The 144,179-nt window shown below is 41.4% G+C and overlaps 7 protein-coding genes, 1 long non-coding RNA gene and 4 pseudogenes across 9 annotated transcripts in view; 11 read left to right on the top strand and 1 right to left on the bottom strand.

The window, feature by feature from the left end:
- The window catches only part of LOC105908269, an 8,785-nt pseudogene extending 1,437 nt beyond the window's left edge, over nt 1–7,348 (top strand).
- Nucleotides 7,349–13,520: 6,172 nt separating this feature from the next.
- LOC105908274 lies at nt 13,521–14,216 on the top strand (annotated as a pseudogene).
- A 7,576-nt stretch (nt 14,217–21,792) lies between these two features.
- LOC105908276 (procathepsin L-like) lies at nt 21,793–25,817 on the top strand. Its single transcript, XM_031580140.2, has 8 exons — nt 21,793–21,906; nt 22,081–22,223; nt 22,351–22,557; nt 22,689–22,880; nt 23,794–23,956; nt 24,131–24,236; nt 24,354–24,455; nt 25,027–25,817. Exons 1-7 carry the CDS (start codon nt 21,807–21,809, stop codon nt 24,451–24,453), a joined length of 1,011 nt encoding a protein of 336 aa, XP_031436000.1. The 5' UTR covers nt 21,793–21,806; the 3' UTR covers nt 24,454–24,455; nt 25,027–25,817.
- Nucleotides 25,818–26,200: 383 nt separating this feature from the next.
- Nucleotides 26,201–28,680, top strand: LOC105908197 (annotated as a pseudogene).
- Nucleotides 28,681–30,808: 2,128 nt separating this feature from the next.
- LOC105908270 (procathepsin L-like) lies at nt 30,809–37,706 on the top strand. 2 transcript variants are annotated; one of them, XM_012836749.3, is made up of 9 exons: nt 30,809–30,932; nt 31,033–31,150; nt 31,318–31,460; nt 32,832–33,038; nt 33,305–33,496; nt 33,966–34,131; nt 34,346–34,451; nt 34,582–34,683; nt 36,722–37,706. In XM_012836749.3, the coding sequence occupies exons 2-8, from the start codon at nt 31,051–31,053 to the stop codon at nt 34,679–34,681; spliced, it is 1,014 nt and encodes a 337-aa protein (XP_012692203.2). In that variant the 5' UTR covers nt 30,809–30,932; nt 31,033–31,050; the 3' UTR covers nt 34,682–34,683; nt 36,722–37,706. The 2 variants fall into 2 exon arrangements, with proteins under 2 accessions (XP_012692203.2, XP_031435999.1); XM_031580139.2 differs by lacking the exon at nt 36,722–37,706 and having other exon boundaries at nt 34,582–34,915.
- Nucleotides 37,707–41,153: 3,447 nt separating this feature from the next.
- Nucleotides 41,154–42,214, top strand: LOC116223446. The gene is made up of 3 exons (XR_004165091.2): nt 41,154–41,228; nt 41,723–41,842; nt 42,145–42,214. It is a non-coding gene; the product is annotated as an uncharacterized LOC116223446 (long non-coding RNA).
- Nucleotides 42,215–53,761: 11,547 nt separating this feature from the next.
- LOC105908195 (procathepsin L-like) lies at nt 53,762–60,320 on the top strand. The gene is made up of 8 exons (XM_012836672.3): nt 53,762–53,868; nt 53,988–54,130; nt 54,223–54,432; nt 54,999–55,190; nt 55,524–55,583; nt 59,705–59,777; nt 59,953–60,058; nt 60,176–60,320. Exons 1-8 carry the CDS (start codon nt 53,769–53,771, stop codon nt 60,273–60,275), a joined length of 984 nt encoding a protein of 327 aa, XP_012692126.2. The 5' UTR covers nt 53,762–53,768; the 3' UTR covers nt 60,276–60,320.
- Nucleotides 60,321–70,477: 10,157 nt separating this feature from the next.
- Nucleotides 70,478–72,572, top strand: LOC105908194 (procathepsin L-like). The gene is made up of 7 exons (XM_031580563.2): nt 70,478–70,604; nt 70,787–70,990; nt 71,151–71,281; nt 71,393–71,584; nt 71,859–72,024; nt 72,205–72,310; nt 72,428–72,572. Exons 1-7 carry the CDS (start codon nt 70,505–70,507, stop codon nt 72,555–72,557), a joined length of 1,029 nt encoding a protein of 342 aa, XP_031436423.1. The 5' UTR covers nt 70,478–70,504; the 3' UTR covers nt 72,558–72,572.
- Nucleotides 72,573–82,718: 10,146 nt separating this feature from the next.
- Nucleotides 82,719–90,962, top strand: LOC105908193 (procathepsin L-like). The gene is made up of 7 exons (XM_031580142.2): nt 82,719–82,822; nt 83,021–83,163; nt 83,281–83,487; nt 83,611–83,802; nt 90,202–90,367; nt 90,582–90,687; nt 90,818–90,962. Exons 1-7 carry the CDS (start codon nt 82,723–82,725, stop codon nt 90,915–90,917), a joined length of 1,014 nt encoding a protein of 337 aa, XP_031436002.1. The 5' UTR covers nt 82,719–82,722; the 3' UTR covers nt 90,918–90,962.
- Nucleotides 90,963–98,710: 7,748 nt separating this feature from the next.
- On the top strand, nt 98,711–101,650 carry LOC116223445 (annotated as a pseudogene).
- Nucleotides 101,651–113,368: 11,718 nt separating this feature from the next.
- Nucleotides 113,369–117,480, bottom strand: LOC105908272 (procathepsin L-like). Its single transcript, XM_031580138.2, has 8 exons — nt 117,346–117,480; nt 117,015–117,157; nt 116,712–116,918; nt 116,407–116,598; nt 114,478–114,643; nt 114,176–114,281; nt 113,960–114,061; nt 113,369–113,442 (listed from the first exon to the last, which is right to left on the bottom strand). Exons 1-7 carry the CDS (start codon nt 117,443–117,445, stop codon nt 113,962–113,964), a joined length of 1,014 nt encoding a protein of 337 aa, XP_031435998.1. The 5' UTR covers nt 117,446–117,480; the 3' UTR covers nt 113,369–113,442; nt 113,960–113,961.
- A 19,265-nt stretch (nt 117,481–136,745) lies between these two features.
- LOC105908273 overlaps nt 136,746–144,179 on the top strand; it is a 26,654-nt gene continuing 19,220 nt past the window's right edge. Inside the window, exons 1-10 of the mRNA XM_042709816.1 lie at nt 136,746–136,846; nt 137,219–137,361; nt 137,550–137,629; nt 140,345–140,445; nt 140,629–140,771; nt 140,968–141,171; nt 141,609–141,800; nt 142,245–142,410; nt 142,723–142,828; nt 142,939–143,032. Of these exons, the coding sequence (XP_042565750.1) occupies nt 136,747–136,846; nt 137,219–137,361; nt 137,550–137,629; nt 140,345–140,445; nt 140,629–140,771; nt 140,968–141,171; nt 141,609–141,800; nt 142,245–142,410; nt 142,723–142,828; nt 142,939–143,032 (1,329 nt within the window). The 5' untranslated portion in view covers nt 136,746. The remainder of the gene's footprint in view (nt 136,847–137,218; nt 137,362–137,549; nt 137,630–140,344; nt 140,446–140,628; nt 140,772–140,967; nt 141,172–141,608; nt 141,801–142,244; nt 142,411–142,722; nt 142,829–142,938; nt 143,033–144,179) is intronic.

Raw genomic sequence — 144,179 nt, 5'->3', positions numbered from 1 at the left:
CTGGCTGATCAGGGCATCAAGACCTACCGCATGGGCATGAACCAGTTTTCTGACATGGTAAGAGGGTCTAGTTGTCACAGAGTAACTCATGACAGAATAGCTAGGTGTGTTCAGTATGGTTGTCCTCTTCACTGTGGTGTGTTTCAAGGTGTTTTAAGTGTTTGACATGTTTAGTTTACGAGAAACAATTCCTCTTCTTTTACAGGACAGTGAGGAATTCAGTCAGACTGTCCTCAGAAGAAGAAGCATGATCCCCTCCAATGAGACCAAAGCCATGCCCCACAGAGGCACAATACCCTCCCAACCTAAAGGGGGCGCTGCTAAGCTGCCTGACTCTGTAGACTGGAGGGATAATGGCTGTGTTACACCTGTGAAATACCAGGGAGGGTGTGGATCCTGCTGGGCCTTCAGCACTGTAAGTTACTGAAAGAGGAATAATTTTATGTTTGTGTGTATGTGCATGAATGTGCATTTGTGTGGACATAAACTTGTCATATTACCATGCATTTCAGGCAGGTGCACTAGAGTCCCACTACTGCATAAAATATGGAAACCTGCCCTCTCTGAGTGAACAGCAGCTGGTGGACTGCACTGGGTCCTATGGAAATCAGGGCTGCAATGGAGGTTGGATGGATCCTTCATTTCAGTATGTCATTGATAACGGGGGGGATAGAGACAGAGGCCTATTACCCCTATGAGGGAAAGGTACTGTAAACTATTCAAATCAGCCTCTTCAGCAGGCATCATGAGGTAGTAGAATGTTATAGAAATAGATAAACCAATGAGGGAAAAATTAAAGGGGGAATCCGTATTGCTTAAAATGGTGGATCTGTAACTGTATAGCTATGTACTTATAAATTATCTTTGACCGTGGTGTGTGGAGTATCAGTGACGTGCGGTGAGGTTCGTGGCTGGTGAGGCACTGACTCTTTCAGAGTCAGATTTACAAATACATAAACCCAATAGAGTATCTTAAATCACCATTCAATTGGCAGCTTGCACATTGACTACTGGTTGTTTTTCATATCAGCATTCTTTACAGAGGTATAGGTAAGGTACATACAGTTGGCAGCTGCTAATGAACTCTTTCATATGAAGTTGCACAAGCACCCTGAGGGTTTCTACCTTTTCCCATTATAATTGAGTTAAATCGAGGAGACTATAACATCAGCTAGATAACCAGCTATCATTTCATGCAAATTGAACTCTTCCAATTAAATCGTTTAAGGTTATTAAGTTTCCTTAGCTAGCTAATTAGTTAGCATAGCAACTGGATATAGCAACCAGGAAACACAACTTTAGCTGCAATTTAAGTTTAATTTCTCAAAATCAGCTCAACAATAAAAAGCAGTCTTGGGTTCAAAGTGATCACAACCACTTGTGTGATGTTAAATGGCTTCACATAGACATTAAACAATCCTAAGAGAAATAATGGGAAATCAACGGAGCTGCCGCTGTATGTCCAAAACCAAATTTATTCTTGAGGTTCCAAACATTTTCAAAGCAATTTGGCTTTGAATGTGAGATGTCGATCGAATTATCTTCTGTCCCGTCGTTTGAAGCATACCTTTTAGCTCCAGCATTGGTCTCCCATCATTGATCATTTCACGTTTGGACTGAAAGTCCAGTTTTGAGAACAGCTTCAGCTTAGCAATAAAAACGTCCATTTTCGCCGTCAAGATCAAGTAGAAGTGTAGAAGAAGAGCAACGTCAGAACCAGCATAAACCCGACCGGTGCGCTCTCGCACGCCTCCCTCACGGTGCAAACCCATGACAGCGACGCGATACGCTTCCATCGCTTTGAGTGGGCGTGTTGTAGCGTGTGGAAATAGCATTTTCAAACTGTCAGAGACGACACAAAACAATCTGATTGGCCGCTGCCGGGTACAATTTTTGCGCGAATACAAAGTTCTAACATTTTGCCCGCGAATACAAAGCTCTAATATTTTGCTGCTATCTAGTCAGACTAGCCGCGCAGGCGCTGTGTGAGTGGAGAGGAGACGATGACAGCCCTCGCTGTACTCAGCTCTCGTGAGATCGGTTGTAACGTGAACTGCAGAACGGGATATGTGAGATGGTTTTTCAGTGCTTTGTCGACACAAAAATCAAATAATAATGACAGAAAAAAGTTTTGTCGCTAGTCGCTTTTTGCTAATAAAGTCTCCAAGGGGGTCTGGAAAGTCGCCAGATATAGCGACAAAGTCGCTAAGTTGGCAACACTGCTCCCTCATTGAGGCAGAGGTACTGTGTGCCTCACCTAAGTGCTTTTTCAATGCAGATTTATCTCAGATCAACAAGGCTAAATAGGTTCTACGCATGCGCACGCTAAACCCAGTTTGTGAGCGATTGCGCAATCCTAGGTGAGGCACTGCCTCTGTCGGCAGAGATAACATATTGACTAGAGAATCCGTATTGAAACCGGAAGTCGTCACTTTACTCCGGTCTCTGGTTGGATGAAACTTGTCACATGTCCTGAACAGAAATGGACAAGGACCTTTGATTTATTCTTTAGGAACCATGTCGATGCCTGGCTTTTAATGTTGCGTCACGTTGTTGAAGTTCAAGTTCAACATTAATAGCGATTGAATTACACTTGTGTCGGTGTAATCGCTAGCGGTAAATAAACATTAATAACTTGAATGACTGATTAAGGATATATGTTACACATCCAGGGCCGGATTAAGACATTTTGAGGCCTGGGGATAATTACCAGGATGAGGCCCCTATATCGCCCCGACGCACATCATGACACGCACACAAACCCACTCCAGGTGCACTGACACATCAGTGATTTAAAGTCCACAGAACCACTCTATAAATATGATCAGTTTAAAGCCAAGGACAATGTATGTGTGTAGTAGGCTACACTGTAGACAATAATAAACCAATAATGTAAAAGTATAGCCTACATATTTCCATTTATTCAAAAGCAAAAACAAGGCTCTAAATAGCCAGGGAATGACCATTATAGGTTACTCAAAAAAACAAACACAAGAAGGCAGACAGTCAGATATACAGTGCAACATCTCCAGGGTGGAAAGCATTTGAATTAGCTTACATTCAAACAAGCTATTTAAAAAAACTATTTTACAATAATGGAGCCATGTTGAGTGTTGGCAGCCGCGGCCTGACATAGAACAAACATGTGACTCACCATCACCACGTTAGTGATATTAAAAGGCCCGTTTTCTGCTCTTTCTCAATGCAAAGTCATCAATGAGCTCTTCAAAGTCCAGTTGGCGCAGTATGTCATGCTCTATTGACATTAAAGTAAAATTGTTCAGTCTGTCCTCGCACATTGATGTCCTCAGTCTATGCTTAATAATTCCTAATTTGGAGAATGACCTCTCCCCACTGGCATTACTAACGGGCAATGTAAGGTAAATCCCCAGCGCTATCTCCACATTTGGGTAAACAATGGAGATGTCTCTCCCGTATTAATGAAAGTAGGTTTTTCTGTGTTGTTGGGTCAGTGAGAGCAACTCGGGAGAAATTCACAAACTGCACTAGATCTGCGTTGTATTTGGTCTGCAATCTGACACTTTGTTCACGTATTTCACTGAGGGAGAGTTTTTCAAGTCGAGTAAGAAATCCAAAGTATCTGCAGGTTTCTTTATAGACTGCATGTGCTTTCTTTGACCGGACATTTTAGCGCATTATTTTTGTTTTCACTCTGAATTTTTCTTACGTTATGCGCGGTGCCGTTGACTCATTCGACATCGGGCAACCTGAGGCCCCCTGGTGGCGAGGCCCAGGGCTGCAGCCCCTAAAGCCCATTGTCTTAATCCAGCCCTGTACACATCACAAACACACGTAATCGATGTTTTTTGTGTGATAATTAGGTAATAGGTAAGCTAAAAATTACAGTATCTTACGCAAGCTAATTTACCTAGCTAGCTAGCTAGCAATTTAATTACACTTATGTCGGTGTAATCGCTAGCGGTAAATAAACGTAAATAACTTCATTGACTGATAAAGGATATATGTTACACATCACTAACACACAATCGATGGGTTTTGGGGGGAATGAGGTAATTGGTTAGCTTAAATTACAGTATCTTAGGCGAGCTAGTATAGAGCTAGCTCTGTACTATACGGTGTGTGGTAAGCCCGCTGTCGAACGTAAGATGTCGACATTGCCTCTGACGTCCCGGAATTAACAGTGCTAGCTTTGTGTTTGGTCATATAGCTTCGTAAAAGTTCGGTTAACAAGTCACTTGTGTGTTTAGTTGTATGACTTCGTAAAAGTTCGGTTAACAAGTCAATTGAGTATTGAGCCGTATAACTTCACGAAAATAATAATAATTTAAAGAAAACCGATCGTTTAAATGTCAGGCGATCAACATAATTTCTCAACGAAAAAGTAAAGGTCCTGTTATTAGCCAATCAAACAGAGTAAATCACCCACTTCCGGTTTCAATACGGATTCTCTGGTCAATACGTTATCTCTGCCGACAGCCTCCCCTGTCTCCCATAGACATATATACACTGCCTCCCCTGACCGCACGTCCCGCGCTTTCTCCCGTCTATTTGAACAGGACATGCGCAAATTCAGCGATTTTGATTATACAAATGCTCGAAATGATTGGAATCATGTTGAAATTACATCTATACCACAGATCAGTAGAGACATTTTTTACTTTTCACGATGACGGCCTCCTCTGACCGCACGTCCCTGGGAGTTATGGGTCTCTCCACATTCATTCAGCTGGGAGTCTGATCTTGTACACCCAGAATAACTGCCTGGAAGCGTTGCCAAGATGGCTGCCAAATGGCAAGACTAAGGACTTTAATGGTGGTGATATTTTGGCCTAATCTAGGTCTGGTAAACTCTAAGGCCATTTTTAAATGTGACAGGATTGCGATGAAGTAATGACAGTACTGAGGAGGAATAAAGCCATCACTGGGCGGCCTTCTCCAAACTCACCAATGTGCCATGACCTCCTTACATGATTAAGAATATACTCATATTTTTAATATACTTTCTCTTTTTAGCAGCCATGTTTGTATTGCAGCAATGTTTGTGGTCACAGCTGGTCATTTATACACATTGACTGAAAGTGCAGTACTGAACTGACTCTAGGAGGGAACTGGAAAATGGCTTTGGCTTATCCTTTTTCTAAAAAGTATTTTGATTTCAATATAAAAAATCAGAAATTACTGTGAGGATTAATTCCTGTAATTCAACTTCTAGGGCAAGGTGCCAATAACATGAAGGTCATGAGTTTGATTCCCAGGAAGCACACCTACGGACACAAGTCTCTGCTAAATGCAATGATGCAAATTAACTATCACAAGAAATGCAGTTTCATTTTGTTGTAGACCTGGTGCTTGTTGCCCATGGGAAATGTTGCGACAGAAGCATGTTCTAATGGCCCTCAATTCAATATCTATCAGGATGGATCCTGCCGCTTCAATCCCTCTGGTGTTGGTGCCACCTGCAGTGGATATTCTGATGTGACGCCCAGTGGCGATGAATCTGCACTACAGTGGTCCGTGGCCAATGTGGGACCCGTGTCTGTGGTCATTGATTCTGAACACTTCCAGAACTATGGATCTGGTGGGTTGTCTCTTACACCTACGGTACTGTTTATTGCATTGATCGACTGACTGATTGAATGATTGATTGGATCTAAGGGGAGCCCAAGATAAGAATGGTGGGATATTTAGTTGGATAGATAGACAAAATGACTCATTGGTTAATTTAGTGTTCATTGTTTTGCAAAGGTGTCTTCAATGACCCTGACTGCAATAGCAATCAACATAACCATGCTGTGTTGGTGGTGGGCTATGGAACTGAAGGTGGTCGAGACTACTGGTTGGTGAAGAATAGGTAGGCTGACATCACATCATAACTCAAATAAGATCTGTCTATCTATCTCATGGTGGTGTATTAAATAAATGCCTGAACAGTAGTGGTGACAGCCTTTTTTGAATGTATTTGTATAGCTGGGGTGTTGCTTGGGGAGAGGAAGGCTACATCAAGATGTCCAGGAATCAGGGCAACCAGTGTTTCATTGCATCTTTTGCCTCTTATCCTATAGTCTGAGGGTGAGTTGGTGACACATACTGTATGACTCGGATCACATAAGATTTGAAACACTATCTATATCTAGAGATTATTAGTGTCAGTATTTTACAGTACATTCAAATCATACATTCAATAGAAATACAATACATTCATTTGTTGATGACAGAAATTCCACTCGGTTTAACAATGTAATTGGAAAAGTGAATTGGAGAAATGATCTGATGTGCACACAGTATTGATTTAATTTCCAGATTTATACTCCTTCCTTTCAGTTAGGTTCTCTGACCAAGGAAGTAGGAGAGGACATATAGCGCCTAATACATGAGTAAATAATTAAGAGGCCACCAAAATCGAAGAAGTCACAAGTTTAGAAAATGTTCTATATTTCATGTGAATATGTTTAACACTTGAAAAGTATTAGGTGGCTTAATTAACAAGCTAAATGGGTTAGGACTCATAGTGAAAGTCCTCTGTGACAAACCTAATATTTCACTGTCTGTTTGTCCCACAGAGGTCAATCGGAGACAACTACGCGACAAGACGACTAGAAACCTCACTGATCTTTTCTTACTATGCAAAAAGGAAAAGTATGACTTCAATTTTCAATTATAACCTTTCATTTTCATTTTGCCACAGTCTCACCTTCAATTTTCAGCTCTCAAATGATGTTGTCTGAAAATGTTTGATGTTTTCAGGGAAATGTGTCTTTTTAAAGACGTGTGGTGTGAAGTTTCCCCATAACTTAGTAATAGCTGTTTTCTAGGTCTGTAGCCTGTTATGTAAACATTATGGGAGCCTGATATGGGATGGGCAAACCATCAGTAATTGCAATAGCTGACATCATTGGGAGTTAAAGATCATTATCTAGCCTATCAGCTGATCTCATGTTGAGGGGAGCCAGTGTGAAAACTAGATAAGGTTCTTATCTTATTTTTATTTGACGTGCAGAAAATCATGACATTTGTGATCAAAGGCTTTCTTCAACTGTCCTAGCACAGTTCTTCTCAGCTGAGAGGCTGAGGTGTCTTCCCTGAGGGTTAGACATTCACTGATTGTGTATCTGTACACATAAATGTATATCGTCACAAATGCTGACTGAAAGTATATCCCTGTCTTAAGTCAGGTCAGGCTTTGTATTCCATGTGATCTCAGCACCACTTACATAACCACAGTGGTCACATGTTTGATACGTGGCGTCCAGTTTCCTCTTCCTGCAGCCATGTATATAATTGACCAAAATACAACATAGATGACTTCTGATGTAGTGTGATGTTTATATATGTTACCTAAATAAAAATGTCATCTTCAGAACATGAATTTGTGTTTTGTATCATGATTTTTTCAGCAATAAAATTCTTGCTCATGTTGACATCAGAGTATGGACCCGCTTCCGTTTAAGTGCTCCTAATATAATGTACTTCAGTAAGCTGCTAATAATTTAACATATGAATGAATGATATGTAACGTTTGTTGCCAACACCAACTCTAAACCTTATCCTAAGCAAAACACCAAGTATAAATTGTAATGATCTGTCCTTAAAAAGGGGCTGCATTGATCACGTATCAAGTACACAGAAAAACCTGACATACAGTGTTGCCTAATATATCTGTACTAAAACGTAAGCAAAGGAGGAGGAGATATCAACTTATTTGGTCATTTCAGCCCTTTCTGGCACTGTTGGATCTTCCGTCCAGAACTGAAAGTTTTGGTAACAGAGCTGTTCTTGGCAAGCGGTACCTGATTATCAGCCATACATCATCCTGCGTCAAAAAGTCTGCGCGTTCACGTAAAACCCTTTCTCTCCGCGGTTGGCAATATCCTCTAACAACGCCAATGCAGCCATATCTTCTATTGAAAACTAAGCCACTATCAGACTTTTTATAGGCTATAGATTGAGCTAAATGTTTTCCACGCGTTTTTGTACTAAGGACAGTGCTGTGGACTGATGCTTTTTCAATTATTCAAATTGTTAAATTGATTTTATTGAGCGAAACATTAATTTGGCCTTTTACCATTGGTGACGATGATGATGATGAAACTGCGTGTCGGCGCTCAGAGAGTTCCGAATTCCTGCAGTACTCCAGTATTGCCACAAGGAAATATACTTACTTGAAATAGAACCTGACGTAGAGATACGTCCTTTTCCAAATCTGTACTTTGACGTGGATTTGATTGGACGAACACTCTAGGATCAAATCTGTGCGTAAGTACGTTTTATAAATGAGGGCCCTTGTCTGTAGCGTGAGTAGGTCTGGATAAACAATATATTGTAGAAATGTAACAGAGCAATGTTATTCTTTTCACAGCAAAGGGACTTAGATAAAGACAGTGCAAGTGTTGTCAATCTTAAGACAGGACGATGTGCTAATGACAGAAATATAAATGCCTCTCGGGATGACAATTGTCGCTTCAAATGCTCTGATCTTGGCGCCTCCTGTAGAAGATACACCAAGGTGAAAGCTCCAGGAGATGAATCTGCCCTTCAAGAGGCTGTGACCAATGAGGGACCCGTGTCTGTGGCCATTGATGCTGAGCAGGACTTCCAGTTCTATGAGTCTGGTGGGTTCTGGGGTACATTTTTGTCACTGTAGGTCATATTGAAATGGTTAAAGTCTGATCACATTTTGAAGAGAGAGTTTGATTGCTTGGTTAAATGATTGGTTTATTGGTGGAATGATAGATTGACTGACGTAAATGCTTTTACAACCATTCTATCCATCTATCTATCTATCTATGCACAGTATCCATCTAACTCTCTGTCTGTGTGTCTGAGAACAGAAGAGCAATTATTACTGTAATTTCTGGCTTGTACTAGACATGAAAAGAAGAATTTCAACTTTGAACTTTCATGAACATATGAGGAACTGATAGTTATTGATTATTCTAAAATGTTTTCAATGTAGCTTCTTTAACACATGAATAATGGTGTGAGGTTTCCCCATCCCCCAATGAGATGAATTTCCCCATGCATGAATACATGCTGTTTTACAGGTTTGTACACCTGTTTATGGGTTACCGAGATACATTTCAACAAATTGAAATTCAAAAAGGTGTTTAAAAGTGATAAATAAACCTTGTATTGCATAGATCAGTTCTCTGGGGAACACACTCAGTACCCCAATGAGTTTCATTATACTCCAGCACAAATTTTACATCAAACAAATGTGACATAGTTTCTCCCTATCCAAATATCTGTACAGATAATAATGCTGCTTTGAAAAGGCCACCCTTGTTTGACCGCAACCACAGCCTATGTCTGCAATCACAGTATAGACTGTGTTTGGAATGGCTAAGATTGAGTGATGGTCATAAAATTAGTCCATGCAGTTGTGTTCCTATGTGTTCCAAGCAGTAACTCACATTACTTACTAACTTGACACAAAGTCAACTGTCATGCGCTTATCTTTTATCTTCTCCCACGATTATCAGTCCCCCTAGGATTTTGCGAGCCTTTTTTTTAGATAGTTGCGGCCTAAAATGCCTGATTTCGCGGGAGCTTTTCCAAAAAAATGCGATGAAATTTGCTGTGTTTTTTAGATGTTTGTTGCGATGAAATTGCGGGAGCAAGTGAACGTTGCGATAAAACGTTGCGAATTTCCCTCTTCGTCATTATAATTGAGTAATTTGTTGAAGAATAAGTAATTAATGAACAAACATTAATTAAATAATAAAACCACCAAATGGTCCTCTAAATAACCTTACCAACATGCCGAACAATAGATTACCAGGACTAGAAAAATGTGGCAAAATAGGCCTTACTTATCCACAACGAGGTGCAACTGTTGGTAAGACTAGATAAAATGTTACGAGCCATCACATATGATCAAAAAAAAATCACAGTTCAAATTTTTAAGTGCACAGAACCTCACAGCAGAATTAAGCATAATTTATGCTGAGGACGCCTAAACAATGCAAAATCAAGTACTCTTTTTTGTATCCATTAATGTCTTGAATACATTAAATAATGTAAACATGCATTATTATTATACACAGTCCTTTACTGGAAACACAACACACCTTCATTAACAGTACACAGAACTTAAGCCTATGTATACACTGAATCCATATTCAAAAGGTGTCAATACATTTATGTTTGTTTGAATGATACAAAACAATTTTATTTAGTTGGGTTTAGTTTAGTTGTTGGATGCAACAGTCTGTAATCTGTCTTCTCGTCTGACGTCCTGCCTGCATTTCTGCCGTTCTCCTTCTATGTTTTGCGGTGGCAAAGTGCTTATCAATCGACGATATCCTCTTATGTTCGACCACAATGTGGCATGCGGTGCAAAATAGTTTCCCTCCGCTTTCGTGTAGAATGCCAGGGTGCTGCTTTTCGCTATCTTTTGCTGTTATTTTGGTAACAAAATGCTGCTGCTCTCGAACATAATACGGAAGTAAGGCAGAAGGGAGGGAGTTGTGGGAGACGACGATGATTGGTCAAATTTGCGGAAAGTTGCGGTGATTGGTTAAAATTGCAACGTAGCGCTGAATTCACAGGGATTGGTTGAATTTGCGTTAATAGTTGTGATCGCAACATCGCGAGATCCTGGGGGGTCTGGATTATGGTAATTTCCACAATACAGTCTAGTGTCACACCATTCAGAAGTGACATACTGCACATCTGATGCTTTAATGTAGCGCCTGGAAAATATCTCATTATATCTAATATCTAATCAATATCTATTTGTCAGTGTGATTGATGATGCCACACTTGATAAAAAACTGGAACTTAGATCACCAGACTAATTGTTGTCATTAAAAATCAAGATGGATACATGAGTTTATTATGTCCCATGAATCATTGCATTAAGCTGGTCTGAGCGAACAGCAGCTGGTCGATTGCTCCGGCAAATTTGGCAACATGGGCTGCATGGGACCAGGCCTTCCAGTACATCAAGGCAAATGGAGGAATCCACACTGAGGACTCCTATCCCTATGAGGCTTAGGTAAGCAGCAGCACTATGGATACAGTTAGAATTAAAAGATGGAACAACACTTACCTCTAGTGGACAATATTTGTTACTGCCATCCGATTGAAAAAGCAATTGATTTCTGGCGATTTCTTGTGTGAAGTAGGCCAAGGACCAAGGGTGAATAAATAAATATAAATGATGAATAATAATTATAATTATAGATATATAAATATATAAATACATATAAATGATGAATAATAATTATAATTATAGATATATAACATAATAATAATTTAAGTATGACTGCATTAAATATAAAGAGCCGTAACATATCGTAGTAAAATTCTGAACAGAATTCAAGTCAGCAGCCATTTAACACACCTAACACCGGATCTCTTGTCATCACCACAGGACGGGAAATGCAGCATCGGCGCCATATGCACCGGCTACATGGATGTGACCAGCGGTGACGAGAACGCTCTGCAAGAGGCCGTGGCTACTGTGGGACCCGTGTCTGTGGCCGGACACTCCTCCTTCCAGCTTTATGAATCAGGTAGTGCATAGCCAATTTACCTAATCTCAGTTTAAGACAGTGCCTGCACAGACGCAATCCATCTCTAACACCTTATGTGCATGATGGACACGATATGCGCTTGTGTAGACTTCAGAAGAGACCCTTAAAACGAATGTATTTCTTATGTAAAATCATACAACTGTAATGAGCTCTGTTTTAACACAGAGGTAGGGAGAGGTGCATGGACTACCTGACTCTTTTTATTTTCACACAGCCAAGTCATTGTTTTACACTGAAGAAAAAACCTGATCGGCTGATAACATCTTAATTACGTGCATGTAGCCATAAAAAAAAAAACATTTCACCATAAACAGACTTTCATCTGAAAAAGCACTAATAACGCCACAAGCACACGTAATATAAAATGCCTGTGTTCAACAGTTCGTTAGAAAACCACCAAAAGAAAAACGTGGTGTGCCCCCTGCTGTGCCCCACCCCCGACGCCTCCTCAAACTAATCGTCCATTTAAACATGCTATCTTTGCCAAAATGTCTTGTTTTCTGCCATGAAAACATCGTTATCTATCCAAACAACTAAATGATGACACTGAACAGTTTAATTGAGGATATTATTGTGGTTTATTTATGTACTCACATCACAGCACAAAACATGTCTCCATTTCCCATATCATATGATCTCAATCTTCTCGAACTCCTTGTGGCCATGATAAATCTTTTTTTTACCAAAACATACCTGAATAATCAAAGCCATATATCTCTTCTGCAAAACTGTGTAGTTTTTTTGGCCACAGTACAATTGTATTCCTTGTTCTACCGTAATTTTCATGTCTAGTGCCCACAAACCAACCACTTCCTGTAACAGATGACCGCATTCAAAATGCCTGTTTCTCCAATCCAGTTACTATAAACTGATTGACACCTATTATATCCAATAGTACTCATTCTCATGTTTACAATGGTATGCCCATTGCCTCTTTGAATAATATTACGGTGTGATTGGTCCACGCGTAACCAAAGGTTCTCTGGTGCGCTTTCCATGCGCCAGAGGAGTCATTTCAAGCACAGGCTTTGCGCATTCAACACAACACGTGGAGTTCGCCCATGGACACAATTTTTTGACCACAAAGGTCAAAAAGATCAAAATAGTTTTGCTTCGTGACTGCTATAGCTTAAAAATGAAGAAATCATTTGTGGAAATGATATTTGACAGCGATGCCTGACGCTATTCAGATGACTGAAAATGGTTTATCAGATGGACAGCTATGGCTTTAAACTAGGATATGCTCTCGCAGATTGTTTGAAACGCACGTTGCCGTCACTGGTGGGAGTCATGCCTAATTTATGGTCGTCCGTTTGGACGGAGACGGACACATAGCCACGCCTTGGCAACACCCTTCCCCGTGGTGGAACGCCCATCCGAGCCCTTCGGAGAGCTGGACGGACACCGACGAGCACCTCTCGATTTTTGTAACTTTTTCGGATATGAACGGATAGCGACGGATACCCCCTTGGCTGTGATTGGTCCGCTAAAGAAATCATTTCCGAACGACATCATTTCCGGAATCTCACATTTCCTGTTTCATTCCCTATCTGTTCCTATTCTGTTAAGAGAGTGGATCAACCCCAGAGCCAGCCGTGTCCAACAGAGTAGTGCCAGAGCCCAGCACGAGCTGACAGCAATTAAAATATTTTGTCCAAACCGACCTGAGCCCAATGGAGTCAATGTCTCAACTGTTCATACTACTGACACATTTACATACGTTTTTTATGAATAGCCTGCCTTTATTAAACTCCAGCATCAAGATACATGCACTTGCTCACACAAACAAGCCCCGTTAAGGCACAAGCGTGCACAAGTGGGAGATATATATAGCATATTGAAATTAAATTATTCACATTGCAAGAAAGGAATGAAATAAAACTATTTACATAGTCCAACCATCCAGGTTTAATCGATGTTGTTGTTGAGAAAGGGATGGCATCAATCATATTTCATTAAAACTTCACACATATCCAACAGCCTCATTAGAATCCGCATCGACGCTCTTTCTAGCCGGCGCCTGAGAATGGGTATCTCAAGGGACAACTGGCATAAACACCGCAAGACAGGTGGTAAACGGAATCCCGTCCACAAGAAGCGGAAGTATGAGCTCAGACGCCCTCCAGCAAATACAAAGATTGGAGCACGTCGCATCCACACAGTGAGGGTTCGTGGAGGAAACAAGAAATACCGTGCTCTGAGGTTGGATGTCGGCAACTTTTCATGGGGCTCAGAATGCTGCACCCGCAAGACCAGGATCATTGATGTGGTGTACAATGCCTCCAACAACGAGCTGGTGGGAACCAAGACTTGTGAAGAACTGCATCATCCTTGTGGACAGCACTCCTTTCAGGCAGTGGTATGAGGCCCACTATACAACCCCCCTTGGACGCAAGAAGGGTGCCAAACTGAGCCCTGAGGAGGAGGAGATCCTTAACAAGAAGCGATCCAAGAAGACCCAAAAGAAGTATGATGAGCGCAAGAAAAAGAGCAAGATCAGTCCCCTCTTGGATGAGCAGTTCCAGCAGGGCAAACTGCTTGCGTGCATTGCCTCACGACCTGGCCAGTGCGGCAGAGCTGACGGCTACATCTTGGAAGGTAAACAACTGGAATTCTACCTGACGAAGATCAAGGCCAAGAAAGGCAAATAAATGCACAGCTCTTTGATACTGCTCCAATTAAAAGACAAGAAAATTAGAATCCGCATCGACTATGATGCCATCCGACAGAAATATCTCCATACAGTTAATTTCCCGTAGTTAAGTTTCGTTTTAAACTCTCCAGATGACAGTTTCTTTTAAACTTGCTTTATGATGCATTTGTCGCCTGTAATCCCATTGTCACAGCTAGGACACAAACTAATTCCCGCAACAGGAAGAAGGCTGTTATCCTAAATGTTAGTTTAAAAGTTATTTTATTCTCAAAAACTTGCTTTATGTGAAGCAGACAAGTTCCAGTGTTGGGAAAGTTCACTTTCTACATGAACTAGTTCAGTTCATATTTCACAATTTTTAAAATGAACTAGTTCAGTTCATAGTTTATCATTCAAACTTTTGAACTAAGTTCACAGCTCCAAAAAATGAAATAGTTCAGTTATTTTTTTCAATATGTTGCGAGCTATAATTTGTCTGCAATACCGCTCTCGGCCTCTACGCAATTTGGCGCTATCAAATATGATTAAACGGCATGTGGCCGTCCTTAAAAGATGTCAATAAACGAACTTCTGCTTCATGTGAAGCAGACATGTTGACTTCACTACTTATTAAGATATTTTAAATATGGAATGTTCAATGCCTTATCGCCCTGATGTGTCCCAGCCCCACCCCAGCGAGTATAATGTACAAATGTTTGGCGGACCCGACATGCAGGCAATGATGAACTATATGACTAGGCAAAATTCTGTCTGGGTTAGGGTTAGATGACTTTCAGATGTTGAGCCTAAATTATCTATATCAGTCGTTCTCAAAGTGTGGTCCGTCCGCCAGTGCCCCGTAATGGTCCGCAATGGCCAAAAGTAGGAATTATTGCGACATTTCAACATACAACTCAGAACAAGGTCATGGATTGATGGTTTAAGAAAATTAAATGAGAATGCCTCTGACACAGACAAGGAGAAGGAGCAACAGCGAGATGATTCAGCCGCATTGGGCATCATCCCACTGCAGAGCTGCATTCAAACAGCGTTTTTTTTCTCCCGCTGCAGAGACAGCAAGATGATAACTATATTCTGTGTTGTGTGATCTTGGATAATGACAACTCTTAATTATGAAAAGTTGACTACTAGGATGGCTATATTAATGCCAGTCGGCTAGCCTATACTGGGTCCCTCCTCCCATGTCCACCTGGGTCCTTCCTTTTGTATGACCGCCAAGGTAGGCAGAGCACTGCTGTAGTGCTTCATATTGTAATTCTTTTAACGTGTCTGAAATGTTTTTATATTCAAATGTCTATTTTGTAATTATTAAAGGGATGAGATATTTATACTGTTTCAGGGAAAATGTGCAATATCTGTCAATGTTTAAAACAATCTCTCTTTTGTAGATCACAGCAGCAATTGACCACAGTTGATAGTCTAGCCACTGTTTATTTCTTTGATTTAGTTATTTGTGTGTTGACTGACCTAGCTGAAGCCACGTGTCTCGTTGTTACGTGTATTTGTATTATTGTCACCCATTTCTGTGGCCTGGGTGCCTAACCCAGGGTGAGTGGCAAGGTAACACTGTGTTGGTACATTTATGGTACTATTCTGCCCCTTGAGTTGCTGTGTGAACACCCCCTTAGTGGTGGAGTTTGACACGACCTGTATAAGGTTGTTCTCTGTGTGATTTATCTTGACCTCACTGTTTTGCACTTTGCAGTATTACACTAGTGTGTGCATGAGTGTGCTATTCATCACGTATGGCTGAATAGTGGTCAGAGGTACTTTAGCAGTGTTACTATAGTTACTCTGGGTTGGCCCCCCTGGGCCTATGTTATGTGTTTTTGCTTTCTTTTCTTTTAAGTCTGATGTATGTATTGTCATTGTGTTTTTGTTACTCCTGCCAAGTAAAAACACCACAGAAGATCTGTATCGAAATAAAGTATTTATTGCTTATAACAGACTCGGTTTGAATCCATTTAATTGGGTAACATACCAAGTATTGGGGGAGTTACCATATGGTCACAATCTTTAAGACTTTAAAATTAAAGCGATATTCTAATTTCTTAGTAAGGTGTTTACTCAAGTCTGGTTTTCAGACCATTGCGTAAAAAAGAGGAATGTTGATGTTTGTACAGGACTGGTACTATGAGAAGTGAAGGTTGCAATGAAACCTCTGTTCCAAAAAAGCCAAATACATCATGTACTTTACACTGGTCTGCTATGTTGAAGTGAGACCTTTTGGTAGGAAAGGTTAGGATGTGTGAATTTAGGAGTGTTTTACCAGACTGCCATTAGCCTCAGCGGATGACATTATCTTAACATTGCTAATGCGACTGATGTGAGGTCATAGATAAAGACAATAAAAGATAATAAACATGCTGTCACAGCAGATTATCTGACCCACTGATAAATCACAACGGTGCATGACCATATGCGGATCTGTGACCTATGACCTTTTATGCCATTCCATGCTAGTATGTTCAGACTAGTTCTAGGGGGTATTCGTCGTAGCTCGCTAAGCGGTTTAGCGAGCTAATTTCCAGGCTAAGATAAAAAAACACCCCTCTTTTTGGTTCGTGGAAGCAACTTTTGATAAATCACCATAGTTACATATCGATTAGCACTAACCTGCTCCAGGGCAGGCTAACTTAAGTGTAGCTGGATAAGCTTGCCACACCCCCGGAAAAAGGAGGGATCCCATTGACCAAGGACTGATATTAGAGTTAGATTAGCGGAGGGAGAGAGTTCTTTGCGATCGCCAAGATCCATTATTCTTGTATGAGCGCTACCGATTCAGCCGACAAGGAATCATTAATTTACAAGACCTTCTCGAGTCATTTATTGCAAACACCACAGTCGAACATTGACTGTCTTGCGCTTTTTTGCGAGTGGTACATTTTTGTAGTGTCGGTGATACGGAGAACAAAGCACTCATAATTATATGAGTGTTATTAGTACACCATAGCATATCATTATTGTAGAAAATGATTAAGGTGGACTCATGATAAGAATAGAGAGAAATACAGACAATTTATTCTATTTGTTATTAATACATTTAGTCATTTAACAGACGCTTTTATTCAAAGCGACTTCCAAGGAAATGTAAAACTACATCGAGGAAGGAGGTGAGGGGAGTTGAACTAGCAATCATGCAGATTTAAACCGGTAGAGGAAACCTCTGTACCAGTGGACATTTGCCGTCAGGTATTCATACATAGATATCACCCTATAAACATCCCAACACACCTTGCTCTCACAGCGGTGGTGGTGTTGAATTTTGCCATGATTATGGTCTTGTATTCTTCATAAGCGTTCATGTTCATCTCCTACTCGCCAGCAGAGAAAAAAAGAGCCATTTTCTTTGAGTTTAGAACCATTATACCGTTATAAAATCATGGTTTTGGTGATCGACCTTTCCTGCCTTTTGAAGTAGGACGTGCACGCGCAAATGCCATGATAACTTTAGCCTGGTTGAAATTAACCACATGATTAGGATGCGGATCAGCCGTTAACAAACCGATATTTGCTGTTCTCAATCAGCTCGCTAATCTTAACGGGCTAAAAGGCCAATTGATTAACTTAGCTTCAACCCTACGACGAACGTACCCCTAGTCTCAAGAATATTTGGAAGAAGTATTCTTGAGTGATGTGTTGATTAAATGCAGTGAGTTCTTCTCTCTTTTCTCCATAGAAACTATAGAATAGAAACACATAACTTGCACTTTGAGAACAAGGGTTCTATTTAGTTCTATTCAAAACTCCTGGTATTTAGACTTGTTCTTGTCCTTATTCTGTCTTGTTCTGTTGCTTGGCCATATGCATTAACAGCACATCACTGACACCGATAGCCTAGGATTGTACTGAAAAACAACAACAAATAAACAAATAAAAACCAAAACCAAACAAACAAAAAAGATTTCTGGTTCCCCCTCTTCACATGATGGAATGTAACCCATGTGATTCATTCCTCAACTCACATGGACAGCCAACGGTGCCACCACAAAATATAATGTGATATCATCATGACCTCATGACCGTGACAGTGGTACAGGAGGTAGAGAAGTCGTTTAGTAATCAGAAGATTGTTAGTTCAATTCCCTGTCGAAGCGTCCTTGAGCAAGACACTGTACCCCTAATTGCTCCTGATGTGCAGTGTGCCATCAGTGTAAATGTAAAAATGTGTATACATCTTTGTAAGTTGCTTTGGATAAAAGCATCTGCTAAATGACTAAATGTAAATGTAATCATGCAACACTGAGTAAGAACAGGCACACTAACTCTGCTTCCCCTAAGCCTGATGATTGCATGAAAGCCATGTGATTCCTACCGCAAACACATGAAACACCAATGCCAACATCGAATCTCCACTTCCTTAAACATTCTGATCGTTTACCAGATGTCCATGATGGCAATCTATGCTGAATATTGTGACACAGTCCACCAGTCCAAATTAATCATTACATGCAGGACCCTCCTCCACAAGGGCCGTATATGCACTCTCAGATGGGCCTCAAAATGGGGGATGGCATGGCAAGATAACAAACATAACAGTGCTTTAAGCCTCATAATAAACAACAAATGCCTTGGCTATTTTTTCAAACGTATCGTATCGGTTCTCAGATGGGCCAACAAACACAGCTCTGTTATCAGGACTAGAAATTAAATAATAGTATCGAGCAACCCTACTCAGAAATGAACTTTTCCAACTCAACCATAACCTTGTTATATGAAGAAATCATGTTCCAGTTGTGGATGGTATCCGAGAGGACTCCTGTCTGCAGCACAGAGGAGAGTTATTATGCGCTTAGGATATGTGAGGTGAAAGGGATGATGCTGCTGCTCTCCATGTGTGGATCTCAGACTCGGAGCACCCAGACTGAAGTTCACACAGGGAGCCAGAGCACTGGGGCTGCTGCTGCTGCTGCAGTCACTACCCAGTTGGACGTCTCTGCTGAGCTCAGGGAACTCAGAAACATGGTGCTGGAGCTAAGAGTGCTGCTGACAGACACCCACAACTCACATGGACAGCCACTGCAAGTTTGGTTTTCCTGTAGTCATCTATACCCTTTACCAGATTCCAGTCTAGGCTTGTGTAATATGTTACCTAAATAAATAATAAGTAATAATAAATTAATAAAATAATAAAGGTATCAGACACACAACTTGTTACACCCTGATATTTTTTATATGTCCACTGTCTGTAGCCACTGCAAGTTTGGTTTTCCTGTAGTCATCTATACCCTTCACCAGATTCCAGTCTAGGCTTGTGTAATATGTTACCTAAATAAATAATAAGTAATAATAAATTAATAAAATAATAAAGGTATCATACAGACAACTTGTTACATCCTGATATTTTGTATAGAGAAACAGGAACAGGAACAGGACACACATTCAGAGTGTTCATGGTCAGGATGTGGATATAGTAGGTATTTAACTATATAAAAGAAAACATCTTCTTATGGTGTAGCAGTAACTATATAGCGCTGTGTGTGGGATTACTATTTGATGTGATTGTCTGCGGTTTATGATCCATTGAGAATTTGAGTTGAAGGTTCAAGAAATAAAAAATCCGATCTTGCATGCAACACTGAGTAAGTACATGCATTCTAACTCTGCTTCCCCTAAGCCTGATGATTGCATGACAGCCATGTGATTCTTACCGCAAACACATGAATCACCAATGCTGACATCAAATCTCCACTTCCTCAGCCATTCTGATAATTTACGAAAAGTCCATGATAGCAATCTATGCTGAATATTTTGACACAGACCACCAACACTTTGAAAATTATCAAAATGAATCTTTACATGCAGGACCCTCCTCCACAAGGGCTGTACATTCACTCTCAGATATTGGTCAGAAAACTGTAGAACTGAACACAAAGATCTTGGCATGTTTTTCTTATCGTGCTGTGATTTTGCCTGCAATAGATTCTTGATTATTTTTATTTGACTAGCCTACTTGATATATTAGTCTTATTACACTAAAGTAGGTAATATATAATACAATGTACTGGACATATGATTCCATGTTACTAATCTTAACACTGAAAATGTAAAACTCAACCAGAAGCTAGCAAGTGTCAAGTGAATCCACAACATCACCACAAATGTCTTTTCAAGGCAGAAGGTAACCCATGGATTAAAACAGGGACAGGCTAACGTGATTTAGGAATCGTACTACCAGGTGATACGTAGCCAATATGTATAGGCATGCGACTTACTTGGATGTAGGCTAGTGCATCATTATTGTCACTGCGTCACTTTTTCAGCCATGTTGAGAGCAGCGGTCTCTGTCTCTCCAGAACTAGAGCTAGCCCAGGGGTGTGTCTACCAACTGTAGATGTGGAATATGACTTGGCCTTAGTAGTAGTTTATTACAGTGCAACAGTTACCGTGGTAAAAATACATAAGACTGGAACTGTTCCCCTTTTTATTTCATAGATAAAACATTGGATATTTCAATTAAATATGGACTGCCGAACTGGAAATGTCCCCTGTTTTCATTTCAGAGATCTGGTCACCTTACCCGAAGCACATCTTGTGATGAGAAATACTGATCTGAACTGTCCCTGTGAAGTGTGATCATCACAGTCAGAACAGGAACTAATTGAGAATCAGAATAGGAACTTGAGGTCACGTGGACAAGGCTGATTAAGGAGAGCGGAGAGGTTAAAAGAGCATCTGCATCCTTCACCTAAGTGCAGAAGAGTCAGTGTTTAAACACTTATCTGTCAAACTGCTTCTCATCACCATCCATAGGATCTTACAGGGAACTTTCAAACAGGTAAGAGATATTCAAACTCTCTCTCTCTCTCTCTGAAATACACACTTATACCCGTTGTACTTGAGAATGTAAACTATCTGTAATTCAAAAATGATATGTGCATATGCACTGCATGTTGAAAAGCGACACAAATGCTCAACTGTGTGTAAGTACATAAACTGCAAACGAGGGATAAAGAGGATAACATCATATCACTAAAAGGGAAAAAAGGAAATAAAATAATGTATTAGATAATAAATGGATTGATAATCTTGTCTATGAAGGTAATGTACCTTTACAACAACACACTGGCCTATTAATATATCAGACATTTGCAGAATGGTGTCCAACTTCACAATCTTTGTGTTTTTTGTGGTGTCAGAGGAATTTCTCAACTATGATTGTCCATATGACACTGACTCCAGTAAAGAGTACCAAAAACACCAGGGCATTGGAGGCCTGAGAGAGAGGAAATGAAACAGAAAACAGAGAAAACCGAATAGCGGAACCACCGGTGTCTAAGAAGTCAATATAACTCACACACTTTTTAACATTGGACAATCCTTTTTTAAATGACTCAGATCATGCCATCTTAATAGCATATCACAATGTTTCCTTTTTTACTGGTAAGCACTGTCAGTGTGTTTCACTCCTGTTTATGGCTGCTTTGTGACAGTCACCTGACTGGAAGTAGCTGTGGGTGTTATATCTATGCCATTGAAAGTTTCAAGATTTCAAGACACACAAACAGGAACCTCACACACACACACACACACACTCGCACACACATACACACACACATCCTGTGTTTTTTGCACCATTTCAAAAAGTCAAAGACAGTGATTGTCAAAACCTATTTGTTCTTGTGTGTGGCAGCATGAGGTTGTTGATCATTGCAGCTGCCTCTCTGGCAGTGGTGAGCTGTGCCAGCCTCTCTCTGGAGGACCTGGAGTTCCACGCATGGAAACTCAAGTTTGGTGAGAGGGCTCACAAAAATTGTCATTGTATATTCTTGCAATCAATATTTCTTTGAAGTCAAAAAATAAGTACAATAATTTATTAAACTAAATACACCAGAATATCTTTCCTTCTGCTAAAACGTTTCCTGACATAACGGCAGTGATGTTTCTCTCTCCATGTTTGTCCTACAGAGAAATCATATAGCTCACTTGAGGAGGAGGCCCATCGTAAAAACATCTGGCTCTCCACCCGCCGCAGGGTCCTGATCCACAACATCCAGGCTGATCAGGGCATCAAGACCTACCGCATGGGCATGAACCAGTTCTCTGACATGGTAGGAGGGTCTAACTGAACTGCTCTGTGTATTCAGTATGGTTGTCCTCTTCACTGTGGTGTGTTTCAAGGTGTTTTAAGTGTTTTACATGTTTAGTTTACGAGAAACAATTCCTCTTCTTTTACAGAACAGTGAGGAATACAGTCAGACTGTCCTCCTCAGAAACATGATCCCCTCCAATGAGACCAAAGCCATGCCCCACCGAGGCACAGTAACTTCCACACCTAAAGGGGGCGCTGCTAAGCTGTCAGCCTCTGTGAACTGGAGGGATAATGACTGTGTTACACCTGTCAAAAACCAGGGAGGGTGTGGATCCTGCTGGGCTTTCAGCACGGTTAGTTACTGAAAGAGGAATCATTTTGTGTGTGTGTGTGTGTGTGTGTGTGTGTGTGTGTCTGTATGTATGTGCATGCATGTGCATTTGTGTGGAAATAATCTAACTTGTCATATTACCATGCATTTCAGACAGGTGCACTGGAGTCCCACACCTGTATCAAATATGGACGTCTCCCCTCTCTGAGTGAACAGCAGCTGGTGGACTGCACTAGGTCCTATGAAAACCAAGGCTGCAATGGAGGTTGGATGGATCCAACATTTCAGTATGTCATTGATAACGGGGGGATAGAGACAGAGGACTATTACCCCTACGAGGCAGAGGTACAGTAAACTATTCAAATCAGCCTCTTCAGCAGGCATCATGAGGTAGTAAACATATTATAGAAAGAGACAAACCAATGAGGGGGAAAGTGTGGATCTGTAACTGTATAGCTATGTACTTATAAAGTCTCTTTGACTGTGGTGTGTGGAGTTATATGTCTCTCCACATTCATTCAGCTGGGAGTCTGATCTTGTACATCCAGAATAACTGCCTGGAAGCGTTGCCAAGATGGCCGCCAAATGGCGAGACTAAGGACTTTAATAGTGGTGTTATTTTGGCCTAATCTAGGTCAAATTTTGAATGTCAATGACAGTACTGAGGAGGAAGGAAACCATCACATTAATCTTTTTTTCATGGGCTGCCTTTTCCAAAATCATCACTGTGCCATGACCATCCTAACATGATTAAGACTATTCTCACATTTTGAATATACTTTCTCTTTTTAGCAGCCATGTTTGTATTGAAGCAATAATTGTGGTCACAGATGGTCATTTACGCACATTGACTCAAAGTGCAGTACTGAACAGACTCTAGGAGGAAACTGGAAAAGGGCTTTGGCTTATCATTTTTCAAAAAAGTATTTTGATTTCAATAAAGTGCTTGTTCAGCATTTACATCTAACCATATGTTAATGTGTAGAAAAAACTTCATTACAAGGCATGAGACATACATATTCCTATCTCATGCTGTGCTGAATATTGTAATGCCAGTATAGCCACAGGAAAGAAACATACGATTACTGCAAAAATCAGAAATGACTGTGAGGATTAATTCCAGTTCTTCAACTTCTAGGGCAAAGTTAACTATCACAAGAAATGCAGTTTCATTTTATTGTAGAGCTGGTGATTGTTGACTATGGGAAAAGTTGTGACAGAAGCATGTTCTAATGGCCCTCATTTCAATATCTATCAGGATGGATCCTGCCGCTTCAATCCCTCTGATGTTGGTGCCACCTGCAGTGGATATTCTGATGTGACGCCCAGTGGCGATGAATCTGCACTACAGTGGATCGTGGCCAATGTGGGACCCGTGTCTGTGGCCGTTGATGCTGAAAACTTCCAGAACTATGAATCTGGTGGGTTGTCTCTTACACGTACGGTACTATTTATTAAATTGATTGACCGATTGACTGATGTAAGGATGTAAGGGGACCACTATGAGCCCAAGAGAAGAATGTTGGGATATATAGTTGGATAGACAGAATGACTCATTGCTTCATTTAGTGTTTTTTTGCATTTGTTTTGCAAAGGTGTCTTCTACGACCCTTACTGCAGTAGCAGTAATGTCAACCATGCTGTGTTGGTGGTGGGCTATGGAACTGAAGGTGGTCAAGACTACTGGTTGGTGAAGAACAGGTAGGCTGACATCACATCGTAACTCAAATCAGATCTGTCTTTCTATCTAATGGTGGTGTATTAAATAAACATCTGAACAGTAGTGTTGACAGCCATTTTTTGAATGTATTTGTATAGCTGGGCCGTTTACTGGGGAGAGGAAGGCTACATCAAGATGTCCAGGAATCGGGGCAACCAATGTGGCATTGCATCTTTTGCCTCTTATCCTATAGTCTGATGGTGAGTTGGTGACACGTACTGTATGACTCGGATCACATAAGATTTGAAACACTCCAGGTTATATTTAGAGGTTATTTGGGTCAGTATTTGACAGTAATAGTTGCTGGTTGGGCCAATCCCTCGCTCAGTGGTTTTACTGGATTACTGAAACATCAAAAACAAGTGGATACCAAATCCGGTGGAAAGTCGCTATCGATGGCCTATGCTCTACTATGGAGTGAGAAGGCAAACATTAATTTTCAGAATTATACTCCTTCCTTTCAATTAAACTTCTCTGGCCAAGGAAGTAGGAGAGGACATAGCGCCTGTTACATTAGTAAATAAGTATGAGGCCACCAAAATCGAAGAAGTCACAAGTTTAGAACACCAAGAAAGTAGGAGAGAACATAACGCCTTTTTACAAATAAGTAAGACCAAAATCAAAGACGTTTATAACATTTTCTTTATTTCATATAGGTATGTTTAACACTTGAAAAGTATTAGGTGGCGACAAACAAGCTAAATGGGTTAGGACTTGTAGTGAGAGTCCTCTGTGACAAACCTAATGTTTAACTGTCTGTTTATCCCACAGAGGTCAATCAGAGACAACTAGACGACAAGAAACCTCACTGATCTTTTCTTACTATGCAGAAAGGAAAAGCAAAAATGTCTACAACTTTCATCTTGCCTCAACTAGACATTAGACACCCTTGGACAAGAGCCCTTGGTTACTGTTATAATTTATAATGTATATCTTCAAATTTCAGCTCTCAAATGAATGTTTTTAAAGACGTGTAGTGTGAAGTTTCCCCGTAACTTAGCAATAGCTGTTCTCTAGGTCTGTAGCCTGTTATGAGCCTGATATGTGGTGTGCAAACCATCAGTAATTTCAATGGCAGACATCATTGGGAGTTAAAGATCATTATCTAGCCTACCAGCTGATCTAATGTTGAAGGGAGCCAGTGTGAAAACTAGATAAGGTTCTTCTAGATAAACTTCACACTCATCTTATTCTTATTTGACATGCAGAAAATCGTGACATTTGTGATGAAAGGCTTTCTTCAACTGTAGCACAGTTCTTCTCAGCTGAGAGGCAGAGGTGTCTTCCCTGAGGGTTAGACATTCACTGATTGTGTATCTGTACACATAAATGTATATCGTCACAAATGCTGACTGAAAGTATATCCTTGTCTTAGTCATGTCAGGCTTTGTATTCCATGTGATCTCAGCACCACTTACATAACCACAGTGGTCACATTTTGATACGTGGTGTCCAGTTTCCTCTTCCTGCAGCCATGTATATAATTGACCAAAATACAACATAGATGACTTCTGATGTAGTGTGATGTTTATATATGTTACCTAAATAAAAATGTCATCTTCGGAACATGAGTTTGTGTTTTGTTTTGTATCTCATGATTTTTTCAGCAATAAAATTCTTGCTCATGTGTACATCAGAGCATGGACCCGCTTCCCTATAAGAGCTCTTAATATAATGTACTTCAGTAAGCTGCTTATAATTTAACGTATGAATAAATTATATATATATATATATATATTTACACTGTATGTTGCGAACACCAACTCGAAACCTTATCCTAAGCAAAACACCAAGTGTAAATTGTAATGATTTGTACTTAAAAAAGGGCTGCATCGATCATGTATCAAGTACACAGAAAAACCTGACGTACAGTGTTGCCTAATATATCTGTACCAAAACGTAAGCAAAGGAGGAGATATCAACTTATTTGGTCATTTCAGCCCTTTCTGGCACTGTTGGATCTTCCGTCCAGAACTGAAAGTTGTGGTCACGTGAATGCAGATGATTTAGAGCTTCTCTTTTCTCCGGGTAGAGGAGGAAGTAAGTTTGCTCTTTGTCAATCTCACCACACCTCATTGTCTACAGAACGTTTCACTCTCAAAAAGGTAAAGGGCTTCAGATTTTCTCTCACTTACACACACCCATGCACAGACTCATACGATGTTGTTATAAATTACAGAAAAGTTTAAACTGTGATTTTCATTGTTGTTGATCTTGTTATGTAGCAGGATGAAGTTGCTGATCATTGCAGCTGCCTCTCTGGCAGTGGTGAGCTGTGCCAGCCTCTCTCTGGAGGACCTGGAGTTCCACGCATGGAAACTCAAGTTTGGCAAGGGGACTCTCGTTACTTTTCTGTTCTCTATAGTACGACATGGACATGACAATTAATTAGGTGGCCCACAACATCCTTGCTGATCAGGGCATCAAGACCTTTCACATGGGCATGAACCAGTTCTCTGACATGGTAGGATCACTGACTAATTGTAGAATGCAATACAAATGGCAAAAAGTGCCTAACATGGCAACATCTACCTCAACACTACATTCCATTTAGTATATTCCTAGCTTTTGGAGTGATTTCCAGTTTTCCAATCAGTTTTCTTCTTCTTTTACAGGACAATGAGGAATACCGTAACACTGTCCTCCTCAGAAGCACATTCCTTTCCAACGAGACCAAAACTTTGGACCAGCGAGGTATAAACACCTCCAGACAGAAAGGGGGCGCTAAGCTTCCTGACTCGGTGGACTGGAGGAAAAAGGCCTGTGTGACCCCTGTCAAAGACCAGACCCAGCACTGTGGATCCTGCTGGGCATTCAGTACAGTAAGTTACAGGCATAGAGGAGTCACAGTTTTTATGTGTGTGAGTTTACAGTTATTCATGCTGAGACAATTTTATCCAGTGCAGATATACATTACCATCAGTATGAATGTTCCCTAGGTACTGAACCCATGACCTTGGTGTTTTTAGCCCTTGCTCTATTGACTGAGCAACGGCAACTGTGTTTGTGTAAAGAGGAAATGTACCTGATTATTTAAACAATGGATGACTTCACAGTTCGGTGTCTGTCTTGTCTGTTCTTCTTCAGACAGGTGCACTGGAGTCTCACACCTGTATCAAATATGGACGTCTCCCCTCTCTGAGTGAACAGCAGCTGGTGGACTGCACTAGGTCCTATGGAAACATGGGCTGCAATGGAGGCTACATAGAGCGGACCTATCAGTACGTCATCAAGAGTGGAGGAGTGGACACTGAGGACTCATATCCTTATCAGGCAGAGGTGCTATACATTTAACTTGGACACTTAGACAATCCTCTTGTGTAGACAGACGTAATGTAGATGGCTGTATAATTTTGGACAGCTGTAGGTAAGGTGAGATCGAAGGGGATTTTCAGTCCATCCCACTCTGAAGTATCCATCTATTTGAGTAAGAAAAAAAAAAGTAAAACAATGCTGATGAAGAGCCCATATACAGAATAAATCTCTCTAATCTCACGTATCTCTTGAACTGTTCATTTACATGCATTTCCCTAAAGCAAAGTCCTATACTATTGAAAAGTATACCTTGTCTGTAGTGTGAGTAGGTTTGGTTAAACAATATATTGTAAAAATGTAAATGAAAAATTTGTAAAAGTAATTGTATTATTGTAGTAAGTAATGTTATTCTTTTCACAGCAAAGTGACTTAAGTATAGAGAGTGCAAGTGCGGTCAATCTTAAAACCGGATGATGTGATAATGATAGAAATATAAATGCCTCTCAGGATGACAATTGTCGCTTCAAACGCTCTGATGTTGGTGCCACCTGCAGTGGATATTCTGATGTAATGCCCAGTGGTGATGAATCTGCACTACAGCGGTCCGTGGCCAATGTGGGACCCTTGTCTGTGGTTGTGGATGCTGAACACTTCCAGAACTATGGATCTGGTAGGGGGTCTCTTACACCTACGGTACTGTTTATTGGATTGATTGATCAGTTGACTGATTGATTGATTGATTGACTGGATGTAAGGGGACCAGTATGAACCCAAGAGAAGAATGGTTGGATATTTAGTTGGATAGATAGACAGAATGACTCATTGGTTAATTTAGTGTTCATTGTTTTGCAAAGGTGTCTTCTCTGACCCTTCATGCAGTAGCAGTGATCATAACCATGCTGTGTTGGTGGTGGGCTATGGAACTGAAGGTGGTCAAGACTACTGGTTGGTGAAGAACAGGTACACATCACATCGTAACTCAAATAAGATCTGTCTATCTATCTAATGGATAGTATTAAATAAATGTCTGAACAGAAGGGGTGACAGCCTTTTTGAATGCCTTTGTATAGCTGGGGTGTTTCTTGGGGAGAGGAAGGCTAATTCAAGATGTCCCGGAATCACGGCAACCAGTGTGGCATTGCATCTTATGCCTGTTATCCTATAGTCTGATGGTGAGTTGGTGACACGTACTGTATGACTCAGATCACATACGATTAGAAACACTCCAGGTTATATCTTGAGGTTATTAGTGTCAGTATATGACAGTACATTCGAATCATTAATTCAATACATCCAATACAATTACAATACATTCATTTGTTGATGACAGAAATCCCACTCGGTTTAACAATGTTATTTGAAATGCAAATTTGAGAAATTCTTATGTGTACACAGTATTCATTTAATTTCCAGATTTATACTCCTTCCTTTCAATGAAAGTTCTCTGGCCTAGGAAGTAGGAGAGGAAATAGCGCCTATTACATGAGTAAATAATTAATGAGCCACCAAAATCGAAGAAGTCATGAGTTTAGACATTTTTTTGTATTTCATATAAGTACGTAAACTCTTGAAAAGTATTAGGTGGTGAAAAAACGAAATGGGTTAGGACTCGTAGTGAGAGCCCTCTGTGACAAACCTAATATTTCACTGTCTGTTTGTCCCACAGAGGTCAATCAGAGACAACTAGACGACAAGACGACTAGAAACCTCACTGATCTTTTCTTACTATGCAGAAAGGAAAAGCAACTTTCAACTATAACCTTTCATCTTTCATTTTGCCTCAACTATACATTAGACACCCTTGGACAAGAGAAACCCAAACAAACCAAAATAAGATAGTTCATTTGACCACAGTATGGTTACTGCTATAATTTATATTTTACAACTTCAAATTTCAGCTCTCAAATGATGTTGTCTGAAAATGTTTGATGTTTTCAGGGAAATGTGTCTTTTTAAAGACGTGTGGTGTGAAGTTTCCCCATAACTTAACAATAGCTGTTCTCTAGGTCTTTAGCCTGTTATGTAAACATTATGGGAGCCTGATACGTCATGGCTGACATCATTAGAAGTTAAAGATCATCATTGGGAGATAAAGATCATTATCTAGCTTATGAGCCTGTGATTAAAGTCCCTTCAGCTGTCTTAGCACAGTTCTTGTCAGATTTTCTTTTCTTTTCAGAGTCTGAGGTGACAGTCACTGATTGTGTATCTGTACACATATATGTATATCGTCACAAATGCTGACTGAAAGTATATCCTTGTCTTAGTCATGTCAGGCTTTGTATTCCATGTGATCTACCATAGTGGTTATGATGTTGATACGTTGTTTGTTACGTGGTGTCCGGTTTCCTCTTCCTGCAGCCATATATACAATTGACCAAAATACAGCCTAGATGACTTCTGATGTAGTGTGATGTTTATATATGTTACCTAAATAAAAATGTCATCTTCAGAACATGAATTTGTGTTCTGTTTTGTATCTCGTGATTTTTTCAGTCATACATTCTTGTTCATGTTATCAATCAATCAATCAAGCAATTTGTTTATTTGATCAAGAGGGACAGTGTACATTCATGAACATTAAAATGTAAATGCACCCAATTATAGCCAAAAGGCTAGTTTCTATTGGCAGTCCCCCTGCCAGATTGAAAAAGGCTATACAACCTAAAAAAAGGCATTAACGTATGTATATCAAACGTAACATTGACAATAAATCAAAAATAAAATAAAACAAAAGAAGATAAGATAAAATAAAATAAAATACAATACAATCCCAATATACAAGTTCTACTGCTTACCCACTAATGATCACATTTTTGGTTATTTATCAACCATGTTTTGAGATTTCTTTTAAAGCAGTTGAATGAGGTTGATTCTCTAATGTTCTTTGGGAGATGGTTCCATTCCCGGGCTGACCTAACTGAGAAAACCGACTGTCCAAATACACTTTTTTTTTTTGACATGTTGACATCAGAGCATGGACCCGCTTCCCAATAAGTGCTTCAGTAAGCTGCTTATAATTTAACATATGAATAAATTATACATATATATATATATACACTGTATGTTGCGAACACCAACTCGAAACCTTATCCTAAGCAAAACACCAAGTGTAATTTGTCATGATTTGTACTTAAAAAAGGGCTGCATTGATCACGTATCAAGTACACAGAAAAACCAGACATACAGTGTTGCCTAATATATCTGTACCAAAACGTAAGCAAAAGAGGATATATCAACTCATTTGGTCATTTCAGCCCTTTCTGGCACTGTTGGATCTTCCGTCCAGAGCTGAAAGTTGTGGTCACGTGAATGCAGATGATTTAGAGCTTCTCTTTCTCCGGGTAGAGGAGGAAGTAAGTTTGCTCTTTTGTCAATCTAACCACACCTCATTGTCTACAGAACGTTTCACTCTCAAAAAGGTAAAGGGCTTTAGATTTTCTCTCTCTTACACACACCCATGCACAGACTCATATAATGTTAATATAATGAAAGTTTAAACTGTGATTCTCATTGCTGTAGGTTTTATTCTGTGGTAGCATGAGGTTGCTGATCATTGCAGCTGCCTCTCTGGCAGTGGTGAGCTGTGCCAGCCTCTCTCTGGAGGACCTGGAGTTCCACGCATGGAAACTCAAGTTTGGCAAGGGGACTCTCGTTACTTTTCTATTCTCTAAAGTACAACATGGACTTGTCAATTAATTAGGTGTAATCAGTTATGTCACAGCATTAGTTAATAATTACTGCTTGTTGTTACTGTTAAAACCACAAAGAAAGACTGATGTTTCTCTCCTCGTGTTTACCCCATAGGTAAGTCCTACCGTTCCCCTAAGGAGGAGGCCCAGCGCAAACTCACCTGGCTCTCCACCCGTCCCAGGGTCCTGGCCCACAACATCCTGGCTGATCAGGGCATCAAGACCTACCGCATGGGCATGAACCAGTTCTCTGACATGGTAGGATCACTGACTAATTGTAGAATGCAATACAAATGACAAAAAGTGCCTACCCTGGCAACATCTACCTCATTGGCGTATCTAGCCCTATTATAGTTTCCTTAGCACCCCCAAAAATATATATTTTTTTTTATTTTGAAATCGTCAAATTCACACCTAACAACCGATTTAGTGAACTTATTTTGTTTAATTTTTAGAGTTAGAAATAAAATAGTCTCGAGTAACACAGGAATCCCGCCTGTTTGAGACTGTGGTGGCAAGCGCACAGCGCTGTTTGGTCGTGAGTGAGCAAGCCTTGCGAGCGTGCAAACAGACGATAACGTCTAGTAAACAGACTTTGAGCGACTGTCCGACCCAAGCTGGTGAAAGCTGCCATAATCAGCTGCTGGATATAAAGGTATAGCACATGAAGTTTAAAATAGTAAAAGAAACGAAATGGTTCATCACAAGTTAATTATAGATGTCGTGGCTCTCTTTTATCATGCCGGTTAATTGATCCTGTGGGTATGCTACCCTACTCAGTAGCTCCGCCAGCTATAACTAGCTAGTGAACTCTAGCCTACAACGTTAACCTACTCACTTGAGCTGCAAATCCCTACCATGCTACAGTATAATTAGCACCTATCTCAGCAGATGTCTTCAATATGTTTATTGTTGTGCCATATTTTAAATCTAAATTTGTTAATTTCTCTTCCTAAAACCCACCAGAGGACACTATTTAAAAAGATATTTTCAAACATTTCTTATAGAGGAGCTTGTCCCCAGACCCCCCTAGTTTTGCTGGGTCACAAGAAATAAAATAGGTTTTATCTAGGGGCTTAGCCCTGAAGGGACCGGCATAGGTCATAAGAATATGCCATAGTCAATAATTCAATGATATTAAACCTAGTTATAATTGTTACTTTTATTTGGATTTAACTAGCATGTAAACAGTTCCTGGGTGAATATACTTGATTTTGACCAGGGGAGTGAGGTACGACATTGGTCTCACCTCCCCCCCAGGTCGAGACAAAGAACCCTGCATGCATGGCCCATTTGAATAGACGGTAACACCCCTTAGATATCAGTGTATTTAACAGACTGTTCCTCAAGGAATAAGTCAGATATGCTGAGGTGAAGTCCTGTGAGGGAGGACGGATCTGAAAGTCTCTGTCTCACAGTGGTCGGCCGCCATTCTTCAAGAATAAACCTGGATCCTGACTGATCAAACCTAAGACTGAATCTTCAATATATGGTATAAATTATATCCCATCAGCCCCCCCAAAAGTTCCCCAACTAGGATCTACCTCAACACTATACAATCTATTTGGTATATTCCTAGCTTTTGGAGTGTTTTCCAGTTTTCCAATCAGTTTTCTTCTTATTTTACAGGACAATGAGGAGTACCGTAACACTGTCCTCCTCAGAAGCACATTCCTTTCCAACGAGACCAAAACTTTGGACCAGCGAGGTATAAACACCTCCAGACAGAAAGGGGGCACTAAACTTCCTGACTCGGTGGACTGGAGGAAAAAGGCCTGTGTGACTTTTGTCAAAGACCAGACCCACCACTGTGGATCCTGCTGGGCATTCAGTACAGTAAGTTACAGGCATAGAGGAGTCACAGTTTTTATGTGTGTGAGCTTTCAGTTTTTCATGTAGCAGACAATTTTATCCAGTGCAGATATACATTACCATCAGTATGAATGTTCCCTAGGTACTGAACCCATGACCTTGGTGTTTTTAGCCCTTGCTCTATTGACTGAGCAATGGCAACTGTGTTTGTGTAAAGAGGAAATGTACCTGATTATTTAAACAATGGATGACTTTACAGTTCAATGTCTGTCTTGTCTGTTCTTCTTCAGACAGGTGCACTGGAGTCTCACACCTGTATCAAATATGGACGTCTCCCCTCTCTGAGTGAACAGCAGCTGGTTGACTGCTCTAGGTCCTATGGAAACATGGGCTGCAATGGAGGCTACATAGACCTGACCTATCAGTACGTCATCAAGAGTGGAGGAGTGGACACTGAGGACTCATATCCTTATCAGGCAGAGGTGCTTTACATTTAACTTGGACACTTAGACAATCCTCTTCTATAGACAGACGTAATGTAGGTGGCTGTGTAATTTTGGACAGCTGTAGGTAAGGTGAGAACGAAGGGGATTTTCAGTCCATCCCACTCTGAAGTATCCATCTATTTGAGTATGAAAAAAAATGAAGTAAAACAATGCTGATGAAGAGCCCATATTCAGAATAATGCCCATCTCTCTAATCTCACGTATCTCTTGAACTGTTCATTTACATAAATGTCCCTAAAGCAGGGTCCTATACTAATGAAAAGTGTACCTTGTCTGTGGCGTGAGTAGGTTTGGATAAACAAAATATTGTAAAAATGTAAAAGTTGTAAAAGTAAATGTATTATTGTAGTAAGTAATGTGAACAATATTTTTCATAGACAATGCAAGTGCGGCCAATCTTAAAACAGGACGATGTGCTAATGACACAAATATAAATGCCTCTCAGGATGACAATTGTCGCTTCAAACCCTCTGATGTTGGTGCCTCCTGTAGAGGATACACCAAGGTGAAAACTCCAGGAAATGAATCTGCCCTTCAAGAGGCTGTGGCCAATGAGGGACCCGTGTCTGTGGCCATTGATGCTGAGCGGGACTTCCGGTTCTATGAGTCTGGTGGGTTCTGGGGTACATTTTTGTCACTGTAGGTCATATTGAAATGGTAAAGGTCTGACTGATGTAAAGGCTTTTACAACCTATCTATGTATATATCTATCTATGCATAGTATATATCTACCTGTCTGTCTGTAATAGTAATAGTAGTAATAGATTGATTGGTGATAGACCAACTGACTGACTGTCCATCTCACTAATTGACTGATTTGCAAAGGTGTCTATGATGAGCCGTCCTGCAGCAGAACTAGACTGAATCATGCAATGTTGGTGGTGGGCTACGGAACTGAAGATGGCCAAGACTACTGGCTGGTGAAAAACAGGTGAGCAGGAATCACACTAATCCGCCTATCTCAATCATCCATACAACATGGAGTGCTTTATTCCTGTGTTACTGTAATAAACCTGTTGACAATGACAATAATATTTGCTGTCTTCAATTTGTTTGTAAAGCTGGAGTGCTTCTTGGGGAGAGGAAGGCTACATCAAGATGTCCCGGAATCAGGACAACCAGTGTGGCATTGCTTCCTATGCCTTCTACCCTGAGGTCTGATGGTGAGCAGATAAGGATTTGCATCTTGGAGGTTGTTGTCATGTTCTCAAATCGCAAGACATTAGTTGATAAACAGGAGAAACCCACTGAATACACTGGAAGAATATTTTGGAATCAGGTTACGAGAATGTCTTTGAATAAATCTGAGAGTCAGGGACGTGCGGTCCTATGAGGCAGGTGAGGCAGAGCCTCACCTGTCATCTTGAAAAGTAAAAAAAAAAAATTATAAAATAAAATAAATATTGATATTTCTCTACTAATCTGTGGTATATGTGTAATTTCTGCATGATTCCAATCATTTCGAGCATTTTTATAATCAAAATCGCTGAATTCGCTGAATTTGCGCTTGTCCTATTCAAATAGACGGGAGAAAACAAGGGACGTGCGGTCAGGTTAGGTTATGTATTGTCTATGGGAGCTAGTGAGGCAGTGCCTCACCTAGGATTGCGCGAGCGCTCCAAACTGGGTTTTGCGCATGCCTGCGCATGCGTAGAACCTTTGAGCTGAGCTCAAAACGCATTGAAAAATCATGTAGGTGAGGCACACAGTACCTCTGCCTCAATGAAGGGGGCGTGCGAGAGCGCACCTGTCGGGGTTATGCTGGGAAACGTTGCTCTTCTTCTACACTTCTACTTGACGGCGAAAATGGAAGATTTTATTGCTAAGCTGAAGCAGTTCTCAAAACTGGACTTTCAGTCCAAACGTGAAATGATTAATAATGGGAGACCAATGCCGGAGTTAAAAGGTATTCTTCAAGCGACGGGACAGAAGATAACTCGATCGACTTCTCACATTTAAAGCCAAATTGCTTTGAACATGTTTGGAACCTCAAGAATAAATTTGGTTTTGAACTTACAGCGGCAGCTCCGTTGATTTCCCATTATTTCTATTGAGACTGCTTTTTATTGGTGAGCTGATTTTGAGAAATTAAACTTAAATTGTAGGTAAGTTGTGTTTCCTGGTTGCAATGGTTATCCTGTTGTTACGTTAGCTAATTAGCTAGCTAAGGACACTTAATAACCTTAAGAGTTAATCGGAAGAGTTCAATTTGCATGAAATGATAGCTGGTTATCTAGCTGATGTTACAGTCTCCTCGATTTAACTCTTAAAATTATAATGGGAAAAGGTAGAAAACCTCAGGGTGCTTCTGCAACTTCGTAAGAAAGAGTTCATATTCAGGAGTTCATATTCATGAGTGCATAATATTTACACATGAGTTCATCACAAGCTAGCAGCTGCCTACTGTATGCACCTTACCTATGTTTATGTAAAGAATGCTGATATGAAAAACAACCAGTAGTCAATGTGAAAGCTGCCAATTGAATGGTGATCTTAGATACTCTATCGTAAAGGCGCCTATTAACGCCCCAGCTATTAAAAACATTTATAGATCGAAAAATCTGTAATCAATCAATCTTACATATTTCAGTAGCGGTGGGTGTCTAGATTAGGACTGGTAACTTGTTTGGATTTCAACTGAAACGTGTTTTCAGTTTTTTTCTCCGTTGTGTAGACCGACACGCAAAAATAGCTGATACAGGAGGTGGAACCCATTAACAGCCTTTCTGTATATATGTCTATGGAAAGCTCTATGACCCTCACAAATTCTCGTTGCGAAATCGAATTCGTTCAGTTCGTTCCATGAGGGTTTGTACACACAGAAATAAATCGCTGTCTAGTACACTAAATAACGCTGTACTGCAATTTTTTGCACACATTCAAGTTAAATACCCCCTTTGGGTAGGAGCGTATGGTGTTTAAAATCCGTTATCCTGGTTGATATAGAAATCAATATTAAGTAACATGTACCTGCGTGAGGCTGTTAATAGGTTTCGGGCGTTAATAGGCGCCGTTACTAAATTGGGTTTATGTATTTGTAAATTTGACTCTGAAAAAGTCAGTGCCTCACCAGCCACGAACCTCACCGCACGTCACTGCTGAGAGTGTATGAGAAGAAATACAGGAAGTTAAATTGAGGAAGTGTGCAGGTATAGAGGGAAGTTCAAGGTTTCGGTTTCACTTTCAGTTTTTTTTCCACAGAGGTCCAACAGAGACACATGAAGATGATGTAGTGTTCAACGACTACATAGTCCACTGGATATTTGTTACCATAACAGAAGAGCAATTATTACTGTAATTTTCAATACCAGCTTTTATCTGTCAAATTTGTATCTGGCTTATACTAGACATGAACATATGGGGAACTGATAGTTACGGGAAACATTGATTATTCTAAAATGTTTTCAATGTAGCTTCTTTAACACATGAATAATGGTGTGAGGTATACTGTGGCTGGCCGTGTGGAGTTCTACAGTTTTGTACCCCTGTTTATCGGTTACCGAAATACATTTCAACAAATTGAAATTCAAAAATGTGTTTTAAAGTGATAAATAAACCTTGTATTGCATAGATCAGGTATCTGGAAAACCCACACTGTACCCCAATGAGTTTCAATGAATTTTGCATCAAACAAATGTGATATAGTTTCTCCCTATCCAAATATCTGTACAGATGATAATGCTGCTTTGAAAAGGCCACCCTTGTTTGACCGCAACCACAGCTTAAGTTGTTGTTCATTTTAGTCACTATAGGTCATATTGAAATGATAAAGGTCTGATCACATTTTGAAGTGAGAGATGGATTGATTGATTAAATGATTGGTTTATTTTGTGGAATGATAGATTGACTGATGTAAAGGCTTTAACAACCTTTCTATCTATCTATCTATGCACAGTGTCTCTCTGCCTGTCTGCCATAACCACAGCCTATGTCAGCAATCACAGTATATACTGTGTTTGGAATGGCTAAGATTGAGTGATGGTCAATAAATAAGTAAGAAGCAATAATTATAGATATATGACTTGACTGCATTAAATATGAAAGTTTTTTACCCCTGATGCAGATAGCCTATTTCTGGACATTAGCTGACTGTAAAACTGAGAACAACAAATAAACAAATAAAAACCAAAACCATACAAACAAAAAAGATTTCTGGTTCGCCCTCTTCACATGATGGAATTTAACCCATGTGATTCATTCCTCAACTCACATGGACAGCTAACTGTGCCACCACAAAATATAAGCTTGTGTAATATGTTTGTTACAGGAACAGAAACAGAAACGGGAACAGGAACAGGGACAGGACACACATTAAGAGTGTTCATAGTCAGGATGTGGATATAGTAGGTATTTAATGTCATGTCATGTCTCACCGCCTGTCTTGGGGAGATAAAGGCATGGATGAGCAACAACTTTCTCCAGCTAAACAGTAGCAAAACCGAAGCCCTTCTTGTTGGCACTCCACACCAGGTTCAGTCATCCTCCTTAACTCATCTCACCTTCGACAGCCAGGTCATCCCCCTCTCCTCCACAGTCACTAATCTCGGAGTTAGGTTTGACCCTCACCTGACCTTTAATGACCATATAAAACACCTGTGCAAAACCTCCTTTTATCATCTAAGAAACATCTCCAAACTCTGCCCCACTTTAACCCTATCAGATGCAGAGAAGCTTGTCCACGCCTTTATCTCCTCAAGACTGGACTATTGTAATTCGCTTTTCTATGGGATCACTGGCAAGAACATCCAGAAGCTGCAATACATCCAAAACAGCGCTGCCAGGATCCTGATGAGGGTCCGGAAATATGAGCACATAACACCAATATTACACTCACTACACTGGCTCCCTGTCTCTTTCCGAATTGACTACAAAGTCCTTATACTCACCCATACATGCATAAATGGGCATGCACCTCCCTACCTGCAAGAATTAATTACTCCCCAAACCTCCAGCTGCACCCTCAGGTCTTCAAACAGCTCGCTCCTCCGCGTCCCCAAAACAAAGCTCTGCACCATGGGCGACCGGGCCTTTTGCTCGGCAGCGCCACGCTTATGGAACAGCCTCCCTGACCACCTAGGGGCAACGCAGACGCTGGACTCCTTTAAAGCTGGACTAAAAACATTTTTATTCAGGAAGGCATTTCTGGCCTTGTGTTAAATCGTATGTTAAAATGTTAAAAAGTTTTCTATTATGCTTATGTTAATTCATTTTTATTTTATTGTATTATTATAGTTCGTTTTTAATATGTTGGCACTCTGAGATTCTTTTGAATGAAGAGTGCATTACAAATAAAATACATTATTATTATTATTATTATTATTAACTATATAAAAGAAAAAATCTTCTCATGGTGTAACAGTAAGGGACTTTTCAGACAAAACCTTTCAGACTTGTGAGCGTTGACATATCAGAGAAGAATGTTGTACTCTTCATATATAGAAGGTCAATATGGGAGAATCCAATCTCCACACATGCAACACTGAGTGAGTACATGCATGCTAACTCTGCTTCCCTTAAGCCTGATGATTACATGAAAGCTATGTGATTCCTACCGCAAACACACAAATCACCAATGCTGACATTGAATCTCCACTTAGCCATTCTGATAATTTACCAGAAGTCCAATATTGCAATCTATGCTGAATTTTGCGATACAGTCCACCAACATTTGTCAAAATTGTCAAAATGAATCATTACATGGAGGACCCTCCTCTATAAGGGGCCGTCTAGGACATAACTATTGAGACACTCTCACACTCACTACTGACACTCTCACACATACTAATGAAACACTCTTACATTCACTACTGAAACGCTCTCACACTCACTACTGAAACACTCACACATTCATACATACTCTGTAAACCTATGCACGCTCATATATAAAACCTTATACATACTCATCTGAAACACTTACACATACATATGAGAAACACACACGCATACATACATACCTCTGTGTCATATACACATACATATGAAATGCTTACATGCATACAAGTGAAACATTTATACGTATCTATCTGAAACACTCATGCATGCACATATGAAAATGCATATATATATATATATATATATATATATATATATATTGTTGAACACTTATACATTCATAACTGAATCTCTTGCATACGATTACAAAGATAGAAAAAGTTTAGATACATGTGCAAGTGTTTCACATATATTTGTATAAATGTTTCAAATGTGTATGTATACGTTTTTCAGTTATATGTATGTATGTTCTTACATGAGGATGTGCAAGCGTTTCACATGTATTCATACAAGTAATTTCAGTAGTGAGTGTAAGAGCGTTTCAATAGTGAGTGTAAGAGCGTTTCAGTAGTATGTATGAATGAAATGTCAAGGTCGTCAGTTACGTAACACCTTACGTCTAGATATAGTTTTCAGTCCCACTACGTTGGCTATCTGTAAAGCATTGTAAGAAGCTCCTCGAAGTAGGAAAGTATTCCTTCAAACACATTTCAAACAACACTTTCGTGAAGTTAGATATAGTGCTGGCGAAACTAGCAACAATCTTACAATTCCACAATCAAGAGTCGAGACTCGAGAGGTCCAACGCCAACGGTCAATGGTATAGTAGCGAGTAAGAGCGTGACATTTCAGGGTTATTTCAATCAATATATTTTGGGGAAAAAAGCAATTCCCTGCCAGTTAAAACCGAGTCCCATGCACTGGTTAAATTGCTCAATTGATAAATCATATCGTGGGCGACATGGAAGGCCATTTCTGGCTGTAGGTGGAACCGGAGGAAGGCAGTTTTCTTGATCTCTTCTTCTAGTTCTAAAGTTACCAAACCTATTAAAACAAAAACATATTGACTCAAAAAAAACAACAGTCTCTCCATCAGGTCCTTCCCTAGAACGAACCATAGACAACATAGAATTTAGGGTAATGGTGTGGTCATCAAGCTCTCTAAAAATCTCTCTTCTCCTGGGTCTTGCTGTAGGCATTGAACGCAGCGCACCACCCTATTGAAAAAAATCAACGATGTCATCGCGATTGCCAATTACGAATAAGGCCTGCAGACTGATCAAAATAGTTAGAAGTTGCGCCTTCATATTCAATCACAAAAGAAAATATCGATTGAAATCACCCTGAAATGTCACGCTCTTACTCGCTGCTATACCATTGACCGTTGGCGTTGGACCTAATAAACTTCAGATCTACACATTCAGCCTCTCGAGTCTCGACTCTTGATTGTGGAATTGTAAGATTGTTGCTAGTTTCGCCACAACAACCAGCACTATATCTAACTTCACGAAAGTGTTGTTTGAAATGTGTTTGAAAGAATACTTTCCTACTTCGAGGAGCTTCATACAATGCTTTACACTAGCCAGGTGACGTTACCACGTTCATCTACGATTGGGGTGACGCTGATTATGTGTAGGAGGATTACATTCATAACTGTACGGCGGGGCTCTAAGAATACATTTCTAACAAATCTTTTTCTGAAATGCATTGGGAAGTGAGACCATTCTCAACATACTTACATGATGGTACATTATCAGTCAATTGTTAAAGTGACAGACAATTACATTGCTATGCATATAGATGTTGACCAAACACCCTTCACACCCCTACTTTTCACAAAACAGAAAAGTAGTATGGCTAAAAGAGGAAACAAGATTCGGTAAGAAATGAAAACTGCAACGAGAGGTTTCTGTGAAATATTAAGGTTGTTTTTCAGGTACGCTATTATCTATGCATTCAATGACAAGTTATCTGGCATTTATATGTTTTGAAGCATAGGGATGCACAATAAAATGAATAACCGCATACCATATTTTGTTAATGATTCGCCAAAGTTACAACCTGATGTCCTTTTGACAGTTTAATAATAATAAAATAATAATTCATCTTATTTGTAATGCACTCTTCATTCAGAAGAATCTCAGAGTGCCAACATATTAGAAACTAACTATAATAATACAATAAAATTAAAATTAGTTAACATAACTAATTTTTTAACATTTTAACATACGATTTAACACAAGGCCAGAAATGCCTTCCTAAATAAAAATGTTTTTAGTCCAGCTTAAAAGGAGTCCAGCGTCTGCGTTGCCCTTAGGTGGTCAGGGAGGCTGTTCCATAAGCGTGGTGCTGCCGAGCAAAAGCCTCGGTCGCCCATGGTGCGAAGCTTGGTTTTGGGGAAGCAGGGTTTATTCGCTTGTTTGACTACAGGGTAGATGAACAACTTGAACGACCCAGACTGGAACATAAGGCCCGACCAGGGGGCAGGTGGGGGTAACAGCAAGTGGAATTATGCCCTCCTGGTGCCCATGCTGGGCCTCGCTGCATTTCGTAAGTAGCGTACACGAAATCCAAAACAATTTGCCTGGAAATAGTCTACATTATCACCAAAGAAATGTGGACATTCTGTGAGCTGAGAAGTAGTTTAACCAGTTATTTCCAGTGATGGTGGGCAAGTTGTCTGTTGCAATAAAACCCTGCACCAAAAACATGATAGTGCGGTGCTTTAACACCAGATGATTTAAAAAAACTGTACATACACACCAATTAAAGGTAGCCTCGTCATCCATAAATCTGAAGATATGTAGAGGTAGAAATTCATTCGTGTAACTGTTTTCCCATCATCTGTACAGGATGGATATGGTCCAAAGAGTCCGAGAAAGAGATTAATGAGGCCAGGACCAAGAACTAAGATTCAGTGAAAACTGAAACTGTAATGTGAGGGTGAAATCTTCTTTATACAGGTTGTCTTGCTAACTGATCATTTTAAGAACGGTAAGTGCCGACTTGTCAAATTGTAATATTTTTACAGCATAGCGATACACAATGAAATAAATGGCTGCATACCATACAGTTTTAAATAATACTTTAAAATTACAACATGACTGTCCATTTGACAGTTCATGACGACTTTTAATAGTAATCCCTCCTTGACAAAGGGAGTAGCCTACTTATTCTTTATTTACACTTCATTTCAGTGCAACAGAAATTAACAACTTGAACATCAGAACAAAAGTGTGTCTTAAAAGCAGATCAACAATACTGCCCGATCTAACATTACGTCAACAATCAATGTAACGAGGAAGTTCTCTGATATTGGGATCCTGCCCGTGACAATGTTCATCATACAAGACGTCGAGGGCATTCGTCCCAATGAGTACAGGTGCATCGCAGCTACTGCGTATATCTGGATTCACAAGTGCTAAAGTGGACACTTCAGGTTCATTTGCAACAAAGTTCTTGGGGAATTTCAGGCCAAGTATGGAACGTTTTTCCCATTAGCACCCTCAACATCCAGGCCATCTAGTGGTTGAATGGGGTACTCAGATAGATGATTTTCATAGAATGAAGCTGAAATTGTGGTCACCTGAGACCCAGTGTCTAGAAGACAGTTGCAGTTCACTCCTGACTAGGGCTGTCAATCGATTAAAAAAAATTAACTAATTAATCGCACATTTTTAAATTAATTAATCGCGATTAAAAGTTAGTTTTTCTTCTTAAGACTAAATCTTATAAATTTACGAGTAATCACTTCATACAGGGTGAATTTTAGACACTGTTGTTTAATTGTATTTTTTTTTAAACACAATGGAGCCCCTCGTTGGTAAATCTTAAGATCGTTAATATGCTTTGCATTAAGGTGATAACTTAAAGACGAGCTGCTTCTGTGATAGCTAAATTCAGCTTGACAAATGCTACATACAACTTCAGTTTTGTTGATTGTTCTGTCATTTTGGCTCTTAAACAGAGACTTTCCGCCCAACAATCCCTCAGCTCTCTCCATCTTCAACTACCGCAGTGGTTCTCAAACTTTTTCTGTCATTCCCCACTTTGAACAAGGGGGGCTTTTCAAGCCCCACCTGTCCCTCATCGCTCCCATAAAATGGTAGGCCAAGCTTAAAATTGTCAATTATTGAAATAACCTCGAGTAATAACAAATAGCATCTTATTTAGGTCAGCAAATGTATATTGCTTGGAGTGATTTAATGTTTCATGTTGTAGTGTATTGTTGCTATGGACACGCACACATGGACGGATTATGAAACCATTGGTCAGGACGTGTAACAAAATACACCGCTTCCAACCACAAATAAGAGATACATTTAAGCCACTTCTGATATTAACAAATACAAAGTCTAAAAACAATTGACAGCAAGCAAGGTTAATAACAGCATCTTCACGCAGAGGCTCTGGTTTAGGGCCCCCCTGAGCTCAGGGGACCTTGGGCCTGGGCCCATTCAGCCCGTTCAGTAATCCATCCCTGCACGCACACAATATTGTATTTCTTTCTGTTGACGGACTTTGACAACTGTGACAGTTAGTAACGCACTTGTCTAGTAAGCCTCTATTAAATGATGCCTTCCCTCGCACGCTCAAAAACAATGACTAAGTTATTTAGCTCGTAGGTGTTCGGAGAGGCGTTCCCTGTGTCCGACTCCGTGAAATCGGAGTAGCATAAATTAGGCATAAGTATTTTCCGTTTCTTGTGTATTATTGTTTCACTCATAAGTTTTCACCTGACATCAATAAAGGAACAAGGCAAGTTAACTGTAGCCTACACAGCACATAGCACAATACAAGACAGTACTCTAATAAAACAACCAATATGAGGCCAGAAATATAAAGTCTTTATTATTTTATGATGGTTGCTGTCACGACTTCGGGCAACCATTTGGCACATTGGCGGCCTCTGGTGGCCAAAGGGACATCATGAACTAATTTGTGTCCACATGTGCCTTTGTTGTCTTTGTGTGCCCTCACCTGTTCCCCATTGTGTTTTGTGTTCTCACCTGTTCCCCATTGTGTGCTCTCACCTGTCTCGCGTTTTTGTGATTGTCACTTCCCTCTATTAGCTAGGGTATAAATTCCTGGCTAATCTCTGTGGCCCTCATCGGGTCGTTAGTGTTTTCCTCGCTATGCCTAGCGCGAGTACAAGGTTCGTTCACTGTGCAGTTCTCGTACTGCTTTTTGTCGCGTTGCTCTCAAGCATCGCCTCTCGCTGCTAGGGCGTAGTTCCGCTGATAGCTACACTTTTAGTAGCGTCTTTAGTTTATGGCCTTTTGCCCTGGATTTGTATCTTCTGTGTTTTTGGATTTTCCACTGCTTTCCTGTGTTTTGGATTACCGCTGTTTTGCAATAAAGAATCCCTTTTCAACAGCTGCATCTGGGTCCTCTCATTAGCACACTGGGCTAAGCGCTGGTTCCCCAGATTCAGCATCTCAGGTTCAATCCCCAAGAAAAGCCTGACAGTTGCACTATTGCAGTTTGATGTATTAAAATAGATTTGTAGAAAAAGGTTCTTTATAAGTCTCCTCTTGATAGCACTGGGGCCATTGTCCTGATTTAAAAAAAAAGAAAAATATTTTTCAAGCATTCATTATCATCTCTTCTACACGTGTCAAATTCTTGTTTGTCTTTAAAGCATCATTCTTTGCCATCTGCAAATTAAATACAAAAAGATTCACAAAGAGAACAAAGTGTGTGTGTGTGTGTGTGTCTGCATGCCTACCTAGCTTGTGCTATGCGAAGAGCTCTCTGTCTGCTCTGAGAGATATCCATCTCGAGAAGGCGTGGGAATGATGTTGGTGGTTCTCTAAGCATTACTGACGGTTTGCTGGCCAGCTGCATGTTGTCCATAGTAATATTGAAACTCCATGTGGCAGGAGCCCTTGGTTTGCCCAGCTCCCTGAGGGAGAAAGAGGTCAGAGGTCAGATCTGCATTATGACTTGTCACTCTGCTGCTGCATTGAGATACTGCACACAAAGACAACATAACATAACAAATGAGATAACAAACAAGTAATTATTCACATCAGCTCTATTGCATTGTATGCAAGAATCTGAACTCTACATAATGTTCTTCATAAGTACTGTATAGGTAATAGTATCTGTATTTATTTGGCTTGAGACTGATGGAGATGTTCTTTTTACCTGACATGTGGCTGCGGAAGAGCACCCAGTTCTGGTTTCATAAGGCAAGATAAAGGTGTGACACGTGGTTGGGGATGATGGCAATGGCCAACATTCAAAGTCAACTGGGGTTTAATGGTTGAAAATTGCTGTGTTTGGGACTTGTCAGCACAGACATATGGTTTGACAAGATTCACACCCAAATCCAGCTCAAACTACAACCAAAGAAACAAATCAGTTGATTGCAAAGGTCCAGTGGGGAAGAGCTCAATACGTAACAGACTTTCACACTTTTAGTACACCCGCTTGAAATAACACTATTTGTGATAATTTACCCCTTGCAACATTACCAGTAAAGCTAATAGCTTCTAACTTGATTATGTTCATTTGAATTACTGCAAATGTATATTACCACCAATGAATTACCACTTTGAATTAATGTCATGCTCTCTGCCTAGTTAATCCCCTTACCTGTCTAAACAAATAAAGTGTTTTGGCTAAACAGGTTCGGCGCTGGTCTTCATTGGTCATTCGCCTCACTCTCCAGCGTTGCATCACTGAACTCTGATACCCCTCCATTTTAGTCAGGAAGATATAAAGATCTCTCAGTGCTGGTCCGTCATTATGCTCACGGGCAGAAAAAACCTTGATATTTAGATTGCTCCTGGAAATATTACATCAAAACTGATTCAAAGCATCCACCGTAAAACCACAAACTAACTACAAAAACATTAGTGTACTGTTGCGGTGTCTATACCTGACTTGCCGCAGGGTGTGATGGGCAATGAACTTCCTCATGAGGCAAGCAAGTCGCATTTCATTAACACTTAGACTGTACTTGATGAGGTCTTTGGCAAAGTAGTATACAGTAGCTCTGTGGATATGTCCTTATTGAGTAGTACCTGGTGCAAGACTCTCAGATTGGTCATTTGGGATTCCACGCTCAACTGGTGCTTCCCTGCCCTCATCTCCTCTCTCATGATCCTCTCCCCCTCTAACGCCATTTCTTTCTCATAGCGCTCCAGAAGTTCCCTGAATGGTTTGGCATCAATTTGTGGGATTTCAAAAGGCTGCTGGGCGTTGATTTTCACAACTGGTCTATTTCGCAGTATTTTAGGAGATACCTCTTCTTTATGACTGAGCTGTCTGATCTTGGGCTTCTCAGCAACAGAGGATAAAGGGGACAAGCGATGCTTTCCAGGATGTTGCTGCTTTTGTGTGTCAACTTTGGGCTTAAGGGGTTTGTCGTTGTCGTCGTTGTCGTTGTCTTTGTTCTCGTCTTTGTCCATCTCCATCTCCACCAAGTTTTCGCAGACCAGACGCATCTTGCAGGACTGCTCCTTGCCCTTGATATGGATGTTCTTCAGCTGCTCACACACATCTGTAGCCTGGTCTCTCAATTCTTCCTGAAGACCCTGCACACTTTCAGACAAATTCTCAAAATCCTCCATGTATTAAATATCTTGTTTATGTCTTGTAGCATCGGTCCTGGCGTGGCTGTGTTGTCTAAATATTGGTCCTGCTTAAGATGTTCATCCATTACAGGCAGATCTAGAATGCCTGAGGGGAAGCTGATATTCATGTTGGAGGTGATCTTTTCAAAAGTAGTACGAAGGCTGCTTTGCAAAGAGAGGTAAAGCTGAATTGCATCATTGGCCTTATGGGGATCCAGGCCCATTTTTTCCATTTGATCTGGCATATTATTCTCAAAGGATTCTTTGAGGTCAGAGACATAGACCTGGAAGGTACTCAACAGATTTCTGCTATTCTTTTCTACCTCTGCGAAGACACTGACCTTCTCTGGCACTGGCGACTCTTCCCTAGATACATCCACTGGGCTAGCTACTGGCTCATCATCACAGTTCTCACTTCTTTTCTTCTCAACATGAATTATCTGAGTCACCTTTGTTGGCTTCTCTTTTTCCTGTTTAAGCATCTTGCGCTCAGGCTTGCTTGGTTGCTCAGGCTTGCTTGGTTGCTCAGGCTTGCTAAGTTGCTCAGGCTTGCTTGGTTGCTCAGGCTTGCTTAGTTGCTCAGGCTTGCTTGGTTGCACAGGCTTGCTTGGTTGCTCAGGCTTGCTTGGTTGCTCAGGCTTGCTTAGTTGCTCAGGCTTGCTTGGTTGCTCAGGCTTGCTTGGTTGCTCAGGCTTGGCTTGTTTTGGAGTTGGTGCAATGATCTGGGGATCCACAAAATATTTTTCTTCAAAGGCTTGGTCCTGCAGTCCCTCAATCTGTTTGAGGAGCTGCGCATTGTTTCCTTTAAGAGTGTTGTTTTCATTTATCAGTTGGGTTATCTGTGCATTTGCCATGTTGAGCTTATTAAGCATTTGATCCACTTCAGCCAGTCTGTCCTGAGACTGCAGCCTGTCTACCTCATTCTGGAGAGCTTGAACCTCTTGCGACCGTTCTTTCAGGGCATGACAGAGGTTACTTAAACCTGTCTGTGCAAACTGGAAAGCCATGCTCATGGCTTTGTTGGAAGCATATGCTTTGGCCATGTCTTCCAGCATGGAGGAAAGGTTTGTGGCAGCCCGGGGACCCGACTGGGTATCATTTAGCAATTGCTCAGTTGAGGGAGGCTGCAGCGCCTGGATTTTCAGCGGCATGTGAGCACTCACACGGGTCTCCCTCCACCAATACCAAGTATCACCTGCCCTCCTGCCTGAATTTATGAGAAAATGAAAACTGAGGAGGGGCACAGTAATAGACAGGGTAATCATTTGCACAAAAACCTTATATACCTGCATGCTTCTCTTTTGCGGTCTTCTTTCTATTCCCGCTAAAAATTAGGTTGCAAAGCTTGTGGAGACGCATGACACCAGTCTCAATACTTGACAAGGACCTCTGAGTCGTTGTATCCTGCAATACTACCCATGCTCCTGTGATGTTTTTAACCTCAATTAAATCCTTATCCACCTCCAACCCATTCAAGTCTTCATCTGGAAAAAAACATAACTAAGGTAGGACTTGTATCAACCAACCTGGTAACATAAACTTTCTCTAACTATAACTTACGCATGCTTTCGAGACACTCCAAGACAATGGTTAAGTCACTCTTCCTCTCAAGGGTCGACATCAGGAAATTCTCAATAGCAGCAAGCATCTGATTGCGCCTTTCTCTCTCATTTGGATCAGATGAGGGCACAATTTTCCCATTTTCCTCTTCTAATACAGTATTTGCCAAGCGATAGCCACACAACGTCGTGTTTACTCTGGTCAGGACAACCCCCACCTCTTCTGCTACGAACTGGATGCCAACATTACCAAAGGATCATTCCGCATACAAAAGGATAAGGGCTATACAAACTACACAGCGTGTCCCTAGTTATAGTAGGTAAATAACAAATTACTTATGACCATAGGCAACACAAGACTGGGACAAAAACGTTTTCACTCAAGCAGACAATATGGAAAAATGAACATTAAGTGCACTTAATTAACATCTTCGGCTCCCAAACGATTACAAAATTAAAACTGTCAGTTACAAGCTACATGTAGCCTACATACTGCACGAAATCTACCTGTCTTGCTCTCGACAATTCGGAATCGGCAAGTTTCCTCAGAACAGTCAGTATAGTAAGAGGCGCGTTGCCATACCCGTTTTCCGATATATTAATATCGGTTAGCGTCCCAGCTAACAAAGGACGTCCTGGGGACGTTCGGTGACGTTCCTATTTGGTCCCCTATAGCAGGGGTCTTCAACCTTTTTCAGCCCAAGGACCCCTTGGCTGAGAGAGACACTGAGCAGGGACCCCCACCCCCGCCGCCCCAAATTTGGGCCTGATATTCTTATAATTTATTTGGAACTAAGTGTCAGTCACACACACACACTCCCCTACACATGTTTGAACAGAATTACAAATCATCTGTGACACACAACTCGTTTCAATTTAATCTGTTTATTATTGACATTTTTTCTCCCTTACAGTTAGCCGTCACTCTGTATTCAATTAGGGAGGGACAAAGAATTGAGTAGCTTGAGAAGCTTAAGTATGGATGAAATATCTCATACCTAGTGATAGATCTGACGTTTGAGAATTCATCATTCATGTCTTTGGCAACAACATTCTCCCTATGAAGCTTGCAGTGCGTCATACATGGCTCTTGCACCGTCTGTGCACATCGCGACACAAAAATTGTCGATCACGTTGAAAATCTCTGAACTTTTTTTTACCTCCAGGCAGCTGCTTACAGAATCGAAATTCCTCCTGCAACTCATTTTGGTCGACAAATCACAAAAAAATCTAAAAGCTGAGCGTCGTCTGACACATCGGTGGATTCGTCTAATTGTAGTGCAAAATAATCTGCCTTCGGGAGGTTTGCGACTAGTAGTGCCCTCACATCAGCTGAGGGACGATTGTGTTAATTTGATTGTGGTAATGTTGATGCAACAGTTGATTGATGTTGATTAAGCAGAATATGGAAATCTGTTATTGCAAATTGCGTTATTTACGACATTTAAGTAGCTATAAGAGTCAATAAGATAACATTTATGTTAACATTACATTATAATTAACACTAGGTAAAAGCAGGTCAAATTGCTCTGTTGTCTAACTGTAGCTAATTGTTGCAGGTGTTGATTCCGGACGAACTGGTGGAGGACGAGGAGGAGGAGGAGGACGAGGGGGAGGACGAAGTGGAGGAAAATGAGGAGGAGAATTAATTCAGGCTTTAAAAAAACATTTAAATAAAGTGTTTGTTTATACTTTAAATCGTGTTTTTTCTTCTATAAGCATATACATAATAAGTTACAATACAAAATACTTAGCAGCCTGTTATACTTTAAGTAGATTTATTTTAAATAAAGAAGTTAAATTACATTGTTGAGTTTAAGTGAACACATTCAGTTTAGTTTTTCACTATAGGCTACACTTTACTAGGTAATACGCATTATATACTTTGTATACAAAAAATATCCATTAAATGCATAAATGTGACTATAAATTAAGGTTGGGAAATTGAACCTGCATTTGGTATGTGAAAGTCCCCAGCATAACCTCTCCTACCAAATCTGGGGACGTCCCCTGAACGTCCCTGAACGTCCCTAAATGTTATGAGGACGTTACATGGACGTCCCGGGGACGTTTGTCTGCGACGTCCCTGGGACCTTTAGGGAACCCTACAAAAAGACGTCATGGGGACGTTCCCTTGCGACGTCCTGATAACTTTCGGGGACGTCATTTTGTTAGCTGGGGTTGGTCGAGCTTGCATTTTTGCTCAAGGAAAGTATGTTTAGTGGGCATTTGACCGTCCACTGTTCTGGTTTGGTGTTCGCAATGGTGTCGAACTCTGGTAACTCCAGTATAACCCCAAACATGACGTCACAACAGCAACACGCGCGAAATTACGTCACTGTGCCAGCAGCTGTCATGATTGGGCTCATAAAATCATACATTTAAAATCATGACAAACCAGCGTTGTGTGTCTCGTTTACGGTTTCGTCTACTTGGTCATGTTCTTTACAGTGAGCTAATAGTGAATGGTAAACTAGTATTTATGTCCACGCACTAGCAATTCTGATTATTAAGACAGTTCGTTATGGGTGAATTACCCTAGGCTAAATGAAGATTACCTATCGCACTTGTAAATGAGCAAGCTAATATGGTTGATCCCTGACATCTATTTTAAAATGTAGAATCCGCCATTTCCTTCCAGAATAAAGACCGTAAACATGCTATAGCAATAGCATCACGTTTGACTTTGCTGAGTCTATCTTGAGTGAGAGAAGAATCAGCAAAGTCAAACGTGATGCTGATCTCACGTTTGACTTTGCTGATTCTTCACTCAGCAAAGTCAAGCGTGAGATCAGAATCTCTGGGTTCACTGGCAGACTGAGCGGTGACAGTGTAAGAACTGTAATACCCATAATGCTTGGCGGGTAATTAGATAGATTCTAGAAAGCAAGGAAAAGGAGAGTTATTCGTTGTGGCTGGAGTTTGAGTAAAGTCTTCTCAGTTCGAACACCAAGAACCTATTCCCGGAGAGATCAAGGTTTACAACAGCACAGCATTTCACATTGTCAGTGTCTTTATGTGAGGCAGACAAGTTTTCGTGGATCGCATCAGGAGAAGATAACTCGGCAATGATACAGTGGGAGGGGAGTGTGTAACCCACACGTGTAGCTTATGAGGGTGTTGTTTCGGGCAAAGTGACAAGGCAGCACTCCACAATAATTCCTCTAGGAAGGGCGGATATTGTTGGCTGTTCAATGACCGCACACTCACTGGCGATGTTAGCTTTGACAAAACCTTCTAGAAGGACTCTTTCTTTAGCTGGTATAACTTGTGGCACTTTCCCCTTGAGAGTCATTAAGCCAATCCTCCCTGTGGAGCTTGCATTTCTCCTGAGCTTGAGTGTTCTGATGATCTGTCTGTTGCTGTGGACAGTGGACAGACGACAGGTTATTGCAGGGCTCTCAAGTGTCACGCATTGAGCGTGACAGTCACTCATTTCAGTCTTTAGTCACGCACTGCCGCCACACATCGTATTTCTCATGCTGAAAAAAAACTCTAGGCTATTTAATGTGCCGCAGCGCGCAAACACGACCTGGCTGCTCTGCCCTCACCATGGAGGAATCAAGCACGTCTCCCCGAATCCCCTGGAACGTAGTGGGACTGAAAACTATATCTAGATGTAAGGTGTAACGTAACTGACGTAACTGACGACCTTGACCTTGACATTTCATTCATACATACTACTGAAACGCTCTTACACTCACTATTGAAACGCTCTTACACTCACTACTGAAATTACTTGTATGAATACATGTGAAACGCTTGCACATCCTCATGTAAGAGCATACATACATATAACTGAAAAACATACACATTTGAAACATTTATACAAATATATGTGAAACACTTGCACATGTATCTAAACTTTTTCTATCTTTGTAATCGTATGCAAGAGATTCAGTTATGAATGTATACGTGTTCAACTATATATATATATATATATATATATGCATTTTCATATGTGCATGCATGAGTGTTTCAGATAGATACGTATAAATGTTTCACTTGTATGCATGTAAGCATTTCATATGTATGTGTATATGACACAGAGGTATGTATGTATGCGTGTGTGTTTCTCATATGTATGTGTAAGTGTTTCAGACGAGTATGTATAAGGTTTTATATATCAGCGTGCATAGGTTTACAGAGTATGTATGTATGTATGTGTGAGTGTTTCAGTAGTGAGTGTGAGAGCGTTTCAGTAGTGAATGTAAGAGTGTTTCATTAGTATGTGTGAGAGTGTCTCAGTAGTGAGTGTGAGAGTGTCTCAATAGTTATGTCCTAGACGGCCCCTCATACTCCTGGGGCTGTACATTCACTCTCAGATATTGGTCAGAAAACTACAGAACTGTACAAAAAAATCTTGGCATGTTTTTCTTGAGTCTTAATTATTTGTTTTTGACTAGCCTACTTGATATATTAGTCTTATTACACTAAAGTAGGTAATATATAATACAATGCACTGGACATATGATTCCATGTAACTAACCACTGAAAATGTAAAACTCGACCAGAAGTGTCAAGTGAATCCACAACATCACCCCAAACGTCTTTTCAAGGCAGAAGGTAACCCATGGATTAAAACAGGGGCAGGCTAACGGGATTTAGGAATCCTACTACCAGGGCATAGGTAGCCGATTTGTATAGGCATACGACTTACTTGGATGTAGGCTAGTGCACCATTTTTGTCACTGCGTCACTTTTTCAGCCATGTTGAGAGCAGCGGTCTCTGTCTCTCCAGAACTAGAGCTAGCCCAGGGGTGTGTTTACCAACTGTAGATGTGGAATATGACTTGGCCTTCATCATAGTTTATTACAGTGCAACAGTTACCATGGTCAAAATACATGAAACTGTCATAGATAATGAATAGATTCATTGGATATTTTAGTAAAATATTGACTGCACAACTGGAAATGTCCCCTGTTTTCATTTCAGAGATCTGGTGACCTCACCCTAACTTATCTTGTAATGAGAAATGCTGATGTAAACTGTCCATGTGAAGTGTGATCATCACAGCCAGAACAGGAAATAATTGAGAACCAGAACTGGAATTTGAGGTCACATGGACAAAGCTGATTAAGGAGAGCAGAGAGGTTAAAAGAGCATCTGCATCCTTCACCTAAGGGCAGAAGAGTCAGTGCTTAAACAATTATCTGTGAAACTGCTTCTCATCCACATCCACATCCATAGGATCTCACAGGGAACTCTCAAACAGGTAAGAAATATTCAAACTCTCTCTCTCTTTCTCCCTCTCTGAAATACACACATATACCCGCTGTGCTTGAGAATGTAAACAATCTGTAATTCAGCATGTTGTTGTTGTGTGTGGCAGCATGAGGTTGTTGATCATTGCAGCTGCCTCTCTGGCAGTGGTGAGCTGTGCCAGCCTCTCTCTGGAGGACCTGGAGTTCCACGCATGGAAACTCAAGTTTGGTGAAGAAGCTCACAAAGTTTCATTATATATTCTTGTAATCAATATTTCAGCATATCTTTCCTTTTGCTTAATACTTTTCCTGGCAGTGATGTTTCCCTCTCCATGTTTCGTTCTACAGAGAAATCATATAGCTCACTTGAGGAGGAGGCCCATCGTAAAAACATCTGGATCTCCACCCGCCGCAGGGTCCTGGACCACAACACCCTGGCTGATCAGGGCATCAAGACCTACCGCATGGGCATGAACCAGTTCTCTGACATGGTAGGAGGGTCTAGCTAGTCATAGAGTAACTCATGACAGAATTGCTAAGAGTATTCAGTAGTTTACAGGAAACAATTCTTCTTCTTTTACAGGAAAGTGAGGAATACAGTCAGACTGTCCTTAGAAGAAGAAGCATGATCCCCTCCAATGAGACCAAAGCCATTCCCCACCGAGGCACAATACCCTCCCAACCTAAAGGGGGCGCTGCTAAGATGCCTGACTCTGTGGACTGGAGGGATAATGGCTGTGTTACACCTGTCAAAGATCAGGGGCTGTGTTTTTCCGACTGGGCCTTCAGCATGGTTAGTAACTGAAAGAGGAATCTTTTTGTGTGTGAGTGTGTGTGTGTATGTGTGTGTGTGTGTGTGTGTGTGTGTATGTGTGTGTGTATGTCATAGGTGACAATTCATCCTAGTTACCTCAGGACTCCGGAGCTGCATATAAGTATATTGATTAGACAAACAACAATTGCAATCATGCTCACTCCCAGCACAAGGCTGAAAGTGAAGCCATGATAAACACATCGCACAAGGTTTATATAGACAGAAGTTTAGCGTTCAGCAAAGATAACCACGTGGTGGATTTCTGACGTCCGAGGCAAGGATGGAAGTTTTGCACAAGGTTGGAAGAAGCACAGTTCGGCCCTTCTTATCACTTCTGGTCTAAACATGCTCTTGTACATCTGCAGACTAAGTGGCACCTAATAATCTAAGTTACACACACACACACACAGAAAAGCCATTTCATAAGCACATGATTCATACATTCTCAAGTAATTAACAGTGTTTGCAAAATATCTCCATCAGTATGTATGTGCACGAATGTGCATTTGTGTGGACATAATCTAACCATATTACCTGCATTTCAGACAGGTGCACTAGAGTCCCACAACTGCATACAATATGGGTACCTTCCCTCTCTGAGTGAACAGCAGCTGGTGGACTGCTCTTGGTCCTATGGAAACACAGGCTGCGTTGGAGGTCTGATCGATCCATCATTTCAGTATGTCATTGATAACGGGGGGATAGACACAGAGGCATATTACCCCTATGAGGGGAAGGTACTGTAAACTATTCAAATCAGCCTCTTCAGAGGTAGCTGAAATATTCTAGAAAGAGACAAACCACAGAGGGAAAAATGAATGGGGGAATCCGTATTGATAAAAATTGTGGATCTGTAACTGTATAGCTTTGTACTTTTAGAGTCTCGTTGACCGTAGTGTGTGGGGTTATATGGGGTTACACCTACGGACACAAGTGTCTGCTAAATGCAATTATGTAAATGAACTCGCAAGAAATGCAGTTTCATTTTGTTGTAGACCTGGTGATTGTTGACCATGGGAAACGTTGCGACAGAAGCATGTTCTAATGGCCCTCATTTCAATATCTATCAGGATGGATCCTGCCGCTTCAATCCCTCTGGTGTTGGTGCCACCTGCAGTGGATATTCTGATGTAACCTATCTAACCTATCTAACTGGCCGGGAATACTTTGTCGCCCTCGGAGACCACAGCTCAAAAAACATTTGTATGACCTGTGGGGTCCCTCAAGGATCCATTTTAGGGCCCTTACTTTTCAGTCTATACATGCTACCCCTTGGTAGTGTAATTAGGAGGCACAACATCGACTATCATAGCTATGCAGATGACACCCAGCTCTATATTTCTGTAACACCCAACAACTACAGCTCTATTGATTGTTTGGTAAATTGCATTTCTGATATAAATGTATGGATGTCACAAAACTTTCTCCAGCTAAACCAAGATAAAACAGAGGTATTAGTCATTGGTGAAAAAAACGAGAGAGAGAAACTAACTGCACACTTAAAAACACTAGCACTTAACACCAAGCACCAAGCCAGAAACCTAGGCGTCATACTTGACTCAGATCTCAATTTTGAAACCCATATCAAAAATATAATTAAAACATCTTTTTATCACTTAAGAAACATTGCTAAGGTGCAACCGTTTCTCGCTCAGGCTGACACCGAAAGACTGATGCACGCGTTTATCACGAGCAGGCTAGACTACTGTAACTCGCTTTTGTCTGGTCTACCAAAAAAAGCCATTAGTCAACTACAAACAATACAGAATGCAGCAGCGCGAGTCCTCACTAAAACAAGACGGAGAGCGCACATCACACCAGTATTAAAATCACTGCACTGGCTACCTGTTAGTTTTAGAATAGATTTCAAGGTTCTCCTACTAGTCTATAAATCACTCCATAGTCATGCACCTGAATATATAACAGACATGCTCTCAAGGTACACACCCAGTAGATCCCTGAGGTCCTCCGGCACTGAACTTCTAACAGTTCCAAAAGCCAGGACAAAGAGACATGGGGAAGCAGCTTTTAGTTTCTATGCCCCCAACCTTTGGAACACTCTGCCAGAATACCTAAGAATGGCCGAAACGGTTGAAACCTTTAAACATGCACTTAAGACATACCTCTTTGATCTCGCTTATCACTCACTGTAAAATGTATTTAACATTTATGGAACATTTATTTATTTACTTATTTCTGTCTCTTTTCAAGTATTTGTACCCCCCCCCCCCCCCCAGCAGCTGTCACTTAGTTTGACGATAACTGTGCTGAGCAGTCCTTTATGGTGCCAGTGCGGTTAGTACGTAATTTCCTGTTCATTTATCTCTGGCAAAATCTGTGTCTTTTTATAAGTGTTTTGTAACTTGTAAAATGTATTTATTTAACATTAATGTAACATTTATTTATTTATTTACTTATCTGTGTCTCTTTACAAGTGTTTGTAACCCCCCCCCCCCCCCCCAGCAGCTTAGTTTGACGATGACCGTGCTGAGTAGTCCTTTACGGTGCCAGTGCGGTTAGTACGTTTATTTTATTTAATTCATTTATCTCTTGAAAATCTGTGTGTTTTTTTTACAAGTGTTTGTAAACCCCCCCCCCCCCCCCTTTTCTTTCCTACTGTGAGGCGCATTGTGTTACTTCCTTGTATGAAATGCGCCGTACAAATAAAGTTTGATTTGATTTGATTTGATGTAACGCCCAGTGGTGATGAATCTGCACTACAGTCAGTGGCGGCTGGTGATTTATTTTTTTGGGGGGGGCGCAATCATAGACATTCATAGACTATGGGCACAGTTGGGCAGTGCGGTTTAAATAGCACTCCACAATGAGAAAACAAAAACACAAGAGAGGTTTTGGGTAGAATATATTAAAAAACAAAGATTTACGTATTTCATGAAAACACAGTGCTCAACACTGTCCACTAACAACTCTCAACAAACTGTAAAATTGGGCATGAGAGGTTTAGAGCAGAATGGTTTAAGAAACATTGGGTTGGGTTCCAGAGGTTTAAATATTGGGTAGTAGAGGTTTAGAGTAGACTAGTAGAGATGCACCGATACCGATACCAGTATCGGTATCGGTGCCGATACTTCGTTAAAATACTCGTACTCGTACTCGTTGTTGAATTGCCGATACCAAGCACCGATACCACTCATCAGTATTTCACTGCATCAAACTGGCCGGGCTATGCTGACACAAAATGTGATTTATTGTCCTACCTGTCCTACCATTCTCTGCCAGACTAGTAAGTAGCTTATTTGCCGTCTTGTGTTGCATTTGCTTGATGTTTGACTGTGTTAGGAAAATTTGTCATAGTGTCAAAGTATTTCAGTATACAGGTTTCGCTAAATTTAGCTGCTAGCATCTCGTTAGCGATTAGCAATTCCGTTGTGCTGCCTTAACGGCGATTTGGGCTCATTTTAAGATAAATGACGACGACAGGAGTAAGGCACAGTGTAAGATCTGCACTGCTACGGTGTCGAGGGGCGGAAAGGAAAGTACTCTGTTTAACACAAGCAATTTGATTAAACATCTGAAGACGCAACATAGTGCTAAGTACACAGAGTTCACTGATGCTAGTGGCGCAAGACCGAAGCAACCAATCTTAACTGACGTCTTGCAAAAGAAAAAAACGCGCACGCACACACAGAGAGAGAGAGGTAGAGAGAAAGACTTATAGTGCCACATAGGTTAAGTGATTGTTTGTGTACTTGAGCAGGAGATTCTTCTGATCCTTTTGTAACTGAAATGTGCTCTTGTGCTAATCCAGTAATAGTTCTGTTCACTTTTTGTTAAGCAGACTGTGTTGTTAACTATGCAGCAAATTGAATTGCCTTTATCTGGTTATATTTGCATTTTGTCTAATGTGATGATATTGTCTGTTTGAAGGCTTTTTTTGTGTGTTAAAACCAGAAAGCTCTGTCTATTTTTGGCTTGGGATAGCCTTCTGTTAATTTTGTACTATAGGCTTGACATAATCTGCAGAGGATAAAATAAAATCTGCCTCCAAATTAATTGCACTTTCATGGAGACCAAATCTAAAAAGTATCGGTACTCGGTATCGGCAAGTACACAAATAAAAATACTCGTACTCGTATCGGTTTGTAAAAAAGTGGTATCGTGCATCCCTATAGACTAGATTCAGAAACATTGTGTACAAGAAGTTTAAAACAGAGTAGATCAAATTTTTTTTTTTTTTTAAACACAGGGTGTAGAGGTTTAGAGCAGAATAGAGTGAGAAAGACTGAATGATACCAGTAGTTTAGAGCAGAATAGATTCAGAAATACTGGATTATACTAGAGGTTTAGAGCAGAATAGATTCAGAAACACTGGATGATACTACATGTTTTCGAATGCCAATTCGGTACCCTTCGTCCAACTGCTCTGCAATACTCAGTCTTCCAAAGAGGCTTAGCTTCAGGCTGTTAGTTAGATGGCTGCGGCAAGATTCGTGCTTCTTACATTTATCGTTGAAGTGCTTTAGATCCCTCATCCCCGTTGCAGTCCAGATTGTTTCAGTCCCAGGACTTTGGAACAACAGGCAGGGGAAACCAAAAAACGCATCACTCACTGAACAACCAGCTAACCAGCTCCGGTTAGCATACAGGCTTGAGGACAAGCTACGGGTGTACGTCCTCCCGCGGTCGATGCTCTGCTGCTGCATTTTTTAAATCCGGACGTTCGGGTCCCATGTCTTTCAATCTCTTCTTATCGATATCTGATCGTCGATTCGAAAGTTTTCAGTCGGCATACTCACAGAATCAAATTCTCTGCTAGCTATGTTGCTCTCGTAGATACGTGAGATGTATATGGGATGTGAGAGAATGATAAAGGTCTCTGATTCGACGAATAGTCCAGTCGCGTTGAAATAAGAAACGATGTCATTGGTCAGGGCGCAATTTTTTGCGCCCCAGGATCGAACTTTCCTCCGCCAATGAGAAGCTGTCCTTGCTCAAATGTATGAGAAAAGTATGAGAGCTCCCATTGACTTCCATTTGGCCGGCGCCCCTCCAGGGAGGAGGGACTTATCTCAGTGATAACGAATGGCAATATATTATATTTGGTCACATTTAAGTGGTTGTTGACAGGGGTTTACGGGCTCCCACACACATTTAACGCGTTAACACAGTACATTTCCTATTTTAATTGTTTGGTATATAATGTTTTTTTACTTTTTTTTTTTTTTAAAAAGAGATGTTAGGAGGGGCGGCGCCCCTGCGCCCTGTATTGACGCACCGCCACTGACTACAGTGGTATGTGGTCAATGTGGGACCCGTGTCTGTGACCATCGATGGTGAAGACCTAATCCTGTTCTATGAATCTGGTAGGTTGTCTCCTACACCTACGGTACTGTTAATTGCAGACCTCCACTCAGGCATTGATTGATCAATTGACTGATTGATTAATTGATTGACTGGATGTAAGGGGACCACTATGAGCCCAAGAGAAGAATGGTGGGATATTAAGTTGGATAATTTTGTGTTTAATGTTTTGCAAAGGTGTCTTCTCTGACCCTGACTGCAGTAGCAGTAAATACAAAACTGATTTGTTGGTGGTGGGCTATGGAACTGAAGATGGTCAAGGCTACTGGTTGGTGAAGAACAGGTAGGTTGCCATCACATCGTAACTCAAATAAGATCTGTCTATCCATCTAATGGTGGTGTATTAAATAAATGTCTGAACAGTAGTGGTGAGAGGCTGTTTTTGAATGTATTTGTATAGCTTCGGCGTTTCTTGGGGAGAGGAAGGCTACATCAAAATGTCCCGGAATCACGGCAACCAGTGTGGCATTGCGTCTCATGCCTCTTATCCTACAGTCTGATGGTGATTTGGTGACAAATACTGTATGACTCGGATGACATAAAATTTGAAACACTCCAGATTATATCTACATTTTCATTTTACATTTAGTCATTTAGCAAACGCTTTTGTCCAAAGCGACGTACAAGGGAGAGAACAGTCAAGCTACGAGCAATAGAGACTTAATGTAACAATAAATACTATTTTACATAAGAATTAGAAAAAAAAGTGCAGGAATGTAACTGCTGTAAGTGCAAGTTAAGTACTAGTAGAAGTGCAAGTTAGGAAGGGAGATGCTCTCTGAAGAGTTGGGTCTTCAAGAGCTTCTTAAAGGTAGAGTGACGCCCCTGCTAGAGTTTATTAGTGTCAGTAATTGACAGAACATTCAATTCATTGGGCCATTTCTAATTGCCTACCACGGGTGGCTGAGATGGATTTAGTTCTGACGCGTGTAGGAAAGATGACAAGTAGAGGTGAGTCCAGTTGGTCCCTTTGACCGTTTATTGTAGAATGGTGGATAACAAGTTGTTGGAAATAAAATAAATTAAACTAAAGAGTCTTTCGTAAAGCACATGGTTCCTTTGGAAACGTCCTGGCACATGGTCAAAAAACTGTTGCCTTCCTCAGCCACGCCCAGATGCTCTGGCTGCTGGATTTTAAGGCCTTTCCCCCTTGGGCTCCACCTTCAGCCTCTCAGGTAAAGTTCAGGTGTCCTCTAGATGGGGTAAAAACACCTACGGCCATAGTGTCACTCATTCATTCTTACACACTCACACTTGCACATACTAATAAAGAGAGATAACATAAGAATCAACATAAAGGTTAATTTGGCTCCTACATACCGGCCCCTAATTGTGTTTGTAGAGGCAAAGACAATTATTTACATTACAAAGGAGCCATTTCTATTCGCAGTTTAGGTATTTTCAATCATTAGGCAATCTTATAATGATCTCAAAATATAAACTCAAAGTGAATAAATTCACTTATCTTGAACTCTTTCGGCGTTCATGGTTTTACCTTACAGTCATCACCCTCGAGCAGTAAACAGATTTTGGACACTGGCCTCTCCAGTACACTCGTCCTAGTTTGCAGCTTCACTACACGGACATGGCCTCTGGCATCAGGCTTGGCCTCTAAGACTCTTCCCAGTAGCCAGGAGCTGCGAAGAGCGTTGTTATCTGCTATTAGTACAATGTCGCCTGGGACGAAGTTTCTTCTGGTTCTTGACCACTTTTGTCTTTCCTGGAGGAGAGGGAGGTATTCTAGCAGCCATCTCTTCCAGAATAGCTCGGCTATATACTGGACCTGTCTCCAGCGTCTTCTGTGGTAAAGGTCAGAACTTGAAAAGACTCCAGGGGGCAGAAGTGGGTTAGTTCTGTACAGAAGTATGTGATTTGGAGTTAGGGCTTCTAAATCTTGTGGGTCATCAGATACTTTTGTTATAGGCCGGCTGTTGAGAATTGCCTCAACTTCACAGAAAACAGTGGTTAGGCCTTCATCATCTAAAGTTTGCTGCTTCAATACTGAACATAGGACATGCCTTACCATTCGGATGAGGCGTTCCCAGAACCCACCATGGTGAGAGGCAGTGGGGGGATTGAAGCTCCACTGAACTCCCTCCTTCCTTAGAGTTTGTTGGATCTTTCTGTGTTCCATGGCTTGAAGTGCTTCTCTCAGCTCTCTCTCTGCACCTACAAGGTTAGTGCCATGATCGGATCTCATGTGTTGTGCTGGGCCTCTTCGACACAAAAAACGTCTGATGGCATTGATGCACGAGTCTGTGGTTAAAGAACAGGCCACCTCCAGATGTACTGCTCGGCTGGTCATGCAGGTAAAGATGACGCCATACCTTTTCAGCATGCTCCTGCCCCTTCTCACCTCAAAAGGGCCGAAGTAGTCAAGACCAACGTTCGTGAATGGTGGCAAGTCTGTGACAAGTCTTTCACCTGGCAGATCAGCCATCTTTTGTTCACCAGGTTTTCCTCTGTTCTTTCTGCAAGTCACACAGTGAGAGAGAACCTTCCGTGCAGCAGTGTTTTCATTTACAATCCAGTATGTTTTTCGTACCTGGGATAGCATATGGTTCCTTCCTCCATGTCCAGTTTGAGCATGGATGTGGCGCAGGATCAGAGTGGACACGTGGTGGTCTTTGGCCAGAATGGCAGGGTGTTTCCTTTCCTCTGGCATTGCTGATCTCCTCTGAGAATGCCACCATCCAGCATCGGATCCAGTCTGTAGATGCTGCTGCCTTTTCTCACACAGGATGCTCCCTCTTGCAGCATGCTGATTTCCTGTGGGAAACTTTGTCTCTGCACATAGGTAAGTATTGCATTTTCTGCTCCTTTTAGATCTTCAACTGTTATTGATTCTTTCATGCTAATCTTGACAGACCTTGTGTTTATTCTGGTTGCCCTTTGATACTTACAGTCGTCCTTTGAGTCCTTTCTTTTCTGCACCAAGTGCCTCAATGCATCCTTCACCTTCATTATCCATGCAACAGCTACTCTCAACTTCAGCCAATCTGAAAAGTAATTGAGTAACTTGTCTGTGGGCCTTTCCTCACATGTCTGCATGATGGAATTAACTGTTACAGATTTTCTGACCTCTTGGTCATCCGTACAAAGCTGACTCCTGTCTATTGGTTCATTTGGCCAATCCTCTTCTGATGACCAGAGGAACTCTGGTCCACAGATCAATCTTTGATTTCTCATGAAGCTCTCTGCACTCACACGGTTGTTAGGCATTGTCACCTTATCAGCTTTAAAAGGTAAGTTAATGCAGTAGTGACCCTCTATCACTTTAACAGATGCATTGGCAATGTTCAAGAACTTCTTGTCATCTACTGACATTTCACTTTTTTCATCATAGACTCTCTCATTGAAATCAGTGTTGTATTGACTCACCAGAAGTTCTTGCAGGTTAACCAGGGAGATCCTATTAGCAGTCACTGTGGCCTTGTCCACACCTTTACTGCATCCTCCCAATGGACCATTGACTACCCATCCTAGTAGGGTTCTTACAGCATAGGGCCCATCTTCTTGTGAGTTGATCACCTGCCAGGGTTCCATCAAATTTGCTGCATTCATGCCAATGAGTAAATCAATGCCAGAGTCTATTTGGAGTAATTGGACTTCACTGATATAAGGCCTTTTCCTTAAATCCGCCTGTGTTGGGATGTCGTCCTTTGTCACCGGCATAGACCTTTGAGTGAAGACTTCAGGTAAAGGAAGGAAGTTGTTGCCTTCGAGTTCGCTCACTTCTAGACCTGACACCAACGTGCTCTTGACAGGCCGTTCTTGTGACATTGTTTTTAGCAAAACAGTTGTTGGTTTCCCTTCCAGGCTCAATTTCTGCGCCAGCCTCTCCGTGCAGAATGTTGCTGAACTGCCCGGATCGAGAAAAGCATAAGTTTGAATGATCCTGTTGCCTTTCACAGACTTCACTTGAACAGGTAAGATTGAAAGTGCACATTTAGAGTTCCCGGCCCCATTATGCCGACAAACATTGGACTTCACCTCTTTGATGTTCTCTGGTGGCTCTGCTGACTTTATGGTCTCACCTTTGACCTGGAAGTTGATGTGAAGCACACTGGGATGCATTCGGTTGCAGATGTTGCATGACAGACGCCCTGCATGGCAGTCTTTGCTTCTGTGTCCTGTACGCAAGCATCCAAAACAGAGTGCCTTTTCCTGTAAAAGATTCAACTTTTCCCTGTGTGTTTTCTTCTTGAAGTCAGAGCAGTGCTCTAGACTGTGAGCACCATCACAGCAGAGGCATGGGGATTTGACATCACTGTCCATATTTGAAGTCACTGTAGTGGTTACTGCTGCCACATTAGCTGCATAACTAACCTTGGGCCTAAACATGGGCTTGCTTACCTCGGGCCTTTTACTCCTACTTGCAACTGACTCTTGGATATCTCCAAATACTGGGTTGGAACATATCTTTGCCTGTTTCTCAATGAACTGTACAAGATCTGCAAATGTAATCTTGCTGTTGCCATCCAGTTTCTCCTGAGCTTTAGTCCTCCACTTATCCCTAAACTTGAAGGGTAATTTCATGACTAAGGCTTTCAAGGTAGAGGCAACATTCAGTTCCTCCATGTAATCCAGCTTTGTCATGGCATTACAGCATCCTTTCAGAAACAGAGCATACTCATTCAAGGCCTTTGGGTCTTCAGGCTTCAGGATAGGCCAACTAAGAGCTTTCTCAATGTAAGCGGTGGAAATGTTATACTCATTGCCGAAATGTTCATGCAATAAGAGTTTGGCTCTGAGATAACCCTGATCTCCATCCATATGCTGACAGCTTTTTACTAGATCCCTAGCTTGGCCCTTTGTATATTGTTCAAGGTAAAACAATCTGTCTTGTCCATTGTCTGTTTTACTCTCGATGTTATGTTCAAAGGAGTTCATAAATGACCTAAACTCTAAGATATCTCCATCAAAGACAGTAACCCTTTTAGGTGGCAATGTAGATAATTGCTGCTGTCTAAGAAGCATAGACGTGATTTCGTTTTGTCTATTCAAGATCGCAATTAGATTACTGGGAGCTACATTGTCCTGTAACGACCTGACCTGCTCTTGTTCAGGCAGCATAGGACCTGCCTGGGAGATTACAAGATCATCAACCAGCGGTCTGTATTCTGTACTGAGCTCAACTTTGTCAGAGTGATCAATGGCTTTCTCCTTAATAGGTTTCAAAACAGCATTACCTCGAGTTGCACGATCTGCCTGCAGATTCAATGCAGACTGTGACCTTTGAGCTGGACCTACGACCTCTGGGGTTTCCTGGAGTAACCAATGTCCTATATGGTCACCCAGTTCACCTTGTCTGCTGCTTGCTTGAAACAAAGGTACGTGTTTCGCTCTATCCTTTGGTCGAACAATCCTTTCTTCAAGCATGTTGGTTGTGAGAGCCACTTGTTGCAGTGTGTTCATGTTAGCGAGTTCCAGGTTCCTTTCCTCGAAGTACGCGTTCATGCCATCAGCTGGGGTAGAAGCCACTTGCTCCTCAGCACCAGCATACACTGCAAGCTTGGCATTTGTAGCAGACAATTCAGCCTCAAAATTCAAAGTCTCCATTTGCCTTCTAATTTCTTCTCTTTCCTTGGATAAAAGTTGTTCTTTTTCTTCTAAAGCATGCCTTTCTTTCATAGTAGCAGCCTTGGCTAAAAGTGCTGCCCTTTCAGCCTGTGCTACCAGACGAGCTGAAGATGAACTTGATCTTGAACTTTTAGATCCCCTACTAACTGAAGAGATGCTGTCCTTGGGACTAATTTCATCTTCCTTCTCTGTTGGAGGTGCAACTACAGGACAAGATTTAATCCATTTATCAGCCCCTGTCCTAAACTCCTCAATAAGAATCCTCTTCGGTTCATACCACTGTCCTGTGTCTGTAACACATTCATCCTTTGACAGAAGCTCTTGATATTGTTTGTGCAATTCATCAAACTCCTCCAACACCTCTGTATATTTTTGTAGGTTCTCCTTTACTTGCTCCAGGCTTGCTGGATCAGACATGAGTTCCCTCATCTGATTCATTTTGCGAGTCAAAGCAGCCAATTTATTCTTTCTAACTTGTTTTGCTTCTTTCTTCTTATTTTCTAACTCAAACATTTATTTTTGCTTTTCAGAGTCAACAGAAGTAACCGCATGGTCCGCCATATTGGAAACTGAACCTCTTTTCTCAACTTGACAAACTTAAAAGTCCTTTTTCTTCAAAAATATAACTCAATAATCCACAAAAATGATTCTTCTTAAAACAATAAACAAGATTCCTTTCAAAGTTTTTTCGTAAACATACCGATTGCTGCGGATTCACTTGGATTCAACCTTCCACTCCAGAGTGGCACATGCCCTTGAATTCACACTCCCTTTGTTCCAGTATCCAATGTTGCTTTCTTCAAAGTACATCCATCCAAGGTAGTTTTTTGACTAAATGTAGCAGCAATTTCTAATTGCCTACCATGGGTGGCTGAGATGGATTTAGTTCTGACGCGTGTAGGAAAGATGACAAGTAGAGGTGAGTCCAGTTGGTCCCTTTGACCGTTTATTGTAGAATGGTGGATAACAAGTTGTTGGAAATAAAATTAAACTAAAGAGTCTTTCGTAAAGCACATGGTTCCTTTGGAAACGTCCTGGCACATGGTCAAAAAACTGTTGCCTTCCTCAGCCACGCCCAGATGCTCTGGCTGCTGGATTTTAAGGCCTTTCCCCCTTGGGCTCCACCTTCAGCCTCTCAGGTAAAGTTCAGGTGTCCTCTAGATGGGGTAAAAACACCTACGGCCATAGTGTCACTCATTCATTCTTACACACTCTCACACTTGCACATACTAATAAAGAGAGATAACATAAGAATCAACATAAAGGTTAATTTGGCTCCTACACATTCAATACATTCAATACAATTACAGTACATTCATTAGTTGATGACAGAAATCCCATTCGGTTTAACAATGTTATTTGAAATGCGAATTTGTGCACACAGTATTGATTTAATTTCCAGATTTATACGCCTTCCTTACAATGAAAGTACTCTGGCCAAGGAAGTAGGAAAGGACATAGCGCCTATTACATAAGTAAATAAGTAAGAGGCCACCAAAATCGAAGAAGTCACAACTTTAGAAAATATTTTGTATTTCATATAAGTATGTTTAACAACTGAAAAGTATTAGGTTGGCGAAAAAGCGAAACGGGTTAGGACTCGTATTGAGAGTCCTCTGTGAGAAACCTAATATTTCTCTGTCTGTTTGTCCCAGTTTCATCTTTCATTTTGCCTCAACTCGACATTAGACACCCTTGGACAAGAGAAACCAAAACAAAACAAGACAAGATAGTTAATTAGACCATATTATGGTCACTGCTACAATTTATAACTTCAAATTTCAGCTCACAAATTATGTCCTCTAAAAATGTTCGATGTTTTCAGGGAAATGTGTCTTTTTAAAGACGTGTGGTGTGAAGTTCCCCAAAAAATGAGCAATGACTGTTCTCTAGGTCTGTAGCCTGTTATGTAAACATTATGGCAGCCTGATATGTGATCTGCAAACCATCAGTCTTTTCAATGGCTGACATCATTGGGAGTTAAAGATCATTATCTAGCCTATGAGCCTGATTAAAGTCTTCCTTCAGCTGTCTCAGCACAGTTCTTTTCAGCTTAAGAGTGAGGTGAAGTTCACTGATTGTGTATCTGTACACATATATGTATATCCTTGTCTTAGTCATGTCAGGCTTTGTATTCCATGTGATCTCAGCACCACATACAAAACCACAGTGGTCACATGTTTGATACGTGGTGTCCAGTTTCCTCTTCCTGCAGCCATATATACAATTGACCAAAATACAGCCTAGATGACTTCTGATGTAGTGTGATGTTTATATATGTTACCTAAATAAAAAAGTAATCTTCAGAACATGAATCTTTGTTTTGTATCATGATTTTTTTCAGCAAAACAATTCTTGCTCATGTAGCATGGACCCAATAATAAGTGCTCTTATTATAATGTACTTCAGTAAGCTGCTAATAATTTAACATGTGAATGAATGGTATGAATATACTATATGTTGCTAACACCAACTCTAAACCTTATCCTAAGTAAAACACCAAGTATAAATTGTAATGATCTGTACTTAAAAAAGGGCTGCATTGATCACATACCAAGTACACAGGAAAAACCTGACATACAGTGTTGCCTAATATATTCGTACCAAAACGTAAGCAGAGGAGGAAGAGATAGTAATTTCAGCTGGGCCTATCAGTACGTCATCAAGAGTGGAGGAGTGGACACTGAGGACTCATATCCTTATACTGCTATACATTTAGACAATAAATGTACTCGGACAATCCTCTTCAATGGACAGATGTAATGTAGATGGCTGTGTCATTTTTGACCAGCTGTAGGTAAGGTGAGATCGTAGGAAATTTTCAATCTATCCCAATCTGAAGTATCCATCTATTTGCTAATAGTAATAGAATACATAAATGCTGATGAAGAGCCCATACACAGAATAATGCACATCTCTCTAATCTCTAATCTCTAATGTCACATATCTCTCCACCTGTCCATTTACATACATTTCCCTAAAACAGGATCCTTTACTAATAAAAAGTATAACTTGTCTGTAGTGTGAGTAGGTTTGGATAAACAATATATTATAGAAATGTAACAAAGTAATGTTATTCTTTTCACTGCAAAGAGACTTAGATAAAAACAGGGCACGTGCTGTCAATCATAAAACAGGACGATATGCTATTGACAGAAATATAAATGCCTCTCGGGATGACAAATGTCGCTTCAAACGCTCTGATGTTGGCGCCTCCTGTAGAGGATACACCAAGGTGAAAACTCCAGGAAATGAATCTGCCCTTCAAGAGGCTGTGGCCAATGAGGGACCCGTCTTTGTCTGTGGCCATTGATGCTGAGCAGGACTTCCGGTTCTATGAGTCTGGTGGGTTCTAGGGTACATTTTTGTCACTGTAAGTCATATTGAAATGGTAAAGGTCTGATCACCTTTTGAATTAAGAGTTTGATTGATTGGTTAAATGATTGGTTTATTGGTGGAATGATAGATTGACTGTGCATAGTATCTATCTACCTGTCTGTCTGTCTGTCTGGAACCTGGTTATGAGAATGTCTTTGGATAAATCTGAGAGTGTATTAGTAGAAATATAGGAAGTTGAGTGGAGGTTTGAGTGTGCATGTATAGAGGGATGTTCAAGGTTTCGGTTTCACATTCAGTTTTTTTCCACAGGGGTCCAACAGAGACTCGTGAAGATGATGTACAGTGTTCAACGACTACATAGTCCACTGAATATTTGTGACGATAACAGAAGAGGAAGTATTACTGTAATTTTACATGTCAGCTTTTATCTGTTAAATTTGAATCTAGATAGTACTAGACATGAAAAGAAGAATTTCAACTTTGAACTTTTATGAACATATGAGGAACTGATGTTTACGGGAAACCTTGATTGTTGTAAAATGTTTAATAATGGTGTGAGGTTTACTGTGGCTGGTCGTGTGAATTTCCCAATGCATCAACAAATGCTGTTCTACAGGTTTGCACACCTGTTTATGGGTTACCGAAATACATTTACATCAAACTGAAATTCAAAAAGGTGTTTTAAAGTGATAAATAAAGCTTGTATTGCACAGATCAGTTCTCTGGGGAACACACTCAGTACCCCAATGAGTTTCATTATATTCCAGCACGAATTTTGAATTAAGAGTTTGAACTGAACACAAAGATCTTTGCATGTTTTTCTTACCATGCTGTGATTTTGTCTGCAATAGATTCTTAATTATTTGTATTTGACTAGCCTTCATGATATATTAGTGTTATTACACTAATGTAGGTAATATATAATACAATGCACTGGACATATGATTCCATGTTACTAACCATAACACTGAAGATGTAAAACTCGACAAGAAGTGTCAAGTGAATCCACAACATCACCACAAACATCTTTTCAACGCAGGAGGTAACCCATGGATTAAAACAGGGGCAGGCTAATGTGATTTAGGAATCGTACTACCAGGTGATAGGTAGCCGATTCGTATAGGCATATGACTAACTCGGATGTAGGCTAGTGCATCATTGTTGTCACTGCGTCACTTTTTCAGCCATGTTGAGAGCAGCGGTCTTTGTCTCTCCAGAACTAGAGCTATCCCAGGGGTGTGTTTACCAACTGTAGATGAGGAATATGACTTGGCCTTAATAGTAGTTTATTACAGTGCAACAGTTACCATGGTCAAAATACATAAGACTGGAACTGTCCCCCTATTTATTTTATAGATAAAAACTTTGGATATTTTAACTGGAACTGTCCCCTGTTTTCATTTCAGAGATCTGGTCACCTTACCCGTAACCTTACTTATCTTGTATTAAGAAATACTGATGTGAACTGTCCCTGTGAAGTGTGGTCATCACAGCCAGATCAGGAACTAATTGAGAACCAGAACAGGAACTTGACAAAGCTGATTAAGGAGAGCGGAGAGGTTAAAAGAGCATCTGCATCCTTCACCTAAGGGCAGAAGAGTCAGTGTTTAAACACTTATCTGTCAAACTGCTTCTCATCACCATCCATAGGATCTTCAAGGGAACTCTCAAACAGGTAAGAAATATTTAAACTCTCTCTCTCTCTCTCTCTCTCTCTCTCTCCCTCTCTGAAATACACACATATACCCACTGTGCTTAAGAATGTAAACTATCTGTAATTCAGCATGTTGTTGTTGTGTGTGGCAGCATGAGGTTGTTGATCATTGCAGCTGCCTCTCTGGCAGTGGTGAGCTGTGCCAGCCTCTCTCTGGAGGACCTGGAGTTCCACGCATGGAAACTCAAGTTTGGTGAGGAGACTCAAAAGAATGTCATTATATATTCTTGTAACCAAAATGTCATTGAAGTCTTCATATTACAAAAGATAAGTGCAATCATTTGTTAAACAAAATACACCAAAATATCTTTCCTTCTGCCTAAAACTTTTCCTCATAAAAAGTCAACCTCCATATTTGTCCTATTTTTGCTACAGAGAAATCCTATAGCTCACTTGAGGAGGAGGCCCATCGTAAAAACATCTGGATCTCCACCCGCCTCAGGGTCCTGGACCACAACATCCTGGCTGATCAGGGCATCAAGACCTATCGCATGGGCATGAACCAGTTCTCTGACATGGTAGGAGGGTCTAGTTGTCACAGAGTAACTCATGACAGAATATCTAGGTGTGTTCAGTATGGTTGTCCTCTTCACTGTGGTGTGTTTCTCAGTGTTTTACATGTTTAGTTTACGAGAAACAATTCCTTTTCTTTTACAGCACAGTAAGGAATACAGTCAGACTATCCTCAGAAGAAGAAGCATGATCCCCTCCAATGAGACCTAAGCCATTCCCCACCGAGGCACAATATCCTCCAAACCTAAAGGGGGCGCTGCTAAGCTGCCTGACTCTTTGAACTGGAGGGATAATGACTGTGTTACACCTGTCAAAGACATGGGGCTGTGGTGTTCATCCAGCTGGGCCTTCAGCATGGTTAGTTACTGAAAGAGGAATCTCTGTGTGTGTATGTGTTTGTGTATGTATGTGCATGAATGTGCATGTGTGTGGACATAATCTAACGTGTCATATTACCTTGCATTTCAGACAGGTGCACTGGAGTCCCACACCTGCATAAACTATGGGCACCTGCCCTCTCTGAGTGAACAGCAGCTGGTGGACTGCTCTGGGTCCTATGGAAACAAAGGCTGCGATGGAGGTCGGATCGATCCATCATTTCAGTATGTCATTGATAACAGGGGGATAGACACAGAGGCCTATTACCCCTATGAGGGAAAGGTACTGAAAACTATTCAAATCAACCTCTTCAGAAATATTATAAAAAGAGACAAACCACAAAGGGAAAAATGAATGGGGGAATCCGTATTGCTAAAAATGGTGGTCATGAGTTTGATTCCCAGGAAGCACATCTACAGACACAAGTGTCTGCTAAATGCAATGATGTAAATTAACTCACAAGAAATGCAGTTTCTTATTTCATTGTAGACCTGGTGATGGTTGATCATGGGAAAAGTTGCGACAGGAGCATGTTCTAATGGCCCTCATCTACCAGGATGGATCCTGTCGCTTCAATCCCTCTGGTGTTGGTGCCACCTGCAGTGGATATTCTGATGTGACGCCCAGTGGTGATGAATCTGCACTCCAGTGGTTCGTGGCCAATATGGGACCCGTGTCTGTGACCATCGATGTTGGATCCCTGTTCCTGTTCTATGAATCTGGTGGGTTGTCTCCTACACCTACGGTACTGTTAATTGCAAACCTCCACACAGGCATTGATTCATCGATTGACTGATTGATTAATAGATTGATTGGATGTAAGAGAAGAATGGTAGGATATTTAGTTGGATAGACAGACAGAATGACTCATTGGTTAATTTAGTGTTTCATTTTTTCCAAAGGTGTCTTCTCTGACCCTGACTGCAGTAGCAGTAAATACCATGCTGCTTTCTTGGTGGTGGGCTATGGAACTGAAGGTGGTCGAGACTACTGGTTGGTGAAGAGCAGGTAAGCTGACATCGCATCGTAACTCAAATAAGATCTGTCTATCTATCTAATGGTGTTGTATTGAATAAACGCCTGAACAGTAGTGGTGAGAGACTTATTTTTAATGTATTTGTATAGCTTGGGCGTTTTTTGGGGAGAGGAAGGCTACATCAAGATGTCCCGGAATCAGGGCAATCAGTGTGGCAGTGTGCGTCTCATGCCTCTTATCCTACAGTCTGATGGTGAGCTGGTGACAAGTACTGTATGACTCATATTATATCTAGAGGTTATTAGTGTCAGTATTTGACAGTACACTCAATTCATTCATTCAATATATTCAATACAATTACAGTACATTCATTTGTTGATGACAGAAATCCAACTCGGTTTTACAACGTTTTGAGAAATGATCTTATGTGCACACAGTATTGATTTAATATTCAGATTTATACTCCTTACTTTCAATTAAAGTACCCTGGCCAAGGAAGTAGGAGAGGACATGTAACATGAGTAAAGAATTTTTTCCTTATTTCATATAGGTATATTTAACACTCGTAGTGAGATTCTCTGGAACAAACCTAATATTTCACTGTCTGTTTATCCCACAGAGGTTAATCAGAGAGGAAAAGCTATCATTTCTACAACATTCAACTATACCCTTTCATCTTTCATTTTGCCTGAACTAGACATTAGACACCCTTGGACAAGAGAAACCAAAACAAAACAAAACAAGACAAGATAGTTAATTAGACCAGAGTATGTTAACTGCTATAATTTATAATTTATAATTTAAAATTTCAGCTCTCAACTTATGTGGTCTGAACATTTTAGATGTTTTCAGGGAAATGTGGCTTTTTAAAGACTTGTGGTGAAGTTTCCCCATAACTTAGCAATAGCTGTTCTCTAGGTCTGTAGCCTGTTATGTAAACCTTATGAGAGCCTGATATGTGATCTGCAAACCATCAGTAATTTCAATGACTGACAACATTGGGAGTAAAAGACCAGTATCTAGCCTATAAGCCTATGGTTAAAGCCTTCACTCCTAGACTCCTAGCACAGTTCTTTTCAGCTTAAGAGTCTGAAGTGACATTCGCTGATTGTGTATCTGTACGCATATATGTATATCCTTGTCTAAGTCATTGTATGGCTTTGTATTCCATGTGATCTACCACAGTGGTCACATGTTTGTTACGTGGTGTCCAGTTTCCTCTTCCTGCAGCCATTTATGCAATTGACCAAAATACAGCCTAGATGACTTCTGATGTAGTGCAGTGTGATGTTTATATATGTTACCTAAATAAAAATGTCATCTTCGGAACAGGAATTTGTATTTTATTTTGTATCTCATGATTTTTTCAGCCATAAATTCTTGCTCATGTTGACATCAGAGCATGGACCCGCTTTCCAACAAGTGCTCTTAATATAAAGTATTTCAGTAAGACAATTTAACAATTTAACATATGAATAAATGATATATATGAATATACTGTATGTTGCTAACCGCACCTATAAACCTTATCCTAAGCAAAACACCAAGTATGAATTGTAATGATCTGTACTTGTACTAAAAAAGGGCTGCATTGATCACGTATCAAGTACACAGAAAAACCTGACATACAGTGTTGCCTAATATATCTGTACCAAAACGTAAGCAAAAGAGGAGGAGATATCCATTTATTTTGGTCATTTCAGCCCTTTCTGGCACTGTTGGATCTTCCGTCCAGCACTGAAAGTTGTGGTCACGTGAATGCAGATGATTTAGAGCTTCTCTTTTCTCCGGGTAGAGGAGGAAGTAAGTCTGCTCTTTTGTCAATCTAACCACACCTCATTGTCTACAGAACGTTTCACTCTCAAAAAGGTAAAGGGCTTCAGATTTTTTCTCTCTTACACACACCCATGTCATTTCAGTCCTTTCTGGCACTGTTGGATCTTCCGTCCAGAACTGAAAGTTTTGGTCACGTGAATGCAGCTGATTTAGAGCTTCTTTTTTTCTCCGGTTATAGAGAAGTCAGTTTGCTCTTTTGTCAATCTAACCACACCTCATCCTCGTCTACAGAAAATTTCACTCTCAAAAAGGTAAAGGGTTTCACATTTTTTCTCTCTAACTTACACACACCCACTGTGATAGCGCGTTTCCTAGGCGCGTCCTCGCGTTCTAATTGCGGACCCAAATACAAATACAAATATTGTTCCGTTAAATCACTGTTCTTCTGTTGTCTTTATATATATAATATAATAATGTTTGACAGCAAACCTACCCTTACTTGTTCACCAAACAAACTTGTACTTGCTGCGATTGTTTCTTTTCCTATCTTAGGAAGTACGCTTCCTGCCCGGGACAACTTTATGGTTTGGGGAGGTTCGCGAGGAACATGGTTTTGCCCTCGCCAATTCAATTAACTATGTTATAAGGTTTCCAATGGTGAATGTGACCTATAACTGTTGTAATCATTATTTTGAAGGCCTGACTTTGTTCTAATTATTATTTCTTGTTCTAATTACTTCTTTGGGAGAGGGAGGCTACATCAAGATGTCCCAGAATCAGAACAACCAGTGTGGCATTCAGGGACATGCACAGGAGGGGGCTTAGGTTGCCCGGGAAACTGCCCATCTGCCCTCCTCGACTCAATCTGCCCCTCCGAAAGGAAAAAAAAAAAGTTTTAAAATAGTATAACGGCTGCAGAATTTCATGTAGGCCTAGATTTAAAAAATCACCACCCGAAATATTTCATAAAGTAGCCTATGGCACCTGAGGGCCTACATTTTTGCCTCAAGAGACGGTCACAGTTGCCTTGTGTGACTTAATCGATGCGCAACTGCTTTGACGTAGTAAGAAAAGGTGAGTTTTAAGTTGTAGAAATGAATAACAAACGAACAATCATCATCAAGTTATATGAAATGCAAGGCTCAGTTAGCCTAAACTAAAGAATCAGAGAGTGGAGAATCAGTCAGCTAGCTTGCCTGCCAGACAACCAGCCTGTTATCACATGCTATTTTTTTGGTAGGAAAACTAAGCTACATGTCTGCTGATGGTTAGTTTCTAACATTTCATTTTAACAAGAAGAATAAATGATGGAAGAAATGCATCACATGAATTATTTCATTCAAAATGGTTAAATGCCTAAATCCTATCACTGTTTTGGGTGTAAGTCTAGAGTGCGGTAGAAGCTAGAATGCCCATGGAAAAGAGAAGGATTCAGGAGAGAGAGAAGCCGCTAAAGGAGGCAGCAAAGGGGAGCACATCTTTGCAGAGTTGGTTACAAAAAAGCAAACCAGCAGGTGAGGCAGAGACATTGCATCATGATAAAGATGACAATGTGTCGGCTAATGAATTAATGTGAAACAGGCTCATATTTTCAGACTAATATTTTAAGTATACTAATGGCAATTTATTATAATTACATTACATTTAAGATGAGGAGCAATCACAAGCCTCCAGACCAGAGAAAAATGTGGACCAGTAGACACATAGGACCGGTAGACCTAAGTGCTGATCACCAAATATGAGATGAAAGGACCATGCTAGAAAGTACAGGGATAAAGAGCCATATGCTAAATAATTTTAATCTTAAAACAAGTATAGGCTTTTTTAGAGATCCTTTCAAAGATCTTGCCTGAGCAGAACAGAAATAACATAACACTGCTTCTAGTGGGCCTTATAATAGTAATGATAATGGTAATAACAATAATATATAATTGGACAGATGATGAGCCAAGTACATCAACTGCAGACAAAGTCAAAGAGCCAGAGCCAGACGAGAACAGAACCGACTTGGAAAACAGGAAAGGAGAGACGACACAGACAGGATGCCAACAAGGGAGGATATTGAGATTAAGAGTGAGACAGAATTTTTTGCTGAGATTGAGTAGTCCAACAGATCCAGCTCATATACACAGCAATATTCTTAAATACAATCCGGCCTTTATCAAATGTTCTCATTCAGTCGGGCCTTGACGTCCTATTGTGAAGTTCCCACAAAATGCAGAAGGGCACTCTTTTCAAGCCCACTGGTATGATGATGACCCTGGCTGGAATGTTCTCCACAGAATGATGCCATGCTCAAATGAATTGCTGTATTTGAGTATTTTATTTATTACTATTAATAAAGACCTTGTTCCTCTCAGTTCTCCATACAGTCCATGTGGGTTTTTTTTCGGGGGGGGGGGGGGGGCTTTTTTCAGGTCAGAGCAATGGCCCCCTCAAAATTTCTGTGCACAACCCTGGTGGCATTGCTTCCTATGCCTTCTACCCTGAGGTCTGATGGTGAGCTGGTGAGGACTTGCATCTTGGGGGGCATTTCTGGAGGACTTTTTCAAATCACAAGACAAAAGTTGATAAACAGGAGAAGCCCACTGAATACACTGAAAGATTATTTTGGAATCTGGTTAGAAGAATGCCTTTGGATAAATCTGAGAGTGTATGAGAAGAAATACAGGAAGTTGAGTGGAGGTTTGAGTGTGCATGTATAGGGGGACGTTCAAGGTTTCGGTTTCACTTTCTGTTTTTTTTCCACAGAGGTCCAACAGAGACACGTGAAGATGATGTACAGCCTTCAACGATTACATAGTCCACTGAATATGTGTTACAATAACAGAAGAGCAATTATTACTGTAATTTTCAATATCAGCTTTTATCTGTCAAATTTGTAGCTGGCTTATACTAGACATGAACATATGGGGAACTGAAAAGAAGAATTTCAACTTTGAATTTTCATGAACATATGAGGAACTGATAGTTACGAGAGACCTTGATTATTTTAAAATGTTCTCAATGTAGCTTCTTTAACACATGGATAATGGTGAGAGGTTTCCCCATCCCCCAATGAGGTGAATTTCCCCATGCATTAATAAATGCTGTTCTACAGGTTTGTACACCTGTTTATGGGTTTTTCAACAAACTGAAATTCAAAAAGGTGTTTTAAAGTGATACATAAAGCTTGTATTGAACAGATCAGTTATCTGGAGAACACACTCAGTACCCCAATGAGTTTCATTATACTCCAGCACAAATTTTACATCAAACAAATGTGACATAGTTTCTCCCTATCCAAATATCTGTACAGATAATAATGCTGCTTTGAAAAGGCCACCCTTGTTTGACCGCAACCACAGCCTACGTTGTTGTACATTTTTGTCACTGTAGGTCATATTGATATGATAAAGATCTGATCACATTTTGAAATGAGAGTATGATTGATTGGTTAAATTATTGGTTTATTTGTGGAATGATAGATTGACTGATGTAAAGGCTTTAACAACCTTTCTATCTATCTATCTATCTATGCAGTGTCTCTCTGCTCTGTCTGCCTGTCTGTGTGTCTGTATTAATAATAGTAATATTAGTAGTAGTAAGAGATTGATTGTTGATAGACTGACTGACGGTCCATCTCACTAATTGACTGATTTGCAAAGGTGTCTATAATGAGCCGTCCTGCAGCAGAACTAGACTGAATTATGCTATGTTGGTGATGGGCTACGGAACTGAAGATGGCCAAGACTACTGGCTGGTGAAAAACAGGTGAGCAGGAACCACAATAATCTGCATATCTCAGATAATAATGATTTGAGAAGGCCACACTTTTTTGACCGCAACCACATATGTCTGCAACCACAGTATAGACTGTGTTTGGAATGGCTAAGATTGAGTGATGGTTAATAAATAAGTAAGAATCAATGGCCCCCTTCTCGAACATTTTCTGAAGTTTCTTCTGAAATGTTTCTTACGGGCTTCGGAAAAACAACGTAAGCAAAAGACATCCGCCAAATTCATGCACGCTTGAAAATGCGGTCCTACGCAGCAGAAGTTTTCTGGGCTGTGCTCCCCCGGAAGAGTTTTCTTAAATTGAAAGCGCGTTCTCGTGCTCCTGAATTTGCATACATACACGCCCTGCCAGCTCCTTATAAGGGCACGCAACCGTAGTGACGTGTGCAGTCGGAATCGACCGAATCTACACGAAAGCAACTCGTAAACGAGTCATGTCAAAGCGGTTTCGTGTACATTACATTTAGTCATTTAGCAGACACTTTTGTCCAAAGCGACGTACAAGGGATAGAACAGTCAAGCTACGAGCAATAGAGACCTAGTGTAACAATAAATACTACTTTACATAAGAAATAGAAAAACGAAATAGGAAATAAAAACGAAGTGCAGGAATGTAACTGCTATAAGTGCAAGTTAAGCACTAGTGGAAGTGCCAGTTAGGAAGGGAGGTGCTCTCTGAAGAGTTGGGTCTTCAAAAGCTTCTTAAAGGTAGAGAGGGACGCGCCTGCTCTGGTAGTGCTAGGCAGTTCGTTCCACCAACGTGGAACTACTTGAAAATTCTGGATTGCCGTACTTGCACAGACGGCAGTGCCAAACGACGCTCACTAGACGAGCGCAGCATTCCGGTGTAGTCCTTTTATTTATTTTATGACATCACGGTGCCTCGTAGAATCATGACTATAGGCCTACATGTGAAACGTAATTGTTAATGATACTTTAATCCGAGGATCTGTAGAGTTGATGTGAACGCAATCACCAACGATTTCTCACAAATTCATTAACACGGAGAGTTTTCTTAAATGCGATTCCTCAAAAAACCACAAGATGGCCAACGGGGCCATCTTGTGGTTTTTTAAGGAATCGCATTTGAGAAAACTCTGGCCGAGTTACGACTGCTATTTCGAGTTCGGAAAGTCTTCTGAAGTTCAGAGCAAATCCCAGATGAGAAAACTTTCATGAATGCCGAATGTTGTCCTAAATCCAATTCCTCTTAAATTCCTCTTAAATTCCTCTTAAATTCTTCTTAACTGCGTTCGAGAATGAGGCCCAATAATTATAGATATATAACTTGACTGCATTAAATATGAAAGTTTTTTTTACCCCTGATGCCGATAGCCTATTTCTGGACATTAGCTGACTTTGTAAAACTGAGAATAACAAATAAACAAATTAAAACCAAAACCAAACGAACAAAAAAGATTTCTGGTTCCCCCTCTTCACATGATGGAATGTAACCCATGTGATTCATTCCTCAACTCACATGGACAGCTAACCGTGCCACCACAAAATATAAGTTTGGTCTTTCTGTAGTCATCTATAGTCTCAGATCCCAGTCTAGGCTTCTGTAATATGTTTGTCACAGGAACAGAAACAGGAACAGTAACAGGAACAGGACACACATTAACCCTTAAGAGGCCCAGGCCTGTTTGACTTTTTTAGGAAGTCTCACATGCCTTGATGTTTTTGTATATTTCCCCTAACTAAAAGTATTGATGCACAAGTGGCATATATGATTATATTCTAGAAGACCTCAGCAATAATAACATGAGAGTAAAAGGAATGTAGTAAAATAAATTGTTATTTAAATCAAGTGTAAACACACCCATACAAAAACCTTCATTCAGAGGTGCTCAGAATTGGTACAAAAAAACATTGTAAAGTTTTCGGACCGAGACTTTTGAACTCTGAATCTTGTAAACATAGGTGTTAGCCATATATATGCAAGTTTAGCATTCAGAAAGTGTGTGTTGTTTCACTACTACATATTTCTAATTTCAGAATGACCTGTTCCTCTCTAAAAAAGTGTCCCTATTCAATGCATATTGATGAGTTAGGTGTAAACAACCTGGGACACCTCGGTCAAGACAATGGCCATTACGTAATGGCCCTTGAATGTCTTTGTGGCCCTCTACCACCTACAGGTTTTCTTGACACAATTACCATATCCTTATCATATGAATAGTTGTCATTTGCTAATAGGCCGGTCGTAGGAGCAGAAACCTCACTCGGAGACTGAAATGTGCAAGGGATTAGTTATATGTTCCTTACAAAGTGATTATTTATATTTTAGTTTCAAATATATATATATATATACAGTATATATATAAATATATATTTTAAAAGTAAAGGGTTCAAGGTTGCTGTGGGTGTTCTTTTTATGTCTCTAGGACAAAATCTCGCGGAGCTTTAACAACAAGTGGAAAAGGGACTTTTCAGACAAAACTTTTCAGACTTGTGAGCGTTGACATATCAGAGAAAAATGTTGTACTCCTCATATACTATAGAAGGTTAATATGGGAGAATCCAATGTCCACGCATGCAACACTGAGTGAATACATGCATGCTAACTCTGCTTCCCTTAAGCCTGATGATTGCATGAAAGCCATGTGATTCCTATCGCAAACACACAAATCACCAATGCTGACAGAGCCTTTTTGTACCTTTTCCAAATCTCCACTTCCTTAGTCATTCTGATCATTTACCAGAAATCAGAAACAGGGGAAGGCTAACTGATTTAGGAATCGTACTACCAGGTGATAGGTAGCCGACTTTTATAGGCATACGATCTACTTGGATGTAGGCAGTGTTGTGCATGAACGCGTTCAATTCATTGAATACGTTCATTTTTATGAGAACGATGAACTGAACGCAACTTCATGACAAATAATGAATTTGAACGGTGAACACGTTCATATTATCTGAGGTCAAGCCCCACTGAGGTCTAGCTAAATCATTACGGAATGTTTTCCTTCTACTGAGGAAAGACGCTGTCTAAATCGAATGCTTGTACCATGTCGTTGCTCAGTACCTGTTAAAAAGGCCATAGTAATTTGTTAAATTGCCCAGACAGACCATGTTTAGGGTAAATGACCATATTTGGTAATTGCGTTGGTCATGGGACTCCACTTCTCACGGTGCAATGTTTTGATATCGCTACACGGCATATTTAGATGGAGTAGCAGTTAACTTCGGGCATATTTTCACATAATTGAACGTTGCACTTTGTTGAAGTTGTGTGCGTCCATGTATACGTGAGTTTGACTGTGTAGCCTACCTTGTCATTATGTGTTTGTTATAGTTTAGCTTTCTCATAATTGTTACGAGCACTGTCACTTAATTGATCTAGCATGATGCACTGTTCGTGAACTCGCTTAGCATAAGCTGCTAATGTACAAATACGAGTGTTACAGGGTTTACCTATGCTAACTTTTGAGCGGTCTTTCATTTAGTGTACATGCCCTTGTTGATCTGAGATTAAGCCAGTAGCATGTCATTGCTGAAGAGGTTAAATTATTACCTTTAGTTCCCTGTATAATTCATTATTTAAATGGTACTACAGGGCTGTGTATTAATGTATATTTTCTGTTTGTACTTTACTTTCACTCACACACACACACACACACACTCACACACACACACATACAAACATAAACCCACCTACAATTTATCCTATTCATTGTTGTTAATGCAATACAAAGAGTGAAGAATCAAACTGATTATCCAAGTCTCCATTCTTTTCCATTCTAATCGGATGACCCTCAGTGATTACACATTTCCCGAACCCCCTCTATAACAGTAGGCCTACCCGTATAATTTCTGCGATAGCCTACCTAAACCAACTAACTCGACTTCGCCCTACATTACCCATGAATCATCGCACACACATGTGTACCAAACAAGCAACGTATTCCAAGGCAACAGCTCTCGGTCTCAATATAAAAATGGCAAGTGAAAGCGAAAACAGAGACGCAGACTCAGCGAGTACATCCGATCCACCTTATTATTATGTGCGGGATTTTTACACACTGTCTGATAAAGTTTCCGACAGTAAAAATCTCACCTTTCTGTGCAAATTATGTCCTCCTGAAAAATTAGCAATAATTTAAAAAAAAAATGAAAATGAACTGAACTATGAACTAGTTCAGAATTTAAATGGTGAACTATGAACGTGAACGATTCATGTTTACTTGTATGAACTGAACTTTGAACTAGTTCATGAGAGGTGTGAACGTGCACAACACTGGATGTAGGCTAGTGCATAATTTTTTCAGCCATGTTGAGAGCAGCGGTCTCTGTCTCTCCAGAACTAGAACTAGCCCAGGGGTGTGTTTACCAACTGTAGATGTGGAATATGACTTGTCCATCATCATAGTTTATTTCAGTACAACAGTTACCGTGGTCAAAATAAATGAAACTGGAACTGTCCCCCTTTTTATTTCATAGATAAAAACATGAATGGCCAACTGGAAATGTCCCCAGTTTTCATTTTAGAGATCTGGTCACCTTACCGTTACCCTCACCTTCACCGTTACCTTTACTTTTCGTGTAATGAGAAATGCTGATGTGAACTGTCCCTGTGAAGTGTGGTCATCACAGCCAGAACAGGAACTAATTGAGAACCAGAACAGGAACTTGAGGTCACGTCAAAGCTGATTTAGGAGAGTGGAGAGGTTAAAAGAGCATCTGCATCCTTCACCTAAGGGCAGAAGAGTCAGTGTTTAAACACTTACCTGTCAAACTGCTTCTCATCACCATCCATAGGATCTTAAAGGGAACTCTCAAACAGGTAAGAAATATTCAAACTCTCTCTCTTTCTCTCATATACACACATATACCCGCTTTGCTTGAGAATGTAAACTATCTGTAAATCAGCATGTTGTTGTGTGGCAGCATGAGGTTGTTGATCATTGCAGCTGCCTCTCTGGCAGTGGTGAGCTGTGCCAGCCTCTCTCTGGAGGACCTGGAGTTCCACGCATGGAAACTCAAGTTTGGTGAGGAGGCTCACACAAATTTCATTATACGTACATTATATTCTTGTAACCAATATGTCATTGAAGTCTTCATATTACAAAAAATAAGTGCAATCATTTATTTATTATACAAAATACACCAGAATATCTTTCCTTCTGCCTTAAACGTTTCCTGACATAACAGCAGTGAGGTTTCTCTCTCCATGTTTCGTGCTACAGAGAAATCCTATAGCTCACTTGAGGAGGAGGCCCATCGTAAAAAAATCTGGCTCTCCACCCGCCGCAGGGTCCTGACCCACAACATCCTGGTTGATCAGGGCATCAAGACCTACCGCATGGGCATGAACCAGTTCTCTGACATGGTATGAGGGTCTTGCTGAATTGCTAGGTGTATTCAGTGTGGTGGTCCTCTTCACTGTGGTGTGTTAGGAGTATTTTACATGTTTAGTTTACGAGAAACAATTCCTCTTCTTTTACAGGACAGTGAGGAATACAGTCAGACTGTCCTCCTCAGAAACATGATCCCCTCCAATGAGACCAAAGCCATGCCCCACCGAGGCACAATAACCTCCAAACCTAAAGGGGGCACTGCTAAGCTGTCAGCCTCTGTGAACTGGAGGGATAATGGTTGTGTTACACCTGTCAAAAACCAGGGGCACTGTGGATCCTGCTGGGCCTTCAGCACGGTTAGTTACTGAAAGAGGAATCATTTTGTGTGTGTTTATGTGTATGTGTGTGTATGTACGTATGTGCACGAATGTGCATTTGTGTGGACATAATCTTATTTGTCATATTACCATGCATTTCAGACAGGTGCACTGGAGTCCCACACCTGCATAAACTATGGGTACCTGCCCTCTCTGAGTGAACAGCAGCTGGTGGACTGCTCTGGGTCCTATGGAAACAACGGCTGCAATGGAGGTCGGAGAGATCCATCATTTCAGTATGTCATTGATAACGGGGGGATAGACACAGAGGCCTATTACCCCTACGAGGCAAAGGTACTGTAAACTTTTCAGCATCTAAGGCAATTTTAATGTGACAGAACGCGATGAAGTAATGACAGTACTGAGGAGGAAGGAAGCCATCACTGGGCTGCCTTCTCCAAAATCATCACTGTGCCATGACCATCCTTACATGATTAAGAATATACTCACATTGTAAATATACTTTCTCTTTATAGCAGCCATGTTTGTATTGCAGCAATGCTTGTGGTCACATCTGGTCATTTACACACATTGACTCAAAGTGCAGTACTGAACAGACTCTAGGAGGGAACTGGAAAATGGCTTTGGCTTATCTTTTTTCAAAAAAGTATTTTGATTTAAATACAGTGCTTGTTCAGCATTTACATCTAACCATAGGTTTATGTGTGCAAACATTATTACATGGCATGAGACCTACATATTCATATTTCATGCTGTGCTGAATATTGTAATGTCAGTATAGCCACAGGAAAGAAACATACAATCACTGCAAAAATCAGAAATGACTGTGAGGATTAATTCCTGTACTTCAACATCTAGGGCAAAGTGCCAATAACATGAAGGTCATAAGTTTGATTCCCAGGAAGCACACCTACGGACACAAGTGTCTGCTAAATGCAATGATGTAAATTAACTCACAAGAAATGCAGTCTCATTTTATTGTAGACCTGGTGATTGTTGACCATGGGAAAAGTTGTGACAGAAGCATGGCCCTCATTTCCATATTTATCAGGATAGATCCTGCCGCTTCAATCCCTCTGGTGTTGGTGCCATCTGCAGTGGATATGCTGATGTGACGCCCAGTGGTGATGAATCTGTACTCCAGTGGATCGTGGCCAATATGGGACCTGTGTCTGCGAGTGTCGATGCTGAAAACTTCCAGAACTATGAATCTGGTGGGTTGTCTCTTACACCTACGGTACTGTTGATTGCATTGATTGATCGGTTGACTGATTGATTGACTGGATGTAAGGGGACCAATATGAGCCCAAAAGAAGAATGGTGGGATATTTAGTTGGATAGATAGACAGAATAAATCATTGGTTAATTTAGTGTTCATTGTTTTGCAAAGGTGTCTTCTCTGACCCTGACTGCAGTAGCAGTGATCATAACCATGCTGTGTTGGTGGTGGGCTATGGAACTGAAGGTGGTCAAGACTACTGGTTGGTGAAGAACAGGTAGGCTGACATCATATCGTAACTCAAATCAGATCTGTCTTTCTATCTAATGGTGGTGTATTAAATAAACGTCTGAACAGTAGTGGTGACAGCCATTTTTTGAATGTATTTGCATAGCTGGGGTGTTGCTTGGGGAGAGGAAGGCTACATCAAGATGTCCAGGAATCGGGGCAACCAGTGTGGCATTGCATCTTATACCTCTTTTCCTATAGTCTGATGGTGAGTTGGTGACACGTACTGTATGACTCGGATCACATAAGATTTGAAACACTTCAGGTTATATTTAGAGGTTATTAGGGTCAGTATTTGACAGTAATAGTTGCTGGTTGGGCCAATCCCTCGCTCAGTGGATTTACTGGATTACTGAAACATCGAGAACAAGTGGATACCAAATCCGGTGGAAACTCGCTATCGATGGCCTATGCTCCACTATGGAGTGAAAAGGCAAACAACAACAACATTTGAAAGTATATGCGACTCATTCATTCAATACATTCAATACAATTACAATACATTAATTTGTTGATGACAGAAATTCCACTCGGTTTAACAATGTTATTTGAAATGTGAATTGGAGAAATGATCCGATGTGCACACAGTATTGATTTAATTTCCAGATTTATTCTCCTTCCTTTCAATTAAACTTTTCTGGCCATGGAAATAGGAGAGGACATAGCGCCTATTACATGAGTAAATAAGTATGAGGCCACCAAAATCGAAGAAGTCACGAGTTTAGTAAATGTTTTGTATTTCATATAAGTACGTTAACACTTGAAAAGTATTAGGTGGTGAAAAAACTAAATGGGTTAGGACTCATAGTGAGAGTCCTCTGTGACAAACCTAATATTTCACTGTCTGTTTGTCCCACAGAGGTCAATCAGAGACAACTAGACGACAAGAAACCTCACTGATCTTTTCTCACTATGCAGAAAGGAAAAGCAATTCAACCATAACCTTTCATCTTTCATTTTGCCTCAACTATACATTAGACACCCATGGGCAAGAGAAACCTAAACAAAACAAGACAAGATAGTTAATTAGACCAGAGTATGGTTACTGCTATAATGTATCATTTATAACTTCAAATTTGAGCTCTCAAATTATTTTGTCTGAAAAATAATCCACATGGTCCAATAAGTCCACATGGTGGTTATGATGTTGATACGTTGTTTGTTACGTGGTGTCCAGTTTCCTCGACCTGCAGCCATGTATACAATTGCCTGAAATACAGCATAGATGACTTCTGATGTAGTGTGATGTTTATATATGTTACCTAAATAAAAATGTCATCTTCAGAACATGAATTTGTGTTTTTTATCATGATGTTTTCAGCAATACAATTCTTGCTCATGTTGACATCAGAGCATGGACCCGCTTCACATTAAGCCCTCTTAATATAAAGTACTTCAGGAAGCTGCTAATAATTTAACATATGAATGAATGATATATATGAATATACTGTATGTTGCTAACACCAGCTCTAAACCTTATCCTAAGCAAAACACCAAGTATAAATTGTAATGATATGTACTTAAAAGGGCTGCATTGATCACGTATCAATTACACAGAAAAACCTGACATACAGTGTTGCCTAATATTCAATTAAATTCAATTCAATTCAATGTTGCCTAATATATCCGTACCAAAAAACATAAGAAAAGGAGGAGGAGATATCAACGTATTTGGTAATAACAGCCCTTTCTGGCACTGTTGGATCTTCCGTCCAGAACTGAAAGTTGTGGTCACGTGAATGCAGCTGATTTAGAGTTTCTCTTATCTTTGGAGGAAATAAGTTTGCTCTTTTGTCAATTTCACCACACGTCATTGTCTACAGAACGTTTCACTCTCAAAAAGGTAAAGGGCTTCAGATTTCCCCTCTCTTACACACACATACAGGACATACATACACACACATCCATGCACAGACCCATATGATGTTGTGATAAATTACAGGAAAGTTTAAACTGTCTCATTGCTATAGGTGTTATTTTGTGGCAGCATGAGGTTGTTCATAAATGCAGCTGCCTCTCTGGCAGCGGTGAGCTGTGCCAGCCTCTCTCTGGAGGACCTGGAGTTCCACGCATGGAAACTCAAGTTTGGCAAGGGGACTCTCGTTACTTTTCTATTCTCTATAGTACGACATGGACATGACAATTAATTAGGTGTAATCAGTTGAGTCACAGCATTAGTTCATAATTACTGCTTGTCGTTACTTGTAGACACACAAAAATACAAAGAAAGACTGTGATGTTTCTCTCCTCGTGTTTACCCCATAGGTAAGTCCTACCGTTCCCCTAAGGAGGAGGCCCAGCGCAAACTCACCTGGCTCTCCACCTGCCTCAGGGTCCTGGCCCACAACATCCTGGCTGATCAGGGCGTCAAGACCTAGCGCATGGGGTGGAGGGGTATGCTTGATGGTTAACTCTCGCTGGGGCTCAAATGTTGATGCACTTTCAGCACACTGCTCGATAAAAGTTCGCCCCTTCTACCTTCCACGGGAATTCAGCTCCGTTATTATCACAGCAGTCTACATTCCACCGCAGGCGGACAAAACGTGCGCGTTAGAGGAACTATACAGAGCTATTAATGGACTTGAGGATGCTCACCCTGAGGCAGTTTCTATTGTTGTTGGAGACTTCAATAGGACTAATATGAGGAAAGTTCTACCGAAATACCACCAACATATTAACTTTCCTACCCGGGGTGATCAGATTCTTGACCATTGCTACTCGCAAATTCGGGACAGTTACAAACCCCTTCCCCGCCCCGCTTTCGGGAAGTCGGATCACACCTCCATCATACTAATCCCTACCTACAGACAAAGGCTAAAACAGGAAAAAACGGTTTTTCGGGCAGTTCAACGCTGGAGTGCTGAAGCCATTAGCACTCTACAAGACTGCTTTGATACAACAGATTGGCAGATGTTCTGTGTTGCAGCTGATGGGGACATCAATGAATACACAGACTCTGTCTCTTCATACATCTCCAAATGCATCGATGATGTCGTCCCTAGGGTCAGTGTTAGGACTTTCCCAAACCAAAAGCCCTGGGTAAATGGTAATGTCCGTGCTAAACTCAGAGCACGGTCCTCTGCCTTTAACTCTAGTGACCCGGAGGCTTTGGGGAAGTCCAAATGTGACCTACGGACGGCCATCAGAGATGGAAAGAGAGAATACAGGGACAAGCTGGAGTCCACCTACCTCAGCTCTAACCCCTGACGCATGTGGGGTGGCCTGCGACACATCACTGGCTATAAAGGGAGAAATAGCAGTGATGATCAGCCTGCTGCCTCTCTACCTGATGACCTCAACACTTTTTACGGATGGTTTGAGGCAACGAACCCCCTTCCTTACGCAAGGCTGGCCGAGGGCCGGGACGACTGCACTCTGTCCCTGACCGTGGCTGATGTGAGGCGAGAGCTCCAAAGGGTGAACCCTCGGAAGTCATCCGGGCCCGATGGAGATCCTGGCCGAGTCCTCAGGGGGTGCGCCGACCAGCTTGCGGAGGTATTCACCTCCATATTCAACCTCTCACTACATCTGTCTGACGTCTGTGCTTGCCAACAAGGGTTATTCCACCAAGTACTAAGTCATGTTTTGCTAGGGGTTCAAATACTTATTTTCTGCATCAAATACAAATAAAGTCATAAATGTTATAAAATGCAGTTTTCTGGATTTGTTTGTTGATATTCTATTTCTCACTGTTAAAATACACCTACCATTACAATTATAGATCACACATTTCTTTGCAAGTGGCCAAACTTCGGCAGGGGTTCAAATACTTATTTTCCCCACTGTAGTGTTATATGTTATATGTTATAGTGTTATAGTGTTACAGTGTTAAATGTTATTTTTGGTATATGTTACTATGTCACTTTGTATCTACTGTCTACTGTCTACTGTCTACTGCGTAGATGTTGCTGGCCAAGTCCTAAGAATTTCGCTGCACTAAAGCAATTTGTAATGCAACTATAATGCGACAATAAACTCTTTGACTTTGACTTTGATGGGCATGAACCAGTTCTCTGACATGGTAGGATCACTGACCAATAGTGGAATAACATTAAAATGCAATACAAATGGCTAATAGTGCCTACCATGTTATCTACCTCCACACTACATTCCATTTTGTATATTCTAAGCTTTTGGAGTGTTTTCCAATCAGTTTCTTCTTTTTTTACAGGACAATGAGGAATACCGTTACACTGGCCTCCTCAAAAGCACATTCCTTTCCAACGAGACCAAAACTTTGGACCAGCGAGGTATAAAATCCTCTAGACAGAAAGGGGGCGCTAAGCTTCCTGACTCGTGGACTGGAGGAAAAAGGCCTGTGTGACCCCCGTCAAAGACCAGACCCAGCACTGTGGATCCTGCTGGGCATTCAGTACAGTAAGTTACAGGCATAGAGGAGTCACAGTTTTTATGTGTGTGAGCTTACAGTTATTCATGTAGCAGACAATTTTATCCCGTGCAGATATACATTGTCATCAGTATGAATGTTCCCTAGGTACTGAACCCATGAACTTGGTGTTTTTAGCCCTTGCTCTATTGAATGAGCCACGGCAACTGTGTTTGTGTAGAGAGGAAATGTACCTGATTATTTAAACAATAGATGACTTTACAGTTCAATGTCTGTCTTGTCTGTTCTTCTTCAGACAGGTGTGCACAGTCTCACACCTGTATCAAATATGGACGTCTCCCCTCTCTGAGTGAACAGCAGCTTGTTGACTGCTCTGGGTCTTATGGAAACATGGGCTGCAATGGAGGCTACATAGACCGGGCCTATTGGTACGTCATCAAGAGTGGAGGAGTGGACACTGAGGACTCATATCCTTATCAGGCAGACGTGCTATACATTTAACTTGGACACTTGGGATTTTCAGTCCATCCCACTCTGTAGTATCCATCTATTTGAGTAAGAAAAATAAATAAGTAAAAAAAATGCTGATGAAGAGCCCATATACAGAATAATGCCCATCTCTCTAATCTCACGTATCTCTTGAACTGTTCATTTACATAAATGTCCCTAAAGCAGGGTCCTATACTAATGAGAAGTGTACCTTGCCTGTGGTGTGAGAAGGTTTGGATAAACAAAATATTGTAAAAATGTAAAAGTTGTAAAAGTAAATGTATTATCGTAGTAAGTAATGTGAAAAATATTTTTCATAGACAATGCAAGTGCGGCCAATCTTAAAACAGGACGATGTGCTAATGACACAAATATAAATGCCTCTCAGGATGACAATTGTCGCTTCAAACCCTCTGATGTTTGTGCCTCCTGTAGAGGATACACCAAGGTGAAACCTCCAGGAAATGAATCTGCCCTTCAAGAGGCTGTGGCCAATGAGGGACCCGTGTCTGTGGCCATTGATGCTGAGCAGGACTTCCGGTTCTATGAGTCTGGTGGGTTCTGGGGTACATTTTTGTCAATGTAGGTCATATTGAAATGGTAAAGGTCTGACTGATGTAAAGGCTTTTACAACCTATCTATGTATATATCTATCTATGCATAGTATCTATCTACCTGTCTGTCTGTAATAGTAATGGTAGTAAGAGATTGATTGTTGATAGACTGGCTGACTGACTGTCCATCTCACTAATTGACTGATTTGCAAAGGTGTCTATAATGAGCCGTCCTGCAGCAGAACTAGACTGAATCATGCTATGTTGGTGATGGGCTATGGAACTGAAGATGGCCTAGACTACTGGCTGGTGAAAAACAGGTGAGCAGGAATCACACTAATCCGCCTATCTCAATCATCCATACAACATGGAGTGCTATATTCCTGTGTTACTGTAATAAACCTGTTGACAATGACAATAATATTTGCTGTCTTCAATTTGTTTGTAAAGCTGGAGTGCTTCTTGGGGAGAGGAAGGCTACATCAAGATGTCCCGGAATCAGGACAACCAGTGTGGCATTGCTTCCTATGCCTTCTACCCTGAGGTCTGATGGTGAGCAGATAAGGATTTGCATCTTGGAGGTTGTTGTCATGTTCTCAAATCACAAGACATTAGTTGATAAACAGGAGAAACCCACTGAATACACTGGAAGGTTATTTTGGAATCTGGTTACGAGAATGTCTTTGGATAAATCTGAGAGTGTATGAGAAGAAATACAGGAAGTTGAGTTGAGAAAGTGTGCATGTATAGAGGGAAGTTCAAGGTCTCGGTTTTCGTTTTTTTTTCCACAGAGGTCCAACAGAGACACGTGAAGATGATGTACTGTGTTCAACGACAACATAATCCACTGGATATTTGTCACCATTACAGAAGAGCAATTATTACTGTCATTTTCAATATCAGCTTTTATCTGTCAAATTTGTAGCTGGCTTATACTAGACATGAACATATGGGGCAGGGCCGGAGTGGGGCCACTTTTCAGCCCGGGAATTTCAGGCCCAAGACCGGCCCACTTTTTCCATGGTAGTGGATATTGGATAAATGAAGCAACAGTTCAGCCCTTACTATCCTGTAGTTTTCTCTTTATTAATACCATGGTTCAACAAATAATGTAAAGGTTAAATAATAATCCACTTAAGCTGAGAAGTTAACAAAAAATATTCCACTATTCCACAAGGATAGGTTGATAAATTAACAAAAGTAGAAATAAATAAATAAAGCATTTGAAACGTATCCCACTCTTCAACAAAGAGGCATATTGAACTAATGTTTACAGTTCAACTCACAGTACAGTATACATTGCGAATAGCACCAACAGCATCTACAGCATCAGTAACCGCCTAAGCAGTGCACTGGTTTCAGCCACTTTATCTATAACTGTGTCGTTGCTTATAGACATGACGATTTCCTTCTCTGTGTACATTAACATGAAAGCCTCCAAGTTGTCCTGACTCAATGAGCTTCGTAGCCTATTCTTCACAAATTTTAAGGTTGAGAAGCTTCTCTCACATGCAACCTGTGTGCTGGACAAAGTCAACAGAAACTTATATGCTAACCCAATGACATGATAACCATCTGTGAGGAGGTTGTACTGTGAGAGTATTAAATTGACACAAATGGCACAGTTTTTGCAGGAGGAACAGGTCCTGCTTTCAAGCTCCATCTCTGGTAATATTTTGCTTGCGAATAGGTTGACAACGCTACAACGATATTAACCAACACTACAACGTTAGCCTAATAGTCACGTTGCTAATCATTAGGCCTATGTCTCTCTTTACCAGTTGCCACTTGTGTTTGTCCTCTTGAAAATAAATCGGTAAGCTTGGCACATTTGGCAGCATCCTCCTCCAATGCCTTTCTTTTTTTCAACCTGGCTTTTTCAGCCCCTCTTCCTCCCATCCATCCTCTCTGACGCGTATCGTTGGGGTAGGGCCGGCCCAGCTATCGGTAGTCTGAGAAAACTTTTTGAAAAAGACGGGCTATGGACCCAACCAACTCTATTTGGGAGGGGAGAACTCCCTCGCATGGTACAACCCATGCAGAGGCTGCGGTGTCAGAAAAAAAAAAATTCTCGACCGGCCCAGAAGTGAAGCGGCCCACCGGGAACTCTCCCGATTCTCCCGATTACCCACCCCGGGCCTGATATGGGGAACTGATAGTTACGGGAAACGATGATTATTCTAAAATGTTTTCAATGTAGCTTCTTTAACACATGAATAATGGTGTGAGGTTTACTGTGGATGGCCGTGTGAAATTCCCCCTGCATTAATAAATGCTGTTCTACAGGTTTGTACCCCTGTTTATGGGTTACCGAAATACATTTCATCAAATTGAAATTTAAATAGGTGTTTTAAAGTGGTGAAGGCCCCGTCACACCATGACGTTCTGGTCAACGTTCAATGATGTTAGAGGAAACGTTGGTAATCGTCCATGGTCGCTGGAATCGTCGGTGATCGGAGGAGAACGCTGGTCCAAAAAAAAAGTTTTGAACATGCACAAAAGTTCTCATGGAGATCAGCGTTCTTCAACGTTTCATTTAAACGCTGGAGAACTTTCGTGGAACGTTGTATTAACTTTGCACGCGTTTGGCTATCATAGTCAGTCATTGGGTAGGGTAGACTGAGTACAGTTGATGCACCCGAAATAACTTATGTGCGCAGCAATCCTGAGACGTGATTTTTAGTTTGGACATGCCTACTAACGTCCTCTTTGATCCAGGGAAATTTGAGCACCTAACCCATCTCTCGTAGGAAGATATCGGCGAAAGTTTTTTCACCAAGGGAAGATCTTGATTTTATCATGTCCCTTCTACAATGAATATGTTATTAACCATACGTGATCAACAAACGCAACTTACATCATTGCAAACGTTATTCTGTGCACTATACATCTACATATTCAATGCTATCATGTCATGCAAGGTCATTGCATAATCTAGTGAAAAGCGGAGTGGAGGGCATATGCTTGCTTGAGCCAGCATGAAGTAGATGTAGCCTACTGAACTTGAACATAGCTGAGCACTGTTATAGCTGGTGCTGTTCCATGGCAGATGGATATGATATGAAGACTCTTGTGACATGGACAATGTGTGTGGATGTGTTGATGTTTTCTAATAATAAACATTGAGAAACACAAATTCAGTGTCAAATTTAAATCATTTATTTTAATAACATAAAACCCCAGGAATAACACCCGTTATTTCGTAAATCACAGTAATAATAACAGTAAATCTTCGTCCGAAGACATTGCTAGTGAAAGAGGCTTTGTATTCTTCTTACTTTCAGCAGCATTTATCATCTTCTTACTTGCAGCAGCGCTAGTAGCAGAAGCCCCCCTCACACCTTTTCGTGGTCTTGGCGGCATGATGTTCACTGTTCAGATCAACTGAATCCACTATGATTTTCCAGCGTTTTATACCCGTTTGACCATAAAACCCACACGCCAGCAAAACGCTTTTCTGTCATTATGCACACGTAAATTACACTCTTAACACGCTCTTCTAAGGTTGACTTATCGTTTGTCGCGCTGGAGTGACACGTCAGCACACGTTTGTCGCGGACCAGTGACTTGGTCGGTGTTACACACTCCTCATGCGTCAGTCCCACGCTAGTCATGTGTCAGTCCTACGCAATTATTTCGTTAGTAACACGCCAGATGTGTCCACATCGCCCTAGAATGCTCGAAATTGAACGTTTAGAAAGTTCAGAGAACGTTGACCAGAACGTCATGGTGTGACGGGGCCTTGAATAAACCTTGTATTGCACAGATCAGTTCTCTGGAGAACACACTCAGTACCCCAATTAGTTTAATTATATTCCAGCAAGAATTTTGCATCAAACAAATGTGACATAGTTTCTCCCAACTTTGAATTAAGAGTTTGATTGATTGGTTAAATTATTGGTTTATTGGTAGAATGAGAGATTGATTAAAGGCTTTAACAACCAATCTATTTATCCATCTATCTATCTCTATCTATCTAGTGTTTTTATGTGCCTGTCTTTCTGTCTGTGTGTCTGTATTAGTAATAGTAATATTAATAGTAGTTGTGCCGTCTTCGGTATGTTCACCCTAATACGCTGAGAGCCACCTAAACTCTTCCCTAACATCAAGACTCTGAAGAAAGTTGTTCCAAGTCCACAGGTTTAATGATGTCAGAAAGTACAACATACAGAAACATACAGAACAAACAAAAAAGATTTCTGGTTCCCCCTCGACACATGATGGAATGTAATCCATGTGATTCATTTCTTAACTCACATGGACAGCCAACGGTGCCACCACAAAATATAAGTTTGGTCTTCCTGTCGTCATCTACCGTATACTCTTACCAGATCCCAGTCTAGGCTTGTGTAATATGTTTGTTACAGGAACAGAAACAGAAACAGAAACAGGAACAGGAACAGGAACAGGAACAGGAACAGGACACACATTCAGAGTGTTCATAATCAGGATGTGGATACAGTAGGTATTTAACACTATGAAAGAAAGCCGCCTCTTATGGTGTAGCAGTAAGGGACTCTATATAGAGCTGTATGTGGGATTACTATTAGTTGTGATTGTCTGTGTGGTTTTTGATTCATTCAGAATTTGAGCTGAAGGTTCGAGAAATTAAAAACAATTGTTGAGGGGAAATATTAAAACCTTTCAAAATTGTGAGCATTGACATATCCTGCTTCCCCTAAGTTCATGAACTCGTTCATCATTTTGGTGAACGTGAACTGAACGTACTGTATTACTGCCTGATGAACGATACTGTGAACGCGTTCATTCTGGTGTCTGTAAACGGCACGTTGACTTAGTTCAACATTTTGAATTATGAACTATGAACTGAACTAGTTCATGTAGAAAGCGAACTTTCCCAACATGTGATTCCTACCACAAAAACCACTCGCCAATGCTGACAGTCTTTTTGTACCTTTTTCAAATCTCCACTTCCTTAGCCATTCTGATCATATATCAGAAGTCCATGATGGCAATCTATGCTGAATATTGCGACACAGTCCACCAACATTTGTCAAAATTGTCAAAATGAATCATTACATGCAGGAAGGCTGCACATTCAGTATCAGATATTAGTCAGAAAACTGCAGAGCACAAAGATCTTGGCATGTTTTTCTTTTCACTGATTTTGTCTGCAATAGATTTTTGATTATTTTTATTTGACTAGCCTACTTGATATATATGTCTTATTACACTAAAGTAGGTTATATATAATACAATGCACTGAACATATGATTCCATGTTACTAACCATAACACTGAAGATGTAAAACTCAACTAGAAGCTAGCAAGAGTCAAGTGAATCCACAACATCGCCCATCTTTTCAAGACAGGAGGTAACCCATGGATTAAAACAGGGACAGGCTAACGTGATTTAGAAATCGTACTACCAGGTGATACGTAGCCAATTTGTATAGGCATAGGACTTAATTGGATGTAGGCTAGTGCATCATTTTTTCAGCCATGTTGAGAGCAGCGGTCTCTGTCTCTCCAGAACTAGAGCTAGCCCAGGGGTGTGTTTACCAACTGTAGATGTGGAATATGACTTGGCCTTCATCATAGTTTATTACAGTGCAACAGTTACCGTGGTCAAAGTATGTGAAACTGGAACTGTCCTCCTTTTTATTTCATAGATAAAAACATTTGATATTTTAGTAAAATATTGACTGCCCAACTGGAAATGTCCCCAGTTTCCATTCAGAGATCTGGTCACCTCACCCTTACCTTTACTTATCTTGTAATGAGAAATGCTGATGTGAACTGTGCCTGTGGAGTGTGGTCATCACAGCCAGAACAGGAACTAATTGAGAACCAGGACAGGAACTTGAGGTCACATGGACAAAGCTGATGAAGGAGAGCGAAGAGGTTAAAAGAGCATCTGCATCCTTCACCTAAGGGCAGAAGCAGGGCCGGCGATTGCTATAGGCGAACTAGGCGACTGCCTAGGGCGACAAATGGGTTGGGGGCGCCCTAGTGTCGCCCTTGGACCTACTTCCCATTAATCATAGTTAGAATAACAAGCAAATTAAAACATGTTTATTAATCATGATCATCCTAGGGCGCCCCTTCAGCCACACGTTTACTTGTCAACCTGATTTTTAGATTGAATTGATGGTTATTGTCGATCATTTGTCGCGGTTGCGTTAAGTTACGTTACGTTAGTTACGTGAGGGCTCCTGCACTCTGCCAGGGTGAGCCGTGAGCGTGTCAGCTACGTGACATTCGCAAAAATGAAGCGGTCAATACCATCTGGAGCACAGGGACGAAAACGAAGAAAGGAAGAAGAGGAAAAGAAAGCCAAGTATAGAGGTAAGTCTTCTCATCTCAGCCATTAAGGTGTCAAACGAAATACATGTAGTATTGTGCATCACCTAATATTGGACGTTTTATTGCTGTCACTTAGGCTAGCTATAGCTAGCTAGCGACTGTTACTTTGCTAATTTGCTACGTAGGCTATTACTAGCAAACGTAACTTCACTGATAACCTACATGGATGTAAATGTCAAAAGACCAATATCTGGATAACGTATGCTAGTTATGAAAAGTACAGTTGCTGTCTACATTAATTATAAATGGCATAAGTTCTGTTTAGTGAATTCACAACTAGCAGGTGCACACACAGTAACCATTTTGGGGATAGTGGTGGTGTTCACCCTTCTGTACAGTTCCCCCCCAGGAATATACAAAAAATTTTGTTTATTTTTGTTTTAAATTGGCCAGATGCACTCAGGCAATTTTTGCAGAGGCCGCTGTAGAAAGGACGCCTGATTCGCCTCCCTCTGAACTTTGTAAGTAGCCTACACAACTAGTACTACTGTTGCTGTTTTTGTTATTGTTATTATTATTAGCAATTATTACTTTAATAATCACATCACATTAATACTACTAATTGTAAACAGTAGCCTAGTATTATTTAGCCTTGTGGCAGTAATTGTAATATATCTACTACAAGTTACATGGTCAGATAACATTTATTTGTACAATGCAACTATGTGGTAGGATGATAGAAATTACCAAATGCAACTGTGTAACGAACAGCATGGATGAACTCTGTGTTTAAATACAGCTGCAGGAGAAGGGACATCCAGTAGTACTGAAGGGGCCAGTAACACACAGGCCAGGAACACACAGCCTGCATCAGGTGAGTCTATTTAATAGTATTTATTCAAGCCACATCCATACTTTAAAGTACAATAGAAACATGTTAGCATGTATTAAATACAATAGCTTGTTTTCTTAAAGAAGTTCAACCACATTCATGATCATTTCACTTATTATATTAAACACCGCTTGTCTGGCTATACAATATGCTTGAATACAGGTGAAGGTGAAGGGACATCCAGGACCACATCAAGCACTCTGGGCACCAGTGAAACTACACTGCCGCCTGCAGACACCTCACCCTCCACAATTCCTGCTATCCAGGGAGAACCTATAGATCCTGCTGACTGGCCAGCCCTCTGTGATCCGGTAAGGACAGAGTTAGTTTGCAGAGGACCATACCAGACCAGTCCAGACTTTACATTTCCAAAAAGAGATGATGGGAGAAGCTGCCACCACAACAACTTCTACAGGAAATTAGTAAATGGGGAGAAAATCAAGAGAAGCTGGCTTGTATATTCAAGGAAAAACAATACTCTGTATTGCTTCTGCTGCAAGCTCTTTTCACAGAAAAATGACCACCTCATTAGGAGTGGCCTAAATGACTGGAAGAATTGTAGTGAGGTATTTGAGATATTTTGTAGAGGTACATACAGTATCCATAAAAGCACTTTTGTTTGTAGAGGGTATAGTTAGGGTATAGAGGGTCATAATTTGCTTAAATGTCCTTACAGGTGCTTAAGAGTGTTTTGCACAGTTTATGGAGTTAACTTAATCCTAACTTTGAGTGTGTAATAAATTATTTAAACTAATAAAAAAGAAAATGTTCTGAAACTATTCTGGTGTTTGTTGTCCATAGTATAATTATAAGTGGGTGAAAAAACTGCTATGCAAAGTTAAGTGATGTTAAGTATTCTGTGTGTGTGTGGGGGGGGGGGGGGGGGGGGGGGGGGGGGGGGGGGGGGGGGGGGGGGGGGGGGGGGGGGGGGGGGGGGCGCAAAACTCAATCTCGCCTAGGGCAACCAAAGGGCTAGAGCCGGCCCTGGGCAGAAGAGTCAGTGTTTAAACACTTATTTGTCAAACTGCTTCTCATCACCATCCATAGGATCTTACAGGGAACTCTCAAACAGGTAAGAAATATTCAAACCCTTTCTCTCTCTCTCTCTCTGAAATACACACATATTACCACTGTGCTTGAGAATGTAAACTATCTGTAATTCAGCATGTTGTTCTTGTGCGTGGCAGCATGAGGTTGCTGATCATTGCAGCTGCCTCTCTGGCAGTGGTGAGCTGTGCCAGCCTCTCTCTGGAGGACCTGGAGTTCCACGCATGGAAACTCAAGTTTGGTGAGGAGGCTCAAAAGAATGTCATTATATATTCTTGTAATCAATATGTCATTGAAGTCTTCATATTACAAAAAATAAGTGCAATCATTTTTTAAACAAAATACACCAGCATTTATTTCTTTCTAATTAATACTTTTATATACTTTTACGTACTTTCCTGGCAGTGATGTTTCTCTCTCATGTTTCGTGCTACAGAGAAATCCTATAGCTCACTTGAGGAGGAGGCCCATCGTAAAAACATCTGGATCTCCACCCGCCTCAGGGTCCTGGACCACAACATCCTGGCTGATCAGGGCATCAAGACCTACCGCATGGGCATGAACCAGTTCTCTGACATGGTAAATGGGTCTAGCTGAACTGCTCTGTGTATTCAGTATGGTTGTCCTCTTCACTGTGGTGTGTTTCAAGGTGTTTCAAGTGTTTTACATGTTTAGTTTATGAGAATCAATTCCTCTTCTTTTACAGAACAGTGAGGAATACAGTCAGACTGTCCTCCTCAGAAGCATGATCCCCTCCAATGAGACCAAAACCATGCTCCACCGAGGCACAATATCCTGTAAACCTAAAGGGGGCGCTGCTAAGCTGTCAGCCTCTGTGAACTGGAGGGATAATGACTGTGTTACACCTGTCAAAAACCAGGGGCAGTGTGGATCCTGCTGGGCTTTCAGCACGGTTAGTTACTGAAAGAGGAATCATTTTGTGTGTGTGTGTGTGTGTGTGTGTGTGTGTGTGTGTGTGTGTGTGTGTGTGTGTGTGTGTGTGTGTGTGTGTGTGTGTGTGTGTGTGTGTGTGTGTGTATGTGCATGCATGTGCATTTGTGTGGAAATAATCTAACTTGTCATATTACCATGCATTTCAGACAGGTGCACTGGAGTCTCACACCTGTATATAATATGGACGTCTCCCCTCTCTGAGTGAACAGCAGCTGGTGGACTGCACTAGGTCCTATGAAAACCAAGGCTGCAATGGAGGTTCGATGGATTCAACATTTCAGTATGTCATTGATAACGGTGGGATAGACACAGAGGACTATTACCCCTACGAGGCAGAGGTACAGTAAGCTATTCAAATCATCTCTTCAGCAGGCATCATGAGGTAGCAGAAATATTATACAGTAGAAAGTGACAAACCAATGAGGGAAAAATGGTGGATTTGTAACTGCATAGCTATATACTTCTCTTTGAATGTGCTGTGTGGAGTTATGGGTCTCTCCCCATTCATTCAGCTGGGAGTCTGATCTTGTACACCCAGAATAACTGCCTGGAAGCGTTGCCAAATGCTTGCCAAATGGCGATACTAAGGACTTTAATGGTGGTGTTATTTTGGCCTATTTCCAGGTCTGGTAAACCCTAAAGCAATTTTTAAATGTGACAGAATTGGATTAAGAAATGACAGCACTAAGGATGAATAAACCCATCTCTGTAAGTGGTGAAAAAGGGGTCACATGAGGAACAAGGCAACCTTCATCCCTCCTGACCTTGGCTGACTGCTCTACAATCATCACTGTGCCATGACCATCCTTACATTATTAAGACCATACTCACATTTTGAATATACTTTCTCTGTTTAATATTGTAATGCCAGTATAGCCACAGGAAAGAAACATACGATCACTGCAAAAATCAGAAATGACTGTGAGCATTATTTCCTGTTCTTCAACTTCTAGAATAAGGTGCCAATAACATGAAGGTCATGAGTTTGATTCACAGGAAGCACATCTATGGAGTGTCTGCTAAAAGCAATGATGTAAATTAACTCACAAGAAATGCAGTCTCATTTTATTGTAGACCTGGTGATTGTTGACCATGGGAAAAGTTGTGACAGAAGCATGTTCTAATGGCCCTCATTTCAATATCTATCAGGATGGATCCTGCCGCTTCAATCCCTCTGGTGTTGGTGCCACCTGCAGTGGATATTCTGATGTGACGCCCAGTGGTGATGAATCTGCACTACAGTGGATCGTGGCCAATATGGGACCCGTGTCTGTGGCCGTCGATGCTGAAAACTTCCAGAACTATGAATCTGGTGGGTTGTCTCTTACACCTACGGCACTGTTGATTGCATTGATTGATCGATTGACTGATTGATTGATTGATTGATTGATTGGATGTAAGTATGTATGAGTTCAAGAGAAGAATGGTAGTTCCACGTTGGTGGAACGAACTGCCTAGCACTACCAGAGCAGGGGCGTCCCTCTCTATCTTTAAGAAGCTTTTGAAGACCCAACTCTTCAGAACGCACCTCCCTTCCTAACTGGCACTTCGACTAGTACTAAACTTGCAGTTACATTTCTGCACTTCTTTTTTTTCTATTTCTTTTTTCTATTTCTTATGTATAGTAGTATTTATTGTTAGACTAGGTCTCTATTGCTCGTAGCTTGACTGTTCTCTCCCTTGTACGTCGCTTTGGACAAAAGCGTCTGCTAAATGACTAAATGTAAATTTAGTTGGATAGACAGATAGACAGAATGACTCATTGGTTCATTTTGTGTTTTTTTTGCAATTGTTTTGAAAAGGTGTCTTCAATGACCCTTACTGCAGTAGCAGTGATGTCAACCATGCTGTGTTGGTGGTGGGCTATGGAACTGAAGTAAGTCAAGACTACTGGTTGGTGAAGAACAGGTAAGCTGACATCACATCATAACTCAAATAAGATCCGTCTATCTATCTAATGGTGGTGTATTAAATAAATGTCTGAACAGTAGTGGTGACAAACATTTTTCATTGTATTTGTATAGCTGGGGCGTTTCCTGGGGAGAAGAAGGCTATATCAAGATGTCCCGGAATGAGGGCAACCAGTGTGGCATTGCATCTTATGCCTCTTATCCTATAGTCTGATGGTGAGTTGGTGACACGTACTGTACGACTCAGATCACATAAGATTTGAAACACTCCAGGTTATATCTTGAGGTTATTAGTGTCAGTATTTGACAGTATATTCAATTAATTCATTCAATACATTCAATACAATTACAATACATTAATTTGTTGATGACAGAAATCCCACTCGGTTTAACAATGTTAACAACGAATTTGGGAAATTATCTTATGTGCACACAGTATTAATTTAATTTCCAGATTCATACTCCTTCCTTTCAAAGAAAGTACTCTGGCCAAGAAAGTAGTAGAGAACATAGCGCCTTTTACAAATAAGTAAGACCAAAATCAAAGACGTTTATAACATTTTCTTTATTTCATATAGGTATGTTTAACACTTTAAAAGTATTAGGTGGCGACAAACAAGCTAAATGGGTTAGGACTTTTAGTGAGAGTCCTCTTTGACAAACCTAATATTTCACTGTCTGTTTTTCCCACAGAGGTCAATCAGAGACAACTAGACGACAAGACGACTAGAAACCTCACTGATCTTTTCTTACTATGCACTTTCAACTATCACCTTTCATCTTTCATTTTGCCTCAACTAGACATTAGACACCCTTGAACAAGAGAAATCAAACAAAACAAGACAATATAGTTAATTAGACCAGAGTGTGGTTACTGCTATAATTTCAATTTCAAATTTCAGCTCTCAAATGATGTTGTCTGAAAATGTTTGATTTTTTCAGGGAAATGTGGCTTTTTAAAAGACGTGTGGTGTGAAGTTTCCCCATAACTATATGGCACTATATAACTATATATAGCAATAGCTGTTCTCTAGGTCTGTAGCCTGTTATGTAAACATTATGGGAGCCTGATATGTGATCTGCAAACCATCAGTCCTTTCAATGGCTGACATCATTGGGAGTTAAAGATCATTATCTAGCCTATGAGCCTATGATTAAGGTCTTCCTTCAGCTGTCGCAGCACAGTTCCTTATCAGTCTGCTAGACTTCTCCGATGGGCACAGCTCAATCGCTGAAGCAATGCAGACGAGCCATGACGTCAGGATGCGGGTGGAGACACCTCCTACCTCGTCTCGGCTCCTGGGCCAGCAACTCCACGAGGTTGCGCTGAGAGCAGCCAGCTGCCTCGGGCTCCCTCTCCCTCCCCCTCCCAGTGTGCGGTCCTCGCTGCTGGACGGGGAGTTCTATGCTGGCTCCGCCGCGTCAGTTCCCAGCTGCATCCCCTTTTTCGAGGAGGTGCACGAGGAACTGCAGGCGACATGGGCGATACCCTACTCGGGCCGAGCCCCGGTGCCGGGGTTCGCGCCCTACATGCAGCTCCACATGGCTAAGGAGAGGGGCTACCTCTCCTTTCCTCAGGTGGAGGATGCAGTAGCGGGCTACCTCTCGTCCGCATCCCCCACGATGCGTCTCGGCCAGAAGCCTCTCCTGCCCACGCGGGTGGGCAGACACCAGGCTCAGCTGGCAGAGAAGTCCTACTTGGCTGCAGGGCAGGCTGCCTGCACGACCAATACGGCTGCATTGCTACAGCGCTACCAGGCAAAGCTCCTGACTGAGCTTGCCTTGTCGCTGGGGGAAGATCACCCGTCTGTGGCAGAACTCCGTCGCGCGACGGATCTGTCGCTCAGACTAACTCGGTGCACGGCACAGGCACTGGGGAGGGTGATGGGTGCCGCGGTGGCTACCCAGAGGTCTCTGTGGCTATCACTGGCTAAGCTGTCAGACAGAGAAAAAGCACCACTCCTCGACGCCCCGGTCTCTGTCCAGGGCGCCTTCGGGGAGGCAGTGGTCACAATGGCTGCCAAGTTTCGAAGAACAGCAGAAGAGCAGAGAGGTATTCCAGGCTTGGATGCCTCGCTCTAGTGGCACGGGTGAGACGTCCTCCTCAGGACGCACCACACCCGCACCGGGCCAGAAGAGAAGCGGGTTCCGCTCGCCAGCGCCTCCAGCAAAGGTATCCACCGGGCGAGGCTGGCAGAGACACCCCTTCCACCCTCCAGCGCAGCCTGCAGCAAGCGACCAGCTGCGCGCCCTGCCCAGGGCGCAGCCCAGGCTCCGCGGCAGCACTCCGCTCGCCGCGGGCGAGGCAGAGGGAGACCTCAGGCTTCCTGATCGTGACAGTCAGCCACTCGTCACACAGGGGGGAGCGGTGGAGTCCACACCGCCTCCACAGAAATCAGCCCGTCGCTCACATGTGGAAATCATGTCCAGCACGGTAAGCAGGTTTTCACAAGCACAACAATCATATGTCCTAACTCCTGTCCCAGATGGCGCAGTGCCCAGGCATGCTTGTGCAACTCCCCCCGCGATGCACACAGTGCAATCGCACCCCCACATTTTTTTCAAAAACATGAGGGGGCAGCCCCAGAGCTCGTCTCCCTCCCTAGGCAGAGTGGGTGTAGATCTAGGCTTAGACTCATTGACCATGAGCGGGTTAGTCCCCGACAAATTCAACTCAGAGCACAACCTCCCTGGTTGTGCGGAGAGTTGGCGCGCATGCGCAGTGTCACCATGGGTGCTAAAGACGATCACAAGGGGTTACGTGCTGCAATTCGCCCGTTCCCCTCCGCCATTCAGCAGAGTGATACAGTCTGTGGTGCAGCGAGAACAGTCTCACTTCCTACGGCAAGAGATAATCTCCCTGCTCAGAAAGAAGGCTATAGAGACGGGAATTATCGGCCAATATTAGATCTACGTGTGTTAAAAAAGGCTGCAGCAGTGCAGGACGGCCATCTAGTGGTGGCGCACCTGTATCGACTGGGCTTTGTTATAAACAGAGAAAAAAGCGTTCTCTGCCCCAGGCAAGTTACGCATTTTCTGGGTATGATCTTAGACTCCACCTCCATGGAGGTCAGGCTGTCTCAAGAACGGATAAATGCCATCAAAACATGCGTGCGCCAGTTCCGACGGGGACAGTCAGTCTCGTCGCTGCGCTGCCAACGCCTGTTAGGGATGATGGCGTCGGCCGCTAGAGCGCTCCCGTTGGGGATGTTGCGTATGCGACCATTCCAAATATGGTACCTGTCTATGAAGCTCAACGCAGTCACAGACAGGCGTCGCAGAGTAGTGGTGTCCTCCAGATGCAGGAAAGCCCTGGCGATCTGGAGAACCCCCTGGTTTCTCGCCGCGTCGGGCACTATGGGCATAGTGTCGCGTCGCGTGGTGGTGACCACAGACGCTTCCACCAAAGGCTGGGGAGCTGTCTGCGAAGGGAGAGGCGTGAACGGTCTCTGGTCTGTGACAGAGGCCGCGTCTCACATAAATGTGTTAGAGCTGCGAACAGTAGTCCTAGCTCTACAACACTTTCTGCCCAGGCTGAGTGGTCAGCATGTACTGGTGAGGACGGACAACACTGCGACCTTGCCGTATATAAATCGCCAGGGCGGAGTGCGCTCCCCGTCATTACACCATTGGGCGACTCGCCTGCTCCTGTAGGCAGCGAGGCACGTCCTGTCCCTCAGGGCAGTTCATATACCAGGTCACCTCAACTACGGTGCGGACCTGTTATCGAGGGGCGATCCTCGAGCAGCAGACTGGTGCCTTCACCCACAAGTGATAGGTCAGATCTGGGTGCGTTTTTTCAAGGCGCAGGTGGACCTGTTCGCGAACAGGCAGAACACCTGCTGCCCGCTCTGGTTCTCGCTAGGGGGCGACGATCCCCCACTAGGCATAGACGCGCTGGGCCACCAGTGGCCAGCTCTACCCCTATATGCTTTTCCCCCGATCCCGCTCCTCCAGCAGGTGCTGTGCAGGATTGCGGACGAGGGCAGGGAATTGATATTGATAGCCCCCCACTGGCCCAATCAGCCGTGGGCGGCAGATCTGGTCAATATGTCAGTGCAGCAGCCTTGGGAGCTGCCTCTACGGAGAGACCTCCTAACGCAGGCGCACAGGACAGTGTGGCACCCCCATCCGGAGGGTGAAAGGTGCAGGCTCATAGCGTCAGGCTTGTCGGACGCGGTGGTGGCTACAATACAGAGTGCCCGAGCTGTATCAACACGGGCTCTGTATACGCTGAAGTGGCGCAGTTTTGAGTGGTGGTGTGCTGCGCGTCAGCACGACCCCATTAACTGCGCGCTGGGCGTTATTCTAGAATTCCTACAGCAGTTGTTTGATGAGGGGAAGGTGGCTTCTACTCTCAAAGTGTACATGGCTGCCATTTCAGCCTGCCACGCAGGCATTAATGGCAGTTCTCCTGGCAGTCACCCGCTAGCGTCACGCTTTATGGCGGGGGTGAGACGGCTCAGGGTGCCAGAGAGACACCTCATACCCTCTTGGGATCTGCTGGTGGTGTTACGTGCTATAAAGTTTGTCTCTTTAAAGACCGCGCTGCTGCTGGCGTTAACGTCAGCAAAACGCGTTGGTGACATGCAAGCCCTGTCAGTCAGTCCATCGTGCCTTCAGTTCTCGATCGCTGGTGACAGAGTGGTTATGCGACCTAATGCTGCTTACACACCTAAAGTGGTGGTAACCCCATTCCGCAATCAGGTGATTGAATTGGCAGTTTTCTCGCCTCCTCCTTTTGCGTCAGCAGAGGAGGAACGTTTGAATAAGCTCTGTCCAGTGCGCGCTCTCCGCTGTTACGCAGAGCGCACTAGAGCTTTCAGACAGTCAGATCAGCTATTCGTGTGCTTCGGTGCACGCGCAAAAGGCAGACCTCTATCAAAACCGAGCCTCTCCCGTTGGATAGTAGAGGCTATCGTGTTGTCTTATAAGAGCTTGTCTTTAGATCCCCCGGAGAAGTTGCATGCGCACTCTACGCGGGGGGTCTCGTCTTCCTGGGCCTTACTAAAGGGCGTCTCAGTGGAAAATATTTGCAAAGCTGCAAGCTGGAGTTCTCGCCACACTTTCATTAGATTCTATATGTTAGATGTGGCTGAACCTAGTTTTCTTCATAGCGTTCTGCGGGCAAGCGATCTCTGAATCCCTTGGCCTGAGAACGATATATATGATAAGTGTGTTCATTAGTGTCTACATGTTATGTTGCACATGAAACATCCCAGGGTTTTCTTACGGGCGCAGGATCACGGATCTCTGTCGCCTATGATAAAGGTGGCCCTGTTAAATTCATGGTGTTCTGCAGGCAAGCGATCTCTGAATCCCCTGACCTGAGAACGATGTATATGATAAGTGTGTTCATCGGTGTCTACATGTTTGTTGCACAAGAAACACTCCAGGGTGGTTTCCTACAGGCGCAGGATCGCGATCCTTGCCGCCTATGACAGAGGTTGCCCTGTTAATATGTTCACCGCCAGCGGCCGTATGAACCTCTATGAGGGCAAAGGCTTCAGTAGAGCTGGTGTGTGTAATTGGCTGCCACTGTATTATCACGCGGGAATGTATAGGGTCCCATACTGTTATATCGCAGTGAACTGCGATAAGGAACATCTCGGTTACTTACGTAACCTCGGTTCCTTAAGCAGGAACCAGATATAACAAAGTTGGCGTGTACAGTGTTACCTTGGATTGATTGTCTTGCTCAGTTTCTTTCCAAGGCAGATCTGAGGGCGCGTAATGATATTATAGTACTCCTGGCAGGCGGGGCCAGGAGCGCGCGCTGACAGATCTCGCGGCCTTTCAGGCGTGAATAGATAAATGCTTCGATTTGTAGCCATGACTGACGTCATGTACCATACTGTTATATCTGGTTCCTGCTTAAGGAACCGAGGTTACGTAAGTAACCGAGACGTTCTTTTCAGCTTAAGAGTCTGAGGTGACATTCACTGATTGTGTATCTGTACACATATATGTATATCCTTGTCTTAGTCATGTCAGGCTTTGTATTCCATGTGATCTCAGCACCACATACAAAACCACAGTGGTCACATGTTTGTTACGTGGTGTCCAGTTTCCTCTTTCTGCAGCCATGTATACAATTGACCAAAATACAACATAGATGACTTCTGATGTAGTGTGATGTTTATATATGTTACCTAAATAAAAATGTCATCTTCAGAGCATGAATTTGTATTTTGCATCATGAATTTTTCAGTAATACATTTTTTCTGGCACTGTTGGATCATCTGTCCAGCGCGCACCGCCGCCTACAATGCTGGGATTACTACGGGAGGACGTGACAGACAAAAAAAGTGGCTGCTTATGGCCTGAGGAAGACCTTGAAAGCTCCAAAGCGCCGATATAAGGACAGAGTGGAAGCCGACTTCAATGCAGGTGACCCCACTAGTGTTTGGACGGGCCTGCGGATTATGACTGTCTTTCAGAACAAGCCCGGCTCGGTGTGTAGCTCTGACCCCTCCCTTGCTGATGAACTTAACACTTTCTATGCTCGTTTTGAGATAAGGGGTGAAAACAAAAACTCAATGGCAGTTATGTCCGACATGATTGCCCCTAACACCGAACCCCCTTTCATAGTCAGTGAGAGTGATGTGAGGAGGGTGTTCAAAGGGGTAAATGGGAAAAAGGCTGCTGGGCCTGACCAGATCCCTGAGAGGGTCCTTAATTCCTGTGCTGACCAGCTAGCTCCAGTGTATACCAAGATCTTCAATACATCCCTGGCCCAAGCTGTCGTCCCATCTTGCTTTAAGCAGTCCATAATTATCCCGGTGCCCAAGAAAAGTAAACCATCATGTTTGAGCGATTACCGTCCAAAGTGGCTCTTACATCAGCAGTAATGAAGTGCTTTGAAAGGCTGGTGAAAAATTATATCTGCATCTCCCTGCCAAGCTCATTTGACCCCCTCCAGTGTGCATATAAAGCAAACAGAAGCAGAGACAATGCCATCTCCAACCTTCTGCTCACCACTCTAACCCACCTGGATGGGGAGGGGGTAATATGTGCGGATGGTGTTCATTGATTAAGTTCATCATTCAATACCATAGTCCCCCTCCGCCTAATGCATATAGTAGTGCATAGTACTTGAGTAACTGCTTATTTACAGTACTAAAGTGCTACTTTTTGGTAACTTTGTATTTTGCAGCTTTTACCGTTTTCTCTACTACATTTTAACAGAAAGTTTCTCTGTGCAGTAATAACATACCAGAGTTAACTTATCTAAATACTACAGGCTCAGGTATAGCCTAAAATAAATTCAGTGACATAAACACTAATTGCAGGGATTAATCAAAAGCCTAGTCCTACAGTATCTTTTACTCTGTGAACTCACTGAACTCCTACATCGGGACAAGCAACTGAGCAATTTCCTCGAGAACTTGAGCACATAGCACATAAAAACACTTAAATCTAAGACTGTTGCTTAAAAATCACATAAATATTGAGTGAGGTGTCATAGGTGCTGAGAAAGGTCAGTTATAGGCTCTCAGGTACCTTCCATATGAATGCTGGAGATAATAGTCTAGCCATATGATCTGTGTACCATATCCCACTGAATGATATACTGATGGGACAAAATTAGCGATCACCTAAGCCTGCACATTGGGGTTGCGGTTGCTTTATTGTTATAGGAGGGACAGGTGAACGCAGAAAAGGGGAGGTTTTCTTTTCTCGTGGTGGTGGTGTTGTATGGAGAAGTGGCGGCAAGCTAAATAATTAAATCTGATTGTAACCTAGGCAGCCAAAAGCCTACATTTATACACACAAGTTGTTGTTGTTTTATTAAATCGCGAGCTTCTTCTGGACTGTTCGAAATCCACAATTCAACTCGTGGAGCGGTGAGAAGTGCGATATTCTTTTTGTTCCTATTTTTGGTCACGTTGCAATGCATTGCTACTTTTGATTTTGAAGAGGATAATTTGTTTTGGCTTACGCACGGGATTTTTCTTGATTCTAAAAAAAATTGAGGAAGCAGGCAGACACTGCGGCCTGTCGAGACTCTGGGGTTCACGTTTGGACTGTAACACTCTGGACTCTAAGGCCGGTTTTTGACTCTTTTAGGTAGTCTGCCATGCCTTGATATTTTTGTATATTTCACCCAACTAAAAACAATGAGGCAAAAGTGGCATGTATGATTATATTCTAGAAGACCTCAGCAATAACATCATGAGAGTAAAGGGAATGTAGTAAATTTATTTTTTATTTTATTTAAATGAAATCTAAACATACCCTTACAAAAACCTCAGAGGTGCTCAGACTTTGTACAAAAACTTTTTATCTCTGAACCTTGTAAACATAGGTGTTAGCTTCAAATAGGTGGGTTTAGCATTCAGAAAGTGTGTGTGATTTCATTACTAATTATTAGTAATTTCTTCTCCAAAACCACAATGAATATTGATGAGATAGGTGTAAACTGCCCTGTGATTGCCCATCCCCACTATGGCCCATCTGTCAAAGGCCCTGGAATGTCATTGTGGCTCTCTCTCCCCCACAACCATCAGTTTTGAAAGTGCATACGAGAAAGCGCATACAAGAAAGTGCATATAAGTAAGTGCATATATGTAAGTGCGGTACCACTTTACAATAAGGCTCCCCTTATAAAGGTTTATAAATGGTTTATAATTAGGTTATAAATTAGGTTATAAACACTTTATAGGTAATTAATAAGCCATTATAAATGAGTTATAACACAGTTTTCATACAGCGATGCAGGCTCACTATATGGCAAGATCCCCATCTTGGCAACCCACTGTCTATCCCTTAACTGGCTATACTAGCCCATTGCACACTCCCTACCATTCTTGTATCTGTTACTACCAGACCTGTAGAGATTACCCCTGCAGCCCCCGCACCGCGGGGGGCCTGGCAGGGGGGTGGGGGGGGGGCTGAACCTTGCATGGTCCCCACCCCCTCCCCCCAAAAAAATAAATATTCTAATATACTAACATTTATAACTGGCAAAAGGGAGCCTTATTGTAAAGTGTGAAACGCATCACCATTTATTAATGAGTTATTAACATTCACATTTACCTAATATAAGTTTTTCACATGGAATGGAAAGTAAGATGCAACAGATACAAGCAAAAATAATTTATTCACACATGTTGAAAATCAACACTCAAAATAATGAAACTGTTGAGTACAAGTGATGCTTATATTTAGACATAAAAGCTTTACACAGACATCAATAAAACACTTCGAAAGAAATAATGAGAGTCAGACTGGAAAGGCTTTCTGTATATCCTTGAACAACCGTCCAAGTGGCCCATCAGAGTGACCAGAGCCAAAAAGTAAATCATTTTATCCGGATCACGGCACCATTGTAACGAGTCCTGCGTTGTGTTCTGTGTGAGTCTGTTTGCTGAGCAAGAAATAGCCACGCACTGAAGTTCTGATGCTTTGTTCCAGCGAAGTGGGGCTCCGTACACTGTACACATTAACATACAACGAGACAGTCTGTAACATGCAGTCATCAAAAACACTGGATATTAGCCTGTTAGCAGAGGAAAAACGTATGCTAGGAACCTCATGGCATAATACAAAACAAGATAAATGCATTAAATATCACATCGTATGTATCACATGTTGCATGTTCTCAATATTTTAGTATATACACCGTTATGTCATCATTATACCATATCTGTGAGGGTTTATCACTTATAAATATACTTTGACATGGGAACAGGCATACCTCTCTTCAGATCAGCAACTTCAGACTGAAGACTAAAAGGAGATGCCAACTAAACCAAGTTTCTTAAAGGGGAAATACAAGTTCACGTACTCAGTGTGTTCAAATAACAAGATTAAGTATATACAAATCAGGATCAAATATGTAATGGTGATACTTTCCCTGTGTCCTGCAATATGCACAGATCTTGCGGTTAGCACGAGGCCCACAAACTGGCTTGTGAATATTGCTGGCATTCTTTACAGGAGCCTTTTCTGTTTTCATTGTCACACCACACAGCTGTGCAGTGAGCTCCTCAAGGAAAGCCTTGTGGGTCATGTTGTCCTTGTGCATGTTCTGCATGAGTGCTTTGTGGAGAAGGTAGGCATTTGTGGCCGCAATGTCCAGGAAGTGAAGAAAGATTTTTCTGTACCACCTCACAGTTTTGTGTTGTGTTGTGTAGTAATGGATCAACTGGTCTGACAAATACACACCTCCCATGAACTTGTTGTACTCTTACCACAGGCGAGGGGCATGGAAAGCACTGTGATGACCAGACACCCTGTTTGGATTTCACTCTTCTCTTTGCTGCATCCGCAGTGTAGGCTGCATGGATGGTGGAACAGACAGACACCTCTCGTGTATCGATCCATTTCACAAAGACAAGAGAACCATCTCTTTTATCCAGTGGGACTTCTTTGTCAGTGCATTGACAGCACTGTGTGGGCAGTCCCTCCGGAAATCTCTGTATGTTCCACAAGCACCAAACTTAGAAGCAATCAAGTCCTTTAAAAGCTTTGGGCTTGTATAGAAATTGTCCATGTACACATGGTATCCAGACCCCAAATACCTTCTGCCAATCAGTGACATGACAGTCATAAGAGAGGCCTTGCCCCGTGGAGAAGTTGTTCTTTCGAGTGTATACAGAAAAGTCCAAAGTGTACCCATTGCTGGAGTCTGCTATCACAAAGAACTTGAAACCCCACTTGGTTGGTTTGTCCTTCATGTACTGCCACATAGTATGTCCTTTGGAAGCCACCATACACTCATCCACAGCAAGGTTCCTGCAGGGATGATAGATGATAGTCTCTTGCCATCACCTCTGCCAGGAAACAGGTGGAGAAGATGGTGTTTCTCCTCCAGTAGTCAGATATGTGATCCAATTTTGTATATGTACTGTATTGTTTCTGTGTATTTGTTTTCTGTTATGTTTATTTGGCCTAGTGGCAATAAATACAGATCGCCTGATTAAGATAACAGTGAAATGTAACAAGTTCTGCTTTGGTTAAAAATAGAATTTGTTATAACTTAACACTTGAAGTTAAGACCTACACTTAAAAGAGCACTCGTCCTTCTCCACTTCGCGTTAAATCACCGCTGGCAGAATCCCTATGCAAAAAGTGCTCTCATCACTGCGTTTGCCGCGCTCCGATTTCAAACAAAAGAATGACTTTGCGGTGTACTATATTTTACCTGCGTTTACGTCATGACACATGAAGGTCAGGTGACTCGCTAGGCTTGGTCATGTGAAACAGAACACTGACTTATCCCACTCCCACCCGTCACATACAGATCATTACAATGTATACTTGGTGTTTTGCTTAAGATAAGGTTTAGAGTTGGTGTTAGCAACATACCGTATATTCATATATATATCATTCATTCATACGTTAAATTATTAGCAGCTTACTGAAGTACATTATATTAAGAGCTCTTATAGGGAAGCGGGTCCATGCTCTGATGTAAACATGAGCAAGAATTTTATTGCTAAAAAAATCATGACACAAAACACAAATTCATGTTCTGAAGATGACATTTTTATTTAGGTAACATATATAAACATCACACTACATCAGAAGTCATCTAGGCTGTATTTTGGTCAATTGTATACATGGCTGCAGGAAGAGGAAACTGGACACCACGTATCAAACATGTGACCACTGTGGTTTTGTATGTGGTGCTGAGATCACATGGAATACAAAGCCTGACATGACCAAGACAAGGATATACATATATGTGTACAGATACACAATCAGTGAATGTCACTTCAGACTCTTAAGCTGAAAAGAACTGTGCTGAGACAGCTGAAGGAAGACTTTAATCACAGGCTCATAGGCTAGATAATGATCTTTAACTCCCAATGATGATCTTTAACTCCCAATGATAATATTTAACTCCCAATGATGTCAGCCATTGAAATTACTGATGGTTTGCAGATCACATATCAGGCTATGAAATGAAAGATGAAAGGTGATAGTTGAAAGTGCATAGTAAGAAAAGATCAGTGAGGTGTCTAGTCATCTTGTCGTCTAATTGTCTCTGGTTGACCTCTGTTGGACAAACGGTGAAAATAGTGAAAACAGTGAAATATTAGGTTGGTCACAGAGGACTCTCACTACGAGTCCTAACCCATATAGTCTTTCGCCACCTAATACTTTTCAGGTGTTAAACATACTCATATGAAATACAATTTTTTTCCTAAACTTGTGACTTCTTCGATTTTGGTGGCCTCTTACTTATTAACTCATGTAATAGGCGCTTTGTCCTCTCCTACTTCCTTGGCCAGAGTACTTTCATTTGAAAGGAAGGAGTATGAATCTGGAAATTAAATCAATACTGTGTGCACATAAGATCATTTCTCAAATTCGCATTTCAAATAACGTTGTTAAACCGAGTGGGATTTCTGTCATCAACTAATGAATGTACTGTAATTGTATTGAATGTATTGAATGAATGAATTGAATGTACTGTAAAATACTGACACTAATAATCTCTAGAATCTATATAGATATAGATAGTTTCAAATCTTATGTGATCCGAGTCATACAGTACGTGTCACCAACTCACCATCAGACTATAGGATAAGAGGCATAAGATGCAATGCCACACTGGTTGCCCCGATTCCGGGACATCTTGATGTAGCCTTGCTCTCCCCAAGAAACGCCAAAGCTATACAAATACATTCAAAAAGGCTGTTACCACTACTGTACAGACATTTATTTAATACATCCCATAAGATAGATAGATGGATCTTATTTAAGTTACGATGTGATGTCAGCCTACCTGTTCTTCACCAACCAGTAGTCCTGACCACCTTCAGTTCCATAGCCCACCACCAACACAGCAAGGTTGCTATGACTGCTACTGCAGGAAGGGTCATTGAAGACACCTTTGCAAAACAAACCTGAATTAACCAATGAGTCATTCCGTCTATCTATCCAACTAAATATCACACCATTCTTCTCTTGGGCTCATAGTGGTCCCCTTACATCTAATCAATCAATTAATCAATCAGTCAATCGATCAATAAATGCCTTTGTAGAGGTCTGCAATAAACAGTACCGCAGGTGTAAGAGACAACCCACCAGATCCATAGTGCTGGAAGTGGTCATCAGCATCGACGGCAACAGACATGGGTCCCACATTGGCCACGTACCACTGGAGTACCGATTCATCACCCCTGGGCGTCAAATCAGAATATCCACTGCAGGTGATAGCAACACCAGAGCGATCAAAGCGGCAGGATCCATCCTGATAGGTATTGGAATGAGGGCCATTACAACATGCTTCTGTTGCTACTTTTTCCATGGTCAACAATCACCAGGTCTACAATAAAATGAAACTGCCTTTCTTGTGATAGTTAATTTACATCATTGCATTTAGCAGACACTCGTGTCTGTATGTGTGCTTCCTGTGAATCAAACTCATGACATTAATGTTATTGGCACCTTGCGCCAGAAGTTGAAGTACAGGAATTAATCCTCATAGTCATTTCTGATTTTTGCAGTGATCGTATGTTTCTTTCCTGTGGATATACTGGCTTTACAATATTCAGCACAGCATGAGATAGGAATATTTAACATTCTGATGCCATGTAATAATGTTTGTACACATAAACCTATGGTTAGATGTAAATGCTGAACAAGCACTGTATTTAATTCAAAATACTTTTTAGAAAAAGGATAAGCCAAAGCCATTTTCCAGTTCCCTCCTAGAGTCTGTTCAGTACTGCACTTTGAGTCAATGTGTGTAAATGACCAGCCGCAATACGGATTCCCCCCTTCATTTCGTTCAAATCATAGAACAGAAACGGCATAAGTCAGGGTTGTAAATGACCTCAGGATTAATGCTGACTCTAAAAAACGATCTGTCCTGGCCCTTCTGGATCTGAGCGCAGCCTTTGACACTGTCGATCATGATATCCTTATTGATATACTTGAAAACTGGGTTGGCCTCACTGGTCCAGTCCTAAACTGGTTTAGGACCTAACTGGCCGGGAATACTTTGTCGCCCTCGGAGACCACAGCTCCAAACATTTTTGTATGACCTGTGGGGTCCCTCAAGGATCCATTTTAGGGCTCTTACTTTTCAGTCTATACATGTTACCCCTTGGTAATGACATTAGGAGGCACAACATCAATTATCATAGCTATGCAGATGACACCCAGCTCTATATTTCTGTAACACCCAACAACTACAGCTCTATTGATTGCTTGGTAAATTGCATTTCTGATATAAATGTATGGATGTCACAAAACTTTCTCTAGCTCAACCAAGATAAAACAGAGGTATTAGTAATCGGTGTAAAAACCAAAAGAGATAAACTATCTGCACATTTAAAAACACTAGCACTTAACACCAAGAACCAGGCCAGAAACCTAGGTGACATATTTGACTCAGATCTCAATTTTGAAACCCATATCAAAAATATAATTAAACATCTTTTTCATCACTAAAGAAATATTGCTAAGGTGCAACCGTTTCTCTCTCAGGCTGACACTGAAAGACTGATGCGCGCTTTTATCACGAGCAGGCTTCACTAATGTAACTCGCTCTTCAAAAAGTCTATAAATCACTCCATAGTCATGCACCTGAATATATAACAGACATGCTCTCAAGGTACACACCCAGTAGATCCCTGAGGTCTTCTGGCAATGAATTCCTAACAGTTCCAAAAGCCAGGACAAAGAGACATGGTGAAGCAGCCTTTAGTTTCTATGCCCCTAGCCTTTGGAATACTCTGGCAAAATACCTAAGAATGGCTGAAACGGTGAAAACCTTTAAACATGCACTTAAGACATACCTCTTCGATCTCGCCTATCACTCACTGTAATATTTTTCTGTTTATTTGAAAATCTCTGTCTCTTTTACAAGTGTTTGTAAACCCCCCCCCCTCTTTTCCTTCTGTTAGGCGCATTGTGTTAACTCCTGGTATGAAATGCGCCATACAAATAAAGTATTTCTGCTCCCTCGTGGTGCCTGCTGAAGAGGCTGATTTGAATAGTTTACAGTACCTTTGCCTCGTAGGGGTAATAGGCCTCTGTCTCTATCCCCCCGTTATCAATGACATACTGAAATGATGGATCGATCCGACCTCCTTTGCAGCCCTTGTTTCCATAGGACCGAGAGCAGTCCACCAGCTGCTGTTCACTCAGAGAGGGCAGGTGCCCATATTGTATGCAGTAGTTGGATTCCAGCGCACCTGTCTGAAATGCAAGGTAATATGACAAGTTACATTATGTCCACACAAATGCACATTCGTGCACATACACGCACACACACACATACACACACAATTATTCCTCTTTCAGTAACTTACTGTGCTGAAGGCCCAGCTGGACCCACACTTCCCCTGGTTTTTGACAGGTGTAACACAGCCATTATCCCTCCAGTTCACAGAGGTTGACAGCTTAGCAGCGCCCCCTTTAGGTTTGGAGGTTATTGTGCCTCGGTGGGGCATAGCTTTGGTCTCATTGGAGGGGATCATGCTTCTTCTAAGGACAGTCTGACTGTATTCCTCACTGTTCTGTAAAAGAAGAAGATGTAAAACACCTTGAAACACACCACAGTGAAGAGGACAACCATACTGAATACACAGAGCAATTCAGCTAGACCCATTTACCATGTCAGAGAACTGGTTCATGCCCATGCGGTAGGTCTTGATGCCCTGATCAGCCAGGATGTTGTGGGTCAGGACCTTGCGGCGGGTGGAGAGCCAGATGTTTTTACGATGGGCCTCCTCCTCAAGTGAGCTATAGGATTTCTCTGTAGCACAAATAGGACAAAACATTGAGAGAGAAACACCACTGCCTTTTTGTCAGGAAAGGTTTTAGGCAAAAGAAAAAGTATTCTGGTGTATTTTGTTTAACAAATGATTGTTTTTTTTTATATGAACACTTTAACGACATATTGATTACAATAATATATAATGAAATTGTTTTTAATCTCCTCACCAAACTTGAGTTTCCATGCGTGGAACTCCAGGTCCTCCAGAGAGAGGCTGGCACAGCTCACCACTGCCAGAGAGGCAGCTGCAATGATCAACAACCTCATGCTGCCAAATAACAAGAACAACACGCTGAATTACAGATAGTTTACATTCTCAAGCACAGTGGGTATATGTGTGTATTTCAGAGAGGGAGAGAGAGAGAGAGAGAGAGAATTTGAATTTAAATTTTTTATATTTCTTACCTGTTCCCTGTAAGATCCTATGGATGGTGATGAGCCGCAGTTTGACAGATAAGTGTTTAAACACTGACTCTTCTGCCCTTAGGTGAAGGATGCAGATGCTCTTTTAACCTCTCCGCTCTCCTTAATCAGCTTTGTCCACGTGACCTCAAGTTCCTGTTCTGGTTCTCAATTAGTTCCTGTTCTGGCTGTGATGACCACGCGTCACAGGCACAGTTCACATCAGCATTTCTCATTACATGATAAGTAAAGGTAAGGGTGAGGTGACCAGATCTCTGAATGAAAACTGGGGACATTTCCAGTTGGGCAGTCAATATTTTACTAAAATATCAAATGTTTTTATCTATGAAATAAAAAGGAGGACAGTTCCAGTTTCATGTACTTTGACCACGGCAACTGTTGTACTGTAATAAACTATGATGAAGGCCAAGTCATATTCCAACCTTGGCAGCATTGTCAACAAGCAGGGTGGAACAGATGCAGATGTGAGAGTCAGGATTGGCAAGGCCAGAGTTGCGTACCTCCAACTAAGCGCAAAAGACCTGGCCATCACAACAAAGATCAAGATCTTTAACAGCAATGTGAAGTCAGTCCTACTCTACGGAGCTGAGACATGGAGGACTACAGTGAATACGACAAACAAAATCCAGTCATTCATCAATACCTGTCTGCGACGAATCCTCCAGATCCACTGGCCTAACACCATCAGTAACAAAGAACTGTGGGAACGTACCAGCCAAAAGCCAGCGGACGAAGAGATCCTCCAACGACGTTGGAGATGGATAGGCCATACTCTCCGTAAACCAGCCACAAACACCACAAGACAGTCCCTCAAGTGGAATCCCCAAGGGAAAAGAAAGAGAGGTCGGCCGCGAAACACCTGGCGTAGAGACTGGGAGGCAGACGCCAAGAAAATGGGCTACACTTGGGGACAGCTTGAGATGTTGGCTCAGGACCGAGATGCTTGGAGAACTCTTGTTTGCGGCCTAAGCCCCAGAAGGGGTAGTAGGCGATGATGATGATGAAGTCATATTCCACATCTACAGTTGGTAAACACACCCCTGGGCTAGCTCTAGTTCTGGAGAGACAGAGACCGCTGCTCTCAACATGGCTGAAAAAATGATGCACTAGCCTACATCCAAGTAGATCGTATGCCAATACAAATCGGCTACGTATCACCTGGTAGTATGATTCCTAAATCACGTTAGCCTGTCCCTGTTTTAATCCATGGGTAACCTAATGCCTTGAAAAGATGGGTGATGTTGTGGATTCACTTGACACTTGCTAGCTTCTGGTGGAGTTTTACATCTTCAGTGTTATCGTTAGTAACATGGAATCATATGTTCAGTGCATTGTATTATATATAACCTACTTTAGTGTAATAAGACTATAAGATCAAGTAGGCTAGTCAAATAAAAACAATCAAGAATCCATTGTAGACAAAATCACAGCATTTAAAAAAAAACATGCCAAGATCTTTGTGTTCTGCAATTTTCTGACTAATATCTGAGATTGAATGTACAGTCCTTGTGCAGGAAGGTCCTGCATGTAATGTGCATTTTGACAATTTGACAAGTGTTGGTGGACTGTGAAAATATTCAGCATAGATTGCCATCATCGACTTCTGGTAAATGATCAGAATGGCTAAGGAAGTGGATATTTGATGTCAGCATTGCTGAATTGTGTGTTTGCGGTAGGAATCACATAGCTTTCATGTAATCATCAGGCTTAAGGGAAGCAGAGTTAGCATGCATGTACTCACTCAGTGTTGAGATTGGATTCTCCCATATTGACCTTCTATATATGAAGAGTACAACATTCTTCTCTGATATGTCAACGCTCACAAGTCTGAAAGGTTTTAACATTTCCTCTCAACAAGTGTTTTGAATTCCTTGAACCTTTAACTCAAATTCTGAATGGATCAAAAACCACAGACAATCACAACCAATAGTAATCTCACATACAGCTCTAGAGTCCCTGCTACACCATAAAAGGATTTTTTTCTTTTATATAGTTAAATACTTACTATATTCACATCCTAATTATGAACACTCTGAATGTGTGTCCTGTTCCTGTTCCTGTTCCTGTTTTTGTTTCTGTTCCTGTTTTTGTTCCTGTTCCTGTAACAAACATATTACAGAAGCCTAGACTGGGATCTGGTAAGAGTATAGATGACTACAGGAAAACCAAACTTATATTTTGTGGTGGCATGGTTAGTTGTCCATGTGAGTTGAGGAATGAATCACATGGGTTACATTCCATCATTTGAGGAGGGGGAACCATAAATCTTTTTTGTTTGTTTGGTTTTGGTTTTCATTTGTTTATTTGTTGCTGTTGTTTTCAGTTTTACAAAATCAACTAATGTCCAGAAATAGGCTATCAGCTTCAGGGGTAAAAAACTGTGTATATTCAAGGCAGACATGTTACATATCTATGATTGATTTAAGCAATAAGCCCCAAGAGGCAGTGTTGTGCGCTGATTTTGGAATAGGTAAGGGGAGTTGTTAGGCACGACACAAAGCTAATTAACGTATTTAATGACCATCACTCCATCTTAGTCATTCCAAACACAGTCTATACTGTGCGGTCAATATTTTATTTCTATTAACAATGTATGCCCATTTAACCAGTAAAGGCAGTTGGAAAACAGGTTTCAGACAGAGGGGCCTAAGATAACATTCAAAGCACATGCTTTCAAGTTTAGGATGACCAGTGACATAAATTCCAAGGTCATAGGGCAGCCTGGGCAGGAGACAGATGAGATAGGGAAACTATCTGTAGGAAGGGAGTGGAGACTCACAGAAACTTAATTGTCAGGCCAGAAATTACGACTGAAACATGCAAGTCACAGAGAGGCGTATACGTGTGGGGCCCAGAAAGTACCATCAGTGAAGACTGGACTTATAAACCAATTGTGATCACATGTAAAATTCAGAACGCGTTCTCCAGCCGTGGGTGACAGAGCTATTGTGAGCTCTGCATCTCCGACTGAATCTTGTCCAATCCTAAAACCAGTAAACTCAGCTGTATCAAACCAATTGCTACGTGTGGCGGTCCGTTACTCTGATTTCTCTGTAAACCAACACGCAATTCATTTTAACTTAACAACAGTCAGTCAGCCAGTCTATATATGTTGTTACAAAAATGCAAAGATAACATTTTCAGGAAAAAATATGCATTGCAAGATTATCGGTTCCGACCTGCCCACCATCCAAGACCTGTACACCTCCAGAGTCAGGAAACGGGCAGGGAAAATCACTGCAGACCCCTCACACCCTGGACATAACCTATTCCAACTTCTCCCTTCTGGTAGGTGCTACAGAACACTGTTCGCCAAAACCACCAGACACACAAACAGTTTCTTCCCCCTCGCCGTCTCACTAATGAACAGGTAACCCACTGTGGCACTGTGCAATAACGCTGGATCACTGTAATAACCACTGTACAATTACACCTACAAATCATATTTATTTATTTTATTCTCAAATGCAAAATACATTCCCCCCTTTACTGTATAACTATACAGGCTGTATATACTGTACTTCTTATGTCATTCTCTTATCATTTAATATTTATCTCTGCACTTCTTGCACTCTCCACTTCTTGTTGTTTACATTTACATTTACATTACATTTACTAGACGCTTTTATCCAAAGCGACTTACAAGGTATACACATTTTACATTTACACTGATGGCACACTGCACATCAGGAGCAATTAGGGGTTCAGTGTCTTGCTCAAGGACGCTTCGACAGGGACCTTCTGACAGCAACCTTCTGATTACTAAACGACTTCTCTACCTCCTGTACCACTGTCGCTGTGTGTTTACATTTCACAGCTCCTGTATATTGCCATCCCTCCCTGTATATATTTCTTAGATTCCTGAGACCGTTGTGCTGTTGTGTTGTATATTTTGTGTACGTACACTGAGAGCCACTAAACTCTGAGTCAAATTCCTTGTTTGTGTAAACTTACTTGGCCAATAAACATGATTCTGATTCCGATTCTGATTCTGACTTTGTTATCCAGAATGTCCGGAGCTAATACTGTTATGAACATGCTATTGCGAGGTCACGCCTAGGTCATGTGAGGACAAGCTAAATGTAACGAGATGAACGAAAAAATGTTTACATGTAATTCGACCTCTAGTAGTTTTAAGTTAAATACACAATGTTGTCCTCTGCAGATAGAGGCTGGTGATATTCCTGGAGACTGTTGCTGTTTGTTTAATTGTTAAATTGAGAGGCTTAGCAGTTCTCCAGGATATTTAAAGCATATTAAAACTTATATTTGAACCCTCACTCTGTCTCGGAGCTTTTCGGGCCAAACACACATTTTTGACGGCAACCGAGGCTCGGTCTGTCACAGGGTGTATGAGAGTGAATCTGAAGCCCTTTAACTTTTTGAGAGTGAAACGTTCTGTAGACGATGATGAAGTGTGGTTAGATTGACAAAGAGCAAACTTACTTCCTCCTCTACCCGGAGAAAAAAGAAACTCTAAATCAGCTGCATTCACGTGACCAAAACTTTCAGTTCTGGAAGGAAGATCCAACAGTGCCAGAAAGGGCTGAAATGACCAAATAAGTTGACATCTCCTCCTCTTCTGCTTACGTTTTGGTACGGATATATTAGGCAACACTGTATGTCAGGTTTTTCTGTGTACTTGATACGTGATCAATTCAGCACTTTTTTAAGTACAGATCATTACAATTTATACTTTATACCAGAAGTGATAAGAAGGGTCGAACTGTGCTTCTTTCGACCTTGTGCAAAACTTCCATCCTGGCCTCGGACGTCAGAAATCTACCACGTGGTTATCCCTGCTGAACGCTAAACTTCTGTCTATATAAACCTTGTGCGATGTGTTTATCATTGCTTCTCTTTCAGCCTTGTGCTGGGAGTGAGCCCGATTGCAATTGTTGTTTGTCTAATAAATATACTTATATGCAGCTCCGTAGTCCTGAGGTAACTAGGGTGAATTTTCACCTATCATATTTGGGGGCTCGTGACCGGGATTCCAACAACCTCATCGACTCTCCACGCTGGGCTAATCATCAGCACCTGAATCGTACGGAGAAGTACGAGACTCAGATGGACAGAGGTACAGGCGTAACCGACGGCACCTTATCGACACCCGAAACGACACAAACACACACACACACAGCACACAGCAGCCTGAGATCAGCAATGATGATCAGGTCACTGGACAATGGGAACCAGGGGAACAGGAACCTCACCATGGGTCTGTAAGTGAACCAAAACACACTGAGCCTAGTCTCCGCACGAGGTATGGTCGTATCATTAAGTAAAGGCAAGTCCTCAATTGATTGTAAAAGGGTGTAGGCGGATCGCTGCCCTATTGAAAAAAAAAATGGGCCTCATTCTCAAACATTTTCTCAAACAGTTTCTTCTGAAATGTGTCTTACGGATTTCGGAAAACCTAGACTTACTGGGTGGCCGGCAGGGACCGCGAGACGGGGACGGACGGACGAACGAACGAACGAACTGGCCGAACTGGGCTGCAACGGATAGAGGCAGACGAGTCAAGAGCAAGCCATCGTCACGGAGAACTGCGGTTGTTATGTGATCAATGCTCATAATTCCTGAGCTAAGGGACGTAAGCTTTCTTTTATCTTTGAACGTTCCGTTTATACTATGTACGTGGCCTGCGGAGTGTTGGACAACTCAACGTTCACAATATCCAGTGTAAAGGGAAGTACAATTTACCATCCTGATCCCATTGCGTTGTGTGTTGACCTGGCTAGCTTTGATTATATCCTTTTGCTGTGGTGTATGTGGCTGCCGGTTCCGGGAGGCCGCGACTGCCTGGGGATTCCAGGGAATTCCCTCGGCGTGAGGGGGCGTCGCCCACGACATCACGCACCAAGCTCTTCACCAAGATCATTACGCTCTTGCATTGCTGCAAATAGACCCAGTTGTCTATGACAGCTCGTGACTGGACCTTTCTTGTGGATGTTTTAATTCATTTGAAGACTGCTTTTAAAACATAAATGATCTTCAAACCTTTTATAAAAATAAAGCTATTTTTATATTTACATACTGGTGGTACTTCTGTGTCTTGGGCATTCATACATTTAAGGAGGGGCCATACGGCTGACACATGCACGATCTAACAGATTATCAAAGTAAAACAAAGAAAGGTAATGTACGGTCACAGACTGTACAAACTGTGGATTACCGATTGCGCATTTAAATCTCTAAATGAAATAAAACAACAATACTTTCACACATAGATTAAACACACATATAAGACTAATATCTGCCCAGATGTCAGCCTTACTTGATTAACACTCTTGCTTAGCGATCAACGGTGTTTTGCGGACTTCCAATGAACAGCGCAGAACGCAGGTTCGAGGAAGATGTCCGTATCCTTCTCAGCTCGTCAGCTGAAACTCTGGGAGGCCTTGTTGGACGTCCGATGGGTCTCAAAGGATGTAGAAGTTCTGTGTCGACGTGGAGAAACGAAGAAGGGAAGCCGGTCGCCTTCTCTTACTCAGGACACTGCTGGGCTACAGTGTAATCCTACCTGTATAAACTTAGGTTGCAACTAAACGAGACAAAGTATCTTCGGAACTTCGGAACAAAAGTTCAATACGAGTCGTGGTTGCGTTGTCCTTTGTTCGGGTGAAGTTTTCCTGCAGATGGGGGTATCTCTTTTATGAATGGTATTCACTGTTGTAAAACCACCGCGAGAGAGACAGAGTTTTGATTTCAGCGCTGCTTTAAAGGGAAAAGTGCGTCACCTTGTTACAACCTTGTTTGCAGCCAATGCTGCTTCAGTGAAATTTAGATAAGAAAGTTAAGGTGATAAGAGAATTGTGGGTAATGTAGTCTATGGTGGGACTACACCTACAACAGGAAGGAGGTGCATATGTGGGACACCTGTGAGACTTTCCTAGCAGGTGGACAAGCCATTGCGTGTGCCAAACAAAAGAAAACTGGAGGATTTCTTGTAAGGAGCCTGTGGCCAGTTTTTGGAGTATATCCTATCTTTCTTGCCTGTTTGGGGATCATTGGAATATACGGTACTTTAAAAAAAAAAAATTTACGGTACTTTTTTACATTTTTTTTTATCCTTTTTTGCAAGAGAGATTATTTTTTGGGTGAGACCAATCTTTTTGTTTGTTGTTTAACCAGGGCTGGATTTTGTTTGAAGGCCTACCTTTTCTTTTTGGGCCCTCCTTTGTTTAACCTCATAATGGACTTAAGCATCAAGAGACTTAAAGTATGGGTTGCTATGTATAATTTCTTTGTTATTTAGTTTTTCCAGAAATATTGCCATGTGTGTTTCTTGATGATTGTCTTTACATTTTGAGAGAAATAAGGAAATTGTTTTGTCGCATGTTATTTATTGTATCTTTTTGCACCACTACAGTGTCTCGAAAAAATAATGAATAATTCGAATTTCAAGGAAGAAGCCAATTTGTTATACCTTTTAAATGATCCAAGAGTTTGACAGTGTCTCTGCTTCTGTGCTCCACTTTTCTATCCTCTCGCTTTTCTCTCTTGCTATTTTGCTCTGAGGTAAACCGTATTCGTTTTCTGTTATTTCTTTAATGCTAACTGGTGGATTGATTTATCTGAAAATTATAAACTGTTGGATTGATGATTTGTTTGGTAATTTCAACACATCAGGGCTTATATCAATGGATTCATATAAGGTAAATTTGACACCTTTGACACCTATGTCACCTTTAATTTTCTCCCAATAAGTAGTATAAATGGGGAACATTTATTCTTACAGAGGCCAGAAGTGAAATTCAAGCTGAGGAGGACGTTTTACTGTTTTTCTGCTGTAGATGGAAAGCAAAAAGGACAGAGCTTTTTTGGTGTGGCCATTTCTACTCCTAGTAAAGTGATTTTCTGTTTTACATCTGCTGGCCTAAAACTGCTGTCCACCAAACAACCACTGGTGGTTTTAAGACACAAGTAAACAGGTCAAATAAACCACACACACACACACACACACACAGAGTGTTGGGTTCAACCATATGACTGAGTAAAACCCCATCTTGTTGCTGTTGTGTGTGGCAGCATAGGGTCGATCATTGCAGCTGCCTTTCTGCCAGTGGTGAGCTGTGCCAGCCTCTCTCTGGAGGACCTGAAGTTCAAAGCATGGAAGCGCAAGTTTGGTGAGAAAGCGAAGAAGTAATCTTGTAATGTTTTGTATGTTGATATTTCTGCATACATACAATGTTTGTCAGCCGTATGGCCTCCTCTTTAGATTTTCGGAATGCCCAGGACACAGAAGCACCACCAGCAGGCCCGGGGTGGGTAATCGGGAGAATCGGGAGAGTTCCCGGTGGGCCGCTTCACTTCTGGGCCGGTGGAGAATTTTATTTTTTGACATTTGTCACGTTAGTCCATCTTCTCTTAAAGTAGGCTACACACGTTCCGCATTCTGACACCGCAGCCTCTGCATAGGTTGTACCATGCGAGGAAGTTCTCCCTTCCCAAATAGAGTTGGTTGGGTCCATAGGCCGTCTTTTCCAAAACGTTTTCTCGGATAGGCTACCGCTGGGCCGGCCCTACCGCAACGATACGCGTCAGGGAGGATGGATGGGAGGAAGAGGCCAGGAGGGGCTGAAAAAGCCAGGTTAAAAAAAAGAAAGGCATTGGAGGAGGATGCTGCCAAATGTGCCAAGTGGCAACTGGTAAAGAGAGACATAGGCCTAATGATTAGCAACGTAACTATTCGGCTAACGTTGTAGCGTTGGTTAATATCGTTGTAGCGTTGTCAACCTATTCGCAAGCAAAATATAAAATTGAATTAAAATATTAGCCTTTTTATATCACCCAAAAACTGTGCCATTTGTGTCCATTTAATACTCTCACAGTACAACCTCCTCCTTACAGATGCTTATCATGTCATTGGGTTAGCATATACGTTTCTGTTGACTTTGTCCATCACACAGGTTGCATGTGAGAGAAGCTTCTCAACCTTTAAATTTGTGAAGAATAGGATACGAAGCTCATTGAGTCAGGACAACTTGGAGGCTTTCATGTTAATGTGCATAGAGAAGGAAATCCTCATGTCTATAAGCAACGACACAGTTATAGATAAAGTGGCTAAACCCAGTGCACTGCTTAGGCGGTTACTGATGCTGTAGATGCTGTTGGTGCTATTCGCAATGTAACTACGGTATACTGTACTGTGAGTTGAACTGTAAACATTAGTTCAATATGCCTCTTTGTTGAAGAGCGGGATACGTTTCAAATGCTTTATTTAGTTATTTCTGCTTTTGTTAATTTATCAACCTATCCTTGTGGAATAGTGGAATATTTTTTGTTAACTTCTCAGTTTAAGTGGATTATTATTTAACCTTTACATTATTTGTTGAACCATGGTATTAATAATAAAAAAAATAACAGGATAGTAAGCTGAACTGTTGCTTCATTTATCCAATTTCCACTACCATGGAAAAAGTGGGCCGGTCTTGGGCCTGAAATTCCCGGGCTGAAAAGTGGCCCCACTCCGGCCCTGACTATAATTTCAGGTTTAAAAGCATCTTAAACTCCAAGCCATCTCCACCAGATAGTCCAGTCACAAGGCATCGGTTGACAGTGGACCAATTGTAGTCAATCCGGGCCGTGATCCGTTCACTGAAGCGAGGTCGATGTCACGTCGTGGCCGTTGCACCCTCACGTCGTTGGGATTCCCTGGGGATCCCCAGTGACGTCAGTCGCGGCCTCCCCGACCTGGCAGACACGTTCACTACAGGAAAAGTGGTAATCACCAAGTATCGGTCCAATATACACAACACCACAACACAGGGCACAGTATCAGGATGGTAAATCTACTTTCCTTTATGTTGGGTATTGTGAACTTTGGGTCATTTCACGTCGGCGGCTTCTCTTGTTTCGACGGTGCGTCAGTGGAGTTTCTTCCATTCCGTAACCAGCAGTCCTCGGGTAAACAGGCAAGGGATCAACACTCCGCAGGCCATGTACATAATATAAAATGGAACATACAACGATAAAAGAAGGCTTACGTCCCTTAGCTCCGGGAGTATAAGCTTTGATCAGTCAACAACCGGAGTTCTCCGGTACGATGGCGTGCGCTCCGCTGCTTCTCTCCGTGGCAGCCCGTTTCTTCCTTTCTTCCGTTCTTCCGTTCGTTCGTTCAGTTGTTCGTTCAGTTGTTCGTTCGTTCGTTCGTTTTCGTCCGTTCGTTCGGTTGACCCGTCTCCTGGTCCCCGCCGGGCACCCAGTGTGTTCTCAGCTCCCTCTTCTTGTAGCGTCCCCCTTTGCCCCTCGCTCCCGCAGATAGGTCGGTAGGTAATTGTCCAGGTAATTAGTAATTTGTAATTTGCTAGCCCTCATCGGAAGTCTGTGCAGGGAATAGTCTATGCAATACAATTTCACACGGTGCACGTAGATCACAGCAATACCAACAGTGAATATGAGATCACAGCAATTAATACATTTTATGAGCACAGCAATCAAAAGGCACATCACTCAATATTTGCAAACAACTAAACCTATACTGTCCTAATAGGCTGACATGTATGCTATCCAAAGTTTTGTATACTGCTATGCATGTACAATCATTTTAGAATAAGTATACAGCATAAAGCATGAAGTTATACACGTATATTAGTTCTGCATACTTAAAAGTGCAGAGAACTTACATAACTCATAAGAATAAACAATGATTTATCTGACTGTTTACCCTTCAGATAAATCCTACAGTTCCCCTGAGGAGGAGGCTCGGCGTAAAGACATCTGGCTCTCTAACCGCAAACGTATTTTGGCCCACAACATCAGAGCTGATCAGGGGATCGAGTCCTACTACCAGGGCATGAACCAGTTCGCTGACAGGGTAGGACAGAAATTGAATACCTGATAAATAGGATCATTCCCAAGCCCAGATGCCCTTGTAGTTCTGATTTATTTATTTTTATTTAAAAAATACTTATTATTATTTATGTCAGGGCCGGCCCTGGCTAGATGTATGTGTAGATTTAATGCTATCTTGGGTTTTCCATTGGATGTATTGCAGCTTTCATTGTGTATTTATTGTGCTTTTCACTCCCAATTCAAACTTTCAATTTGAGGCTAGCAGGGAAGCCGCTAACATTAGCTTCCCAGGATCTCTTGTGAGCCAAACTTTGTGTTTAAGAGACTTCCATTTACGGTGCAACTGCTTATCCAGTTATGAAGCGTCAAACAGGGTGAAGAAAAGTTTGAGTTTCCAAATACTGTGTCTTGTTAAGTCAAACAACCTCAGAACAGCGTAATGCCTGCGTAAAAGGCCTTGGTTGATAAGGTGTCCTGTATCAAATGCACCTTCAGACAAAACGGACGCCCTTGAGGCTGCAAAAACAAGCATTTCACTTTAAAGTGTAATCTCTGTTCTGTTGAATGTTATTTCTTTTTATCTATAAATTTAATCTGTACATTTTTTTAATCCATAATTTTTTTAACACATTTTTTTGCTGCTATGATTTCTGTTTAAGGGCAGAAAGTGTACATTTATGTATGCTATAATGTAATATTAAATAGGTTTAGAGATTAGGTAGGGAAAGAGTATTTCACTACAAGGTATAATTTCTGTTCTGTTGAACTTTTTAAATCTTATTTTTTAAACAAAGTTTTTTGCTGCTTTGTTTTCTGTTTGAGGGCAGACGGACAGAGAGCTTTCAAGGAGGTGTTGTGGTCTCCAGACGGAAGAAGAGGAGTGAATATGTGAATTAATAAATACATCATTTTTTTTTTAACATTGTGGACTTGAGATTTTCATTGTTTGTTTACAGGTCCAAGAGTACTGACAAAGATAATTTCGAAACACTGTTAATGACTTAAGACTATATTAATCAAGTGCCTTGTATTAATAATGACCTTGTATGAATCATGTGCTTATGTAAGCAGGAACTTGGCGTTTCTGTGTGTGTATGTGTAACTTAGATTATTAGGTGCCACTTAGTCTGCATATGTGCAAGAGCATGTTTGCACAAGAGGTGATAAGAAGGGTCGAACTGTGCTTCTTTCGACCTTGTGCAAAACTGACATCCTTGCAAGACAGGGGGCCTCGGACATCAGCAACCCACCACGTGGTTATCCCTGCTGACAAATAGTTTTTGTGTCTGAGAACTCTAACTTCTATCTATATAAACCTTGCGCGATGTGTTCAATATTGCTTCTCTCTCGCCTGCTGCAGTGTGGGAGTGAGCACGGGCTCCTTCTCTGTCTGAGAGAGGGCCTGTGTCTCTCTCTGGCCTGCCGGATGTGGGAGAGCCCAACGAGCTTGTTGTTGTTTAATAAAATATACTTATATGCAACTCCGGAGTCCTGAAGTAACTTGAGTGAATTTTCACCTAACAAGTACAGTGCTGTGTTTATCTCCCTCTGCAGGCAACCATGAGTATGTTGTGTGTTTTAGAGGGGATCAAATATTTGATTGAACACACCAGAAACTGTGGTTAACATGTCTGTTTAACACATTTTTCAAAGTGATCGTATGAGCTTATTTACTCTGCTGACTCCAGAATTAGTTCTGCTAGCCGTGGCACTAAGCCTTCAGCAGCACCCACTGAAGCTAAGAGAAAATAGGCCCATGGCTGTAGACACAATTTTAAGAAATACCGAGGTCAAAATACATGGGGCATTCGTTGCTGACCAAGTCAATGTTTCAAATATGTTTATTGGGAAACACATCATACAGCAGTGAAATTGGCAATTGACAGCAACATGTTTCCTTTTTCATTTCACAAACAAAAACAACAGAGAAGACAAATGTACACAAACATCACACACCATACAAAAAATTAAATACAAAATACAAAATAAAAACCCCACCCAAAACAGACACCCTCCCACCACAACCCCCCCTCCCTTCCCTTACCATAACCCACCCATCCCTCCCTAGGAGTGCATTTCACTTGGGTGTCAATTCAATTCTCTATCAAGATGAGAGATCAAAGGTTGCCAAATTTTCTGAAAGTCCCTCAGCTTGTCTTTCAGAATGAATCTAATTCTCTCCAAATGTAGAGTATCTGTCAAGTCAGTCAGCCAGTGTTTAAAGGAGGGTACCTCTTTCTTTTTCCAGAGAAGTAAGATCAGCTTTTTTGCAGCTATTAGACCGTATGCCAGAAGACGCTGTTGTGCTACATTTAATTTCCTTAGCTCTTCAGATATTCCCAAAATTATTAAAATAGGGTCTGGCTCTATCTGAACCTTCAAGATCACAGAAAGAAACCGAAATATTTCGACCCAATAATATTGAAGTTTGGGGCAAAGAGCATAACTATGTGATAAGGTAGCCTCCATGGACTCACATTTATCACACAAAGGTGAGACTTCTGGAAAAATTTTATGCAATTTTGTCTTTGAAAAGTGTAGCCTGTGCAGGATTTTAAATTGTATTAAACAGTGTCTGGCATTAATGGAACAGTCGTGGATGTATTCTAAACTCTCCTCCCACACATTAGGAAGTATAACGGCCCCAATCTCTTTTTCCCACTCCTCTTTTATTTTGTCCATTTTGGGAAGGCACATGCTTTGTAGTGTGTCATACAGTTGTGAAATTATGTAACGAGAGTTAGCAAACAGTTTAATAAAACTCTCTAACTTGTCTGCCACTGCCTTCTCAAAGTTAGGAAGATGTGTTCTGACATAGTCTCTAATCTGAAGGTATCTGAAGAACTGATTCTTTGGCAAGTTATATTTCTCTTGGAGTTGTTGGAAAGAAGCAAAAGTCCCTTCTATGTACAGGTTGCCAACATTACAAATTCCTATTTGCTTCCAGGTATTAAAGGTCCCGTCCAGAACAGAGGGAGTGAAGGTGGGGTTTGCTGCTATAGGAAGCAAAAAAGACACTGCATTAAGTTTGAAATGTTTTCTTAGTTGTTTCCATATCCTAATTGTGTCGTGAATGATAGGGTTGTGTTTAAAACAGGTTCTTTTGACTGGTACAGGTGATAGCATAACTGCTCTAATAGAGAATGGTAGGCAATCCTCCCGTTCCATCTCTAGCCCATCGAAGGGTGATGGAGTGTCATCCAACCAGTGTGCAATAGAGCGTATTCCGGTGGCCCAGTAGTATAGAATAAAATTAGGCAGTGCCAGCCCCCCGTTGGTTTTGTGTTTGCAGAGATGGTCCTTTTTTATTCGATGAGACTTGTAGTTCCATATAAAGGGAAGAATAATAGAGTCCAGTTTCCTAAAAAAAGATTTTGTAAGGTATATAGGCAAGTTTTGAAAAAGATAAAGTAGCTGGGGGAGGAAGATCATCTTAATAGCATTTACTCTACCCAACAGGGAGATAGGGAGTGTTCTCCAGAATTGAATATTGTGCTCTAGCTTGTTTAACAGCACAGGGAAGTTAGCCTTGTAAAGAGTGTTATAGTTCTTGGTAATTACTATACCCAGATAGGTTAAGTTGTCCGATATTATATGAAAGGGAAGCTGTTTGAGCCAGTCTTGATCCTCAAATTGTACTGGTAGTAGCTCACTTTTACTCCAGTTAATCTTATACCCAGAAAAAGTACCAAATAAATTAAACATTTTCAGTACTGATGGAATTGTAATCATTGGTTGAGTAACATATAACAAAATGTCGTCTGCGTACAATGATATTGTATTTTTGGTAAACTCTGTGTTGTAGCCATGGATTTCTGGATGTGATCGAATGGTTTCAGCAAGTGGTTCTATGGCTAGCGCAAACAGTAATGGGCTAAGTGGGCATCCCTGCCTAGTACCCCTGCCAAGCTGAAAAGGAGTAGAAAGAGTCCGGTTAGTGAGTATCCTGGCGCAGGGGCCATTGTATAACAGCTTAGTCCAGGACACAAACTTCTCACCGCAGTTGAATTTCTGCAAGACTGCAAATAAGTATGGCCATTCAACCCGGTCGAATGCCTTTTCAGCATCCAAAGTGAGGATAATAAGGTCTTTTTTGGGAAGTCTGGGAGAATGCATGATATTTAGAAGACGTCTAAAGTTGTGGAAGGAGTTTCTATTGGGAATAAACCCAGTTTGGTCAGGATGTACCAACTTACCCATAAAGGCATTAAGTCTTCTGGCCATTGTTTTGGCCAGAATTTTTTGATCTGTGTTTAACAATGATATTGGCCTATATGAGCCCACCTCTTCTAGGTCTTTCCCTTTTTTTGGGAGAATAATGATGGTGGCTTCAGTCAGCGTCTGAGGCAATACACCATCATCATATGACTGGGTGTATAGTTTGCCTAGGTAGGGGGCCAGCAATCCTCCAAACTTCTTATATATCTCAATGCTAAAACCATCCGGTCCTGGGCTTTTAGCATTTTTCATTGAGCCAATGGTTGCTAGTAATTCCTCACATGTAATGTCTGTCTCTAAGGCATCGCGGTCTGTTTGACTTAGTGATGGGAGTTCACATTCGTCTAAAAATGATTGCATTGTTTCAGGTAGAGAAGTTGATTCAGATGTATACAATGTTTCATAGAACTGCCTAAATCTGTCATTAATATCTTTGGGGGAGGTAAGGATATTACCTAAGCCTGACTTAATTCTGTGGATAGTCCTGTCATTTTCAAGTTTTCGCAGTTGCCTTGCTAATAATTTATGTGGTTTGTCTCCGAATTCAAAATATCTCTGTTTTGTGAAGATAAAGGCTCTGCAAATTCTATCTGATAATATTTTGTTAAGTTTGTATTTAAGGGTTGAGATTTTTGTATGTTTTTCTGAAGAGGGTTGCTGGGCATTCTCTATGTCTAACTGATGGATTTCTTTCTCAAGTTCTAGCTGTATTGCTTTGTTGCGCTTCTTGAGAGAAGATTGGAAAGAAATAATGCACCCTCTCAAATAAGCCTTACAAGCTTCCCATAGTAGTGTAGGAGAGGTATCATTTTTATCATTGGTTTCAAAATATATCTTAATGTTTGATTCTAGGTATTCACAGAACTTTGCATCTGTGGTAAGCTGGGGGTTAAATCTCCAGCTTCTCTGGATAGGCACATTTTCACCAAGCTTTAGTGAAAATGATACTGGACTGTGGTCAGAAATAATAATATTGTGATATTTTGCATTATAGGAAAGTGGTAATAGTTTGCCATCAACTAAGAAAAACTCAATTCTAGTATAGACATTATGTACTTTGGAATGAAAGGAATACTCTCTTCCAGTAGCATTAGAAATCCGCCATACATCAGAGACATTCATGTTTTCAATATAGGATTTCAAAAGGTTGCATGCCTTGGAAGGTTCCACCCTCTCTGTAGAAGACCTATCCAAATAAGTGTCCAACACTAAGTTAAAATCGCCACCAATTATTAGATTAGTACTAGAAATATCTGGTATCAGATTTAAAACCTTTCTAAAAAATTCAGGGTCATCGTTGTTTGGTCCGTAAACATTCAGTAGGGTTATTGGAGTAGAATGGATTTCCCCCACGACTATGACATATCTCCCGTCCCTGTCTACTATTGTAGATAGGTGCTTAAAAGGAACTCCCCTACGAATTAAAATGGCCGTGCCTCTAGCCTTTACTGAAAAGTTTGAGTGGTATATATGTTGTATCCACCTACACCTGAGCCTAGCATGTGAGTCGTTCTTCAGGTGCGTTTCTTGTAAGAAAATAATGCCAACTTGTAGTGATTTAAGGTGTGCAAGCACTTTGCCTCTTTTGACAGGTTCGTTAATACCATTTACATTCCAAGAACAAAATGTGTTATCATCCCTCCTCTTCTCTTTAACTGTTTTGTTGTGCATCATGTAAGCTGATTAAGGCATCTGTCCTTAGACTCTCTCCTCTCTCCGTTGGGTGTATATAACCACAAGCTAAACGACACTCCATCCTCCCTCCCACCCTTTCCCATTCCCCTCCCGCCCTTTCCCGTTCCCCTCCCACTCCAAATACACTTACACATAAAAAACAAAAAAATAATAATAATAATAATAAAGAAAAACATTGATAGTTTAAGCAATTCTACTCTCTCTAAACCGAGAATGAACTCCAACTCTAGCAACCAACAGTGGTTGAACTCTTTATCCTACTGTAGCTAGTAGCTCTACAGTTATAAAACTTGTAACAAAACCTGTTTTGGTCTCAAAATAAAGATTATGCATCTTCCATTAAGTAAATTAGAAGGATATGTACACTCCAAAGTTTTAGCAGATCCTATTCAAATAAACATACAACTCCAAGGCTTATACTTTGAAAACACAAACTCTGGCCTATAGTAATCCAAACTGTTACATTCCTTAAACTCTCAAATTCAGTCACCATTCTATCAAAGTCAAATTGTTACCTTGAGTGTGATTATGAATGTGTGCCTGGGCCTATTGTGTAGGCTTACTTGTCCATGGATGACTCACCACAATATCCATTACTATCCATTGTGTAGCCCACCCTTACTAATTAAATAGCATTCAGCGGCTACATTCAACATGTGATAAATTTAAGTAGTTAGTGAACAAAGCAAAATAAAGTACACATTTCAGCCATCCCAGCTCTGCCAGTATTTAATACTGTCTATTTGAAAACAACGCCTAAATGCCTTTATACATAAAAGGCTCCGAAGTTGTGCTTATTGGATATGTTCAGATTTGACCTCCATTACAGCCAATAGAGAGCCAATGAGGCCTGAAAAACAGGTGGAGGGCCAGAGGCTGGAGAGATGACCCTCAGTCAAAGCATTGGGTGGCCTATTGCTGAACGCATCTCTGGAGGAAGGTCATCCTACTGTCTGTAGATGAGGCAGGGGGTGTGATAGTGCTCTTTGGCGTCATCTTGTGGCCATAATGGCCCAATGTTGAGGACAAGACCTATTCAGCAACTTTGACTGGTTTGACTAACTGCCTGTATGAGTGTGTTGTGTTGGTGTTGCATATAAATTGTACAATAAGCAGTGAAAACAAATGTATACTATAATAGTATGGAAGCTGTTTATAAAATCTTAACTTTATTTATCTACATTGTCCATATCATTCCACTGATGCAGATGTACTGCTTTCTACAGCTGTTGCCTTAAGATTGATGTTTCTGAGTTAAAGCCAAATTTAAGAATCATTTCATGCTTCATTTTAAACTTCATATTCAAAATTCATGCTCTCACTATGACATAGTAATGACATGCACTATATATTAGAAATATAAATATAAGGAGTGGGACTTTTCTTAACTTTTTTAACTAAAGTTTATTTTAATGAAGGGAGCTGAGGCAGGTCATCATTTAGCTGAGTGAGTGTGAAAGGAAGAGACAGAGGAGACAGCTCTGGCACCACACCAGACAGATAGAGGACATGTTCATTCAGCTTCAATGAACGTGCATTCACCTTTCTTTCTTTCTTTCTTTCTTCTTTCTCTCATTCTTTCTTTCTTTCTTTTACATAGGTCTTTAGTTCTTGTCTCATCTCCAAATTATTGTCAGCATTGTGAAGTGATAATGAGGCCATAGCACCCACAACAAGGGCTACCATTCATTTTTTGATCTCAGTCTGATACTTCTAAAAAATATACACCTTTGTGCAAATTCAACACAGGAGTTCAAACCCTGACCTTAGATCACTATGAATGAAATGAAGGAAGGATAGTTATGAAAGTCCATGCAAGAATAAAAGGCACATCTCAGCAAAACTGCTGCATGTAGAAACCACCTTACATAGCATGAGGACGGCCATATTGTGACGCTGGCTAGAGATTTGACTGCAAACAAAGCAGATCTCATATCCCTCCTATTGCTGTAAGTCAGAAACACGTCACTCTTCAGTTAATATTCTCTTGTTTGAAAAGCTTGAGTGATGTGATAGAGTATGTGCATAATGATGAGAAGGTGAACCTATAAATCTGCTTTACAACTTGATGAAACTTCATTTAATCGTTCTCCGGTCCTCTCTGAACAGGGTTTGTGTTGCATAACTATGACTTACCACCAAAATGTTTGCTGACGACAGGCACTCTCTGAGGGTCTTAATAGAACATTCGCTCCGACTTATACCAGAATTGAAAGCGGAGCTGATGTGAATTTCCTTCAGTAGGTAGTATGAATGACCCCCATACTCAGCAGGAGAGAACATACAGAGTGTCCTTTTTAGCAGTTTAAAAAAAAAAAGTGATTTTGGGGTAACACCACACACGAAGGTAAGTTGTATACACAAGCAACCACACACACACACACGCGCACGCGCACACACTCATTGTGTTGGGTTAAACCATACATGACAGGATGAGGTTGTTGATCATTGCAGCTGCCTCTCTGGCAGTGGTGAGCTGTGCCAGCCTCTCTCTGGAGGACCTGGAGTTCCACGCATGGAAACTCAAGTTTGGTGAGGGACGTGTTAGTGTTTTTATGATCATTGAATTGTTTAACCTTAACCTGGTGACATAAAATAAATAATAAATAAATAACCCGTGTACAGTGACACAGAAATTATAACTGTCTTTCTCCGGCCGTGCTTGTCCCATACTCAAGTTTGGTGAGAGAGCTGCCACCTAGTTGTAATTTTTTTCATACTTACATTACATTCATTTTTTCCTTAGTATTTCTTTAACATACATGCCTTTATTTATTGTTTGTTATTACAATATTCTGTGTATAAACTGTAGATGGATTACCATAGTAGGTTTAGTAGTGGTATAGAATATAACATAGAGTTTAAAGCATGTGTAAAGAAAGTATTATTTCTCTGACCCCATAGGTAAATCCTACAGCTCCCCTAAGGAGGAGGCCCAGCGCAAACTCAACCGGCTCTCCACCCGCCGCAGGGTCCTGACCCACAACATCCTGGCTGATCAGGGCATCAAGACCTACCGCATGGGCATGAACCAGTTCTCTGACATGGTAGGACAGGCTGTCTATATCTCCAGAAAGTAAACTCCAGAGAGTTTTACTCTCTCTCTCTCTACTTAATTTGGTCCCAGGAATTTAGAATTTAGAAACAGGACGAATCCACTTTCACTACCAAACTGATTTTCCAACCTAACATTTTTATCATCACTTAATTGACTGTTTTGTTCTTCTTCGAACAGGATGATCAGGAATACCATGTTCTCCTGGGAGACTTGATTTCCTCCAATGTCACCAAATCTCCATACGAGCCAGGCAAGAGGTTCTCCAGACACAAACAGGGTGCTAACATCACTGTAAACATTTCAGAGTGTCCTGATGGGATGCATTCACCCTTGTTAGTTTCCCTAACATTTAAAGGTATTATAATTAACAGGAACTTTTATCCAAAGCAACTTACATAGGCCTTCTGCAGTGGCCAGGAAAAACCCCGGGTCAACCGCTTAGAAGGCAGTGACGCAAACCACTGTACCACCAATACCTGTGGTTCAGTAAATGTACATTTACTGAAATAAATGGGTGTGTGAATATTTATTCAGGTCAGCGATGTGAGGACTGCTCCAAACTTCTCATCCTTATGTTTGTGTGTCTGTGTGTGTGTGTGTGTGTGTGTGTGTGTGTGTGTGTGTGTGTGTGTGTGTGTGTGTGTGTGTGTGTGTGTGTGTGTGTGTGTGTGTGTGTGTGTGTGTGTGTGTGTGTGTGTGTGTGTGCATGTGTTTTTGTTTGTTTCCTATGCAGGCCACGACCTTGACATTTGTGCCACTCTGAGCTACAAAATAATTACACTGTCTTAAGAGCACATTTTGCATATGTACTTTTTATCTTCTCTTTACCTTTGAATTAAAAAAAAATGTGAAAAGCCTTTGTGTGAAGCACAGCTCTTTACTCTGAAAGTATTGTATGAGATTGTGACCATACTGAAATAAAATAATCAGATGAACAGTTGTGTGTGATGGTGATTTTCGTCCTGATATGACACTCACATTATCATTACCTTCCTGTCTCATTCGCTGATTTTTCCATTAAAGTTCATCTTCAATGAACTGGGTTGGAGTTGGATTTTTTCATTGGTTTTGAGTGTTTTTACTGCATGTGTTCCATTAAACAGTTTAATAAAATGTGTTAATTTAAGATGCTGAAGAAGAATATGCACATACAGGGAAATAATCTATCCTCAGAGGACAACCCCAAGCATGTACCAAGCCTGCCCTTGACTGTGCCAAAGAGCCAGGCTCGTTGATACAGCAGTCAGAGAGCACATACTCAACCGTAGTGACAGCACTCCGTCACACATGTCTACAACCATTTTTGTTCATGTTTGACATGTAAAACTACTGACTTAACTGGAAATGCTGAAAAGCGTATGGTGCATAAATGATCATTTTTAGTGCCCCTGCAAGTAGGCCCCTGCAACATCTCTCACACTTCCATTTTCTTTCATACTTCCATGTTTTGGCATTGAGAGTTTATTCCCTAATATGGCCAAAGGCCTCAAACTGCAGGAGGGGACCCATGTGTTAGCTGTCTGTCACATTTTTAATCATGTGGTTCAGGCAACTGGGACACGGTTTCCTGAAACCATGTCATCGGGAAGGTGGTTGGTTTGATGTCAGTGGCGCAATGGCAGATCAATGTGTGACAGTAGTAGTCTACTTCTCCTTCGTCTCCTGTGCCTTTTCAATACTCAGAACATGTAATGTAAAGTAAAAGTTAACATTATACTGCAAATCATAACTGAATGTAACCTGTGTTGTGTGACAGCACAGTCCCACAATGGACTCAAATACTCAGAGAGTAAGGTTTACTCACTGCACAGATCTATACCCTCAAACGTGAACCCCCATTGAGCAAGCACTTAGATGACAATGGCAAGGAAAACCTCCCTTTTATCAAGAAAAAGCCTTGAGCAGAACCCAGCTCATAAGAGGGGACCCATCTGCTTGGGGCTGGCTGGAACATGAACACATTGCTGAGCTAGTGTTTCATCGGTTTCTTTCTTTAAATAAATGCCATTACCAATTTATGGTGAAGTAGCGGTGTCTTATTTTCCTTAGACCAGCAGGCTTGTAGTTTTACTTTTTATACCTGAGCACATCTGATAGCTCATACTTCAACTTGAGAGTCGAAGGAACTTGAAGTGCAATGAAAATCTGCTGAATTCCACTTGAGTCATTCATTGACTTTCACTTATTCACTGACATGCACAGTCATTAAAAAATAACCTTTTGAGATGAGTGACTCCATGCATCACTTGAGAAGAGGCATTCAGCACTTTCAATACCCCTTGAGTACAATGAGGTATATCAGCAACGCTGTTGCACGAGTACAAAAACCTTTGAAAGACAGTGGCTGTGCCAGGTGTCAAGAAAATGTAAATGATCCATATTAGGCATATTATTCCTATTAGTACTTAGAAATCACGGTAGACAAATACATACATCTTCTTTTTAATCTAATTTTATCTCCTCAATTCTAAACCTTCAGCTCAAAGTCACATGGAAAGTATGATAACCCAATGGCTGTAGCATTCTGTGAGGCTTGTGTTACTTTATCATGACCTGTCACATCAGGTTTTCATACTGAGGAAAGCCAGAAATACTGAGGCTAAGCACTTTCTGAATGTCTTCATCAAACACTGAGTCCCTCTAAATTGAAAGTGGAGTTGCTGTGAGATCTGCTACTGTGTGCAGTATAAATAACAGGCAGGCACTGAGCTGTTTGACTGTGGATGTCAGGAGAAGTGGAGAGTGCTCTGAACGTCTTCCTGTTTTTAAACAGTTTTACTCTTTTCTTCGACAGTGCAAAGGTTCAATAGTTCATCACCATCCACAGATGCTATTTGGACATACATAAAAGAAGTAAGACGATACCAATCACACACTTACAGTACACTCACCTTCACACATGCCATGTTGTTCTGAACAACAAGATCGAGCAAAGGCCCTGTGATCCTCTTTACTGTTGTTGTGTGTGGCAGCATGAGGTTGCTGATCATTGCAGCTGCCTCTCTGGCAGTGGTGAGCTGTGCCAGCCTCTCTCTGGAGGATCTGGAGTTCAACGCATGGAAACTCAAATTTGGTGAGGCAGATGAAGCTATGCTTTACATATGTAGACATGTGCATTTTCTGTGTGACATTAGTCCTAAAGTAAGCAACATTTCCATGTATAACATTCTATTCTATGCATGTGGATGTATACTAAGAACACGTTATGTATGTTTAGTCAAGACAGTGATGATGTTTCTTCATAATTCTACTACAGAAAAATCCTACAACTCCTTTGCGGAGGAGGCCCAGCGCAAACTCACCTGGCTCTCCACCCGCCTCAGGGTCCTGGCCCACAACATCCTGGCTGATCAGGGCGTCAAGACCTACCGCATGGGCATGAACCAGTTCTCTGACATGGTAGCAAACACGTACCATGAGCAAAGACGAATCACGATAGATTAGAACAGTTCATAACTAACCACCACTGTACTTCACAAGATGGGACACTTTAAACTTCGATAATCAATACAGATTTATTTCCTCACCCCAGAAATGATTCAGCACTCAAGTATGTCATCTGTTAATGCATCCATTCACTTTTCCTCTTTGACAGAACAACCAAGAATACCATCAGGCTATCCTCTCGTCTCAACGCAATCACTCCAATGCCGCCAATGCCTCACCCCAGAAAGCTGCATTTGCCTCCAGACGGCAAGGGGACGCTGAGCTGCCTGCCTCTGTAGATTGGAGGCAGAAGGGCTGTGTGATGAAGGTCAAAGATCAGCATCAGTGTGGATCCTGCTGGGCTTTTGCTGCAGTAGGTTAAGGGGGAGAGTGGAACCATTTTGTGTGTGTGTGTGTGTGTGTGTGTGTGTGTGTGTGTGTGTGTGTGTGTGTGTGTGTGTGTGTGTGTGTGTGTGTGTGTGTGTGTGTGTGTGTGTGTGTGCGGATGTGTGTGTGTCTGTGTGTGTGTGTGTGTATGTGTGTGTGTTTGTGGGTGTGTGTGTGTGTGTAGGAGTAATTGTGTGAGCATTGTGTGTGAGAGCAGGTAAATGCATGTGTGTACGTGTGTCAATAAGGAAGAGTGTAACTGTGAGTGTGTATGAGTGTGTCTGCGTGCGTGTGTGCTCTTGTCTCTTGCGTGTGTCTATGAGCATGAATTAGTGTGTGTGAACATGTGCATATGTGTGCGCATGACTTAGCATGTGTGAATGTATAAGTGTGTCCTCTGTGCTATGTGTTGTCTGTCTCCAGACTGCTGTGTTGGAGTCCCACACCTGCATTGAACACGGCTACCTGCCCTCTCTGAGTGAACAGCAGTTGCTGGACTGCTCCCGCGCATACGGAAACCACGGATGTCATGGAGGCATAGAGACCCAAGCTTTCCAGTACGTCACTGACAATGGCGGGATAGACACTGACGAGGCCTATCCTTATGAGGCAAAGGTAGGCTACTGTCAGACTTATTAGATCAATTCAGGGCATAAAGCTCTCTCTTATAAAAGTGTATAAAAGACAAGATTTCCCAAATCGTCTTTTGATTCAACATGGAAATGAATCAACATTGAAATTATTTCTTTCTTCTACAGTTCATATAGTTTTGAAGGTTGCTCTGGATAAAAGCATCAGCCAAATCATAATACACTTAAACATAAACGTAAAAATGGGTCATGCGGGAGTGAAGAGCTATGCGATTATTTAGCCACACTAATTTATTTAGCAGATATTGTTATCCAAAGTTACCTATAGCGCAGATAAGCTATACATTTGTTTTTCTACTAGGTGTAGACTGTGGAAACCAAACCCATTACCCTGGTGTTCCCAGCCACTATGAGTTATGTTTTGTTTGGCTCAGTTCTGGCAGAGCTCTTTCTTATTGTACCCACCCAGGATGCGTACTGCCGTTTCAAACCGTCTGGCGTTGGCGCCCTCTGCCATGGGCACGTGGAACTGCCGTATGGGGATGAGGAAGCTCTAAAGGAGACGGTGGCGTTTGTGGGGCCTGTGGCTGTGGCGATTGACGCTGGACAGTCCTCCTTCCAGCACTATGTGTCCGGTGAGTCTCATCACATATTCACAGCACTGTAAGGTTAAACGTCTTTACAGTAATACAGCAACCTCTGGTGTTTTATTGGTGACTGTTGTATGTGTGTGCATTTTGACTCTCTCATTACCTGGGGTATGACACACGACTGTACAAGAGATGATACACTATGTTACAGTATGTTAAAATGCAAGAGAACTGACAAAGATTTGAAGTGACATTTAAAGTGATGGGCGATGGATGGTGGATTGGTTGACAGATTGATTGTTTGATGGCTTTGTCTGATTGATTGGATTTATTATTTTTTACATTTTTTGCTGTGAGGTGTCTTGTATGACCTTCACTGCAGCAAGACTATAACAAACCACGTTGTGTTGCTCGTGGGCTACGGAACTGAGGATGGTCAAGACTACTGGCTGGTGAAAAACAGGTAGGCTGAAACCAGATACGTCATTGAAACTCGTCTATAATAGAGTCACATTATAAACATTTTAGAAGTGGCGATAAATACATTCAAAGCTTTTCCCTTTGTGTCTTAAGCTGGGGCGTCCATTGGGGAGACCAAGGCTACCTCAAGATGTCCAGGAATCAGAACAACCAGTGCGGCATTGCCTCTTATGCCACATACCCTCAAGTCTGAGGACAAACTGAGGATGAGACCGTCATCACACAAGATTTCCTGCGTCGCTTCAGGAGGCCATCGGTGTCTCCTTTCATCAGCTTCAGGAGATGCTTGCGTGTGGCAAGAGGGGCCCACCCATTATGATAACTGTGGTTTCAGAGAAAGGAAGTGAAAAGAGAGTGAAATAGCATATGGCCAGTCATTTGCTTTCAATTACGTTATACTTAAACTTTGTGTCATGTATTTAATCAACATCTGCTGCAATCAGCCTTCTTAATTTTACTTAAGGCCTAGTTAACATGTATTAAAAACTGCATTTCAGCAACACTTTAAGACCAAATGGTTATAGAAAAACATACGAAAAACAACGTTTCTTAGAACAATATTTGCTGTTTGCTAATGTAGTCCCTGATTAAATGTTAGTTAATAGTTCCTGTACATAGCCATTCACTTATCAAACAATAAACAAGCAACCTCAAATGAGTTCATATTTAGCATTACATTTGACAGGATATTCCAGTTATTTCACATCTCTGTCTTTTGAGCTTTGAAGTTTAAATGTCAGTTGTTCATTTCAGAGACCATAACCATTTACACACAGATACAAACATAACCTATTGTTTATGAAATATTGAATTGTTTCTGCATGAAAGTGGAGCTCTCTAGTGGGCAACATTGTGTTTGTCATGAGACACACACAACCCCACTGCTCTCGCTCTAGAGCAGTGCTTCCAAATGGGGTACAGGGGGTGCACAGAGTTGCAGCAGTGGAGGAGCGGGTTGAGGGTGAAAAAAAACCGGAACGAGAAACCTAAACAACCAACTACAGGTCAAATTTTGTATGGCAGTGCTCTTACAGCACAGTAGCCTATAACTAACCTATTAAGTGACTTTGTACTTCCATTGTATTGCCAGGGTTTATCATTTAAACCTGTTTGAGAAAAGCTATGCAACAGCTAATGGGCAGATTTTTTCTTTAAAGGTAAATTGCAGGTTATATGTGTATGGAGTTAGAATAGTTCCAAAATTCACAAATAAATATCACACAATTCACAAATGCATTTTGTGATTTACAAATAAATGTCACGCGATTTACAAATAAATGTCACGTGATTTACAAATGTAACTGCTTTTACGTTTATTTACAAACTAACAAACG

This window comes from Clupea harengus, chromosome 14 (assembly GCF_900700415.2).
Source record: "Clupea harengus chromosome 14, Ch_v2.0.2, whole genome shotgun sequence".
NCBI lineage: Eukaryota > Metazoa > Chordata > Actinopteri > Clupeiformes > Clupeidae > Clupea > Clupea harengus.
The sequence above is the reverse complement of the archived record's forward strand: the minus strand, read 5'-3'. Positions and strand labels throughout refer to the sequence as shown.

What these genes read in the sequence shown, in the direction of transcription:
- LOC105908276 (XM_031580140.2), top strand. Translation starts at nt 21,807, where the DNA reads ATGAGGTTGTTGATCATTGCAGCTGCCTCTCTGGCAGTGGTGAGCTGT. An exon ending in TGAACCAGTTCTCTGACATG is followed by an intron (nt 22,224 to 22,350) that starts GTAGGAGGGTCT and finishes CTTCTTTTACAG; the next exon opens with AACAGTGAGGAATACAGTCA. An exon ending in ATTACCCCTACGAGGCAGAG is followed by an intron (nt 22,881 to 23,793) that starts GTACAGTAAACT and finishes AATATCTATCAG; the next exon opens with GATGGATCCTGCCGCTTCAA.
- LOC105908193 (XM_031580142.2), top strand. Translation starts at nt 82,723, where the DNA reads ATGAGGTTGTTGATCATTGCAGCTGCCTCTCTGGCAGTGGTGAGCTGT. An exon ending in TGAACCAGTTCTCTGACATG is followed by an intron (nt 83,164 to 83,280) that starts GTATGAGGGTCT and finishes CTTCTTTTACAG; the next exon opens with GACAGTGAGGAATACAGTCA. An exon ending in ATTACCCCTACGAGGCAAAG is followed by an intron (nt 83,803 to 90,201) that starts GTACTGTAAACT and finishes AATGCCTCTCAG; the next exon opens with GATGACAATTGTCGCTTCAA.
- LOC105908270 (XM_012836749.3), top strand. Translation starts at nt 31,051, where the DNA reads ATGAGGTTGCTGATCATTGCAGCTGCCTCTCTGGCAGTGGTGAGCTGT. An exon ending in TGAACCAGTTCTCTGACATG is followed by an intron (nt 31,461 to 32,831) that starts GTAGGATCACTG and finishes CTTATTTTACAG; the next exon opens with GACAATGAGGAGTACCGTAA. An exon ending in CATATCCTTATCAGGCAGAG is followed by an intron (nt 33,497 to 33,965) that starts GTGCTTTACATT and finishes AATGCCTCTCAG; the next exon opens with GATGACAATTGTCGCTTCAA.
- LOC105908194 (XM_031580563.2), top strand. Translation starts at nt 70,505, where the DNA reads ATGAGGTTGTTGATCATTGCAGCTGCCTCTCTGGCAGTGGTGAGCTGT. An exon ending in ATCTAGGTGTGTTCAGTATG is followed by an intron (nt 70,991 to 71,150) that starts GTTGTCCTCTTC and finishes TTCCCCACCGAG; the next exon opens with GCACAATATCCTCCAAACCT. An exon ending in CCAGCTGGGCCTTCAGCATG is followed by an intron (nt 71,282 to 71,392) that starts GTTAGTTACTGA and finishes CTTGCATTTCAG; the next exon opens with ACAGGTGCACTGGAGTCCCA.
- LOC105908195 (XM_012836672.3), top strand. Translation starts at nt 53,769, where the DNA reads ATGAGGTTGTTGATCATTGCAGCTGCCTCTCTGGCAGTGGTGAGCTGT. An exon ending in ATTACCCCTATGAGGGGAAG is followed by an intron (nt 55,191 to 55,523) that starts GTACTGTAAACT and finishes AATATCTATCAG; the next exon opens with GATGGATCCTGCCGCTTCAA. An exon ending in CCTGCAGTGGATATTCTGAT is followed by an intron (nt 55,584 to 59,704) that starts GTAACCTATCTA and finishes CACTGACTACAG; the next exon opens with TGGTATGTGGTCAATGTGGG.
- LOC105908272 (XM_031580138.2), bottom strand. Translation starts at nt 117,445, where the DNA reads ATGAGGTTGTTGATCATTGCAGCTGCCTCTCTGGCAGTGGTGAGCTGT. An exon ending in CGCATGGAAACTCAAGTTTG is followed by an intron (nt 117,158 to 117,345) that starts GTGAGGAGATTA and finishes TTTGTGCTACAG; the next exon opens with AGAAATCCTATAGCTCACTT. An exon ending in TGAACCAGTTCTCTGACATG is followed by an intron (nt 116,919 to 117,014) that starts GTAAATGGGTCT and finishes CTTCTTTTACAG; the next exon opens with AACAGTGAGGAATACAGTCA.